General features: G+C 43.4%; 1 protein-coding gene across 2 annotated transcripts; it reads right to left on the bottom strand.

The window, feature by feature from the left end:
• Window positions 1–32,314: 32,314 nt before the first annotated feature.
• On the bottom strand, window positions 32,315–97,526 carry PRKCQ (protein kinase C theta). Of its 2 annotated transcripts, XM_058190844.1 has the most exons (18): window positions 97,407–97,526; window positions 72,857–72,981; window positions 66,045–66,244; window positions 64,988–65,048; window positions 64,048–64,210; window positions 62,022–62,053; window positions 60,747–60,832; window positions 58,292–58,421; window positions 57,462–57,571; window positions 56,033–56,141; window positions 54,848–55,008; window positions 51,348–51,521; window positions 49,184–49,275; window positions 45,793–45,855; window positions 44,069–44,207; window positions 41,202–41,390; window positions 38,920–39,048; window positions 32,315–34,558 (listed from the first exon to the last, which is right to left on the bottom strand). In XM_058190844.1, the coding sequence occupies exons 2-18, from the start codon at window positions 72,972–72,974 to the stop codon at window positions 34,403–34,405; spliced, it is 2,112 nt and encodes a 703-aa protein (XP_058046827.1). In that variant the 5' UTR covers window positions 72,975–72,981; window positions 97,407–97,526; the 3' UTR covers window positions 32,315–34,402. The 2 variants fall into 2 exon arrangements, with proteins under 2 accessions (XP_058046827.1, XP_058046828.1); XM_058190845.1 differs by lacking the exon at window positions 38,920–39,048.
• Between the last annotated feature and the right edge of the window lie 21,080 nt (window positions 97,527–118,606).

Raw genomic sequence — 118,606 nt, 5'->3', positions numbered from 1 at the left:
TAAGCAATAGTCTTCATTCATTTGTATATTATATACAAAGTCAGCTTATTGCCCCCAACAATCTGGGTCCTCATTTTTGTTTGTTTGTTTTGTTTGTTTACATTTATACCCCGCCCTTCTCCGAAGACTCAGGGCGGCTTACAGTGTATAAGGCAATAGTCTCATTCTATTTGTATATTTTTACAAAGTCAACTTATTGCCCCCCCAACAATCTGGGTCCTCATTTTACCTACCTTATAAAGGATGGAAGGCTCAGTCAACCTTGGGCTGGTGGGAAGCTTTTTTTCTTCGGCCAAAAATGCTTTTAAAAGTTAAAAAAAAAACCCTCTGATGATCGCATGGCTCAGCTGGGCATGGGGGGGCAGGGATTTTTGCTACCAGTTCTCTGAACCACCCACCTTCATCATTACTGGATAGGGCAATCCGGTCTGAACTGGGAGCATTTCACCCCTGGATGGTGTTCATCTCCGTTTCAAAGCCGAGGAGCCAGCGCTGTCCGAAGACATCTCTGTGGTCATGTGGCTGGCATGACTCAACCCCAAAGGCGCATGGAATGCTGTTCCCTTCCCACTAAAGGTGGTCCCTATTTTTCTACTTGCATTTTTTACGTGCTTTCGAACTGCTAGGTTGGCAGAAGCTGGGACAAGTAATGGGAGCTCACCCCCGTTACACGGCGGCACTAGGGATTCGAACCGCTGAACTGCCGACCTTTCGATCGACAAGCTCAGTGTCTTAGCCACTGAGCCACCGTCCATTAGATTAGACATACCCAATTTCAGCAACCATTCTTCATAGGTTTTAGTCTCCGGTCTCCTGATCATCTTTGTTGCTCTTCTTTGCACTCTTTCCAGAGTCTCAGTATCTTTTTTATATCGTTTATATAATTTTTGCTGACCAAAACTGGATGCAGTATTCCAAGTGTGGTCTTATCAGGGCATTATAATGTGGTAGGAACGCTTGACGTGATCTTGATTCTATCCCTCTGTTAATTCATCCTAGGACTGCATTGAAGGTTTTTCAAGAGATCGGACAGCCATTTGTCCAAAATGGTATAGATCTGGGGTCTGCAAACTTGGCTCTTTTAAGACTTGTGGACTTCAACTCCCAGAGTTCTTCAGCCAGCAAAGCTCTGGGAGGAACTCTGAGAATTGAAGTCCACAAGTCTTAAAAGAGCCAAGTTTGCAGACCCCTGGTATAGAGTCTCCTCCTTGGGCACGGGCTTGGACTAGAAGGCCTAAGCATAATCTTTGAAAAAGCTTTCAAGACTAGTTCCCTTCCCAAACTTTGGTCACTAGCCACAGTCATCCCTGTCTTCAAAAAAGGAGACCCCAGCCTAGTTGAAAATTACAGACCTATCTCTCTTTGCTGTGTCAGCTGCAAAGTAATGGAACCAATCCATTACCCTCCACCTAGAAACAAACAACCTACTCTCTAATAAACAATTTGGTTTCAGAAAAAAATTATAACGTAATTTACAACTTCTTCACTGCAAAAACATATGGACTACAAATCTTGATCAGGGCAAAGCAATAGATGCGATCTACATAGACTTCTGTAAAGCTGTTGACTCAGTAGTACGTGATAAACTTCTCCTAAAACTAAAATCCTACGGCATCTCAGGACCCCTCCACAATTGGATAACAGCTTTCCTATAAAACAGACAACAAGTGGTCAAAATTGGCAATGCCTCCAAGGCCCTATCATTGTATGTTCTAACGTTAAAATAAATGATACCGATCTACAATAAAACAAACATTACAGAAATTATTTCTGTTTGTGGAATCTGATCTAAATATGGCTTCATTGGTTTGTTTTTTGTTTTTTGTTTTTTGTTTTAAATTCAACAGTGCCCTGAGTTTATCGGGATGGAAATGGCTTTGCGGGAGGGATAAATCTTCCCAAAGTTTTGCAAAGACAGAAACCGCTTTCAAAAATCCGGGACAGAGAAAAGCAACGAGGTTTGCGTTCGTCCGGAGAACGCTAAGCACATTAAGGATTCTGATCAACGACCAAGCCCCTGTAACTTGGATATTAAATGCAAGATATTAAATGTAAGGTTGAAATGGAAAACATGACTATGAATGCCTTAATTAGGAGGAAGCAGGTTTTTCCAGATGCGCAGAGTCACATGCTGCGGAATCTGATCATTCCTGAACTGGTAGATATGATACCCACGTTTCTTGAGTTGAGAGCATGTACTGTCCTATCCGGTTATGTAAGCGAGAAACACACCCCTAGGGTTCCTAACAGGATCTCATCTTTGTTAAATAACAATTGCATAAGCATGTGATTATTTTGTGATCTACGTCCCTGACGAAGTGCCTGACAACATAAATATACCAGTCGTCTTTGAATTAAGGGGCACGCGGTGGCTCAGGGGCTAGGACGTTGAGCTTGTCGATCGAAAGGTCGGCAGCTCAGCGGTTTGAATCCCTAGTGCTGCCGTGTAACGGGGTGAGCTCCCGTTACTTGTCCCAGCTTCTGCCAACCTAGCACTTTCGAAAGCACATAAAAAATGCCAGTAGAAAAAATAGGGACCACCTTCGGTGGGAAGGTAACAGCGTTCCATGCACCTTTAGCACTGAGTCATGCCAGCCACATGACCACAGAGATGTCCTCAGACAGTGCTGGCTCTTCGGCTTTGAAACGGAGATGAGCACCGCCCCCTAGAGTCGGCAACGACTAGCACGTATGTGCAAGGGGAACCTTTACCTTTACCTTTAGTCTTTGAATTACGACTACAATTGGAACCCAATTGATGACCTGAATGACTGAGAATCTCCACAGACTTTTAGCTATACAAATTTGGGGTGAACACCCTTGGAATGGTGTGGGAGTAGGAATGGGCTTCCAGAGAAAAAATTGCAGACTACAGGAACCATTTGCACCACTCAGGTGACCCTGAGGACACAGATAAACCTCCAAGTGCTTCAAGGACCCTCTAAAAGGGTGCAAATGACCAGCTGTCTGATAGGAATAGAAATCCTTCCATTCCCCACTCTCCTGTCAGAGCTGAAGAAGGGGGGAGGGGGGGGGGAAAGGGGGGGGGTGAAAATTTTTGTAAAAACTTTTTCAATAAAAAAAAAGTGAATCAAGGACTACCTCTAAAGAAAATATTGCCCCATATATTGTATAAGAAGTCCCTTCATAAATTATCACTTATGTCCAAAAACTCACATCCTAGCGAGCGCAAAGACATCCCAGGAGTACGTAGGTCTGAAAAAAGGAGAAATGAGATGTCTTCCCATTACAGGTAGTCCTCGAACTTACCACAATTAAGGCCAAAATTCCTATTCCTATGCGAGACTGTTCTTAAGTGAGCTTGGACTAGACGACCTCTGAGACGTCTAACGTGAGACCAAGCCTTCCAACTCTGTAATTCTGTTAATCTGTTAAAGGTGAGAGATATACCTTTATATATCTCTATATAGATAGGGGTGAAATCCAGCAGGTTCTGACAGGTTCCGGAGAACTGGTAGCGGAAATTTTGAGCAGTTCGGAGAACCGATATTGGAAATTTTGAGCAGTTTGCAGAACCGGTAGTGGAAATTTTGAGCAGTTCAGAGAACCGGTAACGGAAATTTTGAATAGTTCAGAGAACCGGTAGCGGAAATTTTGAGTAGTTCAGAGAACCGGTAGCGGAAATTTTGAGTAGTTCGGAGAACCAGCAAATACCACCTCTGGCTGGTTCCACAGTGGGGTGGGAATGGAGATTTTGCAGTATCCTTCCCCTGCCATGCCCACCAAGCCACACCCACAGAACCGGTAGTTAAAAAATTTGGATTTCACCACTGGATATACCCCAAGCAGATTTTTGAACAGCAATAAGCAATCCATACATTAAGAATTAACTTATAGAATTAATTGTCCCAGTTGAACTGCCTTTGGACCAGTGTTTCACAACCCTGACAGTTTGAAAATGTGTGTACTTCAACTCCCAGAATTCCCCAGCCAACTATGCTATATCAGTCTGGGGAATTCTGGGAGTTAAAGTCCCCATATCTTTAATCTTGAGAAACGCTGGCCTAAGGCAGCAATCACCAACTGCTGGTCCGTGGACCACTGGTGGTCTGCGAGAAAATTTTGGTGGTCCGCAGAAAAATGATTTGCATTTTTTATATTGTACTAAATCAGGGATCCTCAAACTAAGGTCCCTGAGCCGGATACGGGCAATGAATGTTTGTGTTGCTACAGAGAGTCTCCCCTTCAGGGTCTTTTTGTGTGGGTCAGAGGGGGGCAGAAATTCCGACTTGGGGTCTGCTTCAGCCTCCTGGTGCGGGGCTTTGGGCGAAGAGCCGGAGGGCCTTGTTCCAGTGGGACTGCATCATGGCCTGGAACTGACTGACCATCTCAGCCCGCTGAGCCTCCAGGCGCCGGCACCTGGCCTTCCATTCCCACAAGTCTTCCCTCTGCTTGGAAGGCCTATGCTCCTAGTCCTCAGTGAGGTGCTTCTGCTAAGCCTCCTTCTCAGTCAGATCCAATCTGAACTGAGCTGTTTTGCCAACTCTTCCTCATGGTGGCTGCTTAGCTCCAACAACTGCTTCCTGTTGGGGCCCTAAGGAGTCCAGGTGGGCAGGTGACGAGGGGAGGGGAGGGGCAAGTAAAGGCCGGCGAGGTGCCGCTCGACATGAGTGACATCAAGTTGGCCACGCCCACCCAGTCACATGCCCACCTAGCCACGCCCACCCAGCCGGTCATTAGGCAGATTATAATAGTGGTCTGCGGGATTTTAAATTATGAATTTAGTGGTCCCTGAGGTCTGAAAGGTTGGGGACCCCTGATCTAAGGGACAGTTCAGCTGGGACAACACATCCTGTAAATTAATTCTTGCCACGGTAGACCGTCTGGCTAAGAGGCGCAACAAATTTATGGAGATCTAAAGCTTTGGCAACTTTTAAGACACTGTTTGGTTATTTTGCATTATTATCAGTAGCAGAGCTGCTATCTCTAAGGGAGGCCTGGCTTTCTTGCAGACAAGAAGTGATAAACCAGACGAACGATGGCGGAAGATTTTGTTTTATCGCTAATGATGAATAAGGATGACCTTATCTGCCCTCTGGCCTCAACTTGGCAAAGGCAATTCAGAAACTCTTTGCATTCCGCAACCTTTTAGCGGGAATTGGATGGTTTTTGACTGCATTCCCAGCGTGCAGTGATAAGTAAACAAAGCCCAGGCTATCTGCAGTCAAATCATGCCTTGAGGGTTGCTTCGATGTGCTATTTCCACCCCAAATCCTTCTTCCACCAACCTCCTTATCTACAAATTATGCAGACGTTTGGAAGAGGATTTTTCTCCTCCATCCTCAGCAAAGGAGAATTCAGAGGTTTTCTCCTCCGGTTGCAAAATTTGGGAAGGTGGTCCATTGTTATTATTATTATTATTATTATTATTTATTGAATTTCTAGACCGCCCTTCTCCCGCAGGACTCAGGGCGGTGTACAGCCAAACTAAAAACACACACAATATACAATATTAAAAACTAAATTAAGAAACTTATTACGCAATTGGCCGAAAAATTAAAATAATTAAAATCTAAAAACCCCAATTTAAAATATAAATAGAATTTAAAATTTAAAAACTAAACAGTTTAAAAAGTTTAAGCTAGTCCCGCGCGAATAAACAAATATGTTTTCAATTCGTGGCGAAAGGTCCGAAGGTCAGGTATTTGACGTAAACCAGGGGGAAGTTCATTCCAAAGAGTAGGAGCCCCCACAGAGAAGGATCTTCCCCTGGGGGCCGCCAAACGACATTGTTTGGCGGACAGCACCCTGAGAACTCCCTCTCTGTGAGAGCGTACGGGATGGTGGGAGGCATGAGGTAACAGCAGGTGGTCCCATAAATTTACACTTCTCTGCTGCAGGCAGGGGTGGGCAGCTGGGATTCAGGAGAACCTCTAGCTAAGATTCTGTGCAGTTCGGAGAACCCCTAAATCAGGGGTGAAATGCTCCCGGTTCGAACCGAATCGCCCGATCCGGTAACAATGGCAGCTGGTGGTTCGGAGAATGGGTAGCAAAAATCCCTGCCCCACCCCCATGCCCAGTTGAGCCACGCGATCATCAGAGGTGTTTTTTTTTTACTTTTAAAAGCATTTTTTCTTCGGCCGAAAAAATGCTTTTAAAAGTGAAAAAAAAAGGCTCTGATGATCACGCGGCTCAGCTGGGGTTGTCGGAACCCTTTAAAAGCATTTTTTTTAACAACCTCTTCAGCCCAAGAGGTTGTAGAAAAAATACTTTTAAAAGGCTCCTCTGATGATCCCAGCTGAATTGTCTGGTTGTCAGAAGCTTTTTTTTCTTTTAAAGGCAAAAAAAATGCTTTTAAAAGAAAAGAAAAGCCTCAGGCAACTCATTGGGATCGTCAGAGCCTTTTAAAAGCATTTTTTTTACAAATGTAGAAAAAAATGCTTTTAAATGTAAAAAAAAAGTTGGCCACGCCCACCCAGTCACATTACCCCTCCACCAAGCCACGCCCACAGAACCGATAGTAACAAATTTTGCATTTTACCACTGCCTTAAATCCCACTTCTGGCTGGCCCCGCCCCACCCACCCCGCCCCTCCTCACATGGCCCGTTTTGGATGCAGGTAAGTGTAGGGTGTGCACGGAGGCTCGGAGAGGGTGAAAAATGGGCCAACCAGAAATTCGGGAAGACCAGAAAAAGGCCCGTTTCCGGCCTCCAGAGGGCCTCCAGAGCCTGGGGAGGCTGTTTTCACCCACCCGGAGGCTTGAGGAAAGCCTCCAGTGCCCGGGGAGGGCAAAAACGCTCCCCGCACCGTGGTGCAGGAGGCTGACTAGGCCACGCCCACCATGACCACACCCACCCAGCAACCGGGCAGAGAACCCCTTCCTAAATTAAATAAAACCCCTTGCTAAAAGCCCACCTTTGCCCAACCTCCCCTTTCTCTCTCTCTCTCTCTCTCTCTCTCTCAGTCAACCTGCCTCACAGGCTTGAGGGGAAAAATAAGAGACTGGAACATTATTTATATTCTGCCTTGAGCTACACAAAACTGTTGTTAGTAGAGGACTTCTGTTTTGCCGTGAGCGCGTCCTTTTCTTAGAGCAACCCCGTTTGTGTTTTGATGGATGCTCTCCAAATTGTTGGCTCTGCGACGATTCCACACACGCACACACACACCACTCCAAAGTACACCAGTCTCTTCCTGTTGCATTGTGCTTCTGTGTGAGCTTGCTCTAGGTCAACACAATTCAGACAGAATTCATTGTGCGATCCTTTCAGCCGCACCGGATTTTTTTTTGTTTTTGTCTCCGTCGCGCACATTTTTGTCTTGGAATCCGAATGCATTTCTTTACCTGCGTGAGTCACCCCAGACAAACATGATCTTCTACCCAGCGGGTTTCACCAGGATGACGGCAGCATTTCCCGCTCGGCTCAAGTGGGAAATATTTCTGCTCATGTGATTTCGAACAGAGGCTGATTCATCCTTTCTCGTGACATTCACTTCGGAGCCAAGAAACGAGGAGACCGTCCTATCAGCTCTTTGTGGCTGCCATGTTAAAGTTTTGTTGCAAAAAAACAACAACAACCTACCAAAACCTCACAAGCAATTGGCAATCTATGGGGTGGGCTGGCATTTTTTGGAAGTCATAGTTGCCAGCGGGGGTGAAATGTTCCCGGTTCGGACCGGATTACCTGATCCGGTAGCGATGGCAGTGGGTAGCTCGGAGAACTGGTAGCAAAAATCCCCGTGGCGCCCCCCCCCGCCCATGCTCCGCTGAGCCGCGCGATCATCAGAGTTTTTTTTTAACTTTTAAAAGCATTTTTTCTTCTGCTGAAAAAATGCTTTTAAAAGTAAAAAAAAAAGCCTCTGATGATCGCGCGGCTCAGCTGGGATTGTCAGAAGCCTTTAAAAGCATTTTTTCTTCTGCTGAAAAAAATGCTTTTAAAAGTTAAAAAAAAAAAGCCTCTGATGATCGTGCGGCTCAGCTGGGATGGTCAGAACCCTTTAAAAGCATTTTTTTTCTCGCAGCCTCTTCAGCAAAAAAAAATTGCTTTTAAAGGGATCAGGCAACTCAGCTGGGATCGCCAGAACTCTTTAGAAGCATTTTTTGTACAGCCTCTTTGGCCAAAGAGGTTGTAGAAAAAATGCTTTTAAAAGTAAAAAAAAAAAAAATGGCAACGCCCACCCAGTCACATTACTCCCCCACCACCAAGCCACGCCCACAGAACCGGTATTAACAAATTTTACATTTCACCCCTGGTTGCCACTCACCTGAAAGCAACAGGTTGCAAATGTCTAGTTTCTTCCTAGATTTTTCTTCTCTCTTTGAGTTTGATAAAGACACTTTCCCCTAATGATTCTATATCTGGGCTGCGAGAATTCAAATGACCACGAGATGGCAGCAAAGAGAGGCCGGAAAAAAAACAACAACAGGCATTTTGCTGCTACCTAGTGGTTTTGTGGAATACTGCAATTCAAATTACCCAGTAGGCTCAGTTCCTTAAAGCTGTAGTTCTCAGGAAACCTTTCCCACTTGTATGAAACCCCACCAAAAGAGTCTTTAACATAGTTACAGAGTTGGAAGGGCCTCGGAGGTCTTCTAATCCAGCCCGCAGCTCGAGCAGGAGACCCTATACCAGGGGTGAAATCCAATTTTTTTTACTGCCGGTTCTGTGGGCGTGGCTTCGTGGGTGTGGTGTGGCTTGGTGGGCATGGCTTGGTGGGTGTGGAAGAGTAAGCATACTGCAAAATCTCCATTCCCACCCCACTCCAGGAGATGGATATTGCAAAATCTCCATTCTCACCCCACTCCAGGGGAAGGATATTGCAAAATCTCCATTCCCACCCCACTCCAGGGGAAACATACTGCAAAATCTCCATTCCCTCCCCACTCCAGGGGAAACATACTGCAAAATCTCCATTCCCACCCCACTCCAGGAGATGGATATTGCAAAATCTCCATTCCCTCCCCACTCCAGGGGAAGGATATTGCAAAATCTCCATTCCCTCCCCACTCCAGGGGAAACATACTGCAAAATCTCCATTCCCACCCCACTCCAGGGGAAGGATATTGCAAAATCTCCATTCCCTCCCCACTCCAGGGGAAGGATGTTGCAAAATCTCCATTCCCTCCCCACTCCAGGGGAAACATACTGCAAAATCTCCATTCCCACCCCGCTCCAGGGGAAGGATATTGCAAAATCTACATTCCCTCCCCACTCTGGGGCCAGCCAGAGTTGTTTTTTTGCCGGTTCTCCGAACTGCTCAAAATTTCCGCTGCCGGTTCTCCAGAACCTGTCAGAACCTGCTGGATTTCACCCCTGCCCTACACCCGAAATAGTTGTCCAATTCTCTTCTTAAAGTGATGGAGCGCCCACAGCTTCTGGAGGTAAGCCATTCCACCGATTAATTGTTACTTTTCTTTGTATGGATTATATTGATCGTAATGACGCTATTAAAGATTTTTTTTTTTAAAAAAAAGTGGCACATTTCTAGATTACCAATTCAGCGAAGGCGTGTAAAAATAATAACGTTGAACGTCACTCCTTAGTGGCACTGGCGATATAACTAGTTTGTGTGACGAAACATCCGCAAGAAAATAACCCAGCTCAAAGACCACCAAGGATCTTTCAATATTAAACAAATCTGACATTGTGTGTTTTTTTAAAAAACCTCCCCCCCCCCCGAAAGATAGACTGCCTTGGAGCAGGGAGGCTTCAACTGGAGGTAATAATCTTTGAGGAACTTTGAGATCTCTAACCTTAGAGCTGCCCTACAACTTGATAATGAATAATACCCTCCAGGCTGTGAGCAGAGGAGCAGCTGACTTCAAGGTGAGAGCATCGGGTGTCTTTCCTCCCAGCTGATAATCCTTGCGGTCCCATGCGATAAATTTCAGGAAATGGTTCTGCCAGAGGGAAATGGGCACTCTGAACGGTGAGCAGAGTTCAACTGTCTGGCAAGCTCACTCAGAGATTCTTGGTTGTGGATTTCCCCTCAGCTGATCTTCCGAAAATGATTTTACCCTCCTTCCGGTTTCTCTCCAGGTACCTCCAGGTACCCCAATTTGGATTGGATAAGGCTTGTCCCTTGGCAGGAGGGGCAGAAAACTGGTCAGAGTCACAGGAAAGATGGGCTGCAAAATTTAATAAAGAATAACATGGCAGCCATGGTCACATAAAAGAAGCTCGCTCTCTCCTTCCTTCCTTCCTTCCTTCCTTCCTTCCTTCCTTCCTTCCTTCCTTCCTTCCTTCCTTCCTTCCTCTCTCTCTGTCCTTCCTTTCCCCTCCTTCCCTCTCCTTCTTTCCTTCCTCCCTCCCTCTCCCTCCCTCCTTCCTTCCTTCCTCCCTCCCTCTCTCCTTCCTTCCTTCCTTCCTTCCTTCCTCCTCCCTCTCTCCCTCTCCTTCCTTCCTTCCTCCCTTCCCTCCCTCCCTCCCTCTCCCTCCCTCTCTCTCCTCCTCCTTCCTTCCTTCCCCTCCCTCCTCCCTCTCTCCTCCTCCCTCCCTCCCCATCCTTCTTTCCTTCCTCCTTCCTCCTCTTCCTCCCTCTCTCTCCTCCTTCCTTCCTTCCTTCCCCTCCCTCCCTCTTCCTCCTCCCTATCCTTCTTCCCTCCCTCCTCCCTCCATCTCCCTCCCTCTCTCTCTCTCTCCGTCCTTCCTTCCTTCCTTCCTCCTCCCTCCCTCCCTCTCTCCTTCCTTCCTCCGCCCTCTCTCCCTCTTCTTCCTTCCTTCCTTCCTCCCTTCCTCCTCCCTCCCTCCTTCTCCCTCCCTCTCTCCTTCGTCCCTTCCTTCCTTCCCCCTCCCTTCCTCCCTCCCTCTCCCTCCCTCCCTCCCCATCCTTCTTTCCTTCCTCCTCCCTCCTCTCTCCCTCTCTCTCTCTCTCTCCTTCCTTCCTTCCTCCTCCTCCTCTCCTCTCCCTCTCCTTCCTTTCTTCCTTCCTTCCTTCCTTCCCCCTCCCTCCCTCCCTCTCCCTCCCTCCCTCTCCTTCTTTCCTCCCTCCTCCCTTCATCTCTCTCCCTCCCTCTCTCTCTCTCTCTCCTTCCTTCCTTCCTTCCTCCTCCCTCCCTCTCCCTCCCTCTCTCTGTCTCTCTCTCCTTCCTTCCTCCTCCCTCCCTCCCCCTTTTTTCCTGTTTGGGCACAGCCCAGGGCACAAACGTTATCTTTCTGTGCTTTGTTCACCTAATGAACAAATTAAGTTTAGTCTGAAGTGTGTCACCTGAGCTCTCCTCTTTAACCTGGTTTACTGGGTTAGCACAAGACCCTGAGTCACCGTCTCCGCCCTGATAGCTCTGATAGCATACAGGCACACAAATCTGTCCCAAAATCTAAAGTGAACATTAACTAAGCTTTCCTGCTAACAGAAAGGTTGTGGCTGGCTCTTTACCACACCTGTGTGGTACATGTTTGTAGTACAGGTTTGTAACCACCTGTTCCTATAACCAGTAGATATACAACCATTCATTTACTGACTGTCTGAAATTATAACGGCGCTGAAAAAAGTGACTTAGGACCGGATTTCATACTTACGTCCATTGCTGTATCCCCAGGGTCACGTGTTCAAAATTCAGATGCTTGGCAACTGGCTCACATTTATGACGGTCATAATGTCCCAGGGTCATGTGATGCCCTTTTGTGACCTTCTGACAAGCAAAGTCACTGGGGAAGCTGGATTCACTCAACTCAGCTATATATATATATATATATATATATATATATATATATATATATATATATATATATATATATATATATATATATATATACTGTATATAGACTGTTCTTTCTGTGCCAATTCAGGAAGCTCAAACTGCCCAAGGAGCTGCTGATTCAGTTCTGCAGAGGAATTATTGAGTCTGTCATTTGCACCTCTATAACTGTCTGGTTCGGTTCTGCAACCCAACAAGACAGACACAGACTTCAGAGGATAATTAGAACTGCAGAAAAAATAATTGCTACCAACTTGCCTTCCATTGAGGACCTGTATACTGCACGAATCAAGAAGAGGGCCGTGAAAATATTTGCAGATCCCTCGCATCCTGGACATAAACTGTTTCAACTCCTACCCTCAAAACGACGCTATAGAGCACTGCACATCAGAACAACTAGACACAAGGACAGTTTTTTCCCGAAGGTCATCACTCTGCTAAACAAATAATTCCCTCAACACTGTCAGACTATTTACCGAATCTGCACTACTATAAATCTTCTCATCGTTTTCATCACCCATCTCTTTCCACTTATGACTGTATGACTGTAACTTTTTGTTGCTATCGTTAAGGGTTAAATTGCAACCCATGACCATCATTTGTGTTGTAAATGTTGTACCTTTGATGAAGGTATTTTTTTTCCTTTTTCTTTTCTTTTATGTACACCGAGAGCATATGCACCAAGACAAATTCCTTGTGTGTCTAATCACACTTGGCCAATAAAAAATTCTATTCTATTCTATTATTAACTTGATAGCTGCAGTTATTCACTTAACAACGGTGGAAAAACTCACTTAGCAACGGTCTCACTCAGCAACAGAAATTTTGAGCTCGATTGTGGTCCTAAGCTACCTGTTTCTTTTGAAAGGAGGGGATTTGTTAAAAGGAAACCCTGCAACGCGGTGTGGCTCAGGCTGTTAGAAGCCTGTTATTAAAACACAGCTGCCTGCAATTACTGCAGGTTCTAGTCTCACCAGGTCCAAGGTTGACTCAGCCTTCCATCCTTTATAAGGTAGGTAAAATGAGGACCCAGATTGTTGGGGGGCAATAAGTTGACTTTGTAAATATACAAATAGAATGAGACTATTGCCTTACACACTGTAAGCCGCCCTGAGTCTTCGGAGAAGGGCGGGATATAAATGTAAAAAAAAAAAAGTGCCCTATCCTTATTTCACCTCTTGAAGCTCCAGGCATGCCTTGTCTGGGAATAGGATCAGCTGCTTTTTAACTGCATAAAAGCTGGAGCTCTCAGTGAGACTTGCAAATTTATAGCAGTGGCCAAAATTGTGGAAACCTTTTGCGGAAAAGTGTATTTTTGAGGTTTGATGGATAATAGCACCACTTTTTTGGGGGGGGGCGTTTCAAGATCATCCTATTCCACTGTTGGAATGGCCTGGGAATAGCCCAGACCTTCACCCAATGGAAAATCTATGGAGCCGACTAAAGAAACTGGTTAGTCAGAAGCAACCCACGAATAAAACCCAGTTAATAGAAGCCATCATTCCATCTTGGTTTCACATTATAATAACAACTGCAGAACTCAAGAACTTGGTTCACTCCATGGGAAGATGTTGTAAGGACGTAATTCATGCTAAAGGTTACCCAACTAAGGATTAACTGACATGGTGATAATTTTTGTATATCTCATTTTTTTCTATGGTGATAATTTTTCGTACATCTCGTTTTTTCTACGTGTTTGACTTTTCTCCTTTATTCTATAAATTTTATTACCTTTTTATTTTTAATTTATTACCTTTTCCATTGAGGACCTGTATACTGCACGAATCAAGAAGTGGGCCATGAAAATACTTACAGACCCCTCACATCCAGGACATAAACTGTTTCAACTCCTACCCTCAAAACGACGCTATAGAGCACTGCACACCAGAACAACTAGACACTAGAACAGTTTTTTCCTGAATGCCATCACTCTGCTAAACAAATAATTCCCTCAACACTGTCAAACTATTTACTGAATCTGCACTACTATTAATCTTCTCATCTTTCCCATCACCCATCTCCTTCCACTTATGACTGTATGACTATAACTTGTTGCTGGCAATCCTTATGATTTATATTGATATATTGATCATCAATTGTGTTGTAAATGTTGTACCTTGATGAACGTATCTTTTCTTTTGTACACTGAGAGCATATGCACCAAGACAAATTCCTTGTGTGTCCAATCACACTTGGCCAATAAAAAATTCTATTCTATAAAAAAAAAAATCTATTTACTACCGGTTCGCATCATGCCCGCGCTTCTTCGCATGCACGCAGATCAATTTTGATGATCTTTGGGTCAGTGGGTGGAGTCTCCCACTAGTTTTACTGCCGGTTCTATAGAACCAGTCCGAACCGGGAGGTGGGGGCAACCCACCACTGTACTACTCCCCCATAAAGTGAAATAATAGAAAATATTTGTAGTGCGGGTTTTAGATCTTGGCCGTGGTTTGTTCGCCAAGCTTGTTTCAATTTAGTGTCCGGACGTTTCTTTACCAGACTAGATCACATCATCAGTGATAACTGATATGAGAAGTGATATGATTATATTGTACAGGAAATCCTCAATTTACAACCGTTTTGGTGACTTATGACCATTTTTCACACTTACGACCGTTGCAGCATCCCCATGGCTACGTGATCAAAATTCAGACGCTTGGCAACAGACTCATATTTATGATGGTTGCCATGTCCTGGGGTCATGCGATCCCCTTTTGCAACCTGAGAAGCAAAGTCAATGGGGAAACCAGATTCACTTAACAGCTGGGCTCAATTGTCATAAGTCGAGGACTACTGTATTTTAATGTCTCTGTCTATCCAATCATTCTGGGATGTGTTGATGGACTTCCATTCAAGTCATTAATAGGTCAAGAGACCGCGGTGTGGCTCAGGCTGTAAGAAGCCTGTTATTAAAACACAGCTGCCTGCAATTACTGCAGGTTCAAGTCCCACCAGGTCCAAGGTTGACTCAGCCTTCCATCCTTTATAAGGTAGGTAAAATGAGGACCCAGATTGTTGGGGGGGCAATAAGTTGACTTTGTAAATATACAAATAGAATGAGACTATTGCCTTACACACTGTAAGCCACCCTGAGTCTTCGGAGAAGGGCGGGATATAAATGTAAACAACAAAAAAAAAGTCCTTGATGCTCTTTGAGCTTGGTGAGCTTTTCTCACAGACGTTTCATTATCAAACTGGGTAACATCATCAGTGCTAGAATGGAGTGGCACTTGCTCTTATTTTTATGCACTGCTCAGCTAGAGGCCGGACAAGAAGCAATGAATGGAAATTAAAACAGCCTAGAACTAATGAGAAATTTCCTCAGAGTCAGAACAATAAATCAGTGGAACAACTCCAGAAGTTGTGGATGCTCCAAAACTGGAGGTCTTTAAGAATTGGGTTTGTGTAGTTTAGTGAAAAGAAGGGCCGGGGTGACATTTATTTATTTATTTATTTATTTATTTTTGTCACAACATCATACAAAAAGATTATATAGTATATAACCATGTAAACATATATAGGAAGAAGAAAAGAAAAACAATAGGACAGGAACGGTAGGCACATAATTGCAGTGTTCCAATATTTGAGGTAAAGCTTCCCGTCGCACATACATGCTAGTTGGTGCCGACTCTAGGGGGCGGTGCTCATCTCCATTTCAAAGTCGAAGAACCAGCGCTGTCCGAAGACGTCTCCGTGGTCATGTGGCCGGCATGACTTAACGCCAAAGGCGCACGGAACGCTGTTACCTTGGTCCCTATTTTTTCTACTTGCATTTATTTACCTGCTTTCGAACTGCTAGGTTGGCAGAAGCTGGGACAAGTAACGGGAGCTCACCTCGTTACACGGCGGCACTAGGGATTCGAACCGCTGAGCTGCCGACCTTTCGATCGACAAGCTCAACATCCTAGCCCCTCAGTCTCTGCGTCCCTTTTCTCATTTACCCTGTCAACATTCATGGGAATGTTTTGGTGGTTCCTTGATATACTGATGTTTACTGTCAGCTTGCTTGTCCACGTCCTTGATTGGTTTACTTTTATTGTTTACTTCTTGATTCTAGTGTTAATCTGCTAGTATTAATCCTCTAGCGTTCATCTTGGTGTTAATCTCTACTTATCTGGGGGTTGATTGCTGGTGAGGAAGTGTTTTGGTGTGTTCTGTTTCCTTTTTGGCTTTTTGATTGTCTCTTTTGAGTGATATGTAGATGTTGTTTATCTCCATGCATCTGTTGATGGCCGATTTGTCTTAATGCCAGATCTCCAGAAATTCTCTGGCGTTCTCCGATTTGGCTCGATCATTAAGACATCCAAACATGGGTGTGGAAGGATTGTGATTAACCAAGATTGGCGAGATACCTGAAAGATTGATCAAAAAGCCAATAAGAGCTGAAATACTAAAAAGGGCAAGAGATGATGGATAGATACGGAATATCTCTTATGGGATTTGTTTCACTAAAGATTAGAAATTAGAGCTAGTAATTAGAAACTGGGAAAATGTTGTTGTGTATACTGTCACATGATATAAGTTACTATAATTACTATGGTATATATAATATATGTAAATGTTAGAAGTTGAAAGGCTACTACTCTGTATGCTTAAAGAGTAAAGGATAAGAGATGATGGACAGATACACAATACTTAATATGGGAATTGTTGTATTAGGAGTTTAACAAAAGAGATAGAAAGTAGAAATTGGGGAAACATTATTATGTACACTGCTACAAAATATACTGTATTGATATTGTTTTCTGATTGCTTATTTGTAGCCTATGACTATCATTAAGTGTATCATTAAGTGTTAAATTTGTACTCTATATCATTAAGTGTTGTAAGTGTTGTACCTTGATGAAGGTATCTTTTCTTTTATGTACACTGAGAGCGTATGCACCAAGATAAATTCCTTGTGTGTCCAATCACACTTGGCCAATAAAAAATTCTATTCTATTCTAACTACAATGTATTTGCAAGTCTTAGAAGCTGAAAGATTACCATCATGTATACCTAAACATATAGGGTGGCTCAGTGGCTTAGATGCTGAGCTTGTTGATCAAAAGGTCGGCAGTTCCGTGGTTCGAATCCCTAGTGCTGCGTAACAGGGTGAGCTCCCGTTACTTGTCCCAGCTTCTGCCAACCTAGCAGTTCGAAAGCACGTAAAAAAATGCAAATAGAAAAATAGGGACCACCTTTGGTGGGAAGATAACAGCGTTCCATGCGCCTTTGGGTTGAATCATGCCGGCCACATGACCACGGAGACGTCTTCGGACAGCGCTGGCTCTTCGGCTTTGAAACGGAGATGAGCACTGCCCCCTAGTGTCAGGAATGACTAGCACATATGTGCGAGTCATTTACCTAAACAATATTATTATTGTTATTAGTATTCTGTATGAAGTAAATTGACCCAGACAATGTACAGTTCACTAAGCGCTTTTTTTCAGAGATTTTCCAGCCTGGCCTTGCTGTTCTCATTTCAGTAATAACCCTGCTTAAGTTATTAAGCCCTTGAAGGTCAGCTACATCTTAGGTGATGCAAGGAGCAGTAACTTTCTTTCACTGCAATGCATAATTGTGATTAAGCCTGCAAGACAAATGCTTCACTAGGCACTTTGAACAAAACGTTTTGTTTTCCCAGTTATTATCCAGTCTCTCAGGTATTGCCTGCCTTTGGAAGTTTTCTTAGGAAGCTGTAAAATAAAGTAGTAAAATAAAATAAAAAGTAAAGTAAAATAAGGAACATGTAATCCTCGACTTACAACTGTTGATTTAGTGACCGTTCAAAGTTACATCACTGAAAAAAATGAAAAAAAAAATTACGACCGGTTTTCATACTTATGACCGTTGCAGCATCTTCATGATCACGTGATCAAAATTAGGATGTTTTGCAACAGGATCGTATTTATGACCCAGTACTCTTCAACATCTTCATCAATGACTTGGATGAGGGGCTAGATGGGGAACTCATCAAATTTGCAGATGACACCAAGCTGGCAGGAATAGCCAACACTCCAGAAGATAGGCTCAAGTTACAGAAAGATCTTGACAGACTTGAACATTGGGCGCTATCTAACAAAATGAAATGCAACAGTGAAAAAAGTAAGGTTCTACATTTAGGCAAAAAAAACCAAAATGCACCAGTACCGTATATGTGGTACCTTGCTCAATAGTAGTACCTAGGATCTTGAGTCCTAGTGGACAACCATTTAGATATGAGCCAGCAGTGTGCAGCAGCTGCTAAAAAAGCCAACACAGTTCTGGGCTGCATAAACAGAGGGATAGAATCAAGATCATATGAGGTGTTAGTACCACTTTATAATGCCTTGGTAAGGCCACACTTGGAATATTGCATCCAGTTTTGGTCGCCACGATGTAAAAAAGATGTTGAGACTCTAGAAAGAGTGCAGAGAAGAGCAACAAAGATGATTAGGGGACTGGAGGCTAAAACAGATGAAGAACGGTTGCAGGAACTAGGCATGTCTAGTTTAACAAAAAGAAGGACTAGGGGAGACATGATAGCTGTGTTCCAATATCTCAGGGGCTGCCACAAAGAAGAGGGAGTCAGGCTGTTCTCCAAAGCACCTGAAGGCAGGACAAGAAGCAATGGGTGGAAACTAATCAAGGAGAAAAGCAACTTAGAACTAAGGAGAAATTTCCTGACAGTTAGAACAATTAATAAGTGGAACGACTTGCCTGCAGAAGTTGTGAATGCTCCAACACTGGAAATTTTTATGTTATGATGGTCGCAGAGTCCCGGTGTCACGTGATCACATTTTGTGATCTTCGGACAAGCCAAGTCAATGGGGAAGCCGGATTCACTTAACAACCATGTTACTCGCTTAAGAACCGCAGCGATTCACTTAACAACTGGGGCAAGAAAGGTCGTAAAATGGGGCAAAACTCACTTAACAAATGTCTCTTTTACCAATGGAAATTTTTGGGCGGAATTGTAGTCGAAAGCGAAGGACTACCTGTAAAGTAATAAAAAAATAAAATAAAAGAATAAATAATAAAATAAAATAATAAAAAATAAAATAATGTAAAATAATATAAGCTACACAATATAAATTGTAAAATTGTAATATAAAATTTAAAAAATGTAAAATATACAATAGAATACAATACAGTTCAGCCTCTTTTCCTGCAACATCTGATACCTTTCTTTCTCTTGCTTCAATCTTTACATCAAAAACACTGGGAATTACCTTAATAAAAAGTTTTCTGGCTACAAATGTTTTGTAGATTCTGCTGCAAGAACTGTTGAATGCATTTTATCCCACCCTCCTCCTCCACCAACACCACTATCCCCAATTGTCACATGTTAGATATTCTGGCAGGCAGGCAAAACAGTTCAAGATCTGGTCAGTTGCTCTGTCTATTTTCTCCGCAAGCAAACCTCCTGCTTTGCGGGAACGAACCCCCTCTGATAATCTGGCTTTTTGCAAATTTCTAAAATCCGACATTTTTTTTTGTTGTTGTTGCTATCAGGGCATTAGGGAGGGCCCCCATTGGCAGCGGGGGAGGGGGAAACTTATGTGAATTATTTTAATAATATAATTGAATGCCGGAATCCAGGATCAAAAGTGGGTCATTTGAGGATAATGCCAGCTAAGGAAGAAAAAAAACAAAAACATTCTAGGCTCCCGTCCATAAAAACTGTCTCTGTCTCTAACCAGCTCAGGAACAAGGCTCTTACATAACCAGCCCTTCAGCCTGTTTGCATAGTTCTTTGCAGTTAGAGAAATAACCTCTCTAGGGAAAAGACGCTGCTAGCTTTCTACCCCAAGGGATGTCGGTGTTTTGAATTTATTTTATAGGAAGGTGGCAGAGATAAGTAAGCTCAAACTGCCCAAGGAGCTGCTGATTCAGTTCTGCAGAGGAATTATTGAGTCTGTCATTTGCACCTCTATAACTGTCTGGTTCGGTTCTGCAACCCAACAAGACAGATGCAGAATCCAGAGGATAATTAGAACTGCAGAAAAAATAATTGCTACCAACCTGCCTTCCATTGAGGACCTGTATATTGCACGAATCAAGAAGAGGACCGTGAAGGGAAAATTTTTATAAGATGTTTTATAGATGGCATTTAGATCCTAAGAAATTATCATGTATGTATCCAGATATGCAAGCGAAATGTTGGAGATGTAATTGTGATGATGCTACATATTTTCATGTATGGTGGACTTGTAAGAAAATTAAGTCTTTCTGGATAAGAATCTGGTGGATTATGCAGAATGTTCTGAAGAAGAAGATAAAGTTCCTACCGCAATTTTTTCTTTTGGGAATAACAACAGACTGTACAGTGATTGAGACTAAGTTGATTTTGAACTTAATAACAGCAGCAAGACTGTTGATTGGACAATATTGGAAGAAAAAAGAATTACCCACAATAGAAGAATGGATATTGAAAGTTTCCAATTTGGCTGAGATGGCTAAAATTTCAGCCTTCTTGAAAGACAGTACTCAAGAAAAATATTTAAATGAATGGAAGAACTGGATTGATTATATTCAAAATAGATATCAGATTAAGAAATTTCGAATTGCCTTTGAATGAAGGATTTTGTTTTTGATTTTAATGGAAGAAGTCAGGTTATGTGAGAAAGAAGGATTATAATTGTGTTAGATTTAAAAAATTTAATGTATGACTGTTTAATGAACTATACCTTGTGTTTGCTCTGGGAAGTCAGGGGGGAGGGGGTTTTGGAGGGAGGGGGGAAGGTGGGGGAGGGGGAAAATTTTAATTGTTGTTTTAAAACTTTTTCAATTAAAAAAAAAAAAAGAAGAGGGCCGTGAAAATATTTACAGATCCCTCACTTCCTGGACATAAACTATTTCAACTCCTACCCTCAAAACGACGCTATAGAGCACTGCACACCAGAACAACTAGACACAAGAACAGTTTTTTCCCGAAGGCCATCACTCTGCTAAACAAATAATTCCCTCAACACTGTCAAACTATTGACTAAATCTGCACTACCATTAATCTTCTCATCGTTCCCATCACCCATCTCCTTCCACTTATGACTGTATGACTGTAACTTTGTTGCTGGCAATCCTTATGATTTATATTGATATATTGACCATCAATTGTGTTGTAAATGTTGTACCTTGATGAAGGTATCTTTTCTTTTATGTACACCGAGAGAGCATATGCACCAAGACAAATTCCTTGTGTGTCCAATCACACTTGGCCAATAAAAAAACTCTATTCCATTCTATTCTATTGACAGTGAGAACAATTAACCAGTGGAACGACTTGCCTCTAGAAGTTGTGGGAGCTCCATCACTGCAGGCTTTTAAGAAAAGAGTAGACAACCACCTGTCTGCAGTGGTAGACAGGGGGTTGAGCAGGGGGTTGGACTAGAAGACCACCAAGGGCCCTTCTAACTCTGTTATTCTGTCAAGCAAGGAGAGAAGCAACCTAAAATTAAGGAGAAATTTCCTGACAGTGAGAACAATTGACCAGTGGAACAACTTGCCTCCAGAAGTCGTGGCTGCTCCATCGCTGGAGGCTTTCAAGAAGAGATTGGATAACCATTTGTCTGAAATGGCCTAGGGTCTCCTGGACTTGCAGGGGGGGGGGTGTCAGACCAACCCTCTTATTCTGTTCCATTACAATTCCATTTTTTTCCCCATCTGTAAGGGCTCCTGTTCAATTTCATATTGTGGTAGCCGTCCTGGATTTCTAATTGACAGATTGATGGATATCATATACCTGAGGGTAGAACAAGAAGCAATGGGTGGAAATTGATCAAGGAAAGAAGCAACTTAGAACTAAGGAGAAAATTCCTGACAGTTAGAACAATTAATAAGTGGAACGACTTGCCTGCAGAAGTTGTGAATGCTCCAACACTGGAAATTTTTAAGAAAATGTTGGATAACCATCTGACTGAGATGGTGTAGGGTTTCCTGCCTGGGCAGGGGGTTGGACTAGAAGGCCTCCAAGGTCCCTTCCAACTCTGTTGTTATGTTATGTTATATCACACTTCCTTGGAGATCTCCTGTTGGCCCAACGCCTCTGAGGACCAACATCAAAATTCTCATCCTCCCCACCACCCCAATGATCAAGTGTGGCTGGGAATGATGGGCTTTGTTGTCACTTCCAGACATCCGGAGAATGACAGGTTGGTGGGAAATGAGCCATCAACACAGTGGGGAAATGTAAAATTGGTTACCGCCGGTTCTGTGGGCGTGGCTTGGTGGGGGATAATGTGACTGGGTGGGTGTGGCTAACTTTTCTTTTTTACTTTTAAAAGCATTTTTTCTACAACCTCCTCAGCCGAAGAGGTTGTAAAAAATGCTTTTAAAAGGCTCTGACTTGCTTTTAAAAAATGCTTTTAAAAGGCTCAGACTTTTTTTCCTTTTAAAAGCATTTTTTTTGCCTTTAAAAGAAAAAAAAAAGCCTTTGACGATCGGGCAACTCAGCTGGGATCGTCAGAGCTTTTTAAAAGCATTTTTTCTACAACCTCTTTGGCTGAAGAGATTATAGACAAAATGCTTTTAAAAGGCTCCGACGATCCCAGCTGAGTTGCCCGATCGTCAAAGGCTTTTTTTTTTAACTTTTAAAAGCATTTTTTCCGCCTAAGAAAAAATGCTTTTAAAAGTTAAAAACAAAACCTCTCATGATCGCGTAGCTCATCTGGGCATGTTGGGGGGGGGGCTGGAATTTTTGCTACCGGTTCTCCGAACCACCCACTGCCATCGCTACCGGATCAGGCGATCCGGTCCAAACCTGGAGCATTTTCACCCCTGCATCAACACCAATCCTTGAGTTGTGGGCCAAAGGACATAATCTCTCTTAACCTTTAGATCAACACACATCCCTACGGCTTTAACCTTGGCTAGGAGCTCCATCAAAACGGTGATGTTTGTAAATATAACCCACCGGCATCTGGGTTCATGTCCTGTAATTTAGGCTAAGTGTCTAATAACAGACTGTCTTTTGAAGGCTGGTAGAGTTTTTTCTGATGTTGGCGTGGGTGGGATAGGAAGTTCAGCCATAAGCAAAGAGGTTCATTAGCAACTACCACTAAGTTGAAAGTCTGAAATACTTCTCAAATACTCAGCATCACGGGAGGCGATCCAAGGTGTCCGGAATATCCTGAATATATATATATTTTTTTATGCTGGGCTAAACATGTTGTTTGCTGCCACAATACATTTTGTCCTTCTCGGTGCAATAAAGCTCTGATTACCTCAACAACTCCGAATAGCAGAGTATTTTTTTTAAAAAGCTGTAGCTCTCAGGACCCCTTTCCACTTTTAAAAGTACAGTATAGAAGAGCTTTTAACAGAATAACAGCGTTGGGAGGGACCTTGGAGGTCTTCTAGTCCAACCCCCTGCCCAGGCAGGAAACCCTACACCATCTCAGTCAGATGGTTATCCAACATTTTCTTAAAAATTTCCAGTGTTGGAGCATTCACAACTTCTGCAGGCAAGTTGTTCCACTGATTAATTGTTCTAACTGTCAGGAAATTTCTCCTTAGTTCTAGGTTGCTTCTCTCCTTGATTAGTTTCCACCCATTGGTTCTTGTTCTACCCTCAGGTGCTTTGGAGAACAGCCCGACTCCCTCTTCTTTGTGGCAGCCCCTGAGATATTGGAACACTGCTATCATGTCTCCCCTAGTCCTTCTTTTCATGAAACTAGACATACCCAGTTCCTGCAACCGTTCTTCATATGTTTTAACCTCCAGTCCCCTCATCGTCTTGGTTGCTCTTCTCTGCACTCTTTCTAGAGTCTCAATATCTTTTTTATAGTGGGGTGACCAAAACTGGATGCAGGATTCTAGGTGCGGTCTTACTAAGGCTTTATAGAGTGGTATTAGTACCCCCCTTGATCCTGACTGTATCCCTCTGTTCATGCACCTTAAGATGGCATTGGCTTTTTTGGCTGCCGCCGCACACTGCTGGCTCCCACACTCTGGAACGAGCTTCCCCTGGGTTTACGCCAAATACCTGACCTTCGGACCTTCCGTCGCGAACTGAAGACACATCTTTTCATTCGCGCGGGGCTGGCTTAAATTTTATCGATTTTAAATTTTTTATTAATAATTTTAAATGGGGTTTTAGTTTATTATATATTTTAAACTTTTTAGGCTAATTATAAAATAAGTTTTTTAATTTGCATTTTAAATTGTACATTGTATTGCCTGTTTTATTTTTGCCTGTACACCGCCCTGAGTCCTTCGGGAGAAGGGCAGTATAAAAATCAAAATAATAAATAAATAAATAAATAAATAAATAAATAAATATTGGTTGTCTTGCTAAGAATGGAGTTCACTGCTTTGCCATTGGAAGAATGCAAAAGTTGGAGCTCTTTCCAGGAAAAGAAAAAAAACAAAAACATTACCGATGATCAGAAATCCATATCTTGGTGGGTTCCCCACCTCCCAATTCTTAGTGGAGCCAATAATGCAAAACAAAAGTAAAAATAAATTAGCCTGGTTGTTATTATACAAATACACAGACATTCAAATAGGAAACACACAGTCACAAAGTTGCCAAGGTTGGAGACCCTTGTCTTAAATGTGACAAAAGTTATTTTACATCCAATAGACAACTCTGCCACCTAGTGGTTGGATCATAGAACTACCGTTTGGGAATCAGGATATTACAGAAAGGGTAGCAGGAGTGAATTTTGTGAGTGTGAGTCTCAATTTTGTGAGTGTGAGTGTGAAAGAAGCATCTCCATTCCCACCCCCTCCTTCCACAGCACTTTTGTAGTACGGTGTGGGGTTTTTTTTCCTCCAGCGGGATTTGGGGGAGCCCTGTTCCCTTGGTTTATTTAACTATCATACAGAAAGGTTATATAGTATATAAAGGTATAAGCATATATGTAAGCATATGAAGAACAAAAGAAAAACAATAGGACAGGAACGGTAGGCACGTTTGTGCGCTTATGCACGCCCCTTATGGTCCTCTTAGGAATGGGGTGAGGTCAATAGTAGAAAGTTTTTGGTTAAAGCTTTTGGGATTATGGGAAGAGACCACAGAGTCAGGTAAAGTATTCCAAGCACTGATGATTCTGTTACAGAAGTCATATTTTCTGCAATCTAGATTAAAACGGTTGACATTAAGTTTAAATCTATTGGTTGCTCTTGTATTATTGCAATTAAAGCTGAAGTAGTCTTTAACAGGAAGGACATTACAATAGATGATTCTATGAGTTAAACTTAGGTCTTGTCGAAGGCGACGGAGTTCCAAGTTTTCCAAGCCCAGGATTTCAAGTCTGGTGGGATAAGGTATTTTATTGTTTTCAGAGGAATGGAGAACTCTTCTTGTAAAATATTTCTGGACACGTTCAATTGTATTGATGTCAGAGATGTGGTGAGGGTTCCAAACAGGCGAGCTGTATTCTAGAATTGGTCTAGCAAATGTTTTATATGCTCTGGTTAGTAGTGTGGTGTTTTTGGAAAAGAAGCTACGCAAGATTAGGTTTACAACTCTTAGAGCCTTTTTTGCTATGTATTTGCAGTGGGCTTTGGCACTGAGATCATTTGACATGAAAACTCCAAGGTCTTTAACGGGATGGGGGTCATCTGTGAGGTAATGTCCATCAAGCGAGTACTTAGTGTTTGGGTTCTTTTTTCCAATATGTAAGACTGAGCATTTGCTGGTTGAGATTTGGAGTTGCCAAGTTTTAGACCAAGCGGTCAGATAGAAGCGGTTAGGTTTATTTTGAATTTATAAGCCGCTTAACTTGAATGGAGTTCAAAGTGCAGTTTGGGGAGACAAGGAGCAAAGGACCTCTGTGCTTCTAAGCGCACCTTAATTTGGAATAGCGCTTCCCTTTCTTTAGCAAAAAATGCCGGTCGTAATTCATGATCGTCATAAAGCGGGTCGCCCACCTGACCGAGCCGATTTTACGACATACGTTTTGTGGCGGACATTAAGCAAATCACCCTGATTGTTAAGCGAATCATTAAGCCGCCATGGTCATTAGACAAACCCATAAGACAAATTCCTTGTGTGTCCAATCACACTTGGCCAATAAAAAATTCTATTCTATTCTATTCTATTCTATTCTATTCTATTCTATTCTATTCTATTCTATTCTATTCTATTCTATTCTATTCTACTCTATTCTATTCTATTCTATTGTTTTTGCTGAAAACTGGAAGTCAAAGCCGGTTTAAAGCAAAAACATTGAAATTCATGGTTATATAAATGTAAATGTGGGCCAATTGCTTAACACCCAAATTACTGTCACTTGATAGTAATGTAATGATAGCCATTACATTTTGGAACTGGGTCGTAAGTATCTTTTGAGTGGTCTGTTGTAACTTTAGATGATCGCTGACAGGTCATAAGTAGAGGACTGTCTCTATGGCTGCTCCTCAATTATGACCGCAACTGAGCCCAAAATTTCCGTTGCTAAGTGAGACAGTTGTGAAGTGAGCTTTGCTCCATTTTACGACCTTTCTTGCCACCGTTCTTAAGTGAACCACTGCGGTTGCTAAGTTAGTAACCCGGTCGTTAAGTGAATCCGGCTTCTCCCTTGACTTTCCTTGTCAGAAGGTCACAAAAGGGGATCGCGTGACTCCGAGATCCTGCAACCATCGTAAATATGAGTCAGTTCCCAAGGGTCTGAATTTTGATCATGTGATTATGGGGATATTGCAATAGTAAGTGTGAAAAATGGTCATAAGTCATTCTTTTCGGTGCTGTTGTAATTTAGAATGGTCACTAAACAAATGGTTGTAAGCAGTGGTGGGATTCAAGTCATTTAACAATCAGTTCTCTGCCCTAATGATTTCTTCCAACAACCAGTTTGCCAAACTGCTCAGAAAGTTAACAACCGGTTCTCCTGAAGTGGTGCGAACTGGCTGAATCCCATCACTGGTTGTAAGTCAAGTACTACCTGTGTAGTAAGTTGAACAGCTAGCATAGTTAGAATAGAATAGAATAGAATTTTTTATTGGCCGAGTGTGATTGGACACACAAGGAATTTGTCTTTGGTGCATACGCTCTCAGTGTACATAAAAGAAAAGATACCTTCATCAGTTTATGTCATCCAGGACATAAACTGTTTCAACTCCTACCCTCAAAACGACGCTATAGAGCACTGCACACCAGAACAACTAGACACAAGAACAGTTTTTTCCCGAAGGCCATCACTCTGCTAAACAAATAATTCCATCAACATTGTCAGACTATTTACTGAATCTGCACTACTATTAATCGTTTCACAGTTCCCATCACCAATCTCTTTCCACTTATGACTGTATGACTATAACTTGTTGCTGGCAATCCTTATGATTTATATTGATATATTGACCATCATTTGTGTTGTAAATGTTGTACCTTGATGAAGGTATCTTTTCTTTTATGTACACTGAGAGCATATGCACCAAGACAAATTCCTTGTGTGTCCAATCACACTTGGCCAATAAAATTCAATTCAATTCAATTCAATTCAATTCAATTCAATTCAATTCAATTCAATTCTATTCTATTCTATTCTATTCTATTCTATTCTATTCTATTCTATTCTATTCTATCAAGGTACAACACTTGCAACACTTAATGATAGTCCTAGGGTACAAACAAGCAATCAGGAAAGAATATCAATATAAATCATAAAGATATAAGCAATAAAGTCACAGTTATACCGTCATACGTGGAAGGAGATGGGTGACAGGAACAATGAGAAGATTAATAGTAGTGCAGATTTAGTGAATAGTTTGACAGTGTTGAGGGAATTATTTGTTTGGCAGAGTGATGGCCTTCGGGAAAAAACTGTTCTTGTGTCTAGTTGTTCTGGTGTGCAGTGCTCTATAGCGTCATTCTGAGGGTAGGAGTTGAAACAGTTTATGTCCAGGATGCGAAGGGTCTGTAAATATTTTCACACCCTTTTTTTGACTTGTGCAGTATACAGGTCCTCAATGGAAGGCAGGTTGGTAGCCATTGTTACCAACATAGATAGCGCAGCATAGTATAGTTGAACAGCTGGATGGGTAGAAGCTATGAACAGTACATCTTCCTCCCTTACCTGTTTGCCTTCTCAAGCTCGAGAGCTTCAGGTGTTTAATTGTCTGGGTGTCCTACTAGAAGCCTGATCATCTTCTCCCTACAAGGGGTGGAGTTCAGCAGTGGGTTGCCAATATTCTTTCCACCGGTTCGCTGTGCAAGCGCATGCTCGCTTTGCGCGTGTGCCTTCTGTGCATGCGCCTGGCCGTCCGCGTATGCGTTTTGCTCACTCGCCCGTCTTCCGCACATGTGCCCGGTCTTGAAAATGTCCCTAAATAGGCTGGCATAGAGCCGGGGCGAGTGGCTGGGCCTACCTGCGATCTCCACTATCGGTTCGCTTGAACCGGTACGAACCAGCTGAAATGCCACCTTTCATTAATCCAATTAATATAGTTATTACATACTTATTCTTATATATATATGCTTATATATTATATAGTTATTTTCATGCTTATGCTTATATATACTGTTGTGACAAAATAAATAAATAAAATAAATAAATAAATAAAATACCACCTCTGGTGGGGTTGGTAGTTATAACTTTGTACTACTATGGTTTTTATTATTTTATTTTATTTATTTATTTATTAAATTTTTATACCGCCCTTCTCCCGAAGGACTCAGGGCGGTGTACAGCCAGAGATAAGACACAGGATATATACAATTAAAAACCAAGAATTAAAACGTAACAAATTGCAAAAGGCTGATAATTTAAGAATTTGAATTTAAAAATTTTAAAAATATCAATAAAACCCCAAATTAAAATCAAAACTATTATGCCAGTTTTTTTTATTCACAGTTGACCACTAGGAGGCACTAGCGGACTGTATTTCTCTCTGTTGGACCTGCCAGAGCAGGGGTCTCAACCTTGGCAACTTTACGACTTGTGGACTTCAACTCCCAGAATTCCTCAGCCAGCGCATGCATCAAAGACCCCACAATCCTCCTCCCTGTCCCTGAAGTCCCCTCTCTCTTCAAGCACTGATGATGTTACCTAGTTGGGTCATGAAACGTCTGCAAGAAAACAACCATGCTTAGAGAGAACTAAGGACCCCACAGTCATTGTCTTCCTCCCCCTCCTCCCCCTCCTCCTCCTTCTTCTCCTCCTCCTCTTCCCCCTCCTTCTCCTTCTCCTCCTCCTCCTCTTCCCCCTCCTTCTCCTTCTCCTCCTCCTCCTCTTCCCCTCCTTCTCCTTCTCCTTCTCCTCCTCCTCCTCCTTCCTCCTTCTCCTCCTCCTCCCCTCCTTCTCCTTCTCCTCCTCCTCCTCTTCCCCTCCTTCTCCTCCTCCTCCTCCTCCTCCTCCTCCCTCCTTCTCCTTCTTCTCCTCCTCCTCCTCCCTCCTCCTCCTCCTCCCTCCTCCTCCTCCTCTTCCCCTCCTTCTCCTCCTCCTCCTCCTCCTCCTCCTTCTCCTCCTCCTCCTCCTCCTCCTCTTCCTCCTTCCCCTCCCCTCCTCTTCCCCTCCTTCTCCTTCCTCCTCCTCCTCTTCCTCCTCCTTCTTCTCCTCCTCCTCTTCCCTCCTCCTCCTCCTCCTCCCCTCCTCCTCCTCCTCCTCCTCCTCCTCTCCTCCTCCTCCTCCTCTTCTCCTTCTTCCTCCTCCTCCTCCTCCTCCTCCTCTTCCCCTCCTTCTCCTCCTCCTCCTCCTCCTCTTCCCCCTCCTTCTCCTTCTCCTCCTCCTCCTCCTCCCCCTCCTCCTCCTCCTCCTCGTCTCCTTCTTCTCCTCCTCCTCCTGATTGGTCCAAACTCCAAAGTCACCCAGCTGGCTTTCATGCTTCAGGCGGGACTCTAACCCACAGTTTCCCTCCTTCTAGCTTGGTGCCTTAACCACTACTAGACCAACCCGGCTCTCTATTCTCCCCCTTGCACGATAAAGCCATTTACGGAGGTTACAACGCACCGATTGCTTGCAGACCTGACTGTGTCACTGGCAGCAGAGTTAAGGGAAAATGACGTGAGATTCATTTCAATCACACCTCTACAACCACCGATGCCAAAATGTAGGGCAAGCCACTGCATTGAACAGAAATACGGTGCGCTGCAACGGCATTTGTGGTTTTGCTAAGCAGCGAGTCAGCCGGAAACCACATGATGGATGCCGCATGATGCCTGCTACTCGACAGCCACCTTATCAGAAGTAGCCGAGTAGTTGATAATATGGAGAGTATCCTGTCTCAGCAAAGCAGACAAGGGCATGAAGGTTCAAGTCTCTTTACTAAACTACAAGTAGTCTGTCGTGTCCCATCCTCCGCTGACGGCCGGGTCAGGGAAATCCGAATCAGGCGTGCCTCTGCAGCTCTGCCAAAGTCCTAGCAAAGTCCTCAGGGCAGGCAGGAGACCAGAAAGTGACTTCAGCAAGATATGTTTAGACTTTGCCTGACTCAGAGAATGCCAGAAAGCAGGTCCTTTATATAGGCCATGGGGTGTGGTTCCATGACTCAGCACTTATTCCGGCCTGCCCCTCCCTTCCTTCTGTTGACGCCGCTTATCAATTCTCCTGAAGCGAGGATCTCTCCAGGCTCCAGCTGTTGGTAATTCACATTCCTCAGGCTCACATGCTGTGGGGGAGGGGTCTAGTTGCTCCGTTTGCCTGGGCATGGAGCCAAAGCTGGGGGCTGGAGATACTTCCTCCTCTTCAGCCTGTCTGTGCATGGAGCCAGGGCTGGGGCCGGGAGGCATACTAGAACATTCCTCAGCGTTCGGAAGCAGATAAGAAGGCCCCGGCTGCGGTGAGATCGGACGAGACACAACACAGTCCTTCACTTACCACCATTGGAGCCCAAAAGTTCTGTTGCTAAGCGAGACCGCTGTTAAGTGAATTTTGCCCCATTGTACATCTCACTGCCGTTGTTAAGTTAGCAACACGGTTGTTAAGTGAATCTGGCTTCCCCATTGATTTGGTTTATCAGAAGGTTACCAAAGCTAAACCCAAAATATTGCAACCATCATAAATATGAGTCAATAGCTAAGGACTCTGAATTTTGACCACGCAACCGTGAAGATGCCAGGAGTGGTGCCGTGGCCTAGAGGTGGAGCTCTCGCCTCACAATCAGGAGACTGTGAGTTCAATCCTAAGTAGAGGCAGTTATTTCTCTCTGAGGGCACAATGAGAATAAATCTGCTGAAAAAAAAACAACAACTCTGCATTGGCGACAGGAAGAGCATCCGGCCAGTAAAAACTCAACTCCATTTAGTTGCCCTGACTTCACCCTGCAAGAGATTATGGGGGTCATTAAAAGGAGATGAACCACGGAGGTACCACGGTAGTGTGAAAAATGGACATAAGGCACGTTTTTCGGTGCCTTCGTAACTTCAGTCACTAAACGAACTGTTACAAGTCGAGGACTAGCTGCACAGAGGGATATGCTCGTGTTTACTCAAGCTGATTTACAACGATCCCAAAATCCTCCATTGGCGCATGGAAGCATAACAAACAGAATGAACTGGAAGGCAAACTCTGGGTCGAGAGAGTTGAAAGCACTAGGTGTCAAAATTGTACAGAAAATAATTCACCATACTGGTTTTTAATGGATGACTGTTTTTTTTTTATTACACTGTACAAACATCACCAGTGATCATTTTTAATTTGGAGGAAAAATAAACCAATCCATATTCACAACTCAAAAACACCGCAATCCAGTTTTTCTAGCCGCCAAAGGAAAAAACAGCGGATACAGGAGATAGCAATAGCCCTTAGACTTATATACCGCTTTGCAGGGCTTTTATAGCCCTCTCTAAGCGGTTTACAGAGTCGGCCTGTTGCCCCCCAACAATCTGGATCCTCATTTTACCCACCTCGGAAGGATGGAAGGCTGAGTCAACCTGGAGCCTGCTGAGATTTGAACTGCCGACCTGCAGCTAGCAGTCAGCTTGAAGTAGCCTGCGGTTACTGCACTCTAACCACTGTGCCACCTCGGCTCCTATAAGGTGAAATTACAGTCCTTCAAAGGAATCCCACATAAGAGATTCAAAGAAGGCCTGCCCTTTTTTTCCAGTGGGAGAAAACAGAGAGCGGGTTCCGCAGATTTGCAAAAACTGGGGGAGAGAAAGAACTTTTGGGAAACGAAACGTGGTTGCTGAGAATTTTTCCAGGGAGAGAAAAATCTGCCTGTAGGTTTTTCAGAAGAATGGCGTGCAAAATTAGAAAATGGCAAGAAACACCTTTTTTGGAACCTTTTTTTTTTTAAATTATTATTTCTGTGAACTTCGAAGTAGGGTGGAGACAGGCCTAGCCCTTTAGACTTATATACCGCTTCACAGTGCTTTGCAGCCCTCTCTAAGCGGTTTACGGAATCGGCCTATTGCTCCCAACAATCCGGGTCCGCATTTTGCGGAAGGATGGAAAGCGGAGTGTCACCCTTGCACCGGTGACAATCGAACTGCTGGCATTCGGCAGAATTAGTCTGCCATATTGCCAGGGGTGGTATTCACTTACTTTCTCTACTGGTTTGCAAATGTGAGCGCACGTCTCATGCACATGCGCCTGGCCTCAAAAATGTGTCTAAATAGGACGGCATAGAGCTGGACCCACCTGTGATTTCCGCTACCGGTTCGCTTGAACCGGCTGAATACCAAATCTGCATACTGCATTCTAACCGTTGCGACACCACAGTTCCAATAACGATGGTGTTTTAAAAATACAGTCTTTGGATTTTAATAAAATAAAATATAAAATGTTGACCCCCCCCCCGGGGCATTTAGAGCCGGTCCTCAACGTACAACCACAATCGAGCCCCACCTTTCTGTTGCTAAGTGAGACAGCTGTTAAGTGAGTTTTGTCCCATTTTACCACCTTTCTTGCCACAGTTGTTAAGTGAATCATCGCAGTTGTACAGTTAGGAATATTGGTTGTTAAGTGAAACAGAGGCTTCCCTGTTGACTTTGCTTGTCAGAAGGTCGTAAAAAGGGGATCACGTGACTCCGGGACACTGCAACCGTCGTAAGTACGAGTCAGTTGCCAAGTGTCTGAATTTTGATCCCGTGACCATGGGGTTGCTGCAATGGTCGCTACGTGTGACAAATGGTCATAGGTCACTTTTTTTCAGTGACGTGACTTTGAACGGTCACTAAATGAACCGTTGTAAGTTCGAGGACTACCTGTATGCTATTACCTGCTGTAGAACCATATTTCATAAATGTCATCATTCTGAATCGTCTCGTGCAGAAGAAGAAATTATAGATTACAGGTAGTCCTCGACTTACGACCACAACCGAGCCCAAAATTTCCATTGCTAAGCAAGACAGTGGTTAAAGGAGTTTTGCTCCATTTTACGACCTTTTTTTTTTTTTTTGCCACAGCCATTAAGGGAAACATTGCAGTAATTAGTAACAAAGTCATTAAGTGAATCTGGCTTCCCCATTAACTTTGCTCGTCAGAAGTTCGCAAAAGATTATTATATGACTCTTGGACATTGCAACCGCCATAAATATGAGCAATTTGATCATGGGGATGTTGCAATGGTCGTCAGTGTGAAAATCGGTCACAAGTCACTTTTTCCAGTGTTGTTGTAACTTCGAATGGTCACTAAACGAATGATTGTAAGTTGAGGAGTATCTGTAGCATCCTTGGCCTTGGAGAAGTGTTCGCCAAAGATTTCCCAGCATCTGATGTTGGAATCAGGGGACCAGAAACATTACAACCGAGAAGGATAATAGGTTGCAGCATGTCAAAACTCTACAGTAGTTGTCTTGAAAAAGCTTGTGCAATTGTAATTCCAGTCTTGGGGGTGTTGTGGCCTGTTGGCCAGCGGCCCCTCCAACTTCCGAATCGGATGAGGAGAAGGAGCCGTGGGAATCAGGCAACCTGAGAGCTCTGAAGGGGAAGAGGGAATTGAGCTGTCAGAGAGAGAGACAGAGGCGGAGCCTGGGCTGTCAGTCAGCCCTCAGAGGGAGTGTCAACAGCCCGCAGGTCTGGAGGTGGCTGATGAAGAAGAGGAGGAACAGCTGGGTCCAGTGCCTGATGCAAAGCTGTGCAGAAGGCAAAGGAGAGGAGAGCAGTGGAAATCTATGGGCCGGTTCTGGGGAAGGAAGCAGTGAGGCAGAGGAAGAGGAGGAGCTTGTTCCTAATGCACGCATGAGAAGAGCTGCCAGAAGGCAAGAGCAGCTCAAGCAGAGAGGACAACTCGGGAATAAGGCCAGGAGATGATTGGCCCCTCCCATAAGGCTTAAAACAGACCAGCACTGGTGTTTCAGCTTTGCCGGAAAACAACGTTGTAGCTGCATCTTCTGCTTCGTCCTTTGCTTCGTGTACATCTTTGTTTTTGTGGCTTCTGGACATTTGCCAGGAAGAGTCTTTAGCAGTTTGCCTAATTGGACTAAGGTTTGTGAGATAACTGAGGAATTTGTGTTGGGAGGCATTTGTTTTACTTTGAGTTGAACGATGCTGGGAACGAAGTAATTCCCATCTGTTCGAATAAAGTTTGTTTTTCCAGAGGGACTAAGTTTATTACTACCTACTTGGGCCTGGATCACAACAGTCTGCCGGCATTCCTAATACAGGAATCTTTTAAGTTCACTGCAGAAGGTTTGTCGTGTTTGGGGAGCTGGGTCAGAAACAGGGAGTCACTTCAAGTCTTCACCTGAAAGCAGGTCCTCCCATCCTCCTGGTTGCCCAGTGAATGAGAAGACACGGTATGAAAGGACCTCAGCAATTTTTGCACTCTCAAAAGTTGCAAGTTCAGAGCAGGAAAGATGTAGACAGAGGTGCAAGCCAGCACTGGCAGTCTCCGACCCCTGGCTGAGCTGATATCACCAGGTGCTTAAGGAGGCCGCTTTCGTAGGTCCTCCCTCAGGATAGCAATTTCTCCATGATGGGGTTGGTAAACGAAAAAGTCCTAAACATGTTTTGGTCCATACTGTTGATGAGGGTCCGGTCTCCAACGGAGAGTCGGGGATTTTCGTTGAGAAATTCCTTGTCGAAGTTGCTGCAATCCCCTGGCGATTTCTTTCAAGAGAGAAAGAGAGAGAGAGAGAGAGAGAGAGAGAAAATTAGATCCAGACAAAGGAGAAAACTCCTTTCGAGCAGCCAATAAAGAGGGAGGATTTATTGGAAGTTGAAGCCTCTCAGCTTCCCCCCCCCCAAAAAAAGACAGGATTGGAAAAAGGGCTGTAGCCTGTGTCCTTGTGTCACATAATTTCTGGAGAGAAATGTAGAAAGTCTTCCACCATGAGGACTTTAAAAAGAAGATACAGCCACTCTAAGAACACAAAGAATAAAGTAGAGTAGAGTAAAGAATAGAATAGAATAGAATAGAATAGAACAGAACATAATAGAATAGAAAGAATAGAGACTAGAATAGAATATAGAGAGAATAGAATAGAATAGGAATAGAATAGAAATAGTAGAGTAGAGTAGCGAAGAGTAGAAAATAGAGAAGAATAGAGAATAGAATAGAATGGAATGGAATGGAATGGAATGGAATAGGAATAGAGTAGAGTAGAGCAGAGTAGAAGATAGAGAAGAATAGAGAATAGAATAGGAGTAGAGTAGAGTAGAAAATAAACAATAGAGAACAGAATAGAATATGGAGAAGAATAGAGAATAGAATAGAATAGAATAGAATAGAATAGAATAGGAGTAGAGTAGAGTAGAAAATAGAACAGAATAGAGAACAGAATAGAATATTATAGAATAGAATAGAATAGGAAATAGAGTAGAGTAGAAAATAGAGAAGAATAGAGAATAGAATAGAATAGAATAGAATAGAATAGAATAGGAGTAGAGTAGAGTAGAGTAGAGTAGAAAATAAACAATAGAGAACAGAACAGAATATAGAGAAGAAAAGAGAATAGAACAGAACAGAACAGAACAGAACAGAACAGAATAGAATAGAATAGAATAGTAGTAGAGTAGAGTAGAAAATAGAGAAGAATAGAGAATAGAATAGAATATTATAGAATAGAGAATAGACTAGAATAGAATACAGAGAAGACTAGAGAATAGAATAGAATTTAAATTATCCTCGGTCAATGCTTCTTCTTGGGTTGGATAGCATTTCCAAGCATTTCCATTTGTGCAGCCTTTGAAGGCCACAAAGGACATGGAAGAACATTTTCCAAACCATTTCAACAATGAAGCTATCATCTCAACAATAAAGGAGCTGCTTTGAACAGGCTGTAGGGTCCATCAATAGAAAGAGCACACCCACTGTTTTATGGTTTATATATCAGGGGTCTCCAAACTTGGCAACTTTAGGACTTGGGGACTTCAACTCCCAGAATTCCTCAGCCAGGTTTTCAAACTTGGCAATTTTAGGACTTGGGGACTTCAACTCCCAGAATTCCTCAGCCAGCATGGTTGGCTGGGGAATTGTGGGAGTTAAAGCAGTGGTGAAAATCCAAATTTTTCTACTACCGGTTCTGTGGGCGTGGCTTGGTGGGTGTGGTGTGGCATGGTGGGTGTGGCAGGGGAAGGATACTGCAAAATCTCCATTCCCTCCCCACTCCTGGGGGAAGGATATTGCAAAATCTCCATTCCTACCCCACTCTGGGGCCAGCCAGAGGTGGTATTTGCCAGTTCTCTGAACTACTCAAAATTTCCGCTACTGGTTCTCCAAACTGCTCAACATTTCAACTACCGGTTCTCCAGAACCTGTCAGAACCTGCTGGATTTCACCCCTGAGTTAAATCCTACAAGTCTTAAAGTTCTCAAGTTTGGAGACCCCTGTTATATATACTTCATACTTAAGTGGTCAGTAGAGGGGGGGCGTGCATAAGTGCACTAACGTGCCTATCGTCTCTATCACTGTATTTTTATTCTTTTATTCTTGTTCTTGTTTTTGTTTGACAAATCCCAATAAATAAATATACAGTAAATAAATATGATAAACAGCAGCATAACTTTGATGCGCGTAGTGTGGGAAAAATTCTGTGATACCCAGAGTAGTGGAATGGTTAATAAAGATGGTAGAACTGACAACAATAGCCAAGTTTTAATGGACCTCATGGGAGAAACAAATTATTATAGATCAAGAATTTGATCTACTGTATAATTAGAAGCCTTTTGTGGACCTTTTGCGAGAGATGGGTAGGGGGAGGGAATTCAATGTTGACTTATGAATTGGATGATTGTTAGAATTTAAAAAGAGGAAAAAAGATTTTTTTAAAAAAAATATTTCCTCCTTTCTTTGGGAGAAATGGACATTTTATTATAGTTTTTTTATATAAAAAGTTTTTTATTTTAAACACATTAAAACACAAGACAAACAGTGTATACATATCACTGTTTCTTATCAGCTATTCAAAGCGGTCCTTTCTTACTATTTATACATATTTTAATTCAATCTTATTCTACTTTTATATTATCTATCTTCCTTTGTTTCATCTACATTTCATCTACATTCATCTCCATTTTCTTTATTTCATCTACATACAGATTTTACCCTGTTCTTCAATTTTCATTATCTTTCCTATTTTCCAACCATTCATACCATCTACACCAGACCTTGTAATATTCTGTAGCCTCTTTTTCTTTGATTTCTTTTGTGAGTTTATCCATCTCTGCACATTCTAGGATTTTCTTAATTAAATCTTCTGTTGGAGGGTTCTCCTTCTTCCAATTTTGCACGTAAGCTATACGTGTTGCTGTTAATATGTGTAGTATTTAGTATTGTGTATCATTTGTATAGTTTTCTGTTGGGATCCCTAATAAGAATTGTTATAGTTTTAAATTAAGAATCAAAAGTAAGCATTTTTAAAATATCCTTTGAAGAAGAAGCTGGAAGTCATTCTTTGTATATATTTACATTTTTCTTTCTTTTAGTTTACACTTCTTCATACTTCTATCCCTGTTCTTTTTTTACTCTTTATCGTTTCTCTTGACTGTCAATTTGTGGGGGGTTTTTTTATGTGTATGTTTTGTAAAATGTAATAAAATTATTTGAAACTTCTCCTCCCCCCTCTGCAAAAGACAGCATTTCCTGAAAGTAAGTGGCATGTGGCAGGAGTCACATACCGTATATGATTGGACCGGGGTGATATTCATTTACTTTCTCTCATGCGCGTATGTGCCCAGCCTTCCGCGCATGTGCCTTGCTGGCATGCGTGCCTTCTGCACATGTGCCCGGCCTCAAAAATGTGCCTAAATAGCATGGCATAAAGCTGGGGCGGGTGAGCAAGTCCATTTGCAATTTCCACTACCTGTTCGGGCAAACCGGTCTAAACCATCTGAATACCACCTCTGGGTTGGGCTTTTTAAAAAAAAGAAATTTAAATTTTAAAGCTTTTAAGAAAATATTTAATTTTTACCAAATTTTATTTTTATATTTTTTTTAAAAAATAAATAGGTAAAGAATTGTTTCTCTTTTTTGGGAGAGAGGGTGACATGCCAGGGGAGTCAAATTAGGCATTTTCCAAATTTTTGGCCTGCCGAACCCAAAATATTCACCATCACTGCATTTGCACGATCAAGTGGCATGCACGTGTAAGCCACTCTCACACACCATCACACTGCCTGCATTTGCAGATACTTACCCTGGTTATTAAATTCTCGTGTTGTGGGTTTGCATTAAGAAAAAATAGATGAGGTTGAGGGTAGAGATGGAGTGATGGTTAATGTACAGGGATTATTGAAGATGTATAAATATAATTAATGTAGGGTCGGGTCTGCCCAGTTACCATTTTAGAATGGTGGGGAAGGAAAAAAGAGGAGAGAGTAGGAGGTAGGAAAGAGGAGAAGAGGAAGGAAGAGAGGTAGAAGAGGGAGAAGGAAGGTGTAGGGTGGAGGGAGGAGAGGATGTAGATAAGAGAAGGAGAGGAAGGTCTGGAAAGTAAAAGAAGGTAGAAGAGGGAAGAGTGTTAAAAAGGGGGGTGGTGACTGGGCAAGCCCGACTAATTGTATATAACTGTACATTGGATGAGCTGTTTGATATGATTGTAAAAATAAAACTTTTTTATGGAAAAAAAATAGATGAGTTGGGTTTGCAGTTATGAGAAAAATCTACCAAGGTTATGGTTAACTAAACTTAAATCTTCACTAACCATTGATATAATTGCCCTCATAATTTAAAATACTCCAATTCTTCCTTTTCTTTAATTACCAACGTTAATCTATTCATTTCTGCACATTCCAATATTTTCTTAATTACTTCTCCCTCTAAAGGGATTTTCCTCTGCTTTCCAATTTTGTGCAAGCCCTGTTGTAACTTCGAACGCTTGCTAAAGGAATAGTTGTAAGGCAAGAACTACCTGTAACTGGGAGAGGGGCTATCTGAATGGAATAAACACACAAATAAATTAAATGAAAGTAACTGTGGCTTTCAGGAAGTTATTCAGAGAAAGGAAGAGAGTCAAAGAAACAATTCTCACTACGATAGGCTTGAAAGGCGGATCAATCTCTTTTCTTTCCAAAGCTTCCCAGGTGATATCCTGAAAGAAGGCATGCTGTCGGATATTCCCGCTGGTTCCCAACCGCCTCTCTGGTTCTCGAACGAAAAGCTACAAATCAAAAGATTGAAGCGTTAAGAAAATGGATAAAATTGATCTTAAGGCAGGGGTGGGATTCAGCCGGTTCAGACAGGTAAATACAAGCTCAGTGGACATTACCTTGTAGATGACCCCCACCCCGTTAAAGACCTTGGAGTTTTCATATCGAATGATCTAAGTAACAAAGCCCACTGCAACTACATCGCAAAAAAGGCTTTAAGAGTTGTGAATCTAATCTTGCATAGCTTCTTCTCCAGAAACACTACACTACTAACCAGAGCCTACAAGACATTTGCTAGACCAATTCTTGAATACAGCTCACCTGGCTGGAACCCATACCTCATTTCGGACATTAATACAATTGAGCGTGTCCAGAAATATTTCACAAGGAGAGTTCTCCACTCCTCTGAATATAACAAAATACCTTATGCTACCAGACTTGAAATCCTGGGTTTAGAAAATTTAGAACTCCGCCGCCTTCGGCATGATCTGAGTATAACTCATAGAATCATCTGTTACAACGTCCTTCCTGTTGAAGACTACTTCAGCTCCAATCCCAACAATACATGAGCACAGCAACAGAGTTGTTAATGCCTGGAATGCACTACCAGACTCTGTGGTCTCTTCCCAAAATCCCCAAAGCTTTAACCAAAAACTATCTATCGTTGACCTCACCCCATTTCTAAGAGGTCTGTAAGGGGCGTGCATAAGAGCACCAGCGTGCCTACCGTTCCTGTCCTAATGTTCCCTTGGATTGTATCCAAATTCATATAGTTATTACAGACTTATGATTATATTTATGCTTATATATCGTATAGTTATTTCATGCTTATGCTTATATATACTGTTGTGACAAATAAATAAAAAAAAAATGAAGGTTCAGACAAACCGGTAGTTACAGCCAGTGGCTGGGCCCTGCCACCCACCACGGCGCTATCCCGTCTTATACAATTGCTGTGTTTTTGATACCCCCACATGCACGTACAGGCACCCCCCACATGTGCAGCAGAGACCCGATGACCAGTTGGCTGGTGGGAGGCACGTGCACATCCGCAGCAGAGCTGAACTGGGGTGACGGCTCGCGTGCCCACAGAGAGGGCAGTGCGTGTCACCTGTGGCCCGCCTGCCATAGGTTCGCCATCACTGGATAGCCACTTTCATACAAGTGTCTGTCCAGTCTCTTCTTAAAAATTTCCAGTGTTGGAGCATTTGCAACTTCTGGAGGCAAGTCGTTCCACTGGTTAACTATTCTCATTGTCAGGAAAAATTATTCTTAGTTCTAGGTTGCTTTTCTCCTTCATTAGTTTCCACCCATTGCTTCTTATCCTGTCTTTCAGGTGCTTTGGACTGCCATCTGTCAGATATGGTGGAGGCCAGGGGTAGTCAACCTTTTTATACCTACCGCCCACTTTTGTATCTCTGTTAATAGTAAAATTTTCTAACCGCCCACCGGTTTGGGGGGAGATGCGCGAGCTATTCTGGGACGAGGCTCTTGTTTGCAGTCGCACTATAGCACCATTTAGTTTCACTTATGTAATGTGAACTAAACTTATGCGCGGGCGATACAAATAATATATTTTCAGAAATTTAAATTGTCATGGGGAATTGTGTGAACATTTTATGAAAAGGTTTTTAAATAATGCTATGAAAATTTTTTTTAAATTTAAAATTAAAATTAATTAAATTAAAAATTAAATTAAATTAAAAAAAAAGGAAAGTGCTTCAGTATCGGACAAAACCCCTACTGCCCACCATGAAAGCTGGAACGCCCAGTAGTGGGCGGTAGGGACCAGGTTGGTGTAGGGTCTGCTTGGGTGGAGGGTTGGGGGTTGGACTAGATGACCTACAAGGTCCCTTCTAACGCTGTTCATCTGTATCTGGAGAATAGCTTGAGTCCCTCGTCTTTGTGGTAGTGCCTCAAAAATTGAAACTCTGCTATCATGTCACCCCTAGTCCTTCTTTTCATTAAACTGGATATACCCAGTTTCTGCAACCGTTCTTCGTATGTTTTAGCCTCCAGTCCCCTCATCCTCTTTGTTGCTCTTCTCTGCACTCTTTCTAGAGTCTCCACATCTTTTTTACATCGTGGCGACCAAAACCGGATGGACGGGATATTCAAACTGGAAACACCCCTGTTCTGGTGTAGTGGAATCTCCCAACCTCACCTTTACTAAGAGGTCCCTTGCAATTTTGTCAAGCCAGCGGGGGTAGAATGGGCTGTCCATGCGGATGGACTGGAAGAGCTGTTCTTCATCCTGGCCGTGGAAGGGGGACTGGCCAATCAGCATCTCGTACAGAAGGACCCCGAAGGACCACCAATCAACGGCCATGTTGTATTTCTGCCCAAGAAGAATCTGCCACGGGGGGGGGGGGAAAGGGAGAGTTGAAAAACAAACAAAAGGAAGCTTAAAAGAAGGACGTTGCACACTTTAAGTCCTCGACACACGGCCACAATTGGGCTCCATATTGCTGCCGCTAAGCAAGACAGCTGCTAAGTGAATTTTGTCCCCCTTTCACGATCTTTCTTGCCACCGTTGCTAAGTTGTTAAGTGAGCTTGGCTAGGTGGCTCAGTGGCTCAGACGCGGAGCTTGTCGGTCAGACAGGTCGGCAGGTCGGCGGTTCGAATCCCTAGCATAGGTCTCCTGGCTGAGCAGGGGGATGGACTAGAGGACCTCCAAAGTCCCTTCCAGCTCTGTTATTTATTTATTTATTTATTTATTTATTTATTTTTTATTTTTTTATTTTTATTTTTTTATTTATTTTATTCAATTTTTATACCGCCCTTCTCCCGAAGGACTCAGGGCGGTGTACAGCCAAGTAAAAAGTCACAATATCAACATTAAAAGAAATTAAAACAAACATATTATAAAGTGGCCAGATTTAAAACAAATTAAAATATTAAAATATAAATAATCCAATAAAATTTTAACCCAATAAAATTGGGTTTGAATCCTTGCAAGTTCTTGAGTTAATGACCTGGTTGTTAAGTGGATTTTAAGTGAACTGCTGTGATTCCCTTAATAATTGTGGCAAGAAAGGTCCTAAATACAATTGAGCGCGTCCAGAAATATTTCACAAGAAGAGTCCTCCACTCCTCTGATCGCAAGAAAATACCTTATGCCACCAGACTTGAAATTCTGGGTTTAGAAAATTTAGAACCACGCCACCTTTGCTATGACCTGAGCATAGCTCATAAAATCATCTGCTACAATGTCCTTCCTGTCGAAGACTACTTCAGCTTCAACCACAACAATACACGAGCACACAATAGATTCAAACTTAAAATGAACCGCTCCAATCTTGATTGCAGAAAATATGATTTCAGTAACAGAATTGTTAATGCCTGGAATGCACTACCAGACTCCGTGGTCTCATCCCAAAATCATCAAAACTTTAACCTAAGACTGTCTACTGTTGACCTCACCCCATTCCTAAGAGGTCTGTAAGGGGCGTGCATAAGAGCACCAGCGTGCCTACCGTCCCTGTCCTAATGTTCCCTTTAATTGTATTCATTTTATGTATTCAATTCATGCTTAAACTTATATATATTATCTAATATGTATTTGACAAAATAAATAAATAAATAAATAAATAAATAAATAAATAAATAAATAAATAAATAAATAAATAAATAAATAAATAAATAAATACGGAGCAAAACTCGCTTAACCACCGTCGTGTTTCGGAACAGAAATTTTGGGCTTAATTGTGGTCGTAAGTCAAGGACTACCTGTCTAGAGTGCAATGCTAGACTTAACAGTGGTGACGATGGAACAGCCGCGCGATCCCAAACCACACACACACACCCTCTCCAATTTGTCCAAATCTTGTATGTTTTTCACAATTAAATCCTGCAGGGTCTCGTGAAACAATGCTGAATCCAGCAAGAGGTTAATAAAAATCTCCTGAGATTTTCAGTAACAAATGGCCCAAATTTTGAAGGATTCTCAAACACCTTCTTTCTCCTCCTGATTCTTTCTGAATCTCAGATTCCGATTTATGAGCTCAATACATTTAACAGAATAACAGAGTGGGAAGGGGCCTTGGAGGTCTTCTAGTCCAACCCCCTGCTCAAGCAGGAGACCCTGTACCAGGGGTCTCCAACCTTGGCAACTTTAAGACTTGTGGACTTCAACTCCCAGAGTTCCAGAGTTGAAGTCCACAAGTCTTAAAGTTGCCAAGGTTGGAGACCCCTGCCCTATACTATTCTGGACAAATTGTTGTCCAATCTCTTCTTAAAAACCTCCAGTGATGTAGTACCCACTACCTCTGGAATCAAGCCAGTTACACAATTGTTGTACATTGTGTACTAAGCACACAGCCATCGTTCTCAAGAATGATGGGACATGTTTTAGAACATAGAACATCAGAGTTGGAAGGGCCCTTGGAGGTCTTCTAGTCCAACCCACTGCTTGAGGAGGATACCCTATACCATTCTGGACAAATTGTTGTCCAATCTCCTCTTTAAACTCTCCAATGATAATAATAATATAATAATAATAATATTTTAATTTGTATACCACCCTTCTCCCGAAGGACTCAGGGCGGTGAACAGGCAGATAAAATACAAATACACACAATAATTAAAAACATCCCTTAAAAAACTAATTTAAATGCCCAAATGTTAAAATAACATACTCCCCCATAAAATCACAAAACTTTAAAAACCCATCAAATAAAGATAAAAATCAGGCTAGTCCAGCCATACGAAATAAATAAGTTTTAAGTTCCCACAATTTCTGAATACAAGCCATTTCATTGAATCATCGTTCTAAGTGTCAGGAAGTTTCTCCTTAGTTCTAAGTTGCTTCTCTCCTTGATTAGTTTCCACCCATTGCTTCTTGTCCTGCCCTCAGGTGCTTTGGAGAATAGCTAGACTCCCTCTTCTTTGGGACAGCCCCTGAGATACTGGAACTCTGCTATCATGTCACCCTTGGCCCTTCTCTTCACTAAACTAGACATACCCAATTCCAGCAACCGTTCTTTATATGTTCTTTTATTTTGGACGAACAAAGGCCCACGCCCACCTACCTCGGGGGCAATATAATCCGGCGTCCCGCAGAAGGTGCTGGTTTTAGCGTTGCCTACCATGTTCTCTTTGCACATGCCAAAGTCGGCGATCTTGATGTGGCCTTCTTTGTCAAGGAGAACATTATCAAGCTTGAGGTCTCTGAAAGAGGATGAAGGGTTAGCTCTATTCCTTCAAAAATCCCTTTTTGGGGGTAACTTAACTTAGTCTTCTCCAATCCCCCAATCCATTGTGGCTGCAATTCCCTGCTCCTAAAATCTATTTATTTATTTAATTTATATCCCACCTTTATTCTTTTTTTTTTGCAAGTAGAGCGATATCTCGGTACTCCTTGTTAATGCTTCTGGGAGGCATGATGAGTACCAAAAACGATGAGCACCAAACAAATTTTTCCCATAAGGAATAATGTAGTGAATCACAAGGCAGCCAACATTGACAAGTTGTAGTGTCAACTCGCAAAGCATCCCTGGCCACAGGGAAGGGGGATGGGAAACGGCGAAGCACCATGGCAGCCAAAAAACAAATGCACATTCCAGGCATATCTCTCTCAAGGCTGTCTCCCAGGGTTACCCACAGCAGCCGGTGGGGAGCGATCTCTACAACCCGCGAAATTGCTCCATTGGTGAATGTGACTGATGACACATCCTGGGGGGAGGGGGAAAAACAGGGTCATGCCTGGGTTGTAAATTATGTGGGGTTAGGGTTGGCTTCACTTGAAACATGCCAACACGAAGCTCCTAATAAATAACTGGATTTCTTTTGAAGCTTGGCTCGAGGCTCATGATTTAATTAGGGCATCTGTTGGAACCCTGACATGTAGCTTGTGCGTTGAGTACCAATCAAACAATGAGTACCTGGACAAAATTTTTGTGTCAAAATTCATTGAGTACCAAATTCGATGACTTCAAAACAGTTGAGTACCAAGATACCACTATAACTCAAGGCGGAGAACATACAGAATACAGGAAACCCTTAACTTAAAACTATTAGTTTAATGACCATTCAAAGTTGCAATGTCACTGAAAAAAGTGACTTATGGCCGTTGTTCACACTTACGACTGCTGCAGCATCCCCCCTCCATGATCGTGTGATCCAAATTTGGGCAACAATGAGAAGAACTGGCACAGAAACCCTCAAAGTTCTCTGTACTCTGATTGTTGTGACTCCAGCCCCCGAACCTGGCCCCATGCCCGAAAGTGACTCCAAGAGTGAGGGGGAAGGGCTGGTAAGGCTTACCTTGGGAGCACCGATTCCTTTGGTCCGGCTCCAGGAGCCAGAACGAGGCCAGTGGGAGGAGGTAATGAGGCCATCATCCCCTGATTCCTCCCTTCCCCAGGCTACGCCTTCAGACCCAGCTGATAATAATAATAATCAAGCTTAGATTGACCCGCGCTTCAGAAGATTAGAGAGGCGGCTTCATCAAAGGGAAGGGTGGGGCAGGAGCCCCACCCCACAGGTTATATAAGGAGCTTTGGGACTGCTCTCACTCCACGGGAAGCAAAAGTTTAGCTGAACCGTTTCAAAAAGAGCTGAGAGTCTTGCTACGTGAGTCATTTGTTTGAACTTTGGCAGGCAGCTGCGATTTCTCTGCCAGGACTAATAAGAGCCATGAATCCACTGGCTGAAGGCCAGCTCGTTAATCTGAAGTGGGGAAGGAGACAGAACACTGATCTTTTATTTGGAACTCGCAAAATTTCACGATTTTTTTTAAAAAAATAATCCCTACCTGTATATGATGCCTTTGGAATGAAGGAACTGCAGCCCACAAATAATTTCAGCAGCATAGAACCTGTAAAATGTGGAGACACTTCTTTTATCACAACAAGAACCAAAGAAGAATTTTGCTGGCTGGCTCAGATGATACGAACAATGATATTTCATTATTAATAATAAGATTTGTTGTCGTTTCTATTTGTCTACTCAATCGAATAGTGAAACCACAGAATAGAAATGAGGTTCTAACAAAGGCTTGTCCCTCGGTAGGTACATCAAAAGGTCAAGATGGAGGTGCTGTGGTCTGCCGACGGCCTGCGGAGCTAGCAGCAGACTCGGACAGTGAGGAGGCTGGGGAGGAACATGGGCCAGTCCTGGAGTATGGGAAAGGCTCGGACGAGGGCTCTGCGTCAGAGGCAGAGATGGGGCCAGGGACATCTGGGAGTTATGTGCTGACTCCGGAGCCTCCAGAGTCTGACGTCAGCGAGGCAGAGGAACAGGGGGAGCCTGTTCCCAGTGCATGCAGGCGCAGAGCTGCCAGAAGGCAAGAACAGTTAAGACAAAAGGGGTGACTCGGGAGTAAGGCTTGGAGATGATTGGCCCCTCCCATAAGACATAAAGGAGGAGCAAAGGCACGTGAGCCTTTGCAGGAAGCAACGTTGTTCGTTCTGGTCGGTTTAAATTCTGAAGCTCTGTTTTGACTCTGTGTTCTGTGTAGCCTTGCAAAGCTAATTGCCAATTAGGCAAGGGAGTTAAAGGTGGGTGCTTATCAGCCTTATCCCGAAGGACTGTGGCAGACTTCTGTCGGATTCCTTACAAACTATTTGTGACTCATCACGGGCTGCGAACGAACGGAATTCACAGCCATTGAAATAAAAAGAGGGTTTTGGGGACTAACTGTGTGCTTTTTACTGTCTCAGGAAGCCTAGGTCAGAACAGGAGGTTATTGTTACAGGCACACAGCTTAGTGTGCTGTCAGTCTATTGAGAATTTAATAAAAGTACATAAATTTATGTTGGTTGGTTGATTATGTTCCATCAAGTCATTGTTGACTCGTAGCAACCACACAGATAGATTTTGCTCCAAACAGAAGGCTGGCAGAACCTTAATGCCAAAGCCCACTGCAACTACATAGCAAAAAAGGCCCTAAGAGTTGTAAAACTAATTCTACGCAGCTTCTTTTCTAAAAACTCTACACTACTAACCAGAGCATACAAAACATTTGCCAGACCTATTCTTGAATACAGCTCATCCGTCTGGAACCCATACCTCATCTCTGACATAAATACAATAGAACGAGTCCAGAAATATTTCACTAGAAGAGTCCTTCACTCCTCCGAAAACAACAAAATACCTTATGCCACCAGACTTGAAATCCTGGGATTAGAAAACTTACCACTCCGTCGACTCCGACATGACCTGTGTTTAACACACAAAATCATCTATAGCAATATCCTTCCTATAAAAGACTACTTCAGCTTCAATCGCAATATTACAAGAGCAAAAAATAGATTCAAGCTAAACATTAACCGCTTCAATCTTGATTGCAGAAAATATGACTTCTGTAACAGAGTTGTTAATGCTTGGAACTCACTACCTGACTCCATAGTCTCTACTCAAAATCCCAAAATCTTCAACCAAAAACTGTCTACTATTGACCTCACCCCATTCCTAAGAGAACTATAAGGGGCGTGCATAAGAGCACAATAGTGCCTACCGTTCCTGTCCTATTGTTCCCTTCATTATATCAAATTAATATTATTGATGCATATTTTTACTTATATATTTTCTTCAATACATGTTGTTTTATCTATGACAATTGTTTGTGTATACTGTTGTGACAAAATAAAATAAAAAAAATAAAAATAAAAAAACCCATCTATGAATGCCGACTAGCAGTCAGAAGACCTCTTTTAATTTCACAACCTATCACAGACTTAAGCATAGTTTCAAGTAGGAAATTGGGACCATCCTAGACCAAGCAGAGGTCCAAAAAGGCTACAGAATTCCTTCCTGGAAGGTTGGCACCCTGACAAATTGGCCATCAACAGACACATAGACATAAACATTATCTATATATTATGCAAAAGAGGCAATTCACAGGCCCAAAAGGGAAACAAAAAGACCAAAACACCTCCCGACCAGTAATAAGTATCCAGATGAGCATTGATTAACTCCAAGATTAATATCAGACTAACGAGCAAGTAAACAATACCCCCAATCAAGGAACTGCCAAACAAGCTGACAATAAACAGCCCAATCAAAGAACCCCCCCCCAAAACCCATTCCAACCAAAATTGATAGGACAAGCCACTAGAATATAAATTGAAAGTAAACCCTACTTCCCTACTAGTACTGAAGATGTTACATAGTTGGGTAGTAAAAGATCTGCAACAGTGGTGGGTTTCCAATTTTTTTACTACCGGTTCTGTGGGTGTGGCTTGGTGGGTGTAGCATGGCTTGGTGGGCATGGCTTGGTGGGCGTGGCAGGGGAAGGACACTGTAAAATCTCCATTCCCTCCCCAATCCAGAGGAAGGTTACTGCAAAATCCCCATTTCCTCCCGATCAGCTGGGACTCAGAGGCAAGAGAATAGATGGGGGCGGGGCCAGTCAGAATTTTTACGACCGGTTCTGTGGGTGTGGCTTGGTGGGCGTGGCAGGGGAAGGATACTGTAAACTCTCCATTCCCGCTGCACTCCAGGGGAAGGATATTGCAAAATCTCCATTCCCTCCCCACTCCAGGGGAAGTATGCTACAAAATCCCCATTTCTTCCTGAACAGCTGGGACTCGGGAGGCAGAGAATAGATGGGGGCGGGGCCAGTCAGAATTTTTACGACCGGTTCTGCGAGTGTGGCTTGGTGGGCGTGGCAGGGGAAGGATACTGTAAACTCTCCATTCCCGCTGCACTCCAGGGGAAGGATATTGCAAAATCTCCGTTCCTTCCCCACTCCAGGGGAAGTATGCTACAAAATCCCCATTTCTTCCTGAACAGCTGGGACTCGGGAGGCAGAGAATAGATGGGGTCGGGGCCAGTCAGAATTTTTACGATCGGTTCCGCGAGTGTGGCTTGGTGGGCGTGGCAGGGGAAGGACACTGTAAAATCTCCATTCCCTCCCCAATCCAGAGGAAGGTTACTGCAAAATCCCCATTTCCTCCCAATCAGCTGGGACTCAGGAGGCAGAGACTAGATGGGGGCGGAGCCAGTCAGAATTTTTACTACCGGTTCTCGGAACTACTCAAAATATCCGCTACCAGTTCTCCAGAACTAGTCAGAACCTGCTGAAACCCACTCTGGTCGGCAAGAAAACAACCAATCTCAGAGAGCACCAAGGACCGGACAGTTCCACCTTGAGCTACAAATATTCTCTCCCATTGAATTTGAGAAAACCAGGCCCACCTCACCTTGCTCGGTCCATTTCAAATTTATGGCAGTTCTGAATATGGAACATCAGATCTCCGCCATTGAGGTACTCCATTACAAAGAAGAGGTTCTCCTAGCAAGGGACAAAAGAATGACTTTACTACCGGTTCGCATTGTGCCCGCATGCGCAGAAGCTTTGTTGAATTCCGATTATAAAATATGCATGTCAATTATTGCGGAAAGGTTAAAAACCATTTTAGATAAATATATACACCCGGATCAAAATGGCTTCCTGCCTGGTTTGACAAATTAAAAATAATACCCGGACCATAATTGACTATAGTGACCAGACGTCCTGCTTTTGGCGGGACAGTCCCGCTTTTTAATAATTTGTCCTGCGTCCCGCGGCATTTCAAAAAAGTCCCGATTTTTCCCCCACTTCCATTCTGAAAATGGGAGGCGGCAACGCAAGAGGAGGAGGAGGAGGCGGAGAAGGGGGAGTGGCAGAGAAGGGGGCGCGAGATCGCCCGCTGCCTGGAAGAGCCGAGAGGAGAGCCGAGGAGAGCCGAGCCTGCCTGGAAGAGCCGAGAGGAGAGCTAAGGAGAGCCGAGCCTGCCTGGAAGAGCCGAGAAGCAGCAGCCGCTCCTCCTCCTTCAGCCAGGTGGCGAGACTCAGCGCGCATGTGCAGCGCCCCCCCCACCGGTCAATGGTGTCCTGCTTTGCCATCGCTGAAATCTGGTCACTTTATAATTGACATATTAGAGTATTACGAAGTACACCCAGAGAAACAAGTTTCACTGGTTTTCCTTGATGTCCCAAAAGCTTTTGATAATTTGAATTGGAGATTTATGATACAACAAATTAAAAAAAACGGAATGCGGATCCGTGTTTGAAAAAAATGATTGAAAAAATGTATTCAAAGCAAACTGCAAGGGTTAATTATTAATCAAGATACAACAGATAAATTTGAAATAACAAAAGGTGTAAGACAGGGGTGTCCACTCTCCCCACTTCTCTTTATACCATCATTGGAGCCACTCTTAAAAAAAAATTAGGGAAGAGCGGGAGATAAAAGGATTGAAAATAAAAAAAACGAGGAGTACAAATTGCAAGCCTTTGCTGATGATACGGTTTTGATAATCGAGGAACCCTTAAAATCAGGCCCCAAATTGATTAAAAAAATTAGAAGAATTTGGCATCGTGGCAGGCTTAAAAATTAATAGGGAGAAATCTAAATTGCACCGATCACTTTTGATGACGTTCGGGTCAGTGGGCGGAGCCTCCCGCCGGTTTTACTACCGGTTCTATAGAACCGGTCCGAACCGGGGGCAACCCACCACTGATGCGGTGGGGGGGACAGCGCGCATGCACAGGGTCATGTGTGCATTGCATTTTAGGGGTTTGGGCCAGTGGTGGGATTCAGCCAGTTCGCACCACTTCGGGAAAACCGGTTGTTAACTTTCTGAGCAGTTTGGCAAACTGGTTGTTGGAAGAAATCATTATGGCAGAGAACCAGTTGTTAAATTACTTGAATCCCACTGTTGTGCCTCGCCTGCCCCCCTCTCCGCAGCCGGGCCCCTCTCATCTTCTGCTATCTCAGCCAGAGACTGATAATGAAGACGAATGGCCTGGCATGCCTCCAGCCCCCAGTCCTGGCACCATGCCCGGACAGACCGAGCAAACAAACCTCCCCCCGATAGCATGTGCGCCTGAAGCCAGCCACGAATTGCCGGCAGCTGGGGACGAAACGATGCAGTGGATAGATCCACGCTTCCGGAGAATGGAGAGGCGGCGTCAGCAAAAGGAAGGGAGGGGCAGGCCTGGATAAGTGCTGAGTCATGGAGCCACACCCCACGGCCTATATAAAGGATCTGCTTTCTGGCATTCTTTGAGTCAGGCAAAATCTAATCTGGATTGCTGAAGTCACACCTTGGACTCCTGCCTGCCCTGAGAACTCTAACAGAACTTTGGCAAAGCTGCAGAGGCTTTGTGGCCACGCTTGATACAGACTTCCCCGACCCGGCTGTCAGAGGAGGAGTGGGACATGACACCCACCACTGGTTTGGGCCCACACACGCACATTCACTCACGCGCACGCGCTTTGGCACTCAGTCCGGAAACGGTTAAGCATCACTGCTCTAGAGAGGCAGCACCTGTGTTATTTGGACAAAGTGGCTGATTGATTGATTCATGTATCTTTTTAACCTTAGTTTGGAAAGTACAGAAGACGTGGGTGAGAAATGGGTGCTCCCAAGCCAGCGAGAGGACACGCTTCTCCACCATAGTACATTCCACGTCATCGTCCATCAGAACCACTTCTTTCTTCAGGGCTTTCATGGCGAAAAACTGGTTTGTGGTTTTGAGCTCGACGAGGAAAACCTGGAGCAAAACAACAACAACACACACACACACACATCAAGGAGCAGGTGAGACGAGCAAAGTCACAAACGTCGGAAGCAGGGGTGAAATGTAAAATTTGTTACTACCGGTTCTATGGGGGTGGCTTGGTGGGGGTGGGTGGGTAATGTGACTGGGTAGGCATGGCCAACTTTTTTTTTCTTTAGTTTTAAAAGCATTTTTTCTACAACCTTTTCTGTTGTGGCTCCAGCCCCCGAACCAGGCCCCATGCCCGAAAGTGAGGGGGAAGGGCCAGTAAGGCTTACCTCAGGAGCACCGATTCCTTTGGCCCGGCTCCAGGAGCCAGAACCAGACCAGTCAGAGGACGTAATGAGGCCGTCATCCCCTGATTCCTCCCTTCCTCAGGCTACGCCTTCAGACCCAGCTGATAATAATAATAATCAAGCTTGGATCGACCCGCGCTTCAGAAGATTAGAGAGGCGGGGTCAGCAAAGGGGCCTCTGTGGCTCAGACTGCTAATGCAGTCTGTTATTAACAGCAGCTGCCTGCAATTACTGCAGGTTCTAGTCCCACCAGGCCCAAGGTTGACTCAGCCTTCCATCCTTATAAGGTAGGTAAAATGAGGACCCAGATTGTTGGGGGCAATAAGTTGACTTTGTATATAAATATACAAATAGAATGAAGACTATTGCTAACATAGTGTAAGCCGCCCTGAGTCTTCGGAGAAGGGTGGGATATAAATGCAATTTTTTTTTAAAAAGGGGGAAGGGTGGGGCAGGAGCCCCACCCCACAGGATATATAAGGAGCTTTGGGACTGCTCTCACTCCAAAGGAAGCAAAAATTAGCTGAACCATTTCAAAGAGAGCTGAAAGTCTTACTCTGTGAGTCATTTGTTTGAACTTTGGCAGGCAGCTGCGATTTCTCTGCCAGGACTGATAAGAGCCATGAATCCACTGGCTGAAGGCCAGCTCGTTGCTCCAAAGTGGGGAAGGAGACAGAACATCTTCGTCCAATGAGGTTGTAGAAAAAATGCTTTTAAAAGCCTCTGACGATCCCAGCTGAGCTGCACGATCGTCAGAGGCTTTTTTTTTAACTTTTAAAAGCATTTTTTCGGCCGAAGAAAAAATGCTTTTAAAAGTAAAAGAAAAAACAACCTCTGATGATCATGCGGCTCAGATGGGCATGGACGGGGGGCAGGGATTTTTGCTACCAGTTCTCCGAACCACCCGCCACCATCGTTACCGGATTGGGCGATCCGGTCCAAACTGGGAGCATTTCACCCCTGGTCGGAAGATAATTCACACCTACGGGTCGGAGGGCTTTGTATCAGTTTGCAATCAGTTGTGGATCTGTACAGACTGTTATGTTAGGTCTACAGTTAATCCTCGACTTACAACCGTTCATTTTAGTGACCGTTGGAAATTATAACAGCACTCAAAAAAGTGACATGATCATTTTTCACGTGACTGTTGGCACGTGATTAAAATTCAGATGCAACTGACAACAGACTCATATTTATGATGGTTGCAGTGTCCCAGGGTCACATGGTCCGCTCAGAAGTGCTTCAATGACTCTCTAAAAAGATGCAAATGACCGGCTGTCTGCAAGGAATATAAATCTTTCCATTCTCCACCATCCAGTCAGAGCTGAAGAAGCTTCTTGGATGAGGAAGTGAAACGTCTTCAAAGAAGAAAAAAAAACCCAAGAAAGTCCAGTTGCCTCTTGAAAAAGCACTTTCGGGACAACCACGACCTGGATGACTGAGAATCTCTTGAGACTTTTAACCATCACACTATCTTAAGAACTGCAGTGATTCATTTAATAACCGTGGCCTGAAAAGTCGTAAAAATGGGGCAAAACCTTTTTGTTTTATCGTGCAGGGCTGGCCTAACGTATTTTAAAGTTTGGTTTTAATATGGTTTTATTATTCTTTTATCTTTCGGCCTAATTGAATTTGGTTTTTTAATATATTTTTTTTGTTTACATTTATACCCCGCCCTTCTCCGAAGACTCAGGGCGGCTTACAGTGTATAAGGCAATAGTCTCATTCTATTTGTATATTTTTACAAAGTCAACTTATTGCCCCCCCAACAATCTGGGTCCTCATTTTACCTACCTTATAAAGGATGGAAGGCTGAGTCAACCTTGGGCCGGGCTCGAACCTGCAGTAATTGCAGGCTACTGTGTTCTTAATAACAGGCTTTACCAGCGTGAGCTAAACCGGCCCGGTTTCTTAATTTTTGTAATCTTGTTTTTATCTGGCTGTGAACCGCTCTGAGTCCTTTGGGAGAAGGGCGGTATATAAATCTAATAAATAAATAAATAAATAAATAAATAAATAAATAAATAAATAAACCAACCTCAGTTAATAACTCTCTCTCTCTTAGCAATAGAACTTTTGGGCTCCATTGTGTTTGTAAGTCGAGGACTATCTATATTTAGCAGCGGAGTCAAATTACTTCTGGGCCAGGAATGGTTTGAAATCATGGCAAAAGTGGACTTTTTGTATATTTCACCTCAACTCTGAGTTTATGAGAGAACTGGCTTCCGATTGGCAGGAAATTTGGCTGTTGTTTCAGAGGGTCTTTTCAATATAACAGAGGAATGGTGGCTTAGCAGCTCTCCAGCTACCCCTTCATACAAGTAGCAAGAGTGAAGGAAATGAGGATTTTGGAGTGAAAAGGACAGAATTGTTGTGACTCTGGCCCCCGAGCCTGTTCCCATGGAGGAGAGTGACTCAGAAAGTGAGGGAGAGGAGCCAGCAAGGCCTCCCTCGCCAGGACCCTCCTCGCTGGCATCGCCCCAAGTTCCAGCTGCAGGCCAGGAGGAGGAGCTGACAAGGTCTCCCTCTCCTGCACCCTCCTCCCCCTCCCTGGCAACGCCTCAAGTCCCAGCTGTTGACGATCAATCCTGGGTAGATCCGATGCAGTGACATAAGGATAAGTGTGCGCAGCAGAGGAAAAGGTGTGGCAGGCTCAGAGATTGCTGAGTCACTGAGCCACACCCCACAGGGTATAAAAGTGGGTGGAGCTGCCATGTGGCCCTTGTGACGGACAAAAAACTACCAAGGGTGCACTGCAGCTCGGTTATTGGAGGGTTAAAGGACTTTGTCAGTGAGTTTTGGCAACGGATCTTGGATACGAGATAACGGACTCAGAACTTGGCAAGTATTTCCTCAGCTGAAGAAAATCAGGTCTGTAGCAAATAAAAAGACTGGGAGATATGCGTCTTGCGTTTGCTCTGTGCAGTGGGGAGGGGGACATAACAAGAACTATGAAAATGACTATACACGCCCTGCTGCGTAATTTAAAAATCAACTTTCTTTTTCTCCTCGCTATCACCTTACCTTGCCAAAACTTCCTTTCCCCAGTATTCTGTGCAAGTAAAAATCATTGATGGTTAATTTTGGCAATTCGACTTGAACGTCTTTCCTCAGTTCCAGTTCTACTGGAGAATCAGAAACCGGGAGGTCATCTGCTGGCGATTCCCAGGAAATTCCTTGTGGTTCTATAAAAAAATTCCAGGGCATTCGTGTTGAAATATACTCATTTTTAAAAAAAAACCACATTTCATTCCATCCTTTAAGGCATAAAATCATGCGACATGATACTACACAAGGAATCTCCAAACTTAGTAACTTTAAGAGTTGTGGTGGACTTCAACTCTGTCAGAGTTTGTTGCAGCACACACAATCGGACACAATTAAATAATTCTGCAGGATTCAACTACATAAGAAAATGTCTTTTACATACAATACCATTGTAGGTTTTTTTCACGTTGTAAAGAGAAATAGCAAGTACCAAATGGAAGCACAAAAGGGAGGAGGCAAAATGGAGAAGCTACTGCCCTCAAGCTTATATACAGAGCAGTTAAGCCACGCCCAGGCTCCAAACTGTCTCTTATGGCCCCATACAACAAATACAATGTTTCAGTTACCAAACAGCCCTCAATGACTGACCTGTTGCTATGCCCTATGAATATACTCTGACAAACTCCCAGAATTCCTCAGTCTGTCATGCTGGTTTGCTAGGCGTATGTGTGTGTGTGATTTAATTAAAGTCAACATACAGGTAGTCCTCGACTTACAACATACAGGTAATTCTCGACTTCATTTAACGGCCGTTCGGAGTCACAAACGTGAATAAAGCGACTTATGACCAATTTTTCACACTTACAACCATTGCAGCATCCCCATGGCCATGCGATCAAAATTCAGACGCTTGGCAACGGACTCATATTTATGATGGTCACAATGTCCCGGGGGTCGCTCAAGTGATCCCCTCCCAACAAGCAAAATCAATGGGGAAGCCAGATTCACTTAACAACTGTGTTACCGTGTTACTAACTTAGGAATTGCTGTGATCCGCTTAACAAAGGTCGTAAAACGGGCAAAACTCACGGAGCACGTTTCTCACTTAGCAAAAGAAATGTTGGGCTCACTTGTGGTCGTAAGTTAAGGACTACCTGTATAGGGCCAGAGGTAAGGAAAAAATTCTGCTAACTAGGAAAACGGACTAATAAAATGAAATACCTTTTCTGCTTGTTGGGGGCACAGAAGGGCTGAGCGGCTCCTCCTTCACACAGGAGATTTCAACTGGTCCTTCTCGTAAAATCCGCTCTGAATCACGCAGGCTTCGGGCCTGAATCAACACAAAACATACAAGGGTGGGCAGGGAAAAAAAAAAAGAACACATCCATGCAACATGGGAAAGGGCAGGGAAGGAAGGAAGGAGGGAAGGAGAGGAAAGGGAAGGGAGGGAGGGAAGGAAGGAAGGAGGGAAGGAGAGGAAAGGGAAGGGAGGGAGGGAAGGAAGGAAGGAGGGAAGGAAGGAAGGAGAGGAAAAGGGAGGGAAGGAAGGAAGGAAGGAGGAAGAAGGAAGGAGGAAGGAGGAGGAAGGAAGGACAGAAGGAAGGAGAGAAAAGGGGAGGGAAGGAGGGAAGGAGAGGAAAGGGAAGGGAGGGAGGGAAGGAAGGAAGGAGGGAAGGAAGGAAGGAGAGGAAAAGGGAGGGAAGGAAGGAAGGAAGGAGGGAAGAAGAGGAAAGGGAAAGGAGGGAGGGAAGGAAGGAAGGACAGAAGGAAGGAGAGAAAAGGGGAGGGAAGGAAGGAAGGAGAGGAAGGAGAGGAAAAGGGAGGGAAGGAAGGAGGGAAGGAGAGGAAAGGGAAAGGAGGGAGGGAAGGAAGGAAGGAAGAAGAGAAAAGGGGAGGGAAGGAAGGAAGGAGAGGAAAAGGGAGGGAAGGAAGGAAGGAGGGGGAGGGAGGAAGGGAGGAAGGAAGTGAGAGGGATGGAAGAAGAGAAATAGTGGGAAGGAGGGAAGGAAGGAAGGTGAGAAGGAAGGAAGGAGGGAAGGAAAGGAAAGGGGAGGGAAGGAAGGAAGGAGGGAAGGAGAGGAAAGGGAAGGGAGGGAGGGAAGGGAGGGAGGGAAGGAAGGAGAGAAAAGGGAAGGAAGGAAGGACAGGAAAAGGGAGGGAAGGAAGAAAGGAAGGGGAGGGAGGGAGGAAGGAAGGAAGGAAGGAAGGGGGAGGGAGGGAGGGACGAAGGAAGGAAGGTAGGTCCTTAGCGGCACTGTGGTTAGAATGCAGTATTGCAAGCAAACTCTGCCCACTGCCAGTTCAATCCTGACAGCCTCAACCTTGACTCAGCCTTCCATCTTTCCAAGGTTGGTAAAACAAAGACCCAGATTGTTGGGGGGCAATATGCTGATTCTGTAAACCGCTTAGTGAGGGCTGTAAAACAGGGTGAAGCGGTATATAAGTCTAAATGCTACGGCTATTGTTACTGGGCTTCAACTCCCAGAATTCCCTAGCCAAATGCTCTGCTAGGGGAATCTGTTGTCCGGAGGAGCAGTTGTCAACCACGGACAACTCACAGTGACCGCAAACAAAGAGATATTCTCCATTTATTTCCCTCCCGTCCATCTTTCTTTACAAAACCAACCCTCAGGACGTCCAGCTTCCTCACTTGTTGCCTGCTTTCAATCAGCGCCAAGGCTTCCGCCATGAGTTTCTGGTTCACGCCGCAAAGATTCGCCACTTTGGTCTGGCATTTGTGGTGGACGTTCATTGCGCAGGCTGCAAGGCAGAGACCAAGTCACCAATCAGAACTCCGGCTTCGAAACGGCTTGTGAGACGTGTGTGGTGGTTTTTTTGCCCAAAACTGAAATTATTGCTTTAATTTTTCTAACATTTTATTCCTAAATCGTTCAACGCCTTGATAGGACATAAAAGATAAAGGTAAAGGTTCTTGTTATGTCCCCCTCCCCACTTCACAGAGCAAACGCAAAGACGTGTATCTCCCAGTCTTTTTATTTGCTACAGACCTGATTTTCTTCAATTGAGGAAATACTTGGCAGTGACCGTGCAAAGGCCTGCCAAGTTCTGAGTCCGTTATCTCGTGTCCAAGGTCCGTTGCCAAAACTCACTGACAAAGTCCTTTAACCCTCCAATAACCGAGCTGCAGTGCACCCTTGGTAGTTTTTTGTCCGTCACAAGGGCCACATGGCAGCTCCACCCACTTTTATACCCTGTGGGGTGTGGCTCAGTGACTCAGCAATCTCTGAGCCTGCCACATCTCTTCCTCTGCTGCGTACGCTTATCTCTTTGTCGCTGCCTCGAATCAATCCAGGATTGATCGTCAGCAGCTGGGACTTGAGGCGTTGCCAGGGAGGAGGAGGAGGAGGGTGCAGGAGAGGGAGGCCTTGTCAGCTCCTCCTCCTGGCCTGCAGCTGGAACTTGGGGCAGTGCCAGCGAGGAGGGTCCTGGCGAGGGAGGGAAATTGTGGTTCCAACTCACCGTCGCATTTTAAGCCCTGCCGTGCCAGGCCCCAGAGCAGCGTTCCACAATGGTCACAGAAGGTGGGGCTTTTATAATTGTACACTTTGAAGCGATGGGGCATGTCGATCTTAAACCTTTCCTTGTGGAACTGGAAGGAAAAGAAGGAAAAATTAGGTTTAAACACATCCCTGTAGCTTTGAACTGGTAGCTGTGATTTCACATTGTTGTATATACAGCAATGGCCAAAATATTGATTAATATTGATATATTGACCATCAATTGTGTTGTAAATGTTGTACCTTGATGAACGTATCTTTTCTTTTATGTACACTGAGAGCATATGCACCAAGACAAATTCCTTGTGTGTCCAATCACACTTGGCCAATAAATTCTATTCTATTCTATTCTAATTGTGGAAACCTTTTGGGGAAAAGTGTATTTTTCAGGTTTGATGGCTAATAACACCACTTTTTTTTTTTGGAGTTTCAAGATAATCCTATTCCACTGCTGGAATGGCTTGGGAATAGCCCAGACCTTCACCCAATGGAAAATCTAGGGAGCCGACTAAAGAAACTGGTTAGTCAGAAGCGACCCAGCAGTAAAACCCAGTTAATAGAAGCCATCATTCAATCTTGGTTTCACATTATAATAACAGCTGCAGAACTGCAGAACAGACTTGGTTCACTCCATGGGAAGATATTGTAAGGCCATAATTCATGCTAAAGGTTACCCAACTAAGTATTAACTGACATGGTGATCATTTTTGTATATCTCGTTTTTTCTATGTCTTTCACTTTTCTTATATACTGTAACTGCTCTTCTAAGAACAAATCCTTCATAAAAGTTATTGCATTACATTCTTGATTAAATTATCTTTCTACTGATATATAATTTTATGTACTACTCCCCCCCCCAAAAAAAGTGGTGTTATTAGCTAGTTTTAGAAAAATACACTTTCCCCAAAAGGTTTCCACAATTTTGGCCACTACTGTATACTAATTTATATTTGCATGCTGCCCAAATCTTGAGGCATCTGGGAAACTTACAACTATCAAAGAAATTACAACATCATCAATAAACCATACAAGTTCCATCAGATGCATTCACACAGTACGCTAATCTTAGCTAGTGTTGGGTTTGTATGATTTATAGATAGTCCTTGACTTAAAACCATTCATTTAGTGACCGTCCGAAGTTACAACGGCATTCAAAAAAGTAACTTCTGACTGTATTTCACACTTATGACCATCGCAACATCCCCATGGTCACGTGATCGAAGTTCGGGTTCATATTTATGACGGTAGCAATGTCGCTGGGGTCATGGGATTCCTTTTGTGACCGTCTGACAAGCAAAGTCAACGGGGAAGCCAAATTCACGTAACATGTTACTAACTTAACCACTTCAGTGATTCACTTAACAATTGTGGCAAGAAAGGTCGTAAAACGGGGCAAAATTCACTTAACAAAGGTCTTTGCTTAGCAACAATTTCTGGGCTCGCTTGTGATCGTAAGTCGAGGACATAGGGATTACCTCAGGAAGCAGGTAAACAATTACTTTTGCGGTTATTCTCGTTTTAACATTTCTGTTGAGTTACAAAATATTGTAAGATATAAATACAGAAGTAAATAGGAAAACAGTGAGGAAGGAGAGGGGGAAGAGAAGTGAGGAAGGATAACAGAAAGAAAAGAAAAATAAACATTGGCTTTTGACTCTGTTGCAGTAAAATAAGGCATTAACATCAAATCGCAACTTTTTGTTTTTCCATAATAATATAGAATAGAATTTTTAGAATAGAATAGAATTTTATTGGCCAAGTGTGATTGGACACACAAGGAATTTGTCTTGGTGCATATGCTCTCAATGTACATAAAAGAAAAGATACGTTCATCAAGGTACGACATTTACAACACAATTGATGGTCACTTGATTGATGGTCACAATATTGATTGATGGTCACAATATGAGCACTGTTTCTGAGAACAGTGGAACAACTTGCCTCCAGAAGTTGTGAATTCTCAAACACTGGATTTTTTAAAGAAGAGAATGGACAATTATTTGTCTGAAATGTTACGGGTCTTCTGCTTGAGCAGAGGGTTGGACTAGAAGACCTCTAAGGTCCCTTCCAACTCTGTTATTCTATATTCTATAAAGATCTATCAAGCTACTGGGTAAAACCCAAAATCAAAGTTTCATTCTTTTCCACTTCAAGCACAAAGTTCAGATGCTTTGTCTCCATGTGGAAACAAAAGTACTTATGTCCTTTTCTTTAATCAAAATAGTCAATTTTGCCATTTTAAACTAACCTTTGTGGTTATTCTCATTGTACCCTGAGCTAGTAACTCTCCCTGGCTTCACATGGCATGCTAAGACAGACAAAATCAAACCAAGGTTATCATAGCCAAGTTTAGTGCCTCCGTGTTGGGTAACTCTAGCTACCAAGCCACAAAAGTAACGCAACCCCAACAAACCTACCATCGTTTCTCTACTGTTAACAGCCGATCCGGTACACTTTGCGATAACTTTGTCAATACACTTCTTGTGAATTGCAGCATTGCATTCTGGAGGAAAAAGAGATCGTTTTCACTATTAAGAAAAAAAGTTGTACAGGTGACACAAAAAGACCACAACACAAATTATACTCTTTTACACAAGATTGGACGGAAAGACGGCACGATGGGGCAAAGGAAACAATTCAGTTTGGTCCCAGTCAGGAGCGGCAACTGGTTTTGGACAACAAAAACCATCTAAAACAGGATAGCTCAACCTTGGCAACTTTTAAGACTTGTGGACTTCAACTCCCAAAGTTCCTCAGCCAGCTTTGCTTTCTCCCTTCTTCTCTGAGATATTCATTCAAATCCTCCTTGAAAACCATTTGTCTAAAATAGCAGAGGGTTTCCTGCTTGAGCAGGGGGTTGGACTAGAAGACCTCCAAGGTCCCATCCAACTTTGTTCTGTGGGTTGTTGTTGTTTTTTCCCCAAGTTCAGCCTTGCATAAAAATTTGCCTCTGGAACTTGTGTGTTTGTGTGTGTGTTTATGCGTAAGAGTCCCAGCCTCTCCAGTCTCAGGAGCAACCACTGAGGCTCTGTTAAATTCGACCCACAATTTTCATTTTGATATGATGGAAGGATTACACGATTCCATCTTTACAGCTAAAGGTAATGCTGATATTGAATTAATTAATAGTGTCAATTAAATCTAATTTTAAGCAAGTTTTTTTTTTCATTCTTTCTGGGAGCGCAAATCCCAGCATGTACTCAATTTATGATTGTCAATTTGCAAAAAAAGGTTGAGTTATTCTAAAGTTTGAGATGGTTCAGGTTTCTAAGGGGAGAAAACAGCACCTCATAACTCTGTATTTTGACCAACAGGGAAAACTAAAAGTTCCAATTCAATCATAAAATATTTTTCCCTTTGATTCTGGCTTTTTACTCTTGAGACTAATTTTTCTTCCTGAAGACCCTGAGAACAGAAAACAGAAACCCTAAAAAGTCTATTTTCTTTCTCAGCGATAGACAATGATTTGGAAACATACTGGGTGGTGAGAACAGTGAAAATATGAACAGGATTGTAACACTTAAAAAACCCCACTTAAACATTTTTTAAAAACTGCATGCTTTGTTTCCATACAGATATTATTATGATTATTTAATTACTCTTTCATTCTTAGGCTTTTCCACAGAGTAAAGAACTATTGCACAGTTATGATAACCATCAAAATATAAATATAATATACTGAAAGATCTTACGCCTGCACTGATAACCTTGTTTGTTAAGGCCCCTGGAACACAAAGGGGAAAAAAAAACAGTATTAATAGAAAACATATTTTAAATCATGCTTGTATTTGAGAAAAATGGCTTTTAAAAAAAATCAATAAAAGCAGTGATTCATGTTCAGGCTTATTGAATTTAATTTATCAGATTAAAAAAAAAATTTGATTCAAAGTATCAAAAGCAGCATCTGAAAAAGGCAGATTTATCCAATCGGAAAAGCAAACTGAATCAAACCCCGATTTGGATGATGCAGTTCAACTTTCTAAATCGAGTGGGCCCCTCAGATTGGTTCAGATTAGGAAACCAAACTGGATTGGATCAAATCTGGAACAAGGAAGACTGACATGTTTTTGACTGCCAAAGGGACTTAATCTGATTTTTGGAACTCAAAACTTTGGCCACTGGAATGTTTTAACAGCTCTCAATAGGAAGCTGCAGAACTCAATCCCCGATCAACCCAACGATACTGTTGAGGTCTCATCTACCCAAATAAAACTAAATATCTATGGATGCATGGTTTTTCAATGGAAGTACAGTTAGGGTTAATGAATCAAAGCAGCTCGTTTCACCAAAGGATCAAAATAGCCCTTCTGACCCATGAATCGTAACAGCCCTTTTAACCCATGGATCATAGCAGCTCTTTTGATGTGGCAGCCTAGAGGTGGAGCTCTCGCCTCACAATCAGGAGGCTGTGAGTTCGATCCTAGGTAGAGGCAGGTATTTCTCTCTCTGGGCACAACGAGAATATATCTGCTGAATATAACTCCGCATTGGCGACAGGAAGGGCATCCGGCCATTACACACCCTGCTAGCTCCATTCAGTTGCCCAGACTCCACCCTACATTATGGGGGTCATTAAATGGAGATGATCATAGCAGCTCTTTTGACCCATGGATAATAACAGCTCTTTGGACCAATGGATCACAGCATCTCTTTGGACCAATGGATCAGGGGTGAAATCTAAAAATTTTCCCTACCGGTTCTGTGGGCGTGGCTTAATTTGTGGGTGTGGCTTGATGGTCAGGTGACTGAATGGGCATGGCCAATAATAATAAATAATAAAAATAATGAAGTATACAAAATTTGGGAGCGCACCGGTCTACCTTCTTTAAAAATAGAGGCACCGGTCTACTAATTGCCTTTTTTTGGGAGGCACCGGTCTACCTTCTTTAAAAATAGAGGCACCGGTCTACTAATTGCCTTTTTTTGGGAGGCATTGGTCTACCTTCTTTAAAAATAGAAGCACCGGTCTACTAATTGCCTTTTTTTGGGAGGCACCGGTCTACCTTCTTTAAAAATAGAAGCACCGGTCTACTAATTGCCTTTTTTTGGGAGGCACCAGTCTACCTTCTTTAAAAATAGAGGCACCGGTCTACCAATTGCCTTTTTTGGGGAGCGCACCGGTCTACCTTCTTTAAAAATAGAGGCACCAGTCTACTAATTGCCTTTTTTTGGGAGGCACCAGTCTATCTTCTTTAAAAATATAGGCACTGGTCTACTAGCCACCTACAGCGTTGATCAACTGTAGTGCAGCCCTTTGAAGTGCCACGGCAGTCATTTAAGGCCGCTTGCAGCTATATCACCACCAAGAACTTCAGGGACAGAGAAGAGGAACAGCAAGGCATGGGCGGGGGGTGGGGGGGCAGGGATTTTTGCTACCAGTTCTCCGAACTACCTGCCCCCATCGCTACCGGATTGCGCGATCCGGTCCGAACTGGGAGCATTTCACCCCTGCAATGGATCCTAACAGCTCTTTTGATCAATAAATCATAGCAGCTCTTTGGACCAATGGATCATAGCATCTCTTTGGACCAATGGATCATAGCATCTCTTTGGATCAATAAATCACAGCAGCTCTTTTGACCAATGGATCATAACAACTCTTTTGACCCATGGATCATTAGCAGCTCTCTCCAGGGGAAGCATCTTCCCATCAGGAAACAAAAGTTGCATTCTGTCCTTCACAGACCAAGCCCCAAAAACTGAGCCCCTCGGTCGTACCAGACAAACTCGTGGCAAACAGAACAGAACGTGGGCTGGGGAAAGAAAGTGGCCGTGAACTCGTGGCACTTGACATTATGAATCTTCGCTTGCTTGATGGCTCCTCTCCGTTGATGCAGCGAGAAAAAACCCTCCTTTTCACAGTCGATAAACTCTGGATCATCTGAGTAAGAGAGAGAACCACAAAATCCAGTGGTCAGGCCACGAATGTAAATAAAGACATATTTAAAACAGTTCGAAAAAGTGTGAAGGAACACCCCAATTGATAAAAATAACCAGGCACCACTTCCTAAAATCTTTAGAGCCCCTGTTACCGTCAGAAGAATGTTAGCGGTGCTTATGTTATTTCTCAACTTCACCCGAAATGTGTTTGATGGGGAAGAGATTATACTTTTCTTGGTCTCCACCAGCCCCATAAAAAAAATTCCCGCTTGTGAAAAAACTAGCATGTTGAGAAGAAGGGAGTTTGGGGCTTTATGAGCCAAATATCTTCATGTGGGGTGCATTAAATACAATCTCCATCATCTAAAATGTTGACTTCATAAAGCAAAAAAATGCAACCGCCTTCTGGATGTTGCCAGGTAACAATTCCCATCATCCCGAATTGATTTTGCCACGGCTGATGGGCATTGCAACTTAGAACTAAGGAGAAATGGTATATAAATGGTTGGAGGAAAAAGACAAAAGACAAGGAAAGATTAAATAATGGTCGAAGAAGGAGTAGAAATATAAGAACAAATAGGAGGAAGCAAAAATTGTTGAAAGGAAATTGTGTACATGGTCATGTCTATGTATATATCTAAATAAAATAATGAATATTAGAAGATAATAAAAGGTACATTAGGATTAGGGAGAAAAAATGTATAAGTATTGGTTACTGATGGGATTGGGTGAAATGCTAAAAAGCCCTGGGAAAAACACGAGCGGAATTGATACTTGCCGGTACTTTCCAAAAAGTATCTTGCATTCATTAACATCCTTCCTTGGGGTTTCAGTTCCAGCTGAAAAAGAAGACAACGAAATAGAATTTAGAAAGGAAATGGGAATGGGAATGTAATCAGATATTTTCTTTAAAAAATCAGAGATTTCTTTTTAATAATGCACCCAGTCAAGGCTTGCTATGGAAGTTTACAAATGGACAAAGGGAGGGAGGGAGGGAGGAAAGGAAAGAAAAAGAAAGAAGACAGAGAGAAAGGAAGAGAAAGGAAGGAAGGAAGGAAGGAAGGAAGGAAGGAAGGAAGGAAGAAAAAAGAAAGAAAGAAAGAAAGAAAGAAAGAAAGAAAGAGCGAGCCAGGGGAAACAATAGAAGGAAAGAAATCAAATGAAAGAAGAAGAAGAAGAAGAAGAGGAGGAGGAGGAGGAGGGGGGCAGGGAGGAAGGAAGAAAGGAAGGAAGAAAGAAAGAAAGAAAGAAAGAAAAAGAAAGAAAGAAAGAAAGAAAGAAAGAAAGAAAGAAAGAAAGAAAGAAAGAAAAAGAAAGAAAGAAAGAAAGAAAGAGCGAGCCAGGAAACAATAGAAGGAAAGAAATCAAATGAAAGAAGAAGAAGAAAAGAGGAAGAAGAAGAAGAGGAGGAGGGGGGAGGAGGGGAGGAAGGAAGGAAGGAAGGAAGAAAGGAAGAAAGGAAGAAAGAAAGAAAGAAAGAAAGAAAGAAAGAAAGAAAGAAAGAAAGAAAGAAAGAGCCGGGGGGGACAATAGAAGGAAAGAAATCAAATGATAGAAGAAGAAGAAAAAGAAGAAGAAGAAGAAGAGGAGGAGGGGGGGGAGGGAGGGAGGAAGGAAGGAAGGAAGGAAGGAAGGAAAGTAAGTAAGAAAGAAAGAAAGAAAGAAAGAACGAACCAGTGGGGGCGGATAGAAGGAAAGAAATTAAATAAAAGGGGGGAAAAGAACAAGGAGGGAAGGAAGGAGGGAAGCAAGCAAGCAAGCAGAGGGAAGGAGGACGACTGAAGCCGAATTCACGAAAAGATTTTTAAACACTGGCCCAAGGTGTTGAAACTTACCCAAAGTTCCATTTTCCCGTTATTCCTCTTGCACTTTTCAGCGACCAGGTTGAGTTCCACGGTGGTCTCCGAGACCATCTCCGCGTTTTTGTCCTTCACCATGATGTACATGACGCGGCCCCTGTGGATGTGCGCATCGAAAGTGCTGTTCCAGGGAGGATACATTGTCGGCTTCTTTTGCACAAACACTGGGCCTTTCTCTAGGATCAACAATAAATCCCTTTTGTTACACCCACAACGCCATCAAAACATAGGGAGCATCGCAAAAGACCAAACAAAGGCGCCTTAACTTCCCTAATACCCCTCTCTCTCTTTCTCTGCCTCAGTTTCTCCACTCTCAATTTTTCTCAGTTTTTCCCAATTCTTTTTTTCAGGGGGCCCATCGACTGGAGAAAATTTCCAGTACAAGGGAATCCTCGACTTACGACCACAATGGAACACAAAACTTCCACGGCTAACCAAGACGGTTGTTAAGCGAGTTCTTCCCCGTTTTACGACCTTTCCTGTCACTGTTGTTCAGTGAACCACTTGTTGTGCCTCGTCCGCTTTCCCCGCAGCCGGGCCCGTCTTATCTGCTTCCGAACGCTGAGGAATGTCCTAACATGCCTCCTGGCCCCAGCCCTGGCTCCATGCCCAGACAGGCCGAGGAAGAAGAAGCGCCCCCAGCCCCCAGCCCTGGCTCCATGCCCAGGCAAACGGAGCAACTAGACCCCTCCCCCTCCCCCACAGCATGTGAGCCTGAGGAAGGTCAATTACCAACAGCTGCAGACTGGAGTGACCCTCGCTTCAGGAGAATTGATAGGCGGCGGCAACAGAAGGAAGGGAGGGGCAGGCCTGGATAAGTGCTGAGTCATGGAGCCACACCCCATGGCCTATATGAAGGACCTGCTTTCTGGCATTCTCTGAGTCAGGCAAAGTCTAAACATATCTTGCTGAAGTCACTTTCTGGTCTCCTGCCTGCCTTGAGGACTTTGCTAGGACTTTGGCAGAGCTGCAGAGGCACGCCTGATTCGGATTTCCCTGACCCGGCCGTCAGCGGAGGAGTGGGACACGACACCACTGCAGTTGCTCAGTTATTACCACGGTTGTTAAGTGAATCTGGGCTTTCCCCCATTGGCTTTGCTTGTCGGAAGGTTGCAAAAGGGAATCACGTGACCCCGGGACGTTGCAACCGTCGTAAATATGAGTCAGTCACCAAGTGTCAGAATTTTGATTACGTAACCACGGGAGTTCTGCAATGGTCACAAGTTACCTTTTTCAATGCCGTTGTAACTTTGACCGGTCACTAAAGCAAACTGTTGTAAGTTGAGAATTACTTGTAATTTAGTGCAATTTCATAGACATTTCTGAACCGAAACACTCTCAACAAAAATACTTTATTTTTTGGGAAATAGGTAACCAAAATGTGCAAATCATCTTAAATCTGATGAATTAAATCTGGCAAATTCACACAAAAACCAGAAACCTGATAGATGTGTCTGTCATTTGTACCTCTGTAACTGTCTGGTTCGGTTCTGCAACCCAACAAGACAGACACAGACTTCAGAGGATCATTAGAACTGCAGAAAAAATAATTGCTACCAACCTGCCTTCCATTGAGGACTTGTATATTGCACGAATCAAGAAGAGGGCTGGGAAAATATTTACAGATCCCTCACATCCTGGATATAAACTATTTCAACTCCTACCCTCAAAATGACGCTACAGAGCACCGCACACCAGAACAACTAGACACAAGAACAGTTTTTTCCCGAAGGCCATCACTCTGCTAAACAAATAATTCCCTCAACACTGTCAAACTATTTATTAAATCTGCACTACTATTAATCTTCTCATCGTTCCTATCACCCATCTCCTTCCTTCCTTTCTCTTTCTTTCTTTCTCTCTCTCTCTTTCTTTTGTATCCTTATGATTTATATTGATATTGATTGTTTCCTGATTGCTTATTTGTACCCTATGACTATCATTAAGTGTTGTACCTTATGATTCTTGATGAACATATCTTTTCTTTTAGGAACACTGCGAGCCTATGCACCAAGACAAATTCCTTGTGTGTTCAATCACACTTGGCCAATAAAAAAAAATCTATTCTATTCTATTCTATTCTATTCTATTCTATTCTATTCTATTCTATTCTATTCTATTCTATTCTATTCTATTCTATTCTATAGTCTATATATATGATTGCTTATTTGTACCCTATGACTATCATTAAATGTTGTACCTTATGATTCTTGATGAACGTATCTTTTCTTTTATGCACACTGAGAGCATATGCACCAAGACAAATTCCTTGTGTGTCCAATCACACTTGGCCAATAAAAAAAATTCAATTCTATTCTATTCTATTCTATTCTATTCTATTCTATTCTATTCTATTCTATTCTATTCTATAGTCTATATATATGATTGCTTATTTGTACCCTATGACTATCATTAAATGTTGTACCTTATGATTCTTGATGAAGGTATCTTTTCTTTTATGTACACTGAGAGCATCTGCACCAAGACAAATTCCTTGTGTGTCCAATCACACTGGGCCAATAAAAAATTCTATTCTATTCTGTTCTAAACCAAGAGTGAATCCTTCAGCTGACCTTAGCTTTATGGTTACGCCTTTTAGTATTTCAACCAAGCATAAATGCCACCGGATTCTTAAATTTTCTTACTCCATATCTTCATGGGCTGGAGGATGTTATGGAGAACATGTGTGTGTGTGCAACCAAGTGTGCAAATTGCATTAATTCCGCTGACCTTTCTGTGTGCGACCAAGGGTTTTTCTGCATTAACTAGAGTTTATTTTTAGCCTATCAACCTTCTTGAATTACAGTTTAACTGACTGAGCTTTGCAAGCCTATAGATTAACAGCAATTTTCCTGAGCAAAATGCAGTGACTTTATCAGCGCGATTTACAGGTTGTCCTTGACTTACGGCCGCCACTGAGCCCAAAATTCCTGCGGCTAAACGAGACGGTTGTTAAGCAAGTTGTGCCCTGTTTTACGACTTTTCTTGCCACAGCGCTTCCGTGAATCAATGCCGTCGTTAAGACAGCAACATGGTTGTTAAGTGAATCTGGCTTCCCCCATTGACTTTGCTTGTCAGGAGGTCGCAAATGGGGATCACACATGATCCCAGGACACTGCAACCGTCATAAGTACATGCCAGTTTCCAAGCGTCCGAATTTTGATCACGTGACCATGGCGATGCTGAAACGGTCGTAGGTATGAAAAACAGTCAGAAGTCTCTTTCTTCAGTGCGGTTGTAACTTTGAACGGTCACTAAATGGACGGTTGTAAGTCGAAGACTGCCTGTAGAACATTTCCAACACAGATGCCATCATGTTTTATGTGACAACAAAGAATGTTCTTTCGGGGCCAACTCAGAAAGCTCAAACTGCCCAAGGAGCTGCTGATTCAGTTCTACAGAGGAATTATTGAGTCTGTCATTTGCACCTCTATAACTGTCTGGTTCGGTTCTGCAACCCAACAAGACAGACACAGACTTCAACGAATGATTAGAACTGCAGAAAAAATAATTGCTACCAACCTGCCTTCCATTGAGGACCTGTATACTGCACGAATCAAGAAGAGGGCCGTGAAAATATTTGCAGATCCCTCGCATCCTGGACATAAACTGTTTCAACCCCTACCCTCAAAATGATGCTACAGAGCACCGCACACCAGAACAACTAGACACAAGAACAGTTTTTTATCACTCTGCTAAACAAATAATTCCCTCAACACTGTCAAAGTATTTACTAAATCTGCACTACTATTAATCTTCTCATCAGTCCCATCACCCATCTCCTTCCACTTATGACTGTAACTTTGCTGCTTGTATCCTTATGATTTATACTGATATTCATTGTTTCCTGATTGCTTATTTGTAGCCTATGAATATCATTAAGTGTTGTATTATTAAGTGTTAAATTTGTACTCTATGACCAGCATTAGTGTTGTAAATGTTGTACCTTGATGAAGGTATCTTTTCTTTTATGTACACTGAGAGCATATGCACCAAGACAAATTCCTTGTGTGTCCAATCACACTTGGCCAATAAAGAATTCTATTCTATTCTATTCTATTCTATTCTATGCTATGCTATGCTATGCTATGCTATGCTATGCTATGCTATGCTATTCTATTCTATTCTATTCTATTCTATTCTAAGCAGGTTTAGTCCCAAAAGACGAGCTGGTGGCCACAACAATGTGTTCAAAGCTGTGTTTTAGGCGGAGCAAGCATTTAAAAAGTGGGTGGAGCTTGAAATTCATCATTGTAGACCAGGGGTGAAATGCTCCCGGTTCGGACCGGATCAGCCAATCCGGTAGCGATGGCAGCGGGTGGTTCGGAGAACCGGTAGCAAAAATCCCTGCCCTCCCCCGCCCCTGCCCAGCTGAACTGCGCGATCGTCAGAGCCTTTTTTTAAAAAAAAAACTTTTATAAGCATTTTTTTTTACAACTTCTTCGGCCGAAGAGTTTGTAAAAAAACAAAAATGCTTTTAAAAGGTTAAAAAAAAAAGATCGCGCGCCACAGCTGATGAAACCGCCCCCCTCCGCGCACTGTTCTACTTACCCCATGCTTCCTTTGGGCGTGCACTGTGCGCACGTCACATTTGGTGCATGGTGCGAACTGTGCGTGCAAACGCAGCACACATGCGCAGCCAGCGAACTGATAGTAAACCGCTTCAGATTTCACCACTGTTGTAGATCTCATTTTGACTTTCCTGATTATACCTGTGGATGTACCCTGACTTTAAACTTTAAAAGTGTAAAGGTTATATTGACCTCACCCCATTCCTAAGAGGTCTGTAAGGGGCTTGCATAAGAGCACCAGCGTGCCTACCGTTCCTGTCCTATTGTTTCCTTTTGTTATATCCAATTAATATAGTTATTTCATGCTTATACTTATATATACTGTTGTGTTTGACAAATAAATGAATAAATAATAAATAAAAAATATTGCAGTACAGGTAATCCCTGGGTTACGAGCGTTCTTTTAGCGAACGTTTGAAGTTACGCGATCAGCGCCCCCTAGCATTTCCGAACAAGGCCCAAAACTACGAATCTTGCAGCACCACGGCCCTTACGAACAACCACAGAATCTCTGCAACATTCATCCGGCACATTGCCGGCCGAAATGGAGCTTCTGAGTGGTGGATCCATCCTTCAGCAGCCGCGTTTGGACATCCAGAAGCCTCCAAGATCCGTTGCAAGCTGAAATTGAGCTTCCGGAGGTTGGATCCAGCTCAGGGAAGCTCCATTTTGGCCTCTAATGGGCCGGGGGAGGCCCGCGGAGGGCCAAACGCAGTCCCAGAGGCTTGGATCTGGCCCCCAGAACAAGGGTCTCCAACCTTGGCAACTTTAAGCCTGGAGGACTTCAACTCCAAGAATCCCCTAGCCAGCAAAGCTGGCTGGGGAATTCTGGGAGTTGAAGTCCACCAGGCTTAAAATTGCCAAGGTTGGAGACCCCTGCCCCAGAAGCTCGATTTTGGCCTGCAACGAGCCAGGAGAGGCTTCTGGATGCCCGAACGGGGCTTCTAAGAGGCACATCCACCCCTCAGAAACTTTGTTTTGGCCAGCAATGTGCCAGACAAATGTTGCAGAGCCCCTGTACTTGTTCGTAAGGGCGAACAACTGACGTGGTGCTGCAAGATTCGTAGTTTGGGGCCTTGTTCGGAAACGTTAGAGCAGTGGTAGTCAACCCGGTCCCTACCGCCCACTAGTGGGCATTCCAGCTTTCATGGTGGGCGGTAGGGGTTTTGTCCGATACTGAAGCACTTTCCTTTTTTTTAATTTAATTGACTTTTTAAAAAAAATCCGTAGCATTATTTAAAAACATTTTCATTAGGTTTTCATAAAATTCTCTGTGACAATTTAAATTTCTGAAAATATATTATTTGTATCACCCGCGCGTAAGTTTAGTTCACGTTATATAAGTGAAACTAAATGGCACTATGGTGCGACTGCAAACAAAAGAGCCTCGTCCCAGAATAGCTCGCACATCTCCCCCCACACCACCCAGCTGTAACAGACAAGCAGAGCTGGTAGCCACCCCCCCCCCAAACCCAATCCGCGATGCACGAGAGGCATGCGCAGACGACGATGCACGGCATATTACTGTGGAACCGGTGGGCGGTTAGAAAATTTTACTACTAACAGAGATACAAAAGTGGGCGGTAGGTATAAAAAGGTTGACTACCCCTGCGTTAGAGGGTGCTGATCGTATAACTTCGAACATTTGCTAAGGGAACTCCCGTAACCTGGGGATTACTTATAGAATAGAAGAGTAGAGTAGAGTAGAGTGGAGTGGAGTGGAGTGGAGTGGAATGGAATGGAATGGAATGGAATAGAATAGAATAGAATAGAATAGAATAGAATAGAATAGAATAGAATAGAATCCCCTTCTAGCACTGATGATGTAATGTAGTTGGGTCATGAAACATCTGCAAGAAACCACCAAAGAATCCCCATTTCCAGCCTGAACTACAAATATTATCCTTTATTGATAAATGGAGATCTGGGTTTTTTGTTTGTTTGTTTGTTTGTTTTTAAAAAAGAGAGTTTGAGAAGTGATAACTTTGAGCTGGAAAGCGACCAGCGTGAAAAAGATTAAATAGCGCTACTCTGTCTCTTCTTTCCTCATTGAGATTCAGAGCCTCCTTAAGGTCAAAATCCAAGAGAAAATAATACCTTAATTTATCATTGAAACTCACACTCTCCAATTTCTCACTGAAATCCAAGGGCCTAGGAGACCTTTCAGCTCACACCCAACTACAAATGATATCCCGACCGAATGCGGTGTTTCCTTACCAGCTTCAACCGCCTCCTTTACCACCACGGCGCAATACGGATCGACCACGTCTCCTTGCGAAGGGAGGTAGGGGCCGCTGTCAAAATTAGACAGCCCGATCCTCAGGAAAGGTGACATGGCAATTCTGCAGGGGATTAGAAAGGTCCGGTTAGTGGATCGGTCTAAAACAACAAAAATATGAAACAACCATTTCACAAATCCACGACACAACACAGGAGGACAAACCCATCGGGACTGGATTCAGTCAGCCCACCTGCCTCGGAAAGGCGACTCTTTGTTGAAGACAGCAAAGTCCACATTCTGGTCAGAATAACAGAGCAGGAAGGGATCCTAGGAGGCAGTGGTGGGTTTCAATTTTTTTTACTACCGGTTCTGTGGGTGTGGCTTGGTGGGTGTGGCATGGCTTGGTGGGCGTGGTAGGGGAAGGATACTGTAAAATCTCCATTCCCATCCCACTCCAGGGGAAGGATACTGACAAATCCCCATTTCCTCCTGATCAGCTGGGACTCGGGAGGCAGAGACTAGATGGTGGCGGGGCCAGTCAGAATTTTTACTACCGGTTCTCCTAATTACTCAACATTTCTCGAGAACTGGTCAGAACCTGCTGAAACCCACCTCTGCTAGGAGGTCCTCTAGTCTCAACTGCCTGTTCAGGCAGGAAATCCTATATCTGTGTGATGGCGAACCTATGTGTCGTGTCCCACTCCTTCGCTGATGGCCGGGTCGGGGAAGTCCATATCAGGCGTGCCTCTGCAGCTCTGCCAAAGTCCTAGCAAAGTTCTCAAGGCAGGCAGGAGACCAGGAAGTGACTTCAGCAATCCAAGTTAGACTTTGCCTGACTCAGAGAATGCCAGAAAGCAGATCCTTTATATAGGCCATGGGGTGTGGATCCATGACTCAGCACTTATCCAGGCCTGCCCCTCCCTTCCTTTTGCTGACGTCGCCTATCAATTCTCCTGAAGCGAGGATCTCTCCAGGCTCCAGCTGTTGGTAATTCACATTCCTCAGGCTCACATGCTGTGGGGGAGGGGGTGGGGTCTAGTTGCTCCATTTGCCTGGGCATGGAGCCAGGGCTGGGGGCTGGAGGCACGTCAGGCCCTTCTTCTTGCTCGGCCTGTCTGGGCATGGTGCCAGGGCTGGGGCCTGGAGGCATGCCAGGACATTCCTCAGCGTTCGGCCGGAGATAAGAGGGACCCGGCTGCGGGGAAAGCGAGCGAGACACAACACTATGGCGTGCAGCAGGGGTGAAATGCTCCCGGTTCAGAAATGTAACCAGATACCCGTTCTTACTATCATATGTGGTGGACATGTCCAAGGCCAAAAAAAAAAAAAAAAAAGTGGATGAAAATGCATACAGGGCTAGCGAAAATGATAAAGCAACATATAGATTTAAAGCCAGAAATATTTTTGTTAGGTATACTACCAGAAAAATTACTGCTTTAAAAAGTTACTTTTTTAAAAAAACCAACACTTTAAAAAAAAAAAGTTACTTGTCTCAGCTTCTGCCAACCTAGCAGTTCGAAAGCACATAAAAAATGCAAGTAGAAAAATAGGGACCACCTTTGGTGGGAAGGGAACAGCGTTCCGTGCGCCTTTGGCGTTTAATCATGCCGGCCACATGACCACGGAGAACGTGCTTGGACAGGCTGGCTCTTTGGCTTTGAAACGGAGATGAGCACCGCCCCCTAGAGTCGGGAACGACTAGTACATATGTGCGAGGGAAACCTTTACCTTTTTTTTAACCAGAAAAATATGACAAAGGGAATATATATTTAATATTGCATGTCTTGACAGCAGTGAAAATTGTATTTGCACAGCACTGGAAGAAGGAGGAAAACCCTACAGATGAAAATATAATTTAAAAAAATATTAGAATGTGCAGAAATGGATAGGTTAACACTAAGGATAAAAGACAAAGAGGATACAGAATATTTCTTAACAGGGATTTGTTCTATCAATGATTAGATAATAGAGGTAGAAGTTAGAAGTTGAAAGATTACATATAAACAAATATCAGTACGAATAGAATAGAATAGAATAGAATAGAATAGAATAGAATAGAATAGCATAGAATAGAATAGAATAGAATAGAATAGAATAGAATTCTTTATTGGCCAAATGTGATTGGACACACAAGGAATTTGTCTTGGTGCATAGGCTCTCAGTGTACATAAAAGAAAAGGTACCTTCATCAAGAATTCTAAGGTGAATAGAATAGAATAGAATAGAATAGAATAGAATAGAATAGAATAGAATAGAATAGAATAGAATAGAATTTTTTATTGGCCAAGCGTGATTAAACACACAAGGAATTTGGCTTGTATACTACTATGTACTATAGGGGACGTGGTGGCTTAGTGGCTAAGACGCTGAGCTTGTCAATCAAAAGTTCAGCAGTTCAGCGGTTCGAATCCCTAGTGCTGCGTAACAGGGTGAGCTCCTGTTCCTTGTCCCAGCTTCTGCCAACCTAGCATTTTGAAAGCATGTAAAAATGCAAGCAGAAAAAATACGGACCACCTTTGGTGGGAAGGGAACAGCGTTCCGTGCGCCTTTGGCGTTTAATCATGCCGGCCACATGACCACGGAGAACGTGCTTGGACAGGCTGGCTCTTTGGCTTTGAAACGGAGATGAGCACCGCCCCCTAGAGTCGGGAACGACTAGTACATATGTGCGAGGGAAACCTTTACCTTTTTTTTAACCAGAAAAATATGACAAAGGGAATATATATTTAATATTGCATGTCTTGACAGCAGTGAAAATTGTATTTGCACAGCACTGGAAGAAGGAGGAAAACCCTACAGATGAAAATATAATTTAAAAAAATATTAGAATGTGCAGAAATGGATAGGTTAACACTAAGGATAAAAGACAAAGAGGATACAGAATATTTCTTAACAGGGATTTGTTCTATCAATGATTAGATAATAGAGGTAGAAGTTAGAAGTTGAAAGATTACATATAAACAAATATCAGTACGAATAGAATAGAATAGAATAGAATAGAATAGAATAGAATAGAATAGCATAGAATAGAATAGAATAGAATAGAATAGAATTCTTTATTGGCCAAATGTGATTGGACACACAAGGAATTTGTCTTGGTGCATAGGCTCTCAGTGTACATAAAAGAAAAGGTACCTTCATCAAGAATTCTAAGGTGAATAGAATAGAATAGAATAGAATAGAATAGAATAGAATAGAATAGAATAGAATAGAATAGAATAGAATTTTTTATTGGCCAAGCGTGATTAAACACACAAGGAATTTGGCTTGTATACTACTATGTACTATAGGGGACGTGGTGGCTTAGTGGCTAAGACGCTGAGCTTGTCAATCAAAAGTTCAGCAGTTCAGCGGTTCGAATCCCTAGTGCTGCGTAACAGGGTGAGCTCCTGTTCCTTGTCCCAGCTTCTGCCAACCTAGCATTTTGAAAGCATGTAAAAATGCAAGCAGAAAAAATACGGACCACCTTTGGTGGGAAGGTAACAGCGTTCCGTGCGCCTTTGGCATTGAGTCATGCCGGCCATATGACCACGGAGACGTCTTCGGACAGCGCTGGCTCTTCGGCTTTCTTTGAAATGGAGATGAGCACCGCCCCCTAGAGTCGGGAACGACTAGCACATATGTGCGAGGGGAATCTTTACCTTCACTACTATGTACAATTAAAGTGACACAGATAATACACTGTTTACTAAGCACCAATGTATGTTAAAGAAAAATATATAAATAATAAAAAAAGAATCTACACAGAGACATCACTCTCAAAACTGTTTGATTTATCGGCCACCAGCAGCATAAACACACAATGCAATTACAGGCTGGTAAAGCCTGTTACTAGAACACAGTAGCCTGCAATTACTGCAGGTTCAAGCCCGGCCCGAGGTTGACTCAGCCTTCCATCCTTTATAAGGTAGGTAAAATGAGGACCCAGATTGTTGGGGGAGCAATGTTGACTTTGTAAATATACAAATAGAATGAGACTATTGCCTTATACACTGTAAGCCGCCCTGAGTCTTCAGAGAAGGGCGGGATATAAATGTAAAAAAAAAAAAAAAGTTGCTGCTTATCCACCAGCCCAGCATTTCCCCTTTTTGACTTTGGCTGACTTAGCAAAAGTCGGCTGCCCAGCGGCTCCTAAAATATCCCAACGGCCTGAGTTTCTGGCTTGAGTGGCATCAGTTGAAATGCATTATCCAGAGCCAGGACAAATGTCGGACAGTTGGTACAACCTTGCCTTAAAGGTTGTGAAATATCTCAGTCCTCCAGGTCAGGGGTCTCCAACCTTGGTGCCTTTAAGACTTGTGGACTTCAACTCCCAGAGTTCCTCAGCCAGCTTTGCTGGCTGAGGGACTCTGGGAGTTGAAGTCCACAAGTCTTAAAGGCACCAAGGTTGGAGACCCCTGCTCCAGGTCATGGTTGTCCCAATGGAGCTTTTTTTCGAGAGGCAACTGGACTTTCTTGGTTTTTCTTTGAAGACATTTCACTTCTCATCCAAGAAGCTTCTTCCACTCTGACTGGATGGTGGGGAACGGAAGGATTGATACTCCTTGCGGACAGCTGGTCATTTGCATCCTTTTTAGAGAGTCGTTGAGGCCGCTTGGAGATTTATCTGTGTCCTTGAGTCACCTGAGTGGTGCCAATGGGTGTGGAGCTTCTTGGAAGGGTTGAAAGGAGTGGAGATAGATGATGTCGTATCCTTCTCCCTTTGTTGACAGAGGGCTGTTCAATGTTGACATAGATGGCCTCGTTTGACATAGATGGCCAGTTCCAAGAAGGCTCAACACCCATTTTCACCACTGAGGTGACCAGTGGAACAACTTGCTTCCAGAAGTTGTGAATGCTTCAACACCCGGATGTTTTTAAGGAGATGTTGGATAACCCTCTGTCTGAAGTGGTATATGGTTTCCTGCCTGAGCAGGGGGTTGGGCTAGAAGACCTCCAAGGTCCCTTCCAGCTCTGTTATTCTATTTTAATTGTCGCAAAATGAACTGTTGGCTGGGGGACTAGGGACAAAAATGTGTCCTTAGGAAACCTTGCAGAGGTTAACGTTGAAGCACAGGGAGCAAAGTCTTATGTTACAGTGGATTTAATGAACATTGAGCAGGTCACCTCTCTGCTTAAATATGACTTTGTCAGTGGTTTAATAGATGTTGTTTATACCAGGGGTTAAATGTAAAATTTGTTATTACCAGTTCTGTGGGTGTGGCTTGGTGGTGGTGGGTAATGTGATTAGGTGGGTGTAGCCAACTTTTTTTTTTTTAACTTTTAAAAGCTTTTTTTTACAGCCTCTTCGGCTGAAGAGGTTGTAGAAAAAATGCTTTGAAAGGGTTCTGACGATCTCAGCTGAGCCGTGCGATCATCAGAGGCTCTTTTTTTTTTTTTTACTTTTAAAAGCATTTTTTCGGCTGAAGAAATTTTGGGTTCAATTGTGGTTGTAAATTGAAGACTATCTGTATGATCCAAGAGGGGAAAAAAAAAGATCCTGGCATAACTAATAAATAAATAAAGCCCATATCCTGCCAAACCTTCAGGTTACCTTGAGTTTTATTACAAAGGCATGATTTACGGTGGAGAGAAGAAGTTGTTTCAGATTAACAGAATAACAGAGTTGGAAGGGACCTTGGAGGTCATCTAGTCATTTCGAACAATTAATCAGTTGGATAACTTGCCTCCAGAAGTTGTGAATGCTCCAACACTGGAAGTTTTTAAGGAGATGTTGGATAACCCTTTGTCTGAAGTGGTGTAGGGTTTCCTGCCTAAGAAGGGGGTTGGACTAGAAGACCTCCAGGGTCCCTGCCAACTCTGTTATTCTATTCTATTCTATTCTATTCTATTCTATTCTATTCTATTCTATTCTATTCCAGTCCAGTCCAGTCCAGTCCAGTCCAACCCCCCACCTAAGCAGGAGACCCAACACCATTTCTGACAAATGGCAGTCCAGCCTCTTCTTGAAAGCTTCCAGGGATGAAGCTCCCACAACTTCTGAAGGCAACTTCTGTTCCATGGGTTGATTGTTCTCACTCTCAGAAAATTTCTCCTTACGTCCAGATGAGAATCTCTCCTTGTTCAGTTTCCATCCATTATTCCTTGTCCGGCCTTCGGGTGCCTTGGAAAATAGCTTGACCCTCTTCCTTCTCTCTGGGGCAGCCCCTCAAATATTGGAAGACTGCTATCATACTGTCAGTCTATATCATTTTGGACAAATGGCTGTCCAATCTCTCCTTAAGAAGCCACGGTTTCGGAAGGCAACCCACACCACTGTTCTCATTGTCACGAAATTTCTCCTTAATTCTAGGATTTTTCTGCTGTCGTTAAATAAGTGGGCCTCAGGCATATTTACTGACCTGAAGCGGTTTTTCTAGAGGAAAAATCCACTGATCATCTGTATCAGAGGTGGATTGCTACCAGTTCTGACCGGTTCGGGAGAACTGTTAGCGGAAATTTGATGTGGTTCCCTGAACTGGGAGTGACCTCTGGCTGGCCACGCCCCCAATCGGTCCCCGGTTCCTGCTCGCTCACCCCGCCCACCCGATGCTCGCTCGCCATGCCTGCCCGCCTGCTCTTCCCAGGCACTACTTGCAGAATCTAGCCACGTACTTCTGCTCACCGCTGTTGGCAAAGGTAAGACCGAAGGACACAGGCCGGTGGGTTGGCGAGGGAGGGAGAGCTGGTGGAGGAGAGATACCAGCAGCGGGTGGTATTCTGTATCCCATCCATCATCATCTGAAAAAGGCGATCGCATGACCCCAGAACACTACAACCACCATAAGTACAGTATGAACCAATTGCCAAGTGCCCGAAATTTGATAGTGTGGCCACACGGACGCTTGCAATGGTCATAAGGTTGAAAAACAGTCATCAATCTTTTTTTTTGAGTGCTGTTGTAACTTTGACCGGTCCCTAAGTCAAGGATTACCTACAGTAGTGGCCAAAATTGTGGAAACCTTTTGGGAAAAGTGTATTTTCTAAAACTAGCTAATAACACCCCTTTTTTGGGGGGAGGAGTAGTAGTACCATAAAATTATATATCAATGGAAAGATAATTTAATCAAGAATGTAATGCAATAACTTTTATGAAGGATTTGCTGCTAGAATAGCAGTTACAATATAAAGAAGAAAAGTGAAACACGTGGAAAAAAATGAGATATCCAAAAATTATCACCATAGAAAAAACGAGATATACAAAAATTATCATCATAGAAAAAAACGAGATATACAAAAATTATCACCATGTCAATTAATACTTAGCTGGGGAACCTTGAGCATGAATTATGGCCTTACAGCATCTTCCCATGGAGTCAACCAAGTCTTTTAGTTCTGCAGCTGTTATAATGGGAAACCAAGATTGAATGATGGCTTCTATTAACTGGGTTTTATTGCTGGGTTGCTTCTGACTAACAAGTTTCTTTAGTCAGCTCCATAGATTTTTCCATTGGGTGAAGGTCTGGGCTATTCCCAGGCCATTCCAGCAGTGGATTAGGATTCTCTTGAAACTCCAAAAAAAAAAAAAAAAAAAAAAAAAGTGGTGTTATTAGCCATCAAACCTCAAAAAAAATTCCACTTTTCCCAACAGATTCCCACAATTTTGGCCAGTACTGTATATAATGACTAGGAGAATCCTCACCCTCATGTCCTCTTGGGGCTTAAGGCTTATAGAACAAGAAGAAAAAAACCTCAGCATTTTTAGATCTTACAACCCTTTCTCTATCTTTCTTTTTCTTTTTTTTTAACAAGAGAGCTTAGAAGTGCTTTGTGCCAATGTTCTCCGTGGAAAATAAGCTGTGCTTCCTATAATTAAAAAGCAGCTTTAGCTAAGGCCAATGTCTCTGGTTTCGTGCACTGGATCTCATGTTCACACCTTAGGAATAGGTGTGGCTCGGGCAACTGAAAGGGCTGGAAAACTCTCCTCGTCCCTCCTTTCAGAGCGCTGTCTTCCAAAACTGGGTTTGTTTCAACCACCTTTCTTCAGCCAACCAGCTAGGTTGTGCAGAAGTCTACGAACGGGACTCTTTTGCAGAGTCCTGCAGCCCTGGGGGAGCATCCGTTGTGTTGTGCCACGCCTGCCCTCCTCTCCTCAGCCGGGCCCTTCCCATCTCCTGCTATCTGAGCCAGAGGCTGATAGTGAAGAAGAATGGCCTGGCATGCTTCCAGCCCCCAGCCCTGGCACCATGCCCGGACAGACTGAGCAAACAAACCTCCCTCCTACAGCGTGTGAGCACGAAGCCAGCCATGAGCTAGAAGTGCCGGCAGCTGAGCAGGAAGACGAAAAGTGGACAGATCCCCACTTCCGGAGAATGGAGAGGCGACGTCAGCAAAAGGAAGGGCGGGGCAGGCCTGGATAAGTGCTGAGTCATGGAGCCACACCCCATGGCCTGTATAAAGGATCTGCTTTTTGGCATTCCTTGAGTCAGGCAAAGTCTCATCTGGTTGCTGAAGTCACACCTTGGATTCCTGCCTGCCCTGAGAACTCTGACAGGAATTTGACAAAGCTGCAGAGGCTTCATGGCCACGCTTGATACAGACTTCCCAGACCTGGCCATCAGAGGAGGAGTGGGACACGACACGTTGGCTCCCCAAAGTCAGGATAAATTTGTAGGGCATCAGCGTTCTTTAACCTTGGTAACTTTAAGGTGGGTGGACTTCATCTCCCAGATGATTCTGGGAACTGAAGTCCACTCTCCTTAAAGTTGCCAAGGTTGAGAAACGCTGCTTTGGATTGCAACTGCAATTCCCACAATTCTGCAACCAAAAATGGACTGTATGTCCATTTTTCAGGAGGCAACTGGACTTGTTGTTTTTTCTTGTAAGACTTTTCACTTCTCATCCAAGAAGCTTCTTCAGCTCTGACTGGGTGATGAGGAATGGAAGGAATATATCAGGAGTGTTGCAGACAGGTGGACATTTGCATTCAAATAGTGGGGTTGTTAAGGTCACCTGGAGGTTTATCTAGAATAGAATTTTATTGGCCAAGTGTGATTGGACACACAAGGAATTTGTCTTGGTGCATATGCTCTCAGTGTATGTAAAAGAAAAGATACCTTCATCAAGGTACAACACTTGCAACACTTAATGATAGTCATAGGGTACAAATTTAACACTTAATGATACAACACTTAATGATAATAGGCTACAAATAAGCAATCAGGAAACAATCAATATCAATATAAATCATAAGGATTGCCAGCAACAAGTTACAGTCATACAGTCATAAGTGGGAGGAGATGGATGATGGGAACGATGAGACGATTAATAGTAGTGCAGATTTAGTAAATAGTTTGAGAGTGTTGAGGGAATTATTTGTTTAGCAGAGTGATGGCCTTCGGGGGGGAAAACTGTTCTTGTGTCTAGTTGTTCTGGTGTGCAGTGCTCTATAGCGTCGTTTTGAGGGTAGGAGTTGAAACAGTTTATGTCCTGGATGCGAGGGGTCTGTAAATATTTTCACGGCCCTCTTCTTGATTCGTGCAGTATACAGGTCCTCAATGGAAGGCAGGTTGGTAGCCATTGTTTTTTTCTGCAGTTCTAATGATCCTCTGAAGTCTGTGTCTTTCTTGTTGGGTTGCAGAACTTATCTGTGTCCTCAGGATCACCTGAGTGGTGCAAATGGGTGTGGAGCCTTCGTAGAACTGTTGAAAGGACTGTGTTGTAGGAGTGGCCTATCTGCAAGGAATATAAATCCTTCCATTCCCATAAAAGTTGAAGAAAAGGTTAGATAGGGAGGAAGGAGGGAGGAGTGGGAGAAAGGAAGGGGAAGCAGAGAAGGAACAGGAGAGGAGAGAAGAAAGTAGGGAGGATGAAAGAAGGGAGGAAGAGGAGTGAGGAGAAGAAGAAAGGATTGCCTGTGAAAAGGAAAAGATGAAATGGAAGAAAGGCAACCCCGAATATATTTGAAAATATTAGGATAAAAACTGAAACAGTTTTAAAAAAAAAGGAATGAAAGAGAAGGCATACTAATAAAAATGGAGAAATTAGAACTCGAGGGCGAAAGAAGATGTGACTTAGTGAAATGAGCAAGGAAATATTAGGATATGAATAAAAAATTATGAAAAAGAAATATCTTGGCAAAAGCTGTAACTAAGTAAAATATATTTGAATATATTGAATTGTATAAGACATGATATGGCCATTACTCTGTTCTCCTGTGTGTAGGAGGGGAAATTAAAAAAATCAATAAAAACTTGTTTAAAAAAAAATGAAGGAAAAAAAAATAAATCCTTCCATTCCCCACTATCCAGTCAGAGCTGAAGAAGCTTCTTGGATGAGAAGCGAAACGTCTTCAATAAGGTGACCAACTTTTTTACAATGAGAAGGAGGACCCAAATAAATTGAAGAAAAAAAACATATTGTAAATATAAGAAACATTTTATTCATTGCAACAATAATACAGAACACACTATAATATGATAAATGCATAATAAAAAAAACATTTGTAACACTAACATTTTATGTTGTAATTATGCTTTAATTATTATTTAGATGAGTACTTTTCCATTGAATGAATATTTTTTTTGGTCAATGTATCATCTTCTAGCAATATATTGGAAATACCTGAACAAGAAATATCCTTCATATTGAATTTTACGGCACGTGCTGCAGCTAGAGTATCAGCATTCAATCTCGATTTCTCACTTTTCCAAAAATCATCACCAATTGAATAAATAAAATTGATTATTAAAACTGAAACAATAACATAAGCGAATAAATTTGTAAATATATATATTTGGAAATTATTAAAATAGATAGTGAATTAATAAAACATGAACTATTCTGCTCACCTGTGTATGACTGAATACTCACTGAGAAAGAAGTGAGTCTAATGCCTGCGTGTGTGCCATGTCGTGTTTCGGCAAGAAGTAAACAAAGCCACTTGCGCGCGGCGCACTCTCTCAAAACAATTCTCCTGTGCGGAGCGCATGCGTGTCATAATCGTGTCTCGCCGCACTGTACCGAGCTGTTGTGCCTCGCCCGCCCTCCTCTCCTCAGCCGGGCCCCTCCCATCTCCTGCTATCTGATCAGAGTCTGATAATGAAGAGGAACGGCCTGGCATGCCTCCAGCCCCCAGCCCTGGCACCATGCCCGGACAGAATGTCAGGAATGAGCAAACAAACCTCCCTCCTACAGCGTGTGAGCATGAAGCCAGCCGCGTGCTAGAATTGCCGGCAGCAGATCAGGAGGACGGAAAGTCACAGTGGACGGATCCCCGCTTCCGGAGAATGGAGAGGCGACGTCAGTAAAAGGAAGGGAAGGGCAGGCTTGGATAAGTGCTGAGTCATGGAGCCACACCCCATGGCCTATATAAAGGATCTGCTTTTTGGCATTCCTTGAATCAAGCAAAGTCTCATCTGGATTGCTGAAGTCACACCTTGGATTCCTGCCTGCCCTGAGAACTCTGACAGGAATTTGGCAAAGCTGTAGTGGCTTCGTGGCATTGCTTGATACAGACTTCCCAGACCCGGCCGTCGGAGAGGGAGTGGGACACGACACAAGCCTTGACAAATTGTCATGTCAAATACAAATACGTCACATCACACGCAAAGGATCGGATCGGCATCGATCGAATACGGAGATTTACAGATTAGTCTTCAAATATCGAAAAGGAGGACATGTAGGAGGACACTTTTCGAGAGAGGACAGAACTTACGAAAGGAAGGACTGTCCTCCCTAAAGGAGGACCATTGGTCACCTTAGTCTTCAAAGAAAAACCAGAAGGTCCAAAAAGCATCTTTGAGACAACCATGACCTGAAGAGCTGAGAATCCTCATAGATATACTGACTGCGAAACATAGAACTAGCTACGCTGACTGGGGAATTCTGGGAGTTGAAGTCCACCCGGCATAAAATTGCTGGAGAAATGCTGGTGTCGCCTGCAATTCTTTCGGGAGGAAAGATCTGCATCTCAAAAGCTGGGATAAATAAATGCGTGGATGTCAAGAGGAATCCTAGACTTCTGTTTGGGAATTCTAGTTCTCTTGTGGGCGTGGGAAACTGGGTTGTGATGGGGGCGGGACAGGAGGCGGTCTTTTCTTCCTTTATGGCAGCCCGCTTTGGAAAAGCCACAAAAGTCCAGGAAATGCCTTCTCTTTCTTCATGCGGAAACTTTTCAGGCACCCACGCTCCGTTTTCCCAGATTCTCTTCTCCAGACTAAGCATCCTGGATCTGGTTCCCTCCAGGCCTCCCCCGCACTTGTACGACTCTGTCTTTTTATAAACCTGATCAGTCTTGCTGGGATGCTCTGGACTTGTGCCAAGTTTCAAAAGTGAAACTTTAAGCTACCTCTTCATTCAAGAAAGTAAATACTCGTGCAGTTTTTCTCCTTTCTTTCTTTCTTTTTTTTCTTTTTTTCTTTCTTTCTTTCTTTCTTTCTTTCTTTCTTTCTTTCTTTCTTTCTCTCTCTCTCTCTCTCTCTCTCTTCTTTCTTTTTTCTTTTTTTCTTTTTTCTTTTCTTTTTTCCTTTCTCTGAGTGTCTCTCTCTCTTCTCTCTCTTTCTTCCTCCATTCCTCTTTCCTTCCTTCCCTCTCTGTTTCTCACTTTCTTTTTTCGATTTTGATAGCTTCTTCCTTCCCTCTCTCCCTTTCTCTCCTTCCTTCCTCCACCTCTCCTTTCATTTTTCTCCTTCCTTCTCTTCTGTTCCCTCTTTCTCTCTCATTCTTTCTTTCTCTGTTTCCTCTCTTCTTCCTTACTTTCTTCCATCCTTCCTTCCCTCCCTTCTTCTGTTCCTTCCTTCCTTCCTTCCTTCCTTCCTTCCTTCCTTCCTTCCTTCCTTCCTTCCTGCTTTCCTTCCCATCTTGCCTCCTTCCCTGTTTCCTCCCTCCCTCCTCTCAGCCCCTTTCTCTGTCTTCTTCCTTTCTTCCCTCCCTCTCCATTCCCTATTTTTCTCTCCTTCCTTCCTTCCTTCCTTCCTTCCTTCCTTCCTTCCTTCCTTCCTTCCTTCCTTCCTTCCTTCCTTCCTTCCTTCCTTCCTTCCCTCCCTCCCTCCTCCTCTCAGCCCCTTTCTCTGTCTTCTTCCTTTCTTCCCTCCCTCTCCATTCCCTATTTTTCTCCTTCCTTCCTTCCTTCCTTCCTTCCTTCCTTCCTTCCTTCCTTCCTTCCTTCCTTCCTTCCTTCCTTCCTTCCTTCCTTCCCTCCCTCCCTCCCTCCCTCCCTCCCAACCGTTCAGCCTCAATCTGAAATAATACCCACCTACGTTATAATCATACATATAACCATGAAACTGGATGATTATGTCTGCTAATTTGATATCATCCACAGCTGGTGTTTGGCTGGGGATTATGGGATGGCATTCAACACATTTGGAAGCCACAAGGCTGGATAATGTTGGTATGTTATAGCACAGGATTGTAAACAAGCAAATCTCCTTTCCTTCCTTGGGAATTTGGGCTGGTGCAAACGGGAACAAGCTAACTCAAGCATTATGCCCTTAAAGTTCCAAAACTTTTTTGTGACTTTGTGTTAATAATCTCCTACCTTTTAAAAAAGCACCTCACCAACACACACCCTGCTGGTCTTTAAAATAGGGAAGATCCCTGTTCTAGGATTAGTGGAAAACGGCTACCCAGCTACCCAAGTTAAAGAAGAAAAAAAATATTTTAAAAAGGGAGTCAGGCAGCATCCAAATTTTAAAAAAATAAGACACGCTCCCTTTCGTTTTCAATAGTCCCTCTTTGAAGTTTGCCGCTAATGCAGATTTGCAAGTAGCTGATGCAAGCCGTTTAGGAGGCAGAAAAACAAATTCTCTAAACCTCAGTATTACTAAGAACAAAGAGGAAGCAGAATAACAGAATAACAAGAGTTGGAAGGGACCTTGGAGGTCTTCTAGTCCAACTCCCAACTCAAGCAGGTACCCATGGAATCCTTAAGTATTAATTGATGGGAGTAATTGCTGGCAGTTTGTAAGTGAGCAAGAATCCATCTTTTGACATACAACCGTTCATTTAGTGACCTTTTGAAGTTACAATGGCACTGAAAAAGGTGACTTACGACTGTTTTTCACACTTACAACCGTTGTAGTATCCCCGTGGTCACATCATCAGAATTCAGATTTAGAATAGAATAAGAGTTGGAAGGCCTTATAAAGTGGTATGAACCCTTCACGTGATCTTGATTCTACCCCTCTGTTTATGCAGCCCAGAATTGTGTTGGCTTTTTTGGCAGCTGCTGCAACACTGCTGGCTCATATTTAACTGGTTATCCACTAGGACGCCAAGATCCCTGTCATGGTTACTACTATTGAGCAAGGTACCACATATATGGTACCTGTGCATTTTGGGATTTTTGCCTAAATGTAGCACCTTACTTTTTTCACCGTTGAATTTCATTTTGTTAGATAGCGCCCAATGTTCAAGTCCGTCAAGATCCTTCTGTATCTTGAGTCTATCTTCTGGAGTGTTGGCTATTCCTGCCAGCTTGGTGCCATCTGCAAATTTGATGATCTATCCCCTTGTATTTTAAGAAGATACTTGGTTGATACCTACGAGGCTGGCAGCAACCTGTATCAACCATTAGCACCAGTCAGCACTATTTGTGATGCATTTTTAAATGTCCGGTTGACTGAGTTTCATGTTTAATGAATAAAAGAGATGATAATAATAATAATAATGGTACAAAGAATTAGTGAACTGGCTGGTATTTTGAGCTTCTTACAACCCCGTCAGTTACGCCTTTACTTTTCAAAACCCAGAGAACAAATTGCTTGCAAGAGGATTGTCTTTTTCTCTTGTTTTATTCAAACAGTTCAATTTCCTGGCACTTTGACAAGGCATTTCCTGGCCAAACCACTTCCACAGACTCAGCCGGCCTCTTTTTCAGCACCAGGGCCTCACACAATTCACAAGATTGTACAAGACTTAATGAGCAGAAGAGAAAGATGCCAGCCCGATTCACATTTCAAAGGGGACACACACAAACACGGAAAGACACAAAAACAGACAAGATCCCCATCCAGATGAATCAGAAGGTTTGCTGGCCGTCTGATCTTGCAATATTACAATGTCCTCTTCCATTTTTTTAAAAATGTCTCACTGACTGAAAATCTTTATGAGTCATTATCCTATACAAAAATTGAATTTTCAACCAGACATAGAGCAATACTGAAGCAATTTTGGAAGGCAAACCAAAAATTTAGACAATGAAAGGGGGAAAACCCAACTCGCCTCTATCTATCTGGGATTTGGGATTTACAAAAGGGTTCATACATATCAAATGCTCCTTGAATGAAATGTTACTATTGCTATTACTACTAAACCTGCAGACAGCATAAAATAAAAATACTATCTCTTAGAAGGCCTATCAAATTCTGCAATATGGTCTCCCAAAGTTAGGAAATCAACCACTTTTTGACAATTAACTTTCTTAGAGGTTTGGTTCGCACAACAGGTCAACTAGGTTAAAATGACGTAGAGTAGTTTGTTCTCCCAAACCCAATCATTGGGTTGACTCCTGTCTACAGCAAGCTTAAAGCATAGCCCTCTGTAGTAGTCAATCATGTATCTTCAATGATTGAGTGACATCAGAAGTCTGATTGGCTAGGATGAATGAAATTACACTAAATATTTACCACCAGTTTTAAGATGGGTTGAACTTCAACTCCCAGAGTTCCCCAGCCAGCCAGATTTCCTGATGATTGGCCCAAAGTCACCCAACTGGTTTTCATGCCTAAGGCAGGACTAGAACTCACCGATTGACCTAAAGTCCCCCAGCTGGCTTTCATGCCTAAGGCAGGACTAGAACTCACCGTCTCCTGGTGATTGACCTAAAATCAACCAGCTGGCTTTCGTGCCTAAGGCAGGACTAGAACTCACTGTCTCCTGGTGATTGGCCCAAAGTCACCCAGCTGGTTTTTCATGCCTAAGGCAGGACTAGAACTCACCGTCTCCTGGTGATTGACCTAAAATCAACCAGCTGGCTTTCGTGCCTAAGGCAGGACTAGAACTCACTGTCTCCTGGTGATTGGCCCAAAGTCACCCAGCTGGCTTTCGTGCCTAAGGCAGGACTAGAACTCACCGTCTCCTGGTGATTGACCTAAAATCAACCAGCTGGCTTTCGTGCCTAAGGCAGGACTAGAACTCACTGTCTCCTGGTGATTGGTCCAAAGTCACCCAGCTGGTTTTTCATGCCTAAGGCAGGACTAGAACTCACCGTCTCCTGGTGATTGGCCCAAAGTCACCCAGCTGGCTTTCGTGCCTAAGGCAGGACTAGAACTCACCGTCTCCTGGTGATTGACCTAAAATCAACCAGCTGGCTTTCGTGCCTAAGGCAGAACTAGAACTCACAGCCTCCTGGTGATTGGCCCAAAGTCACCCAGCTGGCTTTCGTGCCTAAGGCAGGACTAGAACTCACCGTCTCCTGGTGATTGGCCCAAAGTCACCCAGCTGGTTTTTCATGCCTAAGGCAGGACTAGAACTCACCGTCTCCTGGTGATTGGCCCAAAGTCACCCAGCTGGTTTTCATGCCTAAGGCAGGACTAGAACTCACCGTCTCCTGGTGATTGACCCAAAGTCACCCAGCTGGTTTTCATGCCTAAGGCAGGACTAGAACTCACCGTCTTGACCTAAAATCAACCAGCTGGCTTTCGTGTCTAAGGCAGGACTAGAACTCACAGTCTCCTGCTTTCTAGCCTGGTGCCTTAGCCATTAGATCAAACTAGCTCTCTCGTATTTGACGAATGCCATTTTTAAGACCATTTGCCACCTCATCCCACTCTCAGATTCAACAAAAACACACTTCCCACACCCATCAAATCCTTTCCCTACCACCAACAATTCCTGAGCAATAGGCAGTTTCTCTCCTTTTTATTTTCATCCGCCAAATTTGATACGGTTGCAATGTTTGCCAGCTTCACATCTAACAAGAGAGACCTAACAGGTTTGTACCGCCTTATGTGATATTTTAGCAAAATTGCATACCTTGCACAGCCCCTGAAGAGGAATATCCCTGTTGCAATGGGGAAACACATACTCTAAAGAAAATTTTCCCCCTCCCCCAGCGAGGAAGGGCCCTAAATTTCCCAAATTCCGGCATTAAGCCAGCTTTGTCAAGATTTTTTTTACCTCCGCCAGATCGGCTAAAAACCAACTCTCTTGTAACTTTAACCCATTCGGTTCCAATTTGTACTGAGCTCTGCGACAGCGGAAAAAAATGCCTTTTTCTACTTTGACGAATCATTCTGCCGCTGAATTATTTCAAAGGGACAATTCTGTCTGTCTCCCCTCAATACCTCCACCCCCACCCCCACCCCCATCCTCAGCTTACTAACTTATAAACTGCGGTGATTCACTTAGCAACGGTGGCAAGAAAAGGCCGTCAAATGGGGGGAAACTCACTTTAGAAATGTCTCACTTAACAAAAGAAATTTTGGGCTCAGATCTGTACGCCTCTCTTTTTTCCCATCAGTTTTCATTTGTACCAGGGTATAACGACATGTCCCAAACACTTTTGCAAGTCTAATTTAACTGTTTCCTGTTTTTAAAAAAGTTTTTTTTTTCATTTTGAACACATTAAAACAAAAAACAAACATACAACATTTATATACCTATCACGGTTTCTTATTAGCTATTCAAAGCGGTCCTTTCTTACTATTTATGCGTATTTTGATTCTATCTTATTCTACTTTTATTTATCTATCTTTCTGTACTTCATCTACATTTTACCCTGTTGTTCGATTTTCTTACCTTTCCTATTTTCCAACCATTCATACCATCTACACCAGACCTAATAATATTCTCTATCCTCTTTCTCTTTGATTTTTTTTTGTGAGTTTATCCATCTCTGCACATTCGAGGATTTTCTTAATTAAATCTTCTTCTGTTGGTGGGTTCTCCTCCTTTCAATTTTGCGCGCAAACTATACATGCTGCTGTTAATATGTGTAGTATTAAATATTGTGTATCATTTGTATAATTTTCTGTTGGGATCCCTAATAAGAATTGTTCTGGCTCTCCCTTTATTGATTCCTGTCTTATTTGCACCTCTATAACTGTCTGGTTCGGTTCTGCAACCCAACAAGAAAAATACAGACTTCAGAGGATAATTAGAACTGCAGAAAAAATAATTGCTACCAACCTGCTTTCCATTGAGGACCTGTATACTGCACAAATCAAGAAGAGGGCCGTGAAAATATTTGCAGATCCCTCACATCCTGGACATAAACTGTTTCAACTCCTACCCTCAAAACGACGCTATAGAGCACTGCACATCAGAACAACTAGACACAAGAACAGTTTTTTCCCGAAGGCCATCACTCTGCTAAACAAATAATTCCCTCAACACTGTCGGACTATTTACTATTAATCGTTTCATAGTTCCCATCACCAATCTCTTTCCACTTATGACTGTATGACTATAACTTGTTGCTGGCAATCCTTATGATTTATATTGATATATTGACCATCAATTGTGTTGTAAATGTTGTACCTTGATGAAGGTATCTTCTTTTATGTACACTGAGCATATGCACCAAGACAAATTCCTTGTGTGTCCAATCAAACTTGGCCAATAAAAATTCTATTCTAAATTCTATTCTATCTCCTCTAACCACTTTTTGATTTTGGCTCAGAATTGTTTTGCTACCGGACAAGTCCACCAGAGATGATAGTACGTTCCATAGTTACTCTTACATTTCCAAAACTTTGATGAGTTACTAGGGAACATCTTTGCTATTCTAGCTGGCGGAAGATGCCATCTGTGAAACATTTTCATCTGGTTTTCCTTGTAGGCTGTCGATATTGTCGATTTCATGTTTGTTCTCCGCATAATTTAACTGATTTCTTTAATGAAAAACTTTGTTCTACCAGATGGATTATTTATTACGCACGTACTTAAAATTTTTGAGGCCGCTTCAATCGTAACCTGCTTTGTGCAGCTTACACTCTGTCCCTGTGTAAACAGGACTTAAAGCAACTTTGGAGAAATAATAACCCAACACTACCAACAACAAAAAACAACACACACACCCTATAAGGAACTGTTAAAAAATCATTTACAGGTAGCCCTCCGCTTACAATCATTTGTTTAGAAGTTACAAAAAGTGACTTATGAGCTTTTTTTCCACACTTATGACCGTTGCAATATCCCCATGGTCACGTGATAAAATATTCAGCCACATGGCAACTGGCTCGTATTTATGACGGCTGCCGTTTCCTGGGATCATATGATCCCCTTTTGGGTCCTTCTGACAAGCGAAGTCAATGGGGGGGGGGGAAGCCAGATTCACTTAACAACCGTCGTTACTAACGCAATAACTGCGGCGATTCACTTAACAGCTGTGGAAGAAAGGTCATAAAACGGAGTAAAATTCGTTTCGCTCTCTTGCTTAGCGACAGAAATGTTGAGCTCAATTGTGATCTTACGTGAAGGACGGTCTATAATCATATTCTCCTACACAAGAAAAAAAAAATCCCTCTATTTTTTTCCCTCAAAAGCTGTTGAAATAATCAGATTTATTGCAAGTTGAAGCAAGCTGCATTATTTTTTTTTTTGGCTGGGGGCAACAGTTGAGGTGTCTCTCCCACCCCCCACAAGAGCTCTTAAAAGAAGGAAGTTGGAGAAAAACCCATTTTTCTTGATTTAATTGGGTAGGAGAAAGAACAGGGTGTCAGCAGTCCTGCAAATATCCTGAGCTACAAACATTGGCAGCCAGAACTTGGTACCCAAATTCATCCATAAATATCGATTGAGATTTCGCGGTTGTGTCACTATATGCTCCATCTGAGATCCAGGTGGACAGGACACCCGGGCTGTTCACATGAGGCCTAAGGAAACACACTCTATAGTGCAGGGGTCTCCAACCTTGTCAACTTTTAAGACTTGTGGACTTCAACTCCCAGAATTCCTCAGCCAGGCTGAGGAATTCTGGGAGTTGAAGTCCACAAGTCTTAAAGTTGACAAGGTTGGAGACCCCTGCTCTATCGTGTGTGTTGACCACACTATAAGGCCGAACCTATGGCGAGTGTGCCACAGGTGGCACGCGGAGCCATATCTGTGGGCACACGAGCGTTGCCCTAGCTCAGTTCCAGCGCGCATGCGCAGGCCAGCCAGCTCATTTTCGGGCCTTCTGGGCCCACCGGAAGTTGGGAAACGGGCCGTTTCCGGCAAGGGTGAAATGTAAAAATTTGTTACTACCGGTTCTGTGGGCGTGGCTTGGTGGCGGTAATGTGACAGGGTGGGCGTGGCCAACTCTTTTTTTTTTTTACTTTTAAAAGCATTTTTTCTACAACCTATTCGGCCGAAGAGGTTGCAAAACAAAAATGCTTTGAAAGGGTTCTGACGATCCCAGCTGAGCCGCCCGATCATCAGAGGCTTTTTTTTTAACTTTTAAAAGCATTTTTTGGTCGAAGAAAAAATGGTTTTAAAAGTAAAAAAAACCTCTGATAATTGCACGGCTCAGCTGGGCATGCGAGGAGGGAAGTGGGGGCAGGGATTTTTGCTACTGGTTCTCCGAACCACCTGCCACCATCGCTACCAGATCGGGCGATCCGGTCTGAACCGGGAGCATTTCACCTCTGGTTTTCGGCCTCCGGAGGGCCTCGGGGGAGAGGAGAAGGCCAACAACGGCAAAGAGGTTAGCCATTAATGCTATAAGGTGATAGCGTGGTCAACACAAATTGCAAAAGAAAACCACAGCATGTTCCCTTATATCACGCAGATACCCCAGTTGAGCAATTCAATCGCGGCTCATCTAGTTTAATGGGGGAACCCAGCCTAAATCAGGCATCTTGGCATTTATCCCCATGGCTAATCTCTTCATTCCCAATCAATCAGAACAGAGCTGTAAAGGGACCTTGGAGGTCTTCTAGTCCAACCCTCTGCTAAAGCAGGAGACCTATTAACGAAGGAGTTTTTTTTTTTAACTCTCCACCAGCCATTAAAATAACAAGGGGTTCCCATCCATTCATTTCTTGTGAATTGCCATGTATAACCAAAGATTTTTATTTATTTATTTGTCAATCCTATATAAGATAACAGGTAAAAGTATAAACGTAATTTGGATACATGAAAAGAGTAAGTAAAAAGGAATATTAGGACAGGGACGGTAGGCACGCAATCAATCAAGAATAAGCCTCATTTCCTTCCTCTCGTCCTTAAACTCCTTTCTCTCTTACAATGAGGATCCTGACAAAATTTCCCAGCCTGGAACATCATCCAAGGAAGGTTGCCAACTTCCTGGAACACCAAAAAGAGTAGCTTACGTGCTTGAGGCAGCTAATAAACGGATAGAAATCATCAGCGGGGATCAAAATCTACAGTGAAAAGCCCAAACGGATTTAAAAGCTGGCAGAACACATCCGGGAATTTCTAGGTTCTACCATATCGCAAGATCTAAAATGGACAGCTAACATCAAAAACGTCATCAAAAAAGCACAAACTCAAAAAGCTCAAACTGCCCAAGGAGCTGCTGATCCAGTTCTACAGAGGAATTATTGAGTCTGTCATCTGCACCTCTATAACTGTCTGGTTTGGTTCTGCAAGCCAACAAGACGGACACAGACTTCAATGAATGATTAGAACTGCAGAACAAACAATGGCTACCAACCTGCCTTCCATGGAGGACCTGTATACTGCACGAGTCAAAAAGAGGGCTGTAAAAATATTTACAGACCCCTCGCATCCTGGACATAAATTGTTTCAACTCCTACCCTCAAAACGACGCTATAGAGCACTGCACACCAGAACAACTAGACAAAAGGACAGTTTTTTCCCGAACGCCCTCACTCTGCTAAACAAACAATTCCCTCAACACTGTTAAACTAGTTACTAAATCTGCATTACCATTAATCTTCTCATCGTTCCCACCACCCATCTCCTTCCACTTATGACTGAATGACTATGACTTTGTTGCTTGTATCCTTACGATTTATATTGATTATTTCCTGATTGCTTATTTGTACCCTATGACTATCATTAAGTGTTATACCTTAGGATTTTTGATGAACGTATCTTTTTTTTATTATTATTATTTGCATTTATATCCCGCCCTTCTCCGAAGACTCAGGGCGGCTTACACTATGCCAAGCAATAGTCTTCATCCATTTGTATATTATATACAAAGTCAACTTTTATTGCCCCCAGCAATCTGGGTCCTCATTTTACCTACCTTATAATTAAATCAGTTTCAATCTCTTTCCACTTATGACTGTATGACTATAACTTGTTGCTGGCAATCCTTATGATTTATATTGATATATTGACCATCAATTGTGTTGTAAATGTTGTACCTTGATGAACGTATCTTTTCTTTTATGTACACTGAGAGCATATGCACCAAGACAAATTCCTTGTGTGTCCAATCACACTTGGCCAATAAAAATTCTGTTCTGTTCTGTTCTTTTCTGTTCTGTTTTATGAACACCAACTAGCTATCAGGATGAAAACTCTTTAATTTCACAGCACATTGGACAGACTTCACCATAGTTTTCAAATTGGAAATTCTGGCCATCCTAGACCAAGCCAAGCCTAAAAACACTTGGGGATTTCTAGAAGCATTGGCACTCTGACAAATTAGCTATCAATAGACCGGTAGACATAAACGATATCTATATATTATGCAAAAGAGGCAGTCAACAAGCCAAGAAGGAAGCCAAAAGGCCAAAACATTTCCCCACCAGTAATCAGCACCCAGGTGACCGTAGATTAACTCTAAGATTAACATCAGACCAATAATGAAGAAGTAAACCATACCCCCAAGTGAGGAAAGGAACTAAAAAGAGAAGAGCGACTAAGATGATTAAAGGCCCGGAGGCTAAAACATATGAACAACGGAGGCAAGATTTGGCTCTCACAATACTTGACAACACAGTATCAACAGTAGAAACCTTCAAATTTCTGGGTTCTATCATATCGCAAGATCTCAAATGGACAGCTAACATCAAAAACATCATTAAAAAAGGACAACAAAGAATGTTCTTTCTGCGCCAACTCAGTAAGCTCAAACTGCCCAAGGAGCTGCTGATCCAATTCTACAGAGGAATTATTGAGTCTGTCATTTGCACCTCTATAACTGTCTGGTTCGGTTCTGCAACCCTACAAGAAAAACACAGACTTCAGAGGATAATTAGAACTGCAGAAAAAATAATTGCTACCAACCTGCCTTCCATTGAGGACCTGTATACTGCACGAATCAAGAAGAGGGCCGTGAAAATATTTGCAGATCCCTCGCATCCTGGACATAAACTGTTTCAACTCCTACCCTCAAAACGACGCTATAGAGCACTGCACACCAGAACAACTAGACACAAGAACAGTTTTTTCCCGAAGGCCATCACTCTGCTAAACAAATAATTCCCTCAACACTGTCAGACTATTTACTGAATCTGCACTACTATTAATCGTTTCATAGTTCCCATCACCAATCTCTTTCCACTTATGACTGTATGACTATAACTTGTTGCTGGCAATCCTTATGATTTATATTGATATATTGATCATCAATTGTGTTGTAAATGTCGTACCTTGATGAACGTATCTTTTCTTTTATGTACACTGAGAGCATATGCACCAAGACAAATTCCTTGTGTGTCCAATCACACTTGGCCAATAAAATTCTATTCTATTCTATTCTTCTATTCTATGGCCGTTCTAGATATAAGAAGGACTAGAGGGGACATGATAACACTATTCCAGTATTTGAGGGGCTGCCACAAAGAGGAGAGGAGTCAACTTATTTTCCAAAGCACCAGAAGGCAGGATAAGAAGCAACGGATGGAAACTAATCAAGGAGAGAAGCAACCTGGAATTAAGGAGAAACTTCCTAACAGTGAGGACAATTAACCAGTGGAACGGCTTGCCACCAGAAGTTGTGGGGTGCTTCATCACTGGAGGCTTTTAAGAAGAGACTGGACAGTCGCTTGTCTGAAATGGCACAGGGTCTCCTGCTTGAGCAGCAGGGTTGGACTAGAAGACCTCCGAGGTCCCTTCCAGCTCTATTCTATTCTAAACTGCCAAATAAGCCAACAGTGAACAGCTCAACCAAACAGCGAACATCCCAAAAGTATCCACACCACCAACGCCAACAGGGCAAGCCACTAGAATGTAAACTGAGAACAAACTCCACTTCCCAACCAGCACTGATGATACCACCTAACTGGGTCACGAGATGTCTGCCAGAAAACCACCAAGTTCAGAGGGCACCAAGGACCCTTGATTTAAAAGCCGGCAACCTTTTCTCTGAGCATCAAGCCATCCAGGACGGGATCAGATCCTCACTAAAGAAGGAAACCCTAATTCCAACGGATCCTAACCTGGTTTTTTTGGGGTGGGGTGGGGTGGGGTGCAGGGAGAGATGGTTGCTCCCGACCCCCAGCTCCAAGCTCAGCTCCTGTGGCTTAAGTTTTCCCCTCTTCTTTTACTTGGAGGTAGGACAAAGTAAGGTCGGCGAAGGGAAACTGCCCACCAGCGCAGCCTTAGAAAGAGGCAGCTCCGAGTAGGACGCCGGAGCCGCGGAGTGGAAAAAGCGCAAAGCGAGAGTTTCCATACTGAGCGCTCGCAGCATCCTGGCTCGGTGGGTTTCGCTGGCGTTCCCCGGGACTGCTCAGCCCCAGTCCTCTGAGTCTGTCCCCTTACCTGCTCCTCGCCCGGCCCGAGCTCCTCTGCTCCACGCCCGGTTCTTCTGGGTCAAGCGAGTCCCAGCGGCCCCGTCCAGCCAGCGGCTCCTCTCGCGGCGGCGGCGGCAGCAGCTGCTCCTCTCCGTCACCCAAGCCGCAACCGCGCGCTGCTGTCGCCGCCTCCGCTGGCAGGGACGGCGCTGCAGAGGAGCTCATGATCCCGGCTGGCCCCCGAAGGGAGGGAGGGAGGGAGGGAGGGAGAGGAAGGAAGGAAGGAAGGGAAGAGGAAGAGGAAGAGGAAGAGAAAGGAAGGAAAGAGGAAGGAAAAGAAGGAAAGAGGAAGAGGAAGGAAGGAAGGAAGAGGAAGGAAAGGAAGAGGAAGGAAGGAAGGGAAGAGGAAAGAAGGAAGGAAGGGAAGAGGAAGGGAGGAAGAGGAAGGGAGGAAGGGAAGAGGAAGGAAGGGGACATGAAGGAAGGAGGAAGAAGAAGAGGAAGGAAGGAAGGAAGAGGAGAAAGGAAGGAAGGAAGGGAAGAGGAAAGAAGAAAGGAAGGGGGTTTGGAGAAGGAGAAAGAAGGAAGGATTAGAAAGGAAGGAAGGAAAGAAAGAAGGAAGGAAAGAAGGAAGGAAGGAGGCTCAGTGAAGGAGAAAGAAGGCAGGAGAAGGACAAAGAGGAGAAAGGGAAGGAAGGGAGAGTGGGAGGAAGGGGGGAAGGGAGGGTGGGAGAAAGGAAGGAAGGAAGGAAGATTATCCAGGAAGATGTATTTCTAGCTAGTTACTCTCTCAAGCTAGCCTACGCCATAGAATCGTTGGGAAGCTAAAATTAAAATTAAGCAAAATCTGAAATTCTCAGGGGAAGAAGATCCGAAAGCCTACGTCTGCGTGTTCAGATGGCTGCCATTGCCCAGTCCCAGCTGGCATCACAGACCGAAATAAAAATAACCAGCCTTGCTCACCTCCTAATTATTTTTAATGGTAGCTTAAGTTGTAAAAAAAAATATACAACATTGGAGGGGCATTTCAGGCTTCAGGTAAAATGCCTTTTTTCTTTCTTACCTACTTGCTTGGTATTTCCTTCCTTCTTTCCTTCCTTCCTTCTTTTATCCCACCTATTTATTTTATTTTTAACCCAGTCAGCTGTCACGCCTAAGAATGAACTAGAACTCTTCATCTCCTGGTGATTGGCCCAAAGTTACCTAGCCAGCTTTCACGCCTAAGGCAGAACTAGAACTCATCATCTCCTGAAGACTGACTGAAGGTCACCTCGCCTGCTGTCATGCTTAAAGCGGGACTAGAATGCTCCATCTCCTGGCGATTGGCCCAAAGTCACCCACCCAGCTTTCATACCTAAAGCAGAACTAGAACTCACGTCTCCTAGTTTCTAGGCCAGCCTCTTAAGCATTACCCCAATCTGGCTCTTCTCTATCTTTTCCTGGGCTACTGAATGTTCCAAACAATTCCTGTGCACATGGCCCAGATTCCTTGCACAACGCAATCCTTCCTATGCAGTTTTGTAGCGATCAAAAGACTTCCATCCAGGGGTGAAATGCTCCCGGTTCAGACCAGATCATCCGATCCGGTAGCGATGGCGGTGGGTGGATTGGAGAACCGGTAGCAAAAATCCCTGCCCCACTTCCTCATGCCCCGCATGCCCAACTGAGCCGTGCAATCATCAGAAGTTTTTTTTTTAACTTTTAAAACCATTTTTTTTCGACCAAAAAAATGCTTTTAAAAGTAAAAAAAAAAAGCCTCTGATGATCGCGCGGCTCAGCTGGGATTGTCAGATCCCTTTCAAAGCATTTTTGTTTCACAACCATTTTCAACCATTTTCAAAGCATTAAAACCATTTTCAAAGCATTTGAAGAAGTTGTAGAAAAAAATGCTTTTAAAAGGTTTTGACTATCCCAGCTGAGCCGCATGATCGTCAGAGGTATTTTTTATTTTTAACCCAGTCAGCTGTCACGCCTAAGAATGAACTAGAACTCTTCATCTCCTGGTGATTGGCCCAAAGTTACCTAGCCAGCTTTCACGCCTAAGGCAGAACTAGAACTCATCATCTCCTGAAGACTGACTGAAGGTCACCTCGCCTGCTGTCATGCTTAAAGCGGGACTAGAATGCTCCATCTCCTGGCGATTGGCCCAAAGTCACCCACCCAGCTTTCATACCTAAAGCAGAACTAGAACTCACGTCTCCTAGTTTCTAGGCCAGCCTCTTAAGCATTACCCCAATCTGGCTCTTCTCTATCTTTTCCTGGGCTACTGAATGTTCCAAACAATTCCTGTGCACATGGCCCAGATTCCTTGCACAACGCAATCCTTCCTATGCAGTTTTGTAGCGATCAAAAGACTTCCATCCAGGGGTGAAATGCTCCCGGTTCGGACCGGATCGTCCGATCCGGTAGCGATGGCGGTGGGTGGTTTGGAGAACCGGTAGCAAAAATCCCTGCCCCCACTTCCCTCATGCCCCGCATGCCCAACTGAGCCGTGCAATCATCAGAAGTTTTTTTTTTAACTTTTAAAACCATTTTTTTTCGACCAAAAAAATGCTTTTAAAAGTAAAAAAAAAAAGCCTCTGATGATCGCGCGGCTCAGCTGGGATTGTCAGATCCCTTTCAAAGCATTTTTGTTTCACAACCATTTTCAACCATTTTCAAAGCATTAAAACCATTTTCAAAGCATTTGAAGAAGTTGTAGAAAAAAATGCTTTTAAAAGGCTTTGACGATCCCAGCTGAGCCGCATGATCGTCAGAGGTATTTTTTTTTTTACTTTTAAAAGCATTTTTTCAGCCAAAGAAAAAATGCTTTTAAAAGTAAAAAAAAAACACCCTCTGATGATTGTGTGGCTCAGCAGGGCATGGAGGGCAGCAAGGATTTTTGCTACCAGTTCTCCGAACCACCCACCACCATCGCTACCAGATAAGGCAATCCGGTCCGAACTGGGAGCATTTCACCTCTGCTTCCAACTCTATGATACTATGTCCTAAGAGGCGGTCCAAGTCAGCCTGGGTAGCTAGACTATAAAATGCCTATGCATTGGGTCCCCTGCCTGGAGATTTGCTCAGCTGAGGAAGCAGAAGGATGCCTCACCCCCTCCCCTAGTTAGGAAGATGAGATTTGTGTGGGTGTCTGTGGTTAGACAAAGGTACCTGAAGAGATTTTGCTTCGCTTCCTACGAAGCTCCTACTCATGTGAGGTTTCTGGAGGAAAGGAAGCTCACGGTGCCCACACCTACTCAGTGCCTGCCTCTTGCCTCCTGCACACAGAGACTTTCACAGACCCACTGAGCAGATAAAGAAGGGTTTAACAGGGGCCCAGGCATCTACTTACAAGGGCCACAATCTTTGTTATTGTTCTGGTCCACCAGCAGTCTGTGGAGCTGGCAATGGAGTCGGACAGCGATGAGGCTGAGGAAGAGCATGGGCCAGTCCTGGAGGCTGGAGAAGGCCCGGATGAGGGCTCTGCATCGGAGGCTGAGGTGGGGCCAGGGCCTTCGGGGAGTAAGGTGCAGACTCCAGAGCCTCCAGAGACTGACAGTAGTGAGGCAGAGGAACAGGAGGAGCCTGTTCCTAATGCACGCATGAGAAGAGTTGCCAGAAGGCAAGAGAGCTCAAGCAAAGAGGACGACTCGGGAGTAGGGCCAAGAGACGATTGGCCCCTCCCATAAGGCTTAAAAGACCAGCAATGGCGTTTGGACTCTTTGCTGGAAAACAACATTGATAGCTTCATCTTGTTACATTTATTTTGTATCGGTGTCTTCTGAACTTTTGCCAAGAAAGGCCTTTGGCAGTTTGCCTAATTGGACCGAGGTTTGCGATAGGACTGAGGAATTTGTGTTGGGAGGAATTTGCTTTAATTTAGTTGAACTACGCTGGGAATGGAGTAATTCTCAACTGTTCGAATAAAGTTTGTTTGTTTTTACACTGACTGAGTTTCCTACTACCTACTTGGGCTTGGGTGACAAAAGTCATCACATGTGCAGAAAGTTGTCTTCATTTTGATCTCCAGCCATGGTGATACAGCCCAGAGCTATTCTTCCTTGACATGGGCTAAAGTCATGAATTGAGACTCTAGAAAGAGTGCAGAGAAGAGCAACCAGGATGATTAGGGGACTAGAGACTAAAACATACGATGAAGGGTTACAGGAACTGGGTATGGCTAGTCTAGTGAAGAGAAGGACCAGGGGATACATGACAGACATGTTCTAATATTTGAAGGGCTGCCCCAGAGAGGAGGAAGGGGGTCAAGCTATTTTCCAAAGCACCCGAAGGCCAGACAAGGAAGAATGGATGGAAACTGACCACGGAGAGATTCAACCTAAAAATAAGGATAATTTTTCTGACACAGAGAGCAATCAACCCATGGAACAGCTTGTGGGAGCTTCATCACTGGAGGCTTTCAAGAAAGGATGGGCCATTTATGTAGGATCTCCTGCTTGGGTGGGGGGTTGGACTGGATGAGCTACAAGGTCCCTTCCAACTCTGTTCATCCAAAGCCCACTGCAAATACATAGCAAAAAAAGCTCTAAGAGTTGTAAACCTAATCTTGCGTAGCTTCTTTTCCAAAGACACTACACTACTAACCAGAGCATATAAAACATTTGCTAGACCAATTCTAGAATACAGCTCACCTGTTTGGAACCCTCACCATATCTCTGACATCAATACAATTGAACGTGTCCAGAAATATTTTACAAGAAGAGTTCTCCATTCCTCTGTAAACAACAAAATACCTTATCCCACCAGACTTGAAATCCTGGGCTTGGAAAACTTGGAACTCCGTCGCCTTCGACAAGACCTAAGTTTAACTCATAGAATCATCTATTGTAATGTCCTTCCTGTCAAAGACTACTTCAGCTTTAATTGCAATAATACAAGAGCAACCAATAGATTTAAACTTAATGTCAACCGCTTTAATCTAGATTGCAGAAAATATGACTTCTGTAACAGAATCATCAGTGCTTGGAATATTTTACCTGACTCTGTGGTCTCTTCTCATAATCCTAAAAGCTTTAACCAAAAACTTTCTACTATTGACCTCACCCCATTCCTAAGAGGACCATAAGGGGCGTGCATAAGCGCACAAACGTGCCTACCGTTCCTGTCCTATTGTTTTTCTTTTTTTCTTCCTATATATATATATATATATATATATATATATATATATATGCTTATACCTTTATATACTATATAACCTTTCTGTATGATAGTTACATATATTGTTGTGATAAAATAAATAAATAAATAAAAATAAATAAATCTGTAAAAAAGAATGTTTTCTCCCTTATTCTAATCTAGACCAGGGATCTCCAACCTTGGTCCCTTTAAGACTGGTGGACTTCAACTCCCAGAATTCCCCAGCCAGCCTAGGGATTCCCAGAATTCCCAGAGTCCTTCAGCTTAGCTTTGCTGGCTGAGGGACTCTGGGAGTTGAAATCCACCAGTCTTAAAGGGACCAAGGTTGGAGACCCTGATCTAGACTCATGAGTCTCCAAACCTGGGAGCTTTAAGACTGGTGGACTTCAACTCCCAGAATTCCCCAGCCAGCCTAGAGATTGCAAGGCAGTTGTTAAATGAATTTGACCCAATTGTACGACCGCCTTTTGCCATGTTGTCAAGCAAATCGCTGCCATTATTAATAGAATCATTAGGTCATTAAGCGAATCTAGTTTCCCCCTATTGAGGTTGCTTGGCTGGGAAGGTCACAAATGGCAATGACATGAGCCGAGAATGCGGCAACCATTGTACAAGTATGGCGGTTGTCACATGCCCGAATTGTGATCATATGACCACAGGGTTGGTATGTGTGCCAGTCATAAGTGCAAGAACCGGTCGTAAGTCACTTTTTTCCAGTACCATTGCTCAGGGGTGAAATGTAAAATTTGTTACTACCGGTTCTTTGGATGTGGCTTGGTGGTGGGGTAAAGTGACTGGGGGTGTGTGGCCAACTTTTTTTTAAAAAAAAAAAACTTTTAAAAGCATTTTTTTCTACAACCTCTTTGGCTGAAGAGGTTGCTTTTAAAAGCCTCTGACGATTCCAGCTGAGCTGCGGAATCATCAGTGGCTTTTTTTTTTACTTTTAAAAACATTTTTTCGGCTGAAGAAAAAATCCTTTTAAAAGAAAGAAAAAAAACCTCTGATGATCACGCGGCTCAACTGGGCATGGGGCGGGGGGGGCAGGGATTTTTGCCATCGGTTCTCCGAACCACCTGCCGCCATCACTACCGGATCGGGTGATCCGGTCCAAACCAGGAACATTTCACCCCTGAACTTGGTCACTAAACGAACGGTTTTAATTCGAGGATTTCCCGTAATCCAGATTTCTGCAGCTTTCATCATTCCACTGCCATTGCTCTTTTTTGTTTTATCCCATTTTACCAGAAGTGGGATTCCGCCGGTTCGGACCAGTTTGAGCGAACTGGTAGTGGCGACTTAGGGTGAGCCTGCCCCGGCATCGGCCCGGCGTAATGCTGTCCTATTTAGCTACGTTTTTGAGACTGGGCGCATGTGTGGAAGGTGCGCGAGCGAGCAAATTGCATTCACGGAAGGCTGGGCACATGCGCGGAAGACGTGCACGCATGGGGTGAACTGGTTGTAAGAATATGTGAAACCCACCTGTTGTGTCTCGCTCGCTCCCCCTGCCGCAGCCGGGCCCCTCTTATCTCCTGCCAGACACTGATAGTTCAGAAGAATGTCCTGGAATGCCTCCAGCCCCCCGCCCTGGCCCTATGCCCGGACAGGCCAAGCAAGACGAAGGGCCTGACGTGCCTTCAGCCCCCAGTCCTGGCACCATGCCCAGGCAAACGGAGCAACTAAACCCCTCCCCCACAGCATGTGAGCCTGAAGAATGTGAAGCCAGTCATGAGCTAAGATTACCAACAGCTGGAGGCTGGAGAGATCCGCGCTTCTGGAGAATGGAGAGGCGACGTCAGCAAAAGGAAGGGAGGGGCAGGCCTGGATAAGTGCTGAGTCATGGAGCCACACCCCATGGCCTATATAAAGGATCTGCTTTCTGGCATTCTCTGAGTCAGGCAAAGTCTAACTTGGATTGCTGAAGTCACTTCCTGCCTTGAGAACTCTGATAGGACTTTGGCAGAGCTGCAGAGGCACGCTTGATACGGACTTCCCCGACCCGGTCGTCAGCGGAAGAGTGGGACACGACACCACCACTTTATTTTACCCCTTTTTTCTTCTCTTTGGATATGATCTGTTTTGCTGCTGCCTAACAGAATCTCCTGCCTGCGGATGAGGCTGCTGGTTAAAAAAAAAAAAAAAAGGTATCACAGAAGTGAGAATTGGCCAGATCTTGTGCCTCGGTCTTTCGTATTTGACTAGTGGGTCTTCTGGATCTCCTTGTTATCCTATTCAGCCCAAGAGGATCAATTCAGCAAAAACCTCCCAGGGTGGAGGTAGAGGAAGATTTACAATAACAGCAGCCACATCGATTCTCTGGAATTAAAAGGAATTAAAAGGAAGTGCGGGGTGGTGGTGGTGGGAGAAGGCTTTTACTGTGCCAAGGAAAAAGAGAAATGATAAATCTTATGGGGCCCTCTTTGCTCTTTTTGCTGTCGATTTCTTGACTCTGGAGAGATGCAGGTGTTATCCTGACTTTTGCCACAAGAGGGCAGCACAATGTAGTCTGTTGCTAGCGCAAGATTTCCAGCATCTGTTTCAGAAAGAGATTATGCTATAAAAGATAATACAGTCCTTGGTGCTCTCTAAACTTTGGTTGTTTGGTTGCGGAACCTTTCGTTACTTGATTAGGTAACATTTTCAATGCAAATGCATGTCGGGTCTACTGCTCCTTGTTTTTATACGGTGGCTTATCCTGCCACTGTTAGTGGAATGTGACTTTCTCTTTCATTAGTTTTCTGCTTGAGTGTTTGTCTGGTGTTAATTCCTGCTGATCTGGATGTTGGCTGCTGTGGGGATGTGGTTCTGGTTCCTTCCTTCCTTCCTTCCTTCCTTCCTTCCTTCCTTCCTTCCTTCCTTCCTTCCTTCCTTCCTTCCTTCTTTCTTTCTCCCTTTCTCCCTCCCTCCCTCCCTCCCATCAGAATAGAGCTGGAAGGGAACTTCAGGGTCTTCTAGTCCAATCCTCTGCTGAAGCAGAAGACCCTCTACTATTTCAGACAAGTGACTGCCAGTCTCTTCTTAAAACCCTCCAGTGATGAAGCACCCACAACTTTTCTTTCTTTCTTTCTTTCTTTCTTTCTTTCTTTCTTTCTTTCTTTCTTTCCTTCCTTCCTTCTTTCCTTCCTTCCTTCTTTCTTTCTTTCTTTCTTCCTTCCTTCCTTCCTTCCTTCCTTCCTTCCCTCCTTCCTTCCTTCCTTCCCTTCCTTCCCTTCCTTCTTTCCTTCCTTCCTTCCTTTCTCTCTCTCTCTCTCTCTCCCTCCCCCCCTTTCTCTTCTCTCCTTTAAATTGTGTGTAAATGCAGTTTATCTCTATGTGCCTATGGATGGCTGGTTCATTCATTAGAATAGAATAGAATAGAATTTTTTATTGGCCAAGTGTGATTGGACACACAAGGAATTTGTCTTGGTGCATATGCTCTCAGTGTACATAAAAGAAAAGATACCTTCATCAAGGTACAACATTTACAACACAAATGATGGTCAATACATCAATATAAATCATAAGGATTACCAGCAACAAAGTTACAGTCATACAATCATAAGCGGAAAGAGATTGGTGATGGGAACTATGAAACGATTAATAGTAGTGCAGATTCAGTAAATAGTCTGACAGTGTTGATGGAATTATTTGTTTAGCAGAGTGATGGCCTTCGGGAAAAAACTGTTCTTGTGTCTAGTTGTTCTGGTGTGCAGTGCTCTATAGCGTTGTTTTGAGGGTAGGAGTTGAAACAGTTTATGTCCTGGATGTGAGGGGTCTGTAAATATTTTCACAGCCCTCTTCTTGATTCGTGCAGTATACAGGTCCTCAATGGAAGGCAGGTTGGTAGCAATTATTTTTTCTGCAGTTCTAATTATCTTCTGAAGTCTGTGTCTTTCTTGTTGGGTTGCAGAACCGAACCAGACAGTTATAGAGGTGCAAATGACAGACTCAGTAATTCCTCTGTAGAACTGAATCAGCAGCTACTTGGGCAGTTTGAGCTTACTGAGTTGGCGCAGAAAGAACATTCTTTGTTGTCCTTTTTTGATGATGTTTTTGATGTTGGCTGTCCATTTTAGATCTTGCGATATGATAGAACCTAGAAATTTGAAGGTTTCTACTGTTGATACTGTGTTGTCTAGTATTGTGAGAGGTGGAAGTATGGAAGGATTTCTCCTAAAGTCTACCACCATTTCTACGGTTTTGAGTGTGTTCAGTTCCAGATTGTTTTGGTTGCACCACAAGGCTAGTCGTTCGACCTCTTGTCTATATGCGGATTTGTCATTGTCTCGAATGAGACCGATCACTGTTGTGTCATCTGCGAACTTCAGTAGCTTAACAGATGGATCATTGGAGATGCAGTCATTGGTATACAGAGAGAAGAGAAGTGGGGAGAGCACACAGCCTTGGGGGGCCCCTGTGCTAATTGTACAGGTATTTGATGTGATCTTGCTTAGCTTCACCTGCTGCTTCCTGTTTGTTGCATGTGTATGGAGATTCTCAATCAACCAGGTCACGGTTACCCCAAAAGTGCTTTTCAAAAGGCAGCTGGTTCTTAATTCTTTCTTGAAAACGTTTTGCTTCTCATCCCAGAACTGAAGAAGGATGAGAAGAAAAAAACCCCAAGGGTATTTTTTCAAAAGGCAACTAGATTTTCTTAGTTATTGTTTTTTTTTTACTTTGAAAATATTTCATGTTTCATCCAAGAGCTTTCTTCAGTTCTTGGATGAGAAGTGAAACATTTTCAAGGAAAAAAAAAAAACACCTAAGAAAATCTAGTTGCCTTTTAAAAAAAGCCCCTATGGAGGGTTACGGTGTGTTTTTCTGCATAATTTTGTTAGGATGGGTTTTAAAGAGCAAAACGAATGCTTTCAGCCTTGAGCCCTTCGGGGGGAAAATTTAGAGCACGTACCAGTGTGTATTTTCCATTATTTAGATTCATGGGGCTCAGCGTTGTGTGTGTTTTGAATTCCCTCTCCTTCAAGCAGTTTGGGTTCCTTGGGACGCCCTTGTCAAGTCTGCCATAAATATAATTCTGCTGGTCGGACTTGAGGAAGTGAGCAGGCAACATGATCCGACTTGCAACATTTCTGAAATCTATGAGCTGGTGAAATTAAACCTGGAGCAAGGAGTTCCATTTCAGGAGGAAAGAAGGAAAGTTGTTGGGGGCACGAGCTGTTTTATGGTTCAAGGGAGAATGACCTTCTAATTAGACAAGCCAGGATAGGAACCTGGGGGCCGTTTGTCTTTGTTCAGGAAAGAGCAAGGGTCCCACCTGGAATTAGATTTAGAGACAGAGCAAACTTTTTTTTTGTCACAACAGTATACACAAGCATCAACATAAAACAACACTTCATGTAAGCATATATATGAGCAAAAGTATGCAATAACTATATTAATTTGATATAATGAAAGGAAACAATAGGACAGGAACGGTAGGCACGTTTGTGCTCTTATGCACGCCCCTTATAGTCCTCTTAGGAATGGGGTGAGGTCAATAGTAGACAGTTTTTGGTTAAAGCTTTTGGGATTTTGAGAAGAAACCACAGAGTCAGGCAGTGTGTCCCAAGCGTTAACAACTCTGTTACAGAAGTCATATTTTCTGCAATCAAGATTGAAGCGGTTAACATTAAGTTTCAATCTATTGTTTGCTCTTATATTATTGCGATTGAAGCTGAAGGGCCTCTGGTGGCTCAACAGACTAATGCAGTCTGTTATTAACACAGCTGCTTGAATTACTGCAAGTTCAAGTCCCACCAGGCCCAAGGTTGACTCAGCCTTCCATCCTTTATAAGGTAGGTAAAATGAGGACCCAGATTGTTGGGGGCAATAAAAGTTGACTTTGTATATAATATACAAATGGATGAGACTATTGCTTAACACAATGTAAGCCGCCCTGAGTCTTCGGAGAAGGGCGGGATATAAATGCAAATAAAAAAAAAAGTAGTCTTCAACAGGAAGGACATTGCAATAGATGATTCTATGTGTTAAACACAGGTCTTGTCGGAGTTGGTGGAGTTGTAAGTTTTCTAATCCCAGGATTTCAAGTCTGGTGGTATAAGGTATTTTGTTGTTTTCAGAGGAGCGAGAACTCTTCTTGTAAAATATTTCTGGACGTGTTCAATTGTATTAATGTCAGAGATGTGGTATGGGTTCCAGACAGGTGAACTGTATTCAAGAATAGGTCTAGCAAATGTTTTGTATGCTTTGGTTAGTAGTGTAGAGTTTTTGGAAAAGAAGCTACGCAAAATTAGGTTTACAATTCTTTCTCAGATGTTGTTCAGATTCGCCTTTCAATCATGAGATGGGTGGCAAATAAATTTGATAACAATACTTGGCAGTACCTAGAGACAGCAGAATAAAAGAGAAAGAACTGGAGAAGATAACAAGACAAGAGAAGTGCAGAGAACAACAACAAAGATGATTAGAGGACCAGAGGCTAAAACCAGGGGTGAAATGTTCCCGGTTCGGACCGGATCAGTCGATGGCAGCGGGTGGTTCAGAGAATCAGAAGCAAAAATCCCTGGCCCCCTTTCCCCGCCCATGCCCACCCAATCGCCCAGTCGCTCGCTTGCCCGTTTGCCGCTTCTTTTAAAAAATGCTTTTAAAAGGTTAAAAAAAGAGGCTCTGACGATCACAACTGAGCCGTGCGTTCGTCAGAGCCCTCTTTTTAACTTTTAAAAGCATTTTTTACAACATATTTGGCCGAATAGATTGTTAAAAAAAATGCTTTTAAAAGGTTAAAAAAAGGCTCTGACAATCAGAAGCTGTCTGTGATTATGAGGCACTTTGTTACAGAAACCTGGGGGCTTCTGTGGGGCGTCGTGAGGCCCGTTGTTGCAGAAATTTGGGGGCCTCTGTAGGATGTTTTGAGGCCCATTGTTAAAGAAATCAATGGGGGTTTCTGTGGGGCGTCATGAGGCACTTTGTTGCAGAAACTTGGAAGCTTCTGTGAAATGTCCTGAGACCAGTGGTGGGATTCAGCTGGTTTTGGCTGGTTTCGGCCGGTTCGGGTAAACCGGTAGTTAAATTGCTGGCTGGTCCCGCCTCTTCCAGGAGTCCCCACGCACCCCATTTTGGCTCCCAAGGGAGGCCTCGTAGGTACAAAATGGGGTGTGGGGGTGTGTGCAGTGCCCCCACAGCCTGTTTTCCCTCCCAGATCGCTGCAGAGAGGCCTCCTAGGCTCAAACCAGGACGCATGGAGGTGTCACGTCCCGCCGTGGCCCGTTTTTGTTCCCAGGGGAGTCCTGGAGGCCGAGTGCTGCCTGCCACACCCCCTGGCCACACCCACCATGGCCACGCCCACCCAGCCGGTCATCAGGGCAGAGATTAGTTGTTAAATTAGTTGAATCCCACCACTGCCTGAAAGACCCATTTTTGCAGAAACGTGGGGGCTTCCGTGGGATGTCATGAGGCCCATTTTTGCAGAAATTTGGGGGCTTCCGTGGGACGCCGCCGGTTCAAAAGGGGTGGGAAGGTTGATGTTGCCCGCTGGAGCGTCGTTCTTTCCTCGGCTTCCCCCCCATACAGCAACAGATGTTGAACAGCTGGATCTGAGCAATGCCAGAGTCACTCGACATTCAGGATGTGGAGAGATTAAATCACTACTCTCCAGGCAACAATTTACTGTGTGAGGTCCTCACCCCGCTGAGAAGCAAGTGACTGCTAAGAAATTAAGGAACCAGATCCAGAAACCAAAAGGCAGGCTCATTTTTTTACATCCCCTTCCAAGCAAGCGATGAAAATACAATCCCTGTTTCAAAGAGGTTGTGCTCTGAATCGCTTTTTATTTTATTTTTATTGTTTATATTTGAATAACCCCCCCCCCCCGGCCCACTTCTGCTGTTACAAGAGATTGATTTTTTTGGATTCTTTCTTTCTTTCTTTCTTTCTTTCTTTCTTTCTTTCTTTCTTTCTTTCTTTCTTTCCTTTCTTTCTTCCTTCCTCTTTCTTCCTTCCTCCCTCCCTTGCTCCCTCCCCTATTTCTTTCTTTGTTTTTTGTTTTTGTCTTTCCTTCCATTCATCCTTCCTTCCTCCCATCCTCCTTCCCTCACTCTATTTCTCTTCTTCCCTCCCTCTCATTTCTTCCCCCTCCCTCCCTCCCTCCCTTCCTCCCTTCCTTCCTTCTTCCCTCCCTCCCTCTTTTCTCTTTCCTTTCGTCCTCCCTCCCTTGCTCCCAATCTTTTTTTTTCTTGATTGCTTTTCCTTCCTTCCTTCCTCCCTCCCTCCCTCCCTCCCTCTATTTCTCTTCTTCTGTCCCTCTCATTTCTTCCTTCCTTCCTCCCTCCCTCCCTCCGTTTCTCTTCTTCTGTCCCTCTCATTTCCTTTTCTTTCTTTCTTTCTTCCTTCCCTCCCTCCCTCCCTCCCTCCCACTATTTCTCTTCTTCTGTCCCTCTGTTTTCCTTCCTTCCTTCCTTCCTTCCTTCCTTCCTTCCTTCCTTCCTCCCTCCTCCCTCCTCCTCCCTCCCTCCTCCTCCCTCCATTTATCTTCTTCTGTCCCTCTCATTTCCTTCCTTCCTTCCCTCCCTCCCTCCCTCCCTCCCACTATTTTTCTTCTTTTGTCCCTCTCATTTCCTTCCTTCCTTCCTCCTTCCTTCCTTCCCTCCCTCCCTCCCTCATTAAAATAGTTTACTAAACTAAAACAAGGCCCATAATTCTTGGTTTCCTGTGCCCTAATCTATGTACCCTACTAAGGATGGCTCTAAGGATGATGACCTGTTTCTCACAACATACTAAGATGATGGCTGAGTTCCCACAACCCCAAACGAGCAACCTCATTTCAGTGAAGTTTAACATCTTGGGCAGGCTCAGCCCTTCTGTTCGTGAATACGCTATGAACCAATTTAAACCAGTTTCAAGCGATTAAAATGTTGGCTGGTAACATGTTTAGTCTGAAGAGCAAATTCCAAATGCATATATAAACAGAAAAATTCTCCAGTGTTTTGCTTCCAGGAAACGTCTTCCATTAAAAACGGAACGGCTTTGACTTCCAAACAGCAGCAACCTTAAGTGAGATGGGAGCGGGATATATATATATATATAGAATAGAATTTTTATTGGCCAAGTGTGATTGGACACACAAGGAATTTGTCTTGGTGCATACACTCTCGGAGTACATAAAAGAAAAGATACGTTCATCAAGGTACAACATTTACAACACAATTGATGGTCAATAAATCATATATATATGATTTATAATATATAATTATTATAATTATTATATATTATAAATAATATAAATATAAATATATATAATAATAAGGATTGCCAGCAACAAAGTTACAGTCATACAGTCATAAGTGGAAAGAGATTGGTGATGGGAACGATGAGAAGATTAATAGTAGTGCAGATTTAGTAAACAGTTTGACAGTGTTGATGGAATTATTTGTTTAGCAGAGTGATGGCCTTCGGGAAAAAACTGTTCTTGTGTCTAGTTGTTCTAGTGTGCAGTGCTCTATAGTGCTCTATAGCATCGTTTTGAGGGTAGGAGTTGAAACAGTTTATATCCAGGATGCGAGGGGTCTGTAAATATTTTCACGGCCCTCTTCTTGATTCGTGCAGTATACAGGTCCTCAATGGAAGGCAGGTTGGTAGCAATTATTTTTTCTGCAGTTCTAATTATCCTCTGAAGTCTGTGTTTTTCTTGTTGGGTTGAAGAACCGAACCAGAACCAGAACCAGAACCAGGTTGAAGAACTGAACCAGACAGTTATAGAGGTGCAAATGACAGACTCAATAATTCCTCTGTAGAATTGGATCAGCAGCTTCTTGGGCAGTTTGAGCTTACTGAGTTGGCGCAGAAAGAACATTCTTTGTTGTCCTTTTTTTGATGATGTTTTTGATGTTAGCTGTCCATTTGAGATCTTGTTTTTTAGATAATTGTTTTTGCAGCAGCCGCCTCTGATTTGGTCCATTTCATAGCCCATCGTGGACCCTGGTTTCTTCTTAAACGAACAGAGGTACTCCTCAATTTGCAACAGTTCATTTAGTGACCAGTGACCACTCAAAGTTTCAATGGCACTGAAAAATGTGACTTACGACCATTTTTTTTCATGTTTACAACCATTTCAGCATCCCCGGGGTCATGTGATCAAAATTCACATGCTGGGCAACTGACTCATATTAATGACGGTTGCAGTGTTGATCACGTGATTCCTTTTTTGTGACCTTCTGACAAGCAAAGTCAACGGGGAGGCCAGATTCACTGGTTATTAACTTAACAACTTAGACCAGGGGTCTGCAAACGTGGCTCCTTTAAGACTTGTGGACTTCAACTCCCAGAGTTCCTTAGCCAGCTTTGCTGTGAGTTGAAGTCCACAAGTCTTAAAGGAGCCAAGTTTGCAGACCCCGACTTAGACTTAGAATAACTTTATTGCCACTTTGAATGTACACTAATCGGCATACCTTAAAACGAAATTTCATTGCATAGTGCTCTCAAAGGATCACCAGCTCCAATGCACGCTACGTAAACATGACTAAATAAATAATGTCGTGTCCCACTCCTCCGCTGACGGCCGGGTCAGGGAAATCCGAATCAGGCGTGCCTCTGCAGCTCTGCCCAAAGTCCTAGCAAAGTCCTCAAGGCAGGCAGGAGACCAGAAAGTGACTTTAGCAAGATATGTTCGACTTTGCCTGACTCAGAGAATGCCAGAAAGCAGATCCTTTATATAGGCCATGGGGTGTGGCTCCAAGACTCAGCACTTATCCAGGCCTGCCCCTCCCTTCCTTCTGACGCCGCCGCCTATCAATTCTCCTGAAGCGAGGGTCACTCCAGTCGGCAGCTGTTGGTAATTGGCCTCCCTCAGGCTCACATGCTGTGGGGGAGGGGGAGGGGTCTAGTTGCTCTGTTTGCCTGGGCATGGAGCCAGGGCTGGGGCCGGGAGGTGCTCCCTCCTCCGCAGCCTGTTTGGGCATGGAGCCAGGGCTGGGGCCGGGAGATGGCCCCTCCTCCTCAGCCTGTCTGGGCATGGAGCCAGGGCTGGGGCCGGGAGGCATACTAGGACATTCCTCAGCATTCGGAAGCAGATAAGAAGACCCCGGCTGCGGTGAGAGCGGGCAAGACACAACAAATAAATGAATAAATAAATAAATAAATATTGCATCTGCAGACAAACCTTATATGACACGGAGAAACAGCACAGTCTAGTTCGGATGTATACATGCATATGGCAAGAGAAACGAATCTTGTGAGTTTACCAGATGGATGGCTTAGGAAACAAAGGTGTTGCAGAACCTGATAGTCCTGCTAGAAATACTTAGAAACCTCCTCCCAGTGAGGAGCAACAGTAACAGACTGTAAAGTGTGTGTGTGTATGTGTGTCTCTAACAAGGCTTTGAGCTCTAAGCACATAGCCGCATCCTGAATAACGGGAAGCGAGCTTCCTATAATCTTTTCCACTCTCCTCACCACTCTTTTTTATTTTGTCACAACAGTATACACAAGCATCAACATAAATCAACAAAATATCATATAAGCATATATATGAGCAAAAGTATGTAATAATTGTATTAATTTGATATAATAAAAGGAAACATTAGGACAGGAACGGTAGGCATTTTTGTGCTCTTATGCACGCCCCTTATAGTCCTCTTAGGAATGGGGTGAGATCAATGGGAGACAGTTTTTGGTTAAAGCTTTGGGGATTTTGAGAAGAGACCACAGAGTCAGGTACTGTGTTCCACGCGTTAACAACTCTGTTACAAAAATCATATTTTCTGCAATCAAGATTGAAGCGGTTAACATTAAGTTTGAATCTATTGTTTGCTCTTGTATTATTGCGATTGAAGCTGAAGTAGTCTTTTACAGGAAGGACATTGCAATAGATGATTCTGTGTGTTAAACACAGGTCTTGTCGGAGTCGGCGGAGTTCTAAGTTTTCTAATCCCAGGATTTCAAGTCTGGTGGTATAAGGTATTTTGTTGTTTACAGAGGAGCGGAGAACTCTTCTTGTAAAATATTTCTGGACACGTTCAATTGTATTAATGTCAGAGATGAGGTGTGGGTTCCAGACAGGTGAGCTGTATTCAAGAATGGGTCTAGCAAATGTTTTATATGCTCTGGTTAGTAGTGTGGTGTTTTTGGAAAAGAAGCTATGCAAGATTAGGTTTACAACTCTTAGAGCCTTTTTTGCGATGTAGTTGCAGTGGGCTTTGGCACTTAGGTCATTGGATATGAAAACTCCAAGGTCTTTAACAGGGTGGGGGTCATCTGTAAGGTAATGTCCATCAAGCTTGTACTTAGTGTTTACTCTCTGTATTTACTTTCTTTGTACTCTCTGTATGGGCTTTCTATCAGAGGTGCTGCCGCCACTAAACCAAACGGGGATGCAGTTTGTTAAAACGCTGTCAATTGTCCCTCTGTAAAAAGTGGAGAAAGGACAGAAGGAGAAAGATGTGCTCTCCTCATCTAATGCAAAAAAATGCAGTTTGCACGCTTCATTAAGGATGACGTGCGGAGAGACCCAAACTGCGATGATTTCAGGGGTGAAATCCAGCAGCTTCTGACAGGTCATGGAGAACCGGTAGCGGAAATTTTGCATAGTTTGGAGAACTGGCAAATACCACCTCTAGCTGGCCCCAGAGTGGAGAGGGAATGGGGATTTTGCAGTATCCTTCCCCTGCCACACCCACCAAGCCACACCCACAGAACCGGTAGTAAAAAATTGGATTTTACCACTGGATGATTCCCTTAACAATGGTGGTAAAGAAAGGTGGTAAACACTTAACAAATGTCTCACTTAGCAACAGAAATTTTGGGCTCAATTGCGGTCGTAAGTTGAGAACTATCTGTATGTAAGTACGGGAGAAACCAAGCGAATGATGGATCGCATTGGCATTTTTTAAAACGGCTTTGTGAGGATCATTAGGTTTCTTGTTCCAACCGTGCCCTGAGAAAATCTGTTTTTTCCGACATCCCTTTGCTGTGTTCCCCCTAATATAGTTTGACAACTTTATCTTGTCTCTTTCTCGCGATCTCCCCAGGCAGCCATTGAGAGAGTCCGCGAAAATGAAATAATGGTAATTATTATCCTAATTAGTTGTGACGCAGACTTTAGCAGCTGAGAAAAGGTGGCGAATCAAGCCCAGATCATTGGTCTGACATCCCCCTTTAAAAAAAATAAAATCTTTTCTCCCAGCCAACACTCTCTCAATCTTTTTTAAATTCAGTCCATTCAGAAGGTGGGTTGATGCCAAAACCTCTGTAAAACCATCAAAATAAACCTTGCGATTTATAACTTAATTCCTAACTCACTCTTGGTTCCATCCACCTCTGTGACGAGGCCAGGAATATATTCTGAGTTCCCCAGGATGGGACTTGTAGTTACAACAGCTCTTAAGGCAAAAGAACACTGCGTAAAAAAAAATAAGCAATTACAAATAAGCAATTAAAAATAAGCAATTACTCGCCTGGACTACTGCAATGCTCTCTACATGGGGCTCCCCTTGAGGAGCACCCGGAGGCTTCAGTTGGTCCAGAATGCAGCTGCGCGGGTGATAGAGGGAGGCACTCGTGGCTCCCATATAACACCAATCCTGCGCAGGCTGCACTGGCTACCTGTGGTCTTCCGGGTGCACTTCAAGGTGTTGGTTATCACCTTTAAAGCGCTCCATGGCATAGGACCGGGATATCTTCGGGACCGCCTTCAGCTACCACATGCCTCCCACCGACCGGTACGCTCCCATAGAGAGGGTCTCCTCAGGGTGCCGTCAGCCAAACAGTGTCGGCTGGGGACCCCCAGGGGGAGAGCCTTCTCGGTGGGGGCACCTACCCTCTGGAACGAGTTTCCCCCAGGACTTCGACAACTTCCTGACCTCCGGACTTTTCGCCACGAGCTGAAGACGTACCTATTCTTCCGAGCAGGACTGGCTTGATAGGGGTTTTTAAATTCGTTTTTAAATGGGGTTATTTTATATTATGTATTTTATATTTAAATTTAGGCCACATGGAATAAGTTTTTTAAATAGTTTTTATTGTAATATATTGTATTGTTTTTACTTGGCTGTTCACCGCCCTGAGTATAAAAATTAAAATATTATTATTATTATTATTATTATTATTATTATTATTATTATTATTATTATTATTATTATTATTATTATTATTATTATTATTATTACTACAGGTAGGGCTCGAATTACGATAACAACTGAGCCCAAAATTTATGTTGTTAAGTGAGTTTTGCCCCCATTTTACGACATGTCTTGTGGTTAAGTGAATCACTGCAGTTTTTAAGTTAGAAACACAGTTGCTAAGTGAATCGGGCTTCCCCATTGCCAATTTATGACCTTTCTTACGACAGTTGTTAAGTGAATCACTGCAATTGTTAAGTTAGTAGCCTGGTTGTTAAGTGAATCTGGCTTCTCTTTGCTTATCAGAAGGTTGCAAAAGGTGATCACATGACCCCCGGGACACTGCGACCGTCATAAACATGAGTCAGTTACCAAAATCTGATCACGTGACCAATGGTCGTAAGGGTGAAAAATGGTCGTAAGTTACTTGCTGGAGTACCGTTGTAACTTCAAACGGTCCCTAAAAGAATAGCTGTAAGTCAAGGACAACCTGTAATATGTGATGGGCACATCATTTTTTATGTCTCGCTAAGTCCAAAGGATACCGTCGCTTGCCTACCTAGCAGGTGTGTAATACAGGTCGTCCTTGACTTACAACAGTTCCACTTAGTGACTGTTTTTAGTTACAGTGGCACTGAAAAAAGTGGCTTATCACCATTTTTCATACTTATGACTGTCATAGCATCCCTACGGTCATGTGATCAAAATTCAGACCCTTGGCTATTGGCTCATATTAATGGTCACAGTGTCCCGGGCTCACCTGATCCCTTTTGCGACCTTCTGACAAGCAAAGTCAATCTTGGGCCGTGGTGGCTCAGGCTGTAAGAAGCCTGTTATTAAAACACAGCAGCCTGCAATTACTGCAGGTTCTAGTCCCACCAGGCCCAAGGTTGACTCAGCCTTCCATCCTTTATAAGGTAGGTAAAATGAGGACCCAGATTGTTGGGGGGGGCAATAAGTTGACTTTGTAAATATATACAAATAGAATGAGACTATTGCCTTACACACTGTAAGCCGCCCTGAGTCTTCGGAGAAGGGCGGGATATAAATGTAAATAATAAAAAAAAACTGTGTTACTAATTTAACTACTGCAGTGATTCACTTAACAAAAGTGGCAAGAAAGTCCGTTAAAGGGGGGCAAAATTCACTTAAGAAATGAATCTTTGCTTAGCAAGATGGATTTTGGGATCGTAAATTGAGGACTACCTGGGTAGTTTTGTGAGCAAAGGAAGGATATTATGATCTGAGCTGTTCACACCTCCATTTGAAGCCTCATTAATTTCACTGCACACCAACAGTTTTAAAGCAAAGAATACGAGTGACTTAGAGAAAAAGTGAAGAGTGACTTAGAGGAAAAGGAAAAGGAAAAAACTGGGGTCCAGGAGCACCGCAGATGGGGACTGCAGCCAAGAAATGAAAAGACACTTGCTCCTGGGGAGGAAAGCTATGGCAAATCAGCTTACTAAAAAGCAGAGACATCACCCTGCCAACAAAAGTGTGTATTGTCAGGGGTCTGGTGTTCCCAGTTGCAATGTATGTCTGGGAAAGTTGGAACATAAGGAAGGCTGAGCACCAAAGAATGGAGGCCTTTGAACTCTGGTGCTGGAGAAGACTCCTGCGAGTCCCTTGGACTGCAAGGCGAACAAACCGGTCAGTCCTAGAGGAGATCAACCCTGACTGCTCTTTAGAAGGCCAGATCCTGAAGAGGAAACTCAAAATACTTTGGCCACTTAATGAGAAGGAAGGACTCCCTGGAGAAGAGCCAAATGCTGGGAACCACGGAGGACAAAAGAAGAAAGGGACGACAGAGAACGAGGTGGCTGGATGGAGTCACTGAAGCAGTCGGCGTGAGCTTAAATGGACTCCAGAGGATGGTGAAGGACAGGAAGGCCTGGAGGAACCTTGTCCATGGGGTTGCGATGGGTCGGACACGACTTCGCAACTAACAACAACAACAGAGGAAAGTGGGAGGGGGAGAGAAGGTTCAAACCAGCCCCCTCCCAAACCCAAAATAGCTCAACAGGCCGTGAATGTGTTAAAACTGCAT

Source organism: Ahaetulla prasina, chromosome 7 (genome assembly GCF_028640845.1).
Source record: "Ahaetulla prasina isolate Xishuangbanna chromosome 7, ASM2864084v1, whole genome shotgun sequence".
Taxonomy (NCBI): domain Eukaryota; kingdom Metazoa; phylum Chordata; class Lepidosauria; order Squamata; family Colubridae; genus Ahaetulla; species Ahaetulla prasina.
The sequence above is the reverse complement of the archived record's forward strand: the minus strand, read 5'-3'. Positions and strand labels throughout refer to the sequence as shown.

What these genes read in the sequence shown, in the direction of transcription:
- PRKCQ (XM_058190844.1), bottom strand. Translation starts at nt 72,974, where the DNA reads ATGTCACCTTTCCTGAGGATCGGGCTGTCTAATTTTGACAGCGGCCCC. An exon ending in TGATTGAAAGCAGGCAACAA is followed by an intron (nt 56,142 to 57,461) that starts GTGAGGAAGCTG and finishes GTGTTGATTCAG; the next exon opens with GCCCGAAGCCTGCGTGATTC. An exon ending in CAAGGGACCTCTTAGTAAAG is followed by an intron (nt 39,049 to 41,201) that starts GTGAGGTTGGGA and finishes TTTGATTTGTAG; the next exon opens with CTTTTCGTTCGAGAACCAGA.